The sequence below is a fragment of the Struthio camelus genome, chromosome 1, assembly GCF_040807025.1.
Source record: "Struthio camelus isolate bStrCam1 chromosome 1, bStrCam1.hap1, whole genome shotgun sequence".
NCBI lineage: Eukaryota > Metazoa > Chordata > Aves > Struthioniformes > Struthionidae > Struthio > Struthio camelus.
Genome location: NC_090942.1, coordinates 128247830 through 128390376, shown reverse-complemented (window position 1 = coordinate 128390376; position 142547 = coordinate 128247830). Strand labels below are relative to the sequence as shown.

The 142547-nt window shown below is 51.0% G+C and overlaps 1 protein-coding gene and 2 long non-coding RNA genes across 19 annotated transcripts; 1 reads left to right on the top strand and 2 right to left on the bottom strand.

The window, feature by feature from the left end:
* Window positions 1-23383: 23383 nt before the first annotated feature.
* Window positions 23384-46330, bottom strand: LOC138061893 (uncharacterized). Its single transcript, XR_011135893.1, has 4 exons — window positions 45899-46330; window positions 45675-45793; window positions 33959-34210; window positions 23384-33845 (listed from the first exon to the last, which is right to left on the bottom strand). It is a non-coding gene; the product is annotated as an uncharacterized lncRNA (long non-coding RNA).
* A 7664-nt stretch (window positions 46331-53994) lies between these two features.
* Window positions 53995-138149, bottom strand: BCOR (BCL6 corepressor). 17 transcript variants are annotated; one of them, XM_068916520.1, is made up of 15 exons: window positions 137893-138149; window positions 93487-93619; window positions 91873-91951; window positions 88100-90916; window positions 87353-87406; window positions 86726-86909; window positions 78192-78473; window positions 77440-77793; window positions 71827-72155; window positions 71219-71488; window positions 65291-65457; window positions 58057-58202; window positions 56799-56876; window positions 56437-56587; window positions 53995-55116 (listed from the first exon to the last, which is right to left on the bottom strand). In XM_068916520.1, exons 2-15 carry the CDS (start codon window positions 93570-93572, stop codon window positions 54822-54824), a joined length of 5292 nt encoding a protein of 1763 aa, XP_068772621.1. In that variant the 5' UTR covers window positions 93573-93619; window positions 137893-138149; the 3' UTR covers window positions 53995-54821. The 17 variants fall into 17 exon arrangements, with proteins under 17 accessions (XP_068772621.1, XP_068772677.1, XP_068772632.1 ...); XM_068916576.1 differs by having other exon boundaries at window positions 77440-77691; XM_068916531.1 differs by lacking the exon at window positions 137893-138149 and adding an exon at window positions 113192-113250.
* LOC138061892 (uncharacterized) lies at window positions 99251-101489 on the top strand. Its single transcript, XR_011135890.1, has 2 exons — window positions 99251-99620; window positions 100894-101489. It is a non-coding gene; the product is annotated as an uncharacterized lncRNA (long non-coding RNA).
* Window positions 138150-142547: the final 4398 nt, after the last annotated feature.

The following is a 142547-nucleotide window of genomic DNA, read 5'->3' as shown; positions in this document are numbered from 1 at the left end:
TTTTTTTTTTTAAGGCAGGGGCCTTTGCCAGAGGCCAAATACTCTCATACTCTCTAATCTCTGTACCAATACTCTCATGTGCTCATCTTCAACTGGACTTCACAGCTACATCCTCAGGCATATAATGAATTTCCAAAATGTGCAATACTATATGATCTTTCATTACTGTGCTTCAAAAATATACTCTAATGGAAATATAAATCTGAGCCAGTGACAGAAATGCCTCCCCTTTGTTTGTACTAAAGTTGTTTTGTACTCCTTTCTCAGCATCGTTAGCAGCAGTTGAATCCTACCTCAACGTTGAAAGGCCAGGCAGAAACCAGCTGTGCCTGGTTTGTTTTTATGAAGTGCCTTCACGCGAAACCCTGCTCGGAGCAGGCCAGATCAAAATAGCTCTTTCAATACACATGGCTGCTTGTTGTCCCATCTGCTATAAAGGTCTGCTGTTGCCACTGGAGTTGACAGGGTTAATTGTAAGAGGACTTCTTTCTTTGAAAAAAATCCATACTGTAGACAAAGATAGAATGTTTTAGCCTCTTGTGGTCAAGGCTGGCTGGTCCTAATACCTACATTCAGGGCTGCCTCAACAAGTGCAGAGTTGTTTAATTATTGACAAAGAAGCAAGTCTTCCAACCAGACTACACTTCATTTTAGGAAGGGAAAAACAACTCAATTCAAACTGGCCATGCTTGAAAGTTTTGCCTGTTTGTATCTTGTACATCAGTGCCCATAAAGGAAAACAGAAGACCCAGCCTGAACAGCAGCTATGAGTGCTTAATATTCTCTTTGCAGATCCCTAACAAATCAGGGCATGATTTAAAAATGTCACTGCACATCTGTAGGTTGGTATGTGTTGCTGCAAATCGGGGCAGGGGGAGGCAGAAGTGAAGAGGAAAAGAAGTAGATCGTGCAAGGTATGTACCTCTCTGCTGAACAACATCCCTGGCACTTGCTGCAAAGCAGATATCGCAGGCTGAATTCCTGAGCCTCCAGGAGGATGCCCCTCCAGGAAGGCTCTGTGTCCTGCTGCAACAGCTGGCCTCTGGAAGAGCCTGCTGCCAGGATCTTGCAAAGGCTGCAGACAACCTCCGCTGCTTTGTATGCAGATAATATCTGTGAGATCTTACTTCTCTGTCAATTTGTAACTCTAATGGCTAAGGTTTGTAATTAAGGGTGCCCAAAGTTAATCTCCTAATCCTTCTTTTAGGGGCAAAAATCAAAGTGCCAATTTTTTTCCAGCACTTCTACTGCAAATATTGCTCTCATGAGCAATCATGGGGTTTGCTCCATCCGTACATCCCCAGATGACTATTCATAACCTACTGAGCAGAAATTCTAGGGTTTATAACCAACTTTGGATCACACCTGGCTTGCCAGAGAAGACAGGAGCAGACACAGCTTTGTGCACCAAGACATCCGAGGCCCTTTGGGAGGGCGGTTGTTTTCAGGGTGAGTCCCTCTTGTGGAGGAATTTGTTTCCCCAGCTGCTCCTGCTAGCAACCTGACGTACTTGACTTGTGTCCCAGGCACTGAACAAAGCTCAGTGGATTGAACAGAGAGTACCAAAATCCTCTCATGGTGATAGGCCACCATGTGCCTTTTAAAATGTGAGTGGGGAGACATTCTGGAGAAATGTGTACTGCTTGTGCCGTCCAGCTCTGAAGATAAATAGAGGACAAGTCTCAATGACTGCCTATCTGGCACCTTTCATGGGTAATAAAATGCGCTCAATGCTTTTCAAGCTTTTCTACAAATAATCAGAACTGTTTGTCACTATGTTGAAGGAATTAGGTTTTTAGACATTGCTGGAATGATTAAATAGAGGCCTTTCTTTCAGAAGGGCATGAAATTTAGCTGAAAAGCAGGGTTTGTGAGTTTTCCGCTAAGCAGACAAACTAGCCAGGACAAACTGGCAGGAAGAAAGGCAGACTCTCCGAGAGGGCGCATTTCCCCAAGCAACTAAGGACCACAAAGCATGACGACTTTCATTGTGGTATGTATGCCTATGCCTACCCATGTTACTGTGCTGAGGGGACACAAAGAAGACAGGTTGCTGTGAGTCAGCCAGCCTCTGGGACAATGTAGGAAGCTTGTTGCGGCTCCCATAGCAGCATGCAAGAAGGGTGAAGACTGACAGCCGTGCTGGGAGGAGATGTTAAATTCTTAGTGAGGGATAGTGGCTGAACGTGAAGAAGGAGGTGCTTCAGGAGCTGCCAGAAAGACAGCTGAGTGCGTAGAGGTGAGGAGGTAGATCTGTGAGTTGTCAGCACAGAAACAATCACTGAAGTGTGTAGCTAGATAAAGCTACCTATAGACAAAGTGAGAGGAGAGGAGAGGAACTGAGATGATGTCCTCAGGAATGCTGATAGCAGGGAGGAGAAAAGCCCACAAAGGAGGTAATGCAGGAACAGCTAGACAGGAAGGGTGAAAACCAGGAAAGCAAAGGGCTCTGGAGCACCTCAGGAAGAAAGCTGATAGATAAAGGAGGAATGATCCACATCAAAGGCAGGCAACAGACTGGGAGGGGGGATTCAGAGTATGCCAAGAATAACAACCGTGCCTCCGCGTATGTTGTGTTCCCCCTCCCCCTGCAGCACCATCCCCTTCTTTACATTTCATCTGTAAACTCTTTAGGGCAGGGCCCTGGCCCTCTTTCCTGTCTAGCAGCTCAAGTAGTTGTTTGCCATTCATATGAAGAATATTAATTGCATGAATGTGTATGCATGCTTTTAAATACAGGGGTTAATATATCCCTGAAACAACACTGCCATTAATTTACTCACAGTACTGCCACCTCAAGATTTCAAAATCATCCACAAAGTCCTTTCCCTCTCTTCTTCCTCTCCCCAGCAATCAGTAGGCTTTACCAGAGAGCAAAAGAATATGTTATGGGAATTGTTTCGGCTTCTGCTTTTTCAGCTCTGCAGGATCACCAGCAATGTAGATGCAACAACCTCAATGTGAAAATTCAACCTTAAATGCAACCTAAAATCTATCCATAATTCTGCAGACCCTGGCTTCCCTATCTTCACTCATTTTTGCTTTTGCTGCCACAGAAAGCTCCCCTTCCCATGCTAGTCCTCTGCCTCCAACACCTTCCACGCACCCCCACTTGCAAAGACAGTTTTCAAGATCTCAACTCTTTCAGGCCCCATCTATGCAGAAAGAGCTGTGTTCAGCCCAGATAACCTTTAAATATATTCCTAAATATTTATACTGTAGTTAGCACTGATCCAGGAAAGAATTTAAATATTTCTTTGTCTCTTACCAGCTCCAGTGGCACTTAAAGCATGTACATAAGGGCTTTGCTAAACAGGAGTGGGCCTTAACCCATACTTAATTACTTTGCAGTCTGGGCCGAAATGGTTGACTGTTTTGCAGTGATCAAGTTCTGCCTCTTGATTTCCTGCCTGCAGTACGTGGATAAAGAGAACGGATGATGATGTAAGATGGAAACTCCATTGGCCTGACCTTGGGATTGCTGGATAACTCATGACTGGCAAAATCCTGGACTGATTTCAGGTGGATTTTATGAGGCATGGAACTGGAAGCACTGAATTTTTCCTGCCTTATTACATGGCAATGACTACCCTAGCCATGGTTCCTCATCCCATATTCAGTATTTCCCATGTCTGCTGGATGGACATTTTCCTTCTTCCATTCACAGCGCACTTTTTTTTCAGTCTTCTTTAATTTGTAGACCCTGTGTATCTTCTAGCCTCCTTTAGAAAGTGAGTAATCATGGGACTGTCCACACAAGATAGAATTTATGGCACTACTGAAACTAATTTTCCTTGCCGCTTTCCGTGGACCCTTACTGGCAATTTATGTAGGTCCATGGAGAGCAGACTGCAAAGCAGTTCTCTGGATCTTAGAAAGACATTCTTCTGCTCACAGTTTCAAGTGCTGCCAATGCCCACTGGCATATGAAAAGCATCATTTGGATTTAGACAGGGGCAAAGTCCCTGTAACCAAAACTCATTATCATTTTCTGAAATGCCTGTACACCAATGCAGGCAGCATGGGGAATAAGCAGGAAGAATTAGAGATCTGTGTGCGGTCGCAGGGCCATGATCTCGTTGCAGTTCCAGAGACATGGTGGGATAGCTCACGTGACTGGAATGCTGTCATGGATGGCTACGTGCTTTTTAGGAAAGACAGGCCAGGAAGGCGAGGTGGTGGAGTTGCCCTTTATGTGAGGGAGCAACTAGAATGTGTGGAGCTCTGCCTCGGGGTGGATGAAGAGCAAGTTGAGAGCCTATGGGTAAGGATTAAAGGGCAGGGTAACATGGGTGACACAGTTGTGGGGGTTTACTACAGGCCACCTGATCAGGAAGAGGAAGTCGATGAGACCTTCTACAGACAGCTGGAAGTAGCCTCACGATCACAGGCCCTGAGTCTCATGGGAGACTTCAACCACCCTGACATCAGCTGGGAAGAGAGCACAGCTAGGCACAAACAGTCGAGGAGGTTCCTGCAGAGCACTAAGGGTAACTTTTTGACACAGGTGGTGGAGACACCAACAAGGAGAGGTGCACTGCTAGACCTTGCACTAACGAACAAAGAAGGACTGGCTGGAGATGTGAAGGTTGGGGGCAGCCTTGGCTGCAGTGACCATGAGATAGTGGAGTTCAGGATCCTATGAGGAGGAAGCAGGGCAATAAGTAGGATCACAACCCTGGACTTCAGGAGAGCTAACTTTGGCCTCTTCAGGGACCTGCTTGGAGGAATCTCATGAGATAGGGCCCTTGAAGGAAGAGGGGTCCAACAGAGCCGGCTAATACTCAAGCATCACTTCCTCCAGGCTCAAGATGGGTGCATCCCTCTGAGTGGGAAGTCCAGCAAAGCGGGCAGGAGACCTGTATGGATGAGCAAGGGACTCCTGGCCAAACTCCAACAGAACAAGGAAGTGTACAGAATGTGGGAAAGGGGACAGGCCCCTGGGGAGGAATATAGGGATATTGTCAGAGTGTGCAGGGATGCGACAAGGAAGGCTGAGGCCCACTTGGAATTAAATCTGGCAAGGGATGTCAAGGACAACAAGAAGGGGTTCTTCAAATACGTCAATAGCAAAAGGAAGACTAGGGAAAACGTGGGTCCGCTGCTGAATGGGGCGGGTGCCCTGGTAACAAAGGATACAGAGAAGGCAGAGTTACTGAATGCCTTCTTTGCTTCAGTCTTTACTGCTAAGGCCAGTCCTGAGGAATTCCAGGCCTTGGAGACAAGAGAGGAAGTCTGGAGAAAGGAAGACTCTCCCTTGGTGGAGGAGGATCAGGTTAGAGATCTTTTGTCCAAACCTGACATCCACAAATCCATGGGCCCCGATGGGATGCACCCACGAGTGCTGAGAGAGCTGGCAGATGTTATTGCTAGGCCACTATTCCATCGTCTTTGAAAATTCATGGAGATCAGGAGAGGTACCTGAGGACTGGAAGAAAGTCGTTGTCACCCCAGTCTTCCAAAAGGGCAAGAAGGAGGGGCCAGGAAACTACAGACCTGTCAGCCTCACCTCCCTCCCCGGAAAGGTGATGGAACAGCTCCTCCTGGGGGCCCTCACTAAGCATGTGGAGGACAAGAAGCTGATCAGAAGTAGTCAGCATGGATTCACCAAAGGGAAATCATGCTTGACCAATCTGATAGCCTTCTCTGATGGAATGACTGCCTGGGTAGATGAGGGGAGAGCAGTGGATGTTGTCTCCCTGGACTTGAGCAAGGCTTTTGACACTGTCACTGTAGCTAGCGGTGTCCCCCAGGGGTCAGTCCTGGGTCCAGTCTTGTTGAATGTATTCATCAACGACCTGGAGGAAGGCACAGAGTGCACTCTCAGCAAGTTTGCTGAGGATACTAAACTGGGGGAAGTGGCTGAGACACAAGAAGGCTGTGCTGCCATTCAGAGGGACCTGGACAGGCTGGAGAGCTGGGCAGAGAGGAACCTCATGAAGTTCAACAAAGGCAAGTGCAAGGTCCTGCACCTAGGGAGGAATAACCCCCTGCACCAGGACAGGCTGGGGGTTGACCTGCTGGAAAGCAGCTTTGCAGAGAAGGACCTGGGAGTCCTGGTGGACAACAAGTGAAGCATGAGCCAGCAGTGTGCCCTTGTGGCCAAGAAGGCCAATGGTCTCCTGGGGTGCATTAGGCAGAGTGTTGCCAGCAGGTGGAGGGAGGTGATCCTCCCCCTCTACTCAGCCCTGGGGAGGCCACCACATCTGGAGTACTGTGTCCAGTTCTGGGCTCCCCAGGACAAGAGAGACATGGCGCTACTGGAGAGAGTCCAGCGGAGGGCTACAAAGATGATGAGGGGACTGGAGCATCTCTCTCCTCTGAAGAAAGGCTGAGAGAGCTGGGCCTGTTGAGCCTGCAGAAGAGAAGACTGAGAGGCGATCTCATCAATGTGTACAAGTATCTGAAGGGGGGCTGTCGAGAGGATGGGGCCAGGCTCTTCTCCGTGGTGCCCAGCAACAGGACAAGAGGCAACGGGCAGAAACTGAACCACAGGCAGTTCCATCTGAACCTGAGGAAAATCTTCTTTCTTCTGAGGGTGACAGAGCGCTGGGACAGTTGCCCAGAGAGGTAGTGGAGTCTCCTTCCCTGGAGATATTCAAAACCCGTCTGGATGTGATCCTGGGCAATATGCTCTAGAGGTCCCTGCTTGAGCAGGGGGGTTGGACCAGATGATCTCCAGAGGTCCCTTCCAACCTCAACCATTTTGTGATTCTGTGATACTGTGATTTTCCCTTCCTGCTCAAGTTAACCTATCCTGTGCTCTCAGTAAAATCAAATATTAGCACTACAGACTTTCTGCAACAGTATACTGTCTTGATAACCATTTAGTACATAGAATAGGAAGTCATTAATAGCTAGGAACAAAGAGGAAAAAAATTACTGCCTTCTAATCTTTCATTTATTCTACAGGTAGCTAATCATTACTTAGATATTATGGTCAGTTATCATTTCTTGCTAAGTTTCACAAAGCACTGCTTCTGTAGTGTTTTTTGAAAACAATAGAGGGAAATACATGTCTAACATAAAGCAACAGTTGCTGAGAGTATAATCACAGACACTCTAGGCCAGGTAGTAAAGGTTTTTAGGCATTCACTAAAACCAATGAAAATTAGATACCCTTAATGCCCTGGCAAATCTGGATCCTCCTGACTGCAGCATTTGCTGTCAAGCGTTATGATGCTAGGAACTCAAAAGCCTACATCTACTCACAAGGGACACATGCTATTTCTCTGAAGTTGTTTTTATTTTCAGTTTCAAACCAGAACTGCAGGACAACTTTTTTCTTTCCGTTGCTACATTAACATTGTTAATAGAAGCCATATTTTCAACTTTGATAATTGCTAAAAAAAGAGAAAAGTATGGCAAACCAGTTCTGACTTATTTGCTCGATGTCAAAAGCCATGACATAAAATGCATAGCATCTGTGCCTTTCAGATGCCATTTCAGAGCGCAGGTCTTTCCTTCTCACTAGCCAGCAAGAGAGGTCTGTGACTAACATCACCTGTACAGTCAGAGCGAGATAGCGACTACAAGCTGGAGGTGAGAGCGGGGTGCCCAGAGCACTTTCTATTTCTGGCTCTGCTACTGACACCACGAGCATGAGCGAGGTGCTCGTGGTGACGGGGCTGAAAAACCTTTGCTGCAACAAATTACCCCTTTTCCATACTATGAGGGGTTTACTGTAATTTTGCAGGGGATTTGCATGGCAGGTGATTTCATCCGTGCCCGATTCTCCTCTGAGCTCTGAGGGCTTAGCTGGAGCAGCCTGCACCCATAGAGCAACCCAGCAGAGCTCAGATCTGCTGATCTTTAAGGTAAGCAAAATCAATTCCTTTTCCGTGGGTTTTGGCAAGGGAGGGAAAACTCAAGGGAAGCGACTGGCAGGAGATGAGATGCTGTTGAGTGAGAGCTTTATGTCATTGTCTGTTTTAACTTCATCATCACTAGCTATGTCAGTAAGTTTAAGTATTAGCAATGGCATTGCGCAGCATTGTCAAGGACACATAGAACCCCAGCCCAGTGTCTAAATGAAATCCATTAAAAAATGGGTAAACAGGATTAACATAACCTGATTGCAAGCACAGCAAATACTCATATGCTCCTGAATCATTTAACACCTATGTGTAGATGTGCAACAGCCCTCATTAAAGGCCGCAGAAGAAAACGGTATTGACTTAATTGGATTATTTCCTTCCTCCAGGAACTGTATGAGTAGGTCTTATCAGGGGCAGGACACTGGCTTTGCCGCTCTAGGCCCCCCCGCAAAGTCTGAGCCAGCCAGGCTAAAGCAGTGAGGGCAAACCCAGCTCTGTCAGGGTGCTCCCATCCAGGTGGGTGCCTGGGGACAACTCAGCAGCCTGGGCTGTCCAACAGGGCTTGGGTGGCACCAGAGGCTGCCCCTCCCTCTGTCTGCCCTCACCACAGCCCCTGAGGTGAGGGCTGGCCGCAAACACTTTCATGGCACTTGTATCTCAAAGCGGTTGTGTATGGGTGTGTAAAATCCCTTTCCATGAGAAGATTTAGCAGCAAAGAAGGGAGGAAGAGAATATCAGCGTCCTGCTCTGTGCAGCGCCCCACGATGGGATTCTCCGCAGGTTTCAGGCAGGGAGCTGGAGTGACACACGGAGATGTTTGTGTAGGAGCAAGCTCTTCTCAGAAGAGGGCTCTGAATTCTGCCATTTGTTTCCCTTTTCGATTTGACAGGGCAGAGACAGATTTTATTGAGCTGCTGAGCAACTTGTGAGGCCTGTCTATCCACTGAGGCTTTTCTGAGAGCGTGGATTGAGAGGTTTATTGGCTCAAGGGATAATTTAGTATCCATTTTTCACAGCATGTCCATTCATATTAACTCACCCTCACAGTCTGTTTCCACCCCCACTTTGCCCCCTGGATTTTGGAGGGGAACTGGTAGAGGGAGCTCCTTGTCTCCGACTGGTCACTTGCTGCTTGACTCCTAGGTCCCTCTGGGAGCAAGATGCCTTCCCAGGGGACGCTGGCCTCATATATTGGGTAGGAATGTAAGCCTGGATCATATTCCTGACACTGTCTCTCCCTTCTTTCAGGGTGGGGGCAAGGGAGTCCCTGACAAAATCTGTTAGCCCATTCCCCTAGCACTGCTCTGTTACCCTGCACGATCTCCTTATATCAAACAGGAGGGAGTGCTTCCACAAGACACATAACCTGTAAGAGAACTTGTGCCTCCCAGACAATGCTGTCTGCCCCCGTCAGCCAGGAGGGACACGAAAATGCCTCTCTGCCCAGGCCTGGTTGCTGAAGACAACCCACGGGGAAGCAGGCAGGTCCCCAGGAGAGTTGCTCTGAATCTAACATTGGGTGCACTAGTGTCATCTGCATGAAAACAGTCACGCTTCTGCTATCACCACTGCACACCTGCTGCTTTAAACAACAGTACAAGTTCTTGTCAGGTGCCATATGAAGCATCTTATTGCATGAGATTACTCCAGATCTGGCTAAGAAGCTCAGCTCTTCAAATGTGATGAGTTGGTTGCCTTTTGGAGGGCCCCCTCAGCCAGCTTTGATCCAAAGCTCACCTAAAGTTAACACTTGGAAAGAATATCAAGGATACCAAGAAAAGATTCTACCATTACATTAGTAGTAAAGGCTGAACAGAGATAATGCGGACCCATTGCTGAATGGGAAAGCTGATTTGGTGACACTGGATGCAGATAAGGCTGAGGTACTCAATACCCTCTTTGCCTCAGACTTCCTCAGCAGACTCCCAGGCCTCTGGGCTTAGGGGCAGAGTCTGAGAAAGAAAACGACCAGCAGTGGATGAGGGTCAAGTCAGGAATTACTTGAGAGATCTTGACCCCTACAAGTCCATGGAACCCAATAGTTGCATCCAACAGTGCAGAGATAGCTGGCTAATGTCCTTGCAAGGCCACTCTAACACTTTTGAAAGGTTGTGGAGGTCAGGAGAGGTCCCTGACAACTGGAGAAAAGCAAATATGAAGCCTGTCCATACCTACAGGGAGGTCATTGAGAAGAGGAAACTGAGAACTTCACAGGTGTGCATGGCAGGAAGAGAAGAGGCAACAGGCATAAACTGAAATGAGAGTTTCAGGCTAGATGAAAGGAAAAAAAATTTCCCCGTGAAGTCAGTGGGGCACAGAAGCAGGTTGCCCAGCAAGGCTGTGCAGGCTCCGTCCCTGGAGCTTTTCAAGACCCAGCCAGACGCAGCCTGGAGAAACCTGGTCTAACCCAGAGCTGACCCTGGTCTGAGCAGGAGGTTTGAATAGAGACCTCCCAGGTCCCTTCCAACCTGAGTTATCTGGTGATTCTACACTGAAATGAACTAAGTAGCAACAGTATGAAATCAAAAGTACGGAAATTCAATCCTGCTGTTGACACAAATAGCGCCAATTCCCCAGACTGCTTCAGTTCTCAGTCTGCTCTGACTTACGCAAGCAGGCAGACTAACTCTCAGCCTGGACAGCAATACAAATGTGTCCTCACTACTCTTTCCTATGTGAATCTGAAGGCTTGAGGCTGCTGCCGCTAAGAAAAGAGTCAGATGCATACGAAGGAAATGCAGAGGGTGGCTACTTGTGCAAAGTCACCATCACTCCCATTCCTTTTCCCAACTTTCTTCCATCCTTTCCCTCTTACATTACTCCTTTGATAATAGCAGGATCAAGGAACCAAGCCTCCAGGACTCATCCTACAGGCTCTGTGACCGTCTTCTCCCTGTCCCCTCTCCATTTCCTACAGCTGGAAGGACTTTTCTTCTGCCACAGCACAGCCCCTCTCCCGGGGGAGTAAGGGTTGTGTCCTTAGCAATCATAGGGTGAGCAGCCTGATGATATTAAAGTGTATTTCATCCTTCTCCCTAACTGTGACTGAGGCAAAGCAGAGTTCAGCAAGCTGTAAGAAACAGGATCATGAGCAGCCCTGGCCAGAGAGACAATTTTAAAGGAAGGCTGCAGCAACCTCATGTTCAGAGAAGATGCTCGAACTCCCTTCCTAAGTGGTCATGGAAGGTATTTTCATCTTTAGGTGCTGCAGATTTGTTCCTAGCATGATGGCTGCACTGAGTGGCTGACACAGCCCTGAGAATCAATCAAAAGTAATTGAAACAGAAGAGGCTCAGCAATCAACCTATTAGGTTGCTGGAGCCAGAAGAAATGCTGCTAAAAGGAGCCAGAGAAAGGGGAACTGACTTTCCTTCTAAAAACTTAATGCAAGGAAGCTTTGGTTACACCATCTTTTCTTACAAGAAGAATGAAAATCTGTGGAATTCTCTTTCTGTGTATTTTTGTCCCCTTTAATGGGAAGGAGAGAAAGGAAAGAAATCATTAAACCATTAGCTGAAAAGAATATCATCTAGGTCTCTTTTCTTTTCCTCGTTCCCTCCTCTACACACAATAAAATGATTCTTTGCTCTCAATTTTTGTGTGCTGTGGCAGCAGTTGGAATGGTCTTTGGTTTTCTTCACTTCACTGCTCCTCACCAGAAGACTTTGCTGGCTATTGCAACCTGTTAAGTTGGTTGCTGGGTCTCTTCTGTCAGAGTGGGAGCTGCTGGCCAGAGTCTGGTTATTTTCAAAGCTGGCATGAATCGGTCCCCACGAAGCCAGACCTAGCAGCCATCAAGAAGTGGGTGAGCTGAAGTGTTATGGGGTTGCCATCCTCCTCTAATTAATAGTATATGCCCCTCCACCATCCCTCACCCATGTTGCACAGCTTTCTGGCAGAGGCCCCAAGGGGATTTACAGGGGTGAGCTTAATATTTCATCTAAATCATTAGAGTGAAGAAGACAAATTAAATGTGATCTTTTACAAAGACGGAGGAAAGCTGCAGCCTGGGTGCTTCACCGCTTGCATTCATGGTAAGAGATATACAAAGAGAAAATGTAACACTGTGAATTTGAATTTGGAAAAGACTGCTGTCTATATCCGTAAGTAATATTTTATCAGCCTCCTTGGCAAGCTGAAGTCTGATGGGCCGCACAGCCCTCTCTCCTACACAGGTAGCATGCTGAGCTGAATTACTTTAGTTACAGAGGGTGTACTGACTTGACCCTGTTACCAGAAACTCTTGTTAGGTCTGAATTCTGCACAACATATCCTTGGTTAGATGCGATTATGAAAGGTAATAACCCTTACTAGTGTTTTCTTTCCCCCACTTCAAATTCTGACTAATTTGAAGGGAATGGAAAACAGAGTTTCCCCTTTCCTCCTTATCTACACAATAAAATATGGTGAAGGGAGTTATTTAAGTATTATAATTGAGATTTGTATTTTGATCTTTGCAGTGGGAACAAACTAGCTGACCAAGGGGATGTGCCTTTAGGTTCTGAGATGGGTAGAGCAGTTCTGTCTTGCTCATATTGCCTATCAAGAGCCTGGGTATGTGGTGGTGTACATGTTCCTGGAAGTTCCCAACACCAGAGACTTTTCCATGGGTTGGGCAGGCCATGGAGAGGGCACTCACGTCAGTGAGATTTACTCAGGGGGGTTCTACCTGATGGAGAAGTCTTATAGAGTTGGAGGGAAATATCTCCTGGGGTCTACAGAACAGTGCTCCCGGTTTTATCAATGCTGCCTGATTTCTGAGGGTAACATTGAGAGTATCTATCTGGGCAAACTACAGATTTGGGCGCCTTAGTAATTCCTGCCAGCATCTACTCTGTGTCTGTGCAATGGTACAAAAACTGTCCAGATTCACCATCAACCACAATATATATGGGGGACATGCTTTCCCTGTGGGTTCCAGCGATACCGCTCCAAACACACCTTCAGAAAGCTGATTGCTTTCATGAGAGGTTTACATGAAATGAGAGTGGGAAATTAGAGATAGGAGTTCTCTTTGCTAAAATTATGTTCCAACATTGCTAAGAGAAAAAAAGAATTTTTCACGCTAACCCCCTACAGCAGCACTTGATCCAGCATTACCCTCCTCCTGGGGAGCAAAGATGATAATGCCATGCACAGCTCTGGAATAATTCTGAAGTAATACAGAAGGTCATAATTACTGGACATCTATGGCCTAGAGCAAGCCTCCTCTGAAAAAGCTGAGCTATCAGAAATGCAATGCCCTTCTGACATCATCTGCAAACAGCATCTGAAAGAGGTGTGATTAGACCACAAAGTCTGAAGCTGAGACCATCCAAATTCTGATGCTGATTCTGATCTGTCCCTTATATAACCCTGCGGAGTGTTTAATAGGGCTCAGATGTTCAGAGGTTCTTAATATCTGTCACTCAGAGACCTGCAAATGCATCCCAGGTACTTAAAGCCTCCGAAGATCAGATATTTAACCTTTTGAAAACAGGCAGAATACAGCCTACCTCAGAGGTAGACTGAAGAAGAATAATCAAGGTTAGTATTTGTAATATGCTTTTAAGAGGAAAAGGAACTGTATATGACTTCTAGTTTTTGATTACTTTGAGCAGGAGAAGGCTGGAGGCTATACAGATGAAAAGGGGGATAGGACTGATACTAGTACTAGGAATGTTGCTAGGTCACTACTTTTTTACAGGCACCTTTGAGAAATAAATGTATGTCATATATGCAACAGGAAGGAATTGTTCTGGACAGGTGATGTTTATTCCATCGGAGACACTCCGAAAGGACATGCAAAGTCTTCTCAGCTTTCCAGGATTAGCAATGAGTGACCTCATATCTACTCCCACCACTGGTGCCTAACACTCTACAGAAATTCATGCACAGAATGTGACAACTTGTCATGAAATGCTCAACTTCATGTATCCCATTTTCCTGTAGAGTTCTCTGCATAATATATAAACCTGGGGGGTGGGGGAAATCTCTCTGAAAGCTCCTGCCAACTCACATCTATTTCATTGTTTTCTTTTGAAAAGAAACCTATTCCTGATGGTTTATCATTAGAACATTTAACAACTGTGACGTTATAAAAAAATGAGGAGAAAATTATGTAAAACCAGGTCTAGCATGGTCTGGATGCACTCCCGAGAACTTTCCATACTGAAACCTGGGCCTATAGAAAGATCTCCACTGCAGGAACCAATTGACTGCCACAAGGTCGATACAGCCAACCATCGGATATCGCTGACGAGGCAGGATTTGGGCCAGCCCGCTGTGACTGGACAATTCATTTTCTTGTCCTCAGAGCTCTTACTCTTCCCAGTGCTTGGGCACCCACTGTACCACATGAGCAAATACGCTCAGACTGATGTCAGCAAAGTGATCCTAGCTGTGACCTGGGCAAGCTGTCTGCATTTATGTCAAGGCTCCCATAGCAGTCTACAAACAATGCAGTGAACAGGAGTTGCAGTATCTCCCGCTGAACTGCACACCCTCCTGGGTGTCAGGACTGTAGCCGGGCAGACAGCCAGCACACTGAGGGATGTTTTAGGCAAGGCCTCTGAGACAAACCTCTGCTTTCAATAAAGTGCCACAGGATCTTTAATGCCCATGCGGAGTAGGCAGCTGTTACCCAAAGGACATTCTCCACCCTTAAATTACATGGAAATTATTTGCCTCTGAAGCTAAGTTTAGCCTACAGAGATTCAAACATATAATTCTAGGATATCTAGTTATTTGATTAAAACGCTCATATAGCCACCTAACTGCTAATGCTGCCAACTAACCGGACCCTCTAGGGCAGTGCTGTGTGTTTCGTTTTGGTGTCTCACCCTAAACCAGGGTTTTACCCTAAACCGGGGGATCCTGAACATCAGTTTAAGCCCAAGGGTTCAACCTCCCCAGCACAGTGACTCAGAAGAGCAGCCAGTGCAAAGGATAGAAAGAAGGCAAAGAGGTTTCCCCAGCACTTCATTCCAGGCAACTTCGCTCTCCCATTATAAGTTCTGGAGCAGTAGCTGGTGTGGTTGATTCCCTGAGGAAGAAAATCCCTCTCTGAGGAGGGCGCCTGGGAGACACACCTTCCAGTGAGAAAATAGCACTTTTTTAAAATAAGCAGCAAAGCACATGAATGAGTGCCACAGCTTTTCCCCAGAACCTTGTGCTCACAGCCACCATAAGGACTGGAAATGGTGCCTGCATCATCTTCCCCAGGAAGAACAGCTCTCATTTTGTCCAAAATCACCTCTGTCCCACATGATATAAAGTTTGAGCTTTTTGCTGTGATTGTCACAGTCAATTATTTCCATTGAAAATCCAGGTGCCAAGATGCTCAAAAACAATATTAAATATGAAGGAACTCACTACACAGCATTTTAAGCTCCTGCTAGGAATAAATATTCCTTCATCCTGCATTCTTTTCCCAGCTCAGGGTCTTTGCAGACAAAGAACTATGTCCTAGCAATGTTATGTGATTTTGTGATAAATAGATCTAAACTCTCCCTCTTCCAGTAATTCCTGGGGTTTGTCACAGATGCTACTCATGTTTTAATAGTCTGTTTTGCTGAGAAGGAACAGAAATGATGACCTTCCTGATGGTGTCTGTCCTAGCACTCCAACACAATGGCCAGGACAGAACATGAGGCCACCGGTGCTCTGCACTTTGTGGTGTCCATGTCTGTGTAAGCTAGTTCACCGCTGACTCTACAGGAATCAGGAGAGAGCCTGAGCAGGCACTTTTTTCAGAGGAACAAGGAGGGGAAGGATGCATGTACATGCCTGATTAGTTACAGGCAATTAAACATGTCTAGCTTGCCCTTGCCTCTCATCCCTAACCTCCAGCCAGCAGAACAGCTTGGCTAGTAGAAATCCAGCACAGCCATGTCCCAGTGCATGAGCTCTCCATCCCCAGCACATGAACCCTACATCCCCAAGCCTCACCCTTATGATATGATGCCTGAACTCTTTCAGTCCCTGGGCATCAAGGCATTTACGGCCACCTCAAGCTGCCACTGCTCGTCTTGAACCGGAACAGAGGAAACTTTGAGAGATACAGGGCTGCAAAAAACTTCTGTGATCCTCTCGTCTGCAGGTCTGTGGGCTTTCCTGACTTATCACTGGTTAACCCAGGGCACTTACTTTACAGAAACGTTTTGTCTCAATCTAAATTTAAAAACTGCTTTTGCTCTGGCACCTATCTGCTCTGACACTTTTCTTGCCTAAGAGCAGTGGAGCCTCTGGGGTTCTTCCATAAACTAACTGCCATTGTAGGTGGGGAGGGACTGGGTTCCTTGTCCTCTGCCTCCTGTCCTCTCCTCCTAGGACCCTCTCTTCCCCTCCCTTCCATGCTTTCTGATGCTCTGGGCAAGCCCCCCAAGAGCAGGCTCATCAGGGCTGGATATTGTGCTCACCCTTGCCCCCCCCCCATCCTATTTCTTCTGCCACTTCCACCTCCAGGAAGCAGGCTCTAGGCTGTTCCTCCAGCAAGAAACACAGCCTCTTGCTGTTTAAGGAAAGAGGTGGGTGGGGAAAGAGTCCCTCAAGCTAAGAGGAGAGGCAAAATCTGCAGTCAGAACTGCAAAATCTGTTCCTTCCTGATGTACTTGTTACATGCAGGCCACAGCCTTGGCCTTCTCCTTAGAATAAGTTTGACCCTGCTGTGTTAGACCCTTTCCCACCTGAGACTTCCAGACCCAGTCCCCGCAAGCTGAAAGAGAAAACCGAAACTCTCATTTAATTATTTGTCACCTATATTTATCATTGCCATTAACACTTACAGATGTCAGGGAAAGGAGTCCAGTACTTCACTGGCATTAACCACTACATACTCTGTCCATTGACAATCTGGGCATATTTTCACATCCCACCACATCTGCAAGAGAGGGTCACAGATCAGCCTTCCCCCACCTCTCCCGGGGCCATCAGGAGGCTTCCCTAGTCAGACAGACAATCTCATATACAACTGATAACCCTTTTCTCCTTTCAGCCACCGCTGTTCCTGCTACTGCTGAAGCTGTACTGAGAGCTCATGAGGCCGACACTTTTCTCATTATAGTCTGCACCTCTTCTGACCAGGGTAGAGCTACATGGATGGGAAACACTGAGGAAAAAAGTTCACAAGATTGGTCTTACTACAGCATATAACTGTGTTGGAATAGGGTCATTGTCAAAAAACCACTTTAACTGAACAACTTTTAGCTTTAAAGGGAGGTAAGAACAAACCAGCATCAGTTTTAACCCCCATGTTGCCAAGTCTCATCGTTTTACCAAAGGCCTGGTAACACGCAGCACTTTTCTTTAAAGCCCATGTTCCAAGATTCAAGTTACATGGGAATCTCATCTTGGTCTCTCTTTTTCACTTTTACTTCTTATTTTTTGTTTTTTCTTCTCCTTCATATAGCTTCTTGACTTTGTGAACCTCAAAGTTTCAATAAATACATAGACATCCTCTTCCTCACTGATTTTTTTTTTTTGTCTCATGACCGTGGGTTTAGCTGGACTTCTGGTTTTACACTTTTGGGGCTCAACTTTGCTGTAAGCACAGGGACTCAAATATGGGCAACAAGCACACCATCAAAATGTTTTGTCCTCTCCTACATTGACGCAAAAGGCATGTTTACCATAGTGTCAGATAACATAGTGAATGTGATTGTATTCAGATCTAAGAAGGCTGATCTTAGCACAGAGAAGAGGGTTTAAAAAAGCGCTAAGGAGCTGAAAGCATCATTACCTTTCTCTAAGATCCCTCCTCATGCCCAGCATCTCACCTCATGGCCCAGATCTACCCTACTCAGCTCAAACCTTTTGCCCCTCTCTCCCTACAAGTCTTTTTTGTCATCCGCTGTAGTATACTTTTACTCAGAATAAAACTGAGAGTTTTACTCCAAGTTACGTGCTGTCAATTCAAAGCTTTGGCCCACTCTGTTTATCTATGTGCATAGGGAGCATTAGAAACTATTTCCATAAAAGGGTACTAGGGTGTTATTTGATACAGGGGTCAGAGTAGAGGACGTAGTCTAGATTTGACCAAGACAGAGTTTAAAAGTAGTTTGGATAAATGGGGTTTCACTGTAGAGCAGACAGGGTTAGAGGTCAGCTTTTGCAGAGAAAGAAGAAGAAAAGAGTACTGATCCAAGTGGGTAATTTCCTCAAAAAGCAGACTTATTTATCAAAAGCTGAATTGATCCAGCTTGCACAACATTAAAGCCAAAGAATAAATGATAAACAGCACCTCCATTTGTCACATAGTAAAAAGAATGAAAGTGCACAACTGGGAAAATGTAATTTGGAGAAAAGTCTAATACGGAAAAAAATAAGGCAGAGTTGCGCTAACAAAATAAAACCAACCTGTGATTTATTGGTGACTATTGTGTGTTCTGTGCTGTATTTCTTTATTCAAATAAAGTCCTGTTCGAATTCCGCTGAGATGTCTTTTCAGCAACATTTAGCACACTGCAAAGCAGGTCTTGAGGGTCACAAGTTCAAGAAAGGACTTGTGTTCCTCTGTCCTCCAGCCGCCTGATCCGAGCTACATACATGACTTATTCAACTCTGGTGATGCTGCTGGTGGGGGGGAATAGCCTGCCTTGTGCATTAGTGTCTCCTGTAAATTATCTTAGGAACAAGATTGATAGAGCTACAGACTGAAGCAGCATGTCAGCTGTCCTAAGCTGGAAGGAAGCAAAGAGAGAAAAATGAAATTTTGGAGGGAGTGGTATGAAAATTTTTTAACTGTGCATTATTTGCACAGACAAACAGCAATAAAACAGACATGTTAGCAAAGCTCTTCTCCTCCAGCTTGAAGCAATGCAGGAAGACCTGCTGTTAGGTCTCCTGACGGCACTTTTTTCCCTTTTTATTATTAGTCTCCCACATTTGCTCTGCCTTCAACTGTAAATTGCTTTGCAATCAGCATTCCATGACAAGGCTAACTGGTGTCAACCAAAGCCTGGGCAGCACAGGGCCCAGGCAGAAAGCGATGACTCCTGTTCACAGTAGTGACTCCTCTGAGTTGTTTTCTTACCTTCCCTGACCCTTGGAGATCAGGGGTCCCTGGCCACAATGCTCAGGCAGTGAAAAAACACAAGTCCTGCTGGACTTGCAGCTGGAGGAGAAACAACCTCAGGAATCGGGAAAAGAGCTGTCAGCCTTCATTATTAATATCCAGCTGTTAATATTTAATGTCATAAAACTGCGGCTCCCTCCACAGCCTAGTCATCAGACATGCAGGGGTCACACCAGCCAAAATCCTTTAGACAGACGATTCAATGTCCCTGTGCTTTAGCTTCATGCCAGGACTGCTAAAGGTGTTCTAGATGTGTTTGAGATGAAATGCTAGAAGCTTTAATAAAGCCTGAGATTAAAAAAAAAAAAGGGGGGGTGGGAAGGGAAGGAAAGTAAAGGAAAAGGAAAAAAAATGGTTGTATTTCTGCCTCCCCAGGCAGCTCTGCTCTTCAGCACTGGCCCCATCCACTAAGCCAAAGGGCACCTACAGCTTGCAAAAAAAGAAAGTTGTCCAAAGTAAGCAAGAGTTAGCACAGTTTGGACATCACCCACCGCTGCAGCTGAATCTCCAGGAGTAAATAGGCTTGGCATCCTGGCACAGAGGAAAGGTTTGAACACACAGTAAAAGGAGGACCAAGATCTAAGTCCTTGAGACTCCTGAAGCTATGAAATGCTATGACAGGAAAAAGACCATCAAATCTACCCCAATCTGTGCTCCCAAGCACCATGGTTTGTACTAACTTAAGAGTGCAAGGCAAAGCACGCCATGAAATGCTATTGAATGTCTAATCTCTTCTTTTAGCAGAGGAAGGGAGTCAGAGAGGGCCTCTATCACAGGGGGCAGGCAAGGGACCTTTCAGTGGTTATTTTCAGAGCCTTCATCCTTACAGCTTCATAGAGGGGTCAAACACAAACATTGCTAGCAGGTGGTTCTCCTGTCAGTGGGAGCAGGTGCGCGTCACCTCTCCCGACGCAGAGCCGCAGGTCCCGTATTCCCCTCTTGATCCTGGGCTCTCCCTGCGAGCGGTTCCATTTGCTCTGCCAACGGTGCCACTAAAGCTGCCTCACAGTATTAATTTTTAAAGACTCCTTCCTCCTCCTGGGTATAGATTCAGAGACAGCTCCAGAAGCCCACACATACATGCTAGTGCAGTGTAACAGTCAAACACGTCAAATGAGATTTTAAGGGAGAATAGGGAAATAAGAAGCACAGCCAGAATGTTTTGGCACACAATACAAAGGTAAGCGTGGCGCCCCATGCTCCATCTGCTACTTCTTAGCCTTCTCTGCCTCTCCTGTTTCCACCTGTAAGCTTGAGATTGCTTTCTCTCCTTTTTTTTTACAGAATAGTGTAGTCAGAGGGGCTGCAGCACCTCAGGCAATGAAGAAACATAAGTAATGAGAATCCTACAGGTACGTTAGTCAGCATGACATGCAGACAGCTGAGACAGTTCACAAAGAGTCGGTCAGATCCAACAAAGCTCATTAGCGCTGGCTTGGGGCTACTTCTGCCAGACTTTGGGTAGCAGGAGGTCCCAGGTGTCTCTGACCTGCACTCTGGGCTCCGAGCCACCTCAGTGGCCCAGCACTGGCCTTTACTGGCATCATGGCTTTGTATAGCATGGCCCCTCAGCTTGGTGACACACTGCAGAGCAAGTTGCAGAGACAGCTGAGTGGCTTTTCAGGAAACAACCTGGGTGAAACAGTGCCCATATTGAGATGGAGCTATCAAACCCAGCTGAGCTTGAGCTGACTTTACGCGGCGCCATCACGTGCCTCTGTCCCCCAGCCCCAAACTCCAACACAGGCAGAGATGCCCCGGTTGTCTGCCTACAGAGCTGTCGCAGGTTTGCAGAGTTGCTGGTAGTGCATACTCAGTGCTCTGTGAACATACGGCATCCAAAGCCCATTTTCGTCCAGAAGGATATACCTGCATCCTAGCAGTGCTGTGCCTCAGTCCACCTCAGGCTGCTATGTACAAGGGCAGGTCCAGGTTCATACCCTTGTAATAGATAATCCACAACCCAATTAAATTGCCTATGCATGGCTAGGAATGGACTAAAAACATATACTAAGACGGTGATTATGACTGTAATGGTCACATGCTATAAGCAGGACAAAGCAAACCTCCTCTTTCACTCCACTCAGTCTTAGTAAAAGTGACTATTTACAGACAGTGTCTCACTGTCTATGGACAACAGTAACTTCAGACAACTTCTACAAACTAGGACAACAAGTGAACTCCAGCAGTTAATTATAGTAAATATTTACATAACGGCTGGGCTCTTCAAATTTAGAAGGAATAGTTAATGCAAGGACATGCCCTTTAACCATCCCATTTTATTACACAAACCACTAGGGAGCCCAGCACACTAAGATTTGCAAATGAACTATTTGATATTGGCTGAGACATTAAACTACTTACCTAGTGCTGTAAAATGCATAGGTACAGTACATCATTCTTTTTGTAGAAATTTCAGTCCCATTTACTTCAGTTAACTCTTCATATGCACTTAATGTTTTGTATGCTACTAAGAAACACGGTACATAACCCTAAATAGACCCGGTGCCACGGCTTAGCAGCCTAACTTAAAATAAAACTGTTTTCGCCTTTGCTGTTACTAAATTTGGCATCACTTATGTAGATTCTATTGATGTGTCTAATCTACTTAACATCCAGGATGTTCTCCTATTAACTGGTTGCTTGGGAATTTGCCTTACATGAAAGATTCCACTTCTGTGTCCCATCCCCTGTTTATTCCACAAATGCACTTTGTAAATTAAACCAGGTTCTTTAAGTGGGGTAATATTTTATCATGCAAAATGATTTGGTTCTCATGAGTATTATAGCAAATCCTAAAACAGCAATTGCTGTGGATGCTGGGACTGAAGCAGCACCATGGTTTCCAGCGAGGATATAGTTTTAGAAGGAGCATACTCTAAGTTTGGGAATCCAAGTCAATCACAAGCACCCTAGGCTGTCAGAACTCAGATGTGCCTTGGGTGAAGTGTGATCTACCCTGGGGGCAAGACAAGACATTAATGTCTCTGAGGTGCCACAGGTTGTGGCCAGTGCCTGGGGTAACTCTGAAAACTTCCAAAGATGAAGCAGACTGAGCATGATCATCTTCAGGAGCTCAGTGCAGAGGGAAAGAGGAAGAATGAAACACAAAAAATCCCAGAAGACATTTCCCTTTCTCCTCTACAAAAAACTGCATTCCCAGCTACACAAATCAAACACGGGAAAGGGTTGTCCACGGCTGCATTAGACATAGTTTTAGGTGGTTCATAAAAGAGCTCTTCTTACTGAAATGTTATCCCAGGTAGTATTTACTGCTCTATGACTTCCTTTCTAGAGGATTTTTGTATTACCTTGGGGAGGAAAATACTGAAAGGCATCATAAGTCAAGGTGCCAAAGTGTATGGAGTAAAATTAGCTGAGAAGAGAAGATGAAGCGGCCCAAGAAATGGTCACATTTAGCCAAGGGACAACTGCTGCAAAATCAAGAACCCAAAGCACTTAATCAATGGGGGGTTTTGCATACGTCAGAAACCCTCTGCCAGGCCGGCTGATTTATGTGACTGAGAAGGCCTGGATGAACCCTCCTCCCTCCTGAGCTCGCTCATAACATTATGGGGTAGGCTAAGAGGGCTACTCAACATTATTACTGCTGTTGCTGTTGTTTATTTATTAATGCATCTGTATTAGAGACCGTGGCTGATCCTCGGAATCTCACTGTGCTACGTGTACAGGATACAGAGCAAGAAAGAGCAGCCCCTGCCTGAGAGTGCTCCAGGGGCTCCCTTTCCCCAGAATTCACGCAAGCTCCTGAAGCTGTCCCCAGGGACACGGATCCCTCCTTTGCTCTGCCATGTTAGCCACTTATTATTTTCCTAGCATAAATATGTTTTATAGAGAAATAAAGTCTGCAATTCTGAAAAGGGAGTGCTTTCACACACCCGCTTCTCATCTATAAAGGGCCATGATTTGGCATCTCAGGTTAGAGTATGAAATTATGACACCAGAATTGACTTTAGGAGTTTCTGATGCTTCCTTGGATGATTGCTTCTATAACTTATAGAGACAGGGGAGCGTTTGTATTCTAGTGAACACATAAATTAATATCCATACATGAAAATGATGTGGTGAGAGCAGGGCTGGGGCAGGGATGAGTTCTCTATAGTTTGTAACACCAAAGGAGGGCTTGTCATCAGTGGTTTCTGTTGTATTTGGAGCGTTGCAGTGAGAGTCTGCAAGTGTAATGAAGTAAAATAAAAATGTTCTTATAGTTGACTTTTTAAAGCAGATGAGAAATTTATGATCTTTTCCTTCATCATGCCATTTCGTGGGGGGAAGAAAACCACTACAATACATTTTGATTCTCGGTGGTAGATACAAACCAGATTTTCATACCTGTTCTGTACACTTTACACTATGAACTATTATTTTGTGGAATAAGAGAGCAGATTTAAAGGCATCAGAGTATGGCCTTATAACGCATAACAAATAAGGTTCTAGTGTTCATGCTTGGTAAAGGCTTTATTTTAGTCTGTCATGGCAGAGACAAAATTATTTGGTTTTGCTTCTTCCTTACATTTCCAACTGCAGCAATGTTATATCTGTTGAAAAGAAGTTACAGTCAGGATCAGGCAACAGAACACCCCATCCCCTGCCCAGCCCACAGATCTCAAAGCTTGCTGTATCTACATCAGCAAGGCTTTAAAAGCAGAGGAGGTAAAAACCCTGGTCCCATCAAAGTCAATGGGAAGCTCTCAGGGAGGGATAGGAAACGAGGGGGACTAGGTTTCACCATGGCCCGTGACACTGTCTTACCTTAGAAAGAACAACCAGTGTGTTTCTGTTTCTCTCACCTCTGACCCAAATGTGTTTAAAATTTAAAATAAAACATTATATATGTAGCATCAAAGGGTTCAAGATAGAAAGGATGCCTTGGCCTGCTCCTGGCCCTATACACTGATGAAACCATAATGCTGCACGAGCAGAGAAAGCAGGTAGGAGGCTCCCACCCACTCGTCACTCTGACTGCCGAATGCCACCGCCATCGGGAGCGACCGGAGAGTTGCGTGACGTGCCACGGTGGCGAGAGCAGATGGAAGCTTTGGACTCCACTGTGACATGTGAGTCTTCCCCAGATTTGATGGCAAAGTCATATGCCAGTTTGTTAGGCTGCAGAGCCCAAAGCGATCCTCAGAGAAACCCGTATTCCACATAAATTGTCTGGGGCTGATGGATGGCAGGAGCCTCAACTATAAAAATCTCAGCCAGAAACATGATAAATAGTTGCATCCTGTTAAAATTAGGCAGCAGAGCAGCAGTCACATACTCTGGCTGAGTAGGAATGCCAGTCAGTGACTGAACTGGCAAGGCATTTTGGCATTCAGCTTCAGAACAGGGTTTCAGGCTATTCTTGCAAGGGAATGACCTCTGTAGTGATCTGGTTTTCAGTCCACGCTGAATTTCCCCTGGATGCCTTAGGAACTGGCAGAAACAAACCCAGAGGAATGTTTTGGTTGACTCTGGTTTTTATATATAGCAGGTACTGAAGCCAGCTTTTCCTGGCCAAAACCAAGCTTTTCCCCGTGGGCGTCATTTAAATACGTTTGCTTTACCACCAAATCCTTATTTTGTATAAAGTACTCAAGGGAAAAGGTTGCATCCCTGCCTCCTCCACCAGTGCTTCTGCATTTACTGTAACAGTAGTATATTTGCATGGTGTCTGCTTCATCAGCAGCTCAGACTCCCATATTGCAGGTAATAAATAAATATTACCCTGAACTTTTTGGAGCGATTCTCTCCCTCATAAGAACTTCTATAAAACAACAGTTACTAGATTACAGACAGAACAATAAAATTTTTGGAGAAAATCTCTCAACACTTAAAAGTACAAACTAAATACACCAGTCGCATATTATGAGTTGTTCTGTTAAGCAGGGAAACTAATGAAAACTTGCAAGCTTGGGTCTTACACCCCCAAATTTCTTCAGTACTTCTTTATCTCCTTATGACACTTCCAATGCAATACCCCAAATCCTTCCCAAGTTCAGAGTCTACAGCTTGTTACACACTCAGGTCTCTTCCACATCCCCTAAACACTCAAACTAGGTCATCTTTTCATTTCCACAGCACTCTCCTCCTGTCCTATGCGACACCCACAAAGTCTGCACACTCCCTCCCACCAGTTTTTAGCCTGTCAGCTTGGCAAGAGACAGCACATACTGTGACTTAACCAGAAATACATATGTTTGGACTGGGGAGCTGGCAGTTGCCAAACAGCAGGGATAAATGCCCCAGCTTTTCTTTGGTGGGAGCACTAACTGGTGTCCTTCTCCTCTTCCGCTATCACAGAATATAGAGGGACAGCAGCCCTCTGCCAAATTTGATTCCATGCTGCCTGGTGGTGTTCAAAAGCTCATAATTGGGGATTAATAGATAAGCAGTATGTTTGTGTAATTTTTCGTGTCCTTAGGAAACAAGGCTAAAAACAGGAATATGAACTACGTCCTGTTAGCATGTTTATAGGTATCTCTCTTGCTAACATTTCTGCTGAACTTGCCTCTGAGACTCATAGCAACTCTATGCTAAGCACTGTATAAACAGATAGTAAGGCATGGTCTCTATGCCAATTAAAGAAGGCAAGCAAGGTATGAGAAGCTATACTAGTCTACTGTTAAAAATAATGGGTCTTGTAAATATGCAGTGAGGGATAAATTCCACACAAGCATGGCGCACAAATACAGATACAACTTCGAACTGGAGCTCATTCACCTCGACCAGCTGCAAACATGGATAGATCCAAACTTGCCCTATCTGTACCCAATTTTGAACACATATGGCTTGAAAAAAGTATTCACAGAAGCTGGAATACTAAATATGAAGCCCCTTCCGCTAGTTAGAAGGAAATACTAATAAAAGGATAAGACCTGAAGCACATCCTTCATATGGAGTCAGCCACCCAACTTCAGACTGGAGGCAGAAACCTATTCTCTCTAGAGACTGTTTCACACCACTACTTTGTTGTTGACCATCTGCTATACTTTCTCCAATAGCCATTAATGCAGGACACTTGCAGGTAGGGGGAACGTTTGTCTCAAAACCTCGCTCTGCCCAGACTTGAACCTGTGTGGGATTAGTCTCTCCTCACACTGCTATTTCATTTAACATTTCTTTGGGGCAAGACTGGCATCTGAATCTACTGGCAGACTGGCATCTGAATCTACTGTAGCTTAGGGAGATGCCCTAGCCACGGGACCACATAGTTAGCAACGATCTTAGCTCCGATACTTGATTAGTCTGCAAAAATGGTGATGGGCTCTGATGAGGATAGTCAATAGCTTGATGGTCAAGATGCTTTGCTAGGAGAAGTATTTAAATCTGCCCAAATTAGGCAGGGTGGGGCTCTGAAAACAGATTTTCCGTTGCTCTAATCAATGGATGATGGGTGGAACTTGTCACAAGCTTAGGAAGTAGCTAAGTGGAGAACACGAGCCTCTCAGTTTACCTGGATTAGATGCCTGAATGCCTTAGCTGATTTGTACCCCGGTCCTTGCTCTAAAATTTTGTTCCGCACACGAATCAAATCAGATTGGAGTAGTTCTCCATCGCGTCTCTGCAGATAAGCAGGACACTCAGCCGTCATCCTTCTTTTTCTTTGCTGCATCAGGAAGGAGTTAGGCAGCTCTAAACTGTGCTGATCAGGGCTTACAAAACAGACTGAGCCCATCCCACACAGTGTCCCCTGACCATCCCAGGAAGTGCTCGCGTGCGTGCTTGGCTCTGTGTCAAGCTTCTAAAAGAGCTCGTGCCAGTTACATACATCAGCAGACCACGACTTGAGAATTAGGATTCCTGATTTACAAAATCCTGCCATGATGCCATCCAGCAAGCAGCTAGAAATTAACTATGCACACTGCAATGAATATGGAGATGTGAAGGTCCTCCTCATTGGTTAATGCAGGCTCTTTTTGAAAGGAAAGAGGTTTTGGTGGGTGTGAAAGACTTAGCTGCAAAGTATCAGGAAAGCAAGTCAAACAGAGAAGCAGTAAGGAGCATAGTTTTTACAGCTCTTGTTTTGAATCTTGGCATTTGTACAAGTAAATTTGCCGGGAGGAGTGTGGCGAGGGAAATCTGCACTTATTTATTTCTGAGAGTTAAGGTGAAGTCATTATGACCTGCATGATATGATTGCTGTTATGGAGCAGCAAACAGAGTTACAGGAAGGGCATTTAGTAGGAAATATTGTCAGCTGGCAGTCTCGGGCACTTGAGTACCCTCCATAACATGCATAACGGAATCAATTTAAACCTAGTGAAAGGGATATTGTCTGATAAAGTAATTCCTCTTTGAACACAAGATGGCAGCCTTAAATAAATGCAATCCCGCACAGCTTTTAATCTTACACATCATTAAATTCCTAATTTACACATTATGTTTTCATGGGCCAACCCATAACTCATTAGTGTTGAACTCGTGAGTTGTAAAGACCAACATACTAGACAAATACTGGTTTCTTTATCCGCTTTTCTTTGGGTGGCAGTACTCTTTTAATTTACCACAAAACCAAACTTTAAATTCAACATTAAGAAAGCTTTCTGACCTTGTGTGCTTTGTGTTCCCTCCAACCCAAAGGAAAATCTCTCTGATTGGGCCCATACTTTTTACTGACAGAGGGTGGAGCAGGGAACGGGGCACACAAAGTTTTTTCTCCTTGTTCAAGACACTGGAGTTCCTTAGGCAGACATTTTTTTTTCTGTGGGAGGATTTTAAACAAGCCTTGAAGTCAAAAACAAAATGGACTACAAAAGCTGTGGTTTTCCGAGCTAGCCCTTCCCCTTTTCTGCAAATCTTAGCATACCGAATAATGTTTTGGTCTTTCATCTTTTCTTTCTCCTGTCCAGGTGTTGTCTAAAAGCAGGACCAGTCAACAAATGCCATCGCAGAGGAGGGGTAGTACAGTGCTCTAGCACCATGACATTAGAAATGGCTATACCAGAACACGTGGTAATGGGGAGAGAAAGGCTACAGTCTCCTTGGCTGCCTTGCTTCAGTCTATTCCTGGCAGAAAATAAGGGTCCAAAAACTGTCAAGTGTAAACTAAACCTTTGCAAGAGACCTGGTACCACTCCTTTAATATCGCATATAAGAACAGAAACAGCTATTGGAGCAGGTCAGGCCAAGGAACTTTTTTAGACCAACCCCTGGTGTCTCTCTAAGCAGACAGTAGCTGTTGGGAAGTGTGAGTCACAGAAAGCAGGGCAGCAAGGCGAGACGAAGGCTACGTCTTGCTCTTCACGGGCTGGGCTGCAGTTCCTTATGGCCCCAAGGTCACTGCTCTGTAAAAGCAGCTAGTTTGAGCAAGCAGGGGGCCAGCAGCCCCGGGCCCTGTGTGCCCTGCTGAAACTGGGCTGAGGTTCTCCAGCTGGCCAGGAAAGCTGCTCACAGCAAGGGGAAGTTCAGGATCATCCCTTTCTATCACAACTGAACAAGCTGCTGGGGAAAGTCAGCACTCCTTGGGGGAATATTCTGCTGTGCTACCACCCAAGAAAACCAAAAGCCACAAACCTAAGAGCAAGCAACACTGTTAAGGAGCAAGGGGGAACGGTCCTACCTCGAGTATAAACAGTTGCAGGGCCTTCTCCCCAGTCTTCCCATAGGCCCTGCTCAAGATGGCCATCCGCAGCCCCAGCACAAGAAATCTTGACAAGAGGCCTCATCAATTCTCTTGTCGATCAAGTCTCCAGCAGCTCACAGCGTTTGCACCACCGGACACCCTAAAGACCCCTTGGACACTTTCAGGGAATGATGATGCTGACCCAGATCATCTGCTCAGCATCTCCTATAGCTAACTTTTTGTTCATACAGTATGAAAGTCTTCACTCTCACTCCAGTCCCTTTTCCCATTTGTTATATTGCATAATTATTCATTTTTCTCCTGTTCTTTTTCTTTATCCCTCCTTTCTGTTTTCTTTCAGTAGAGGGAGAACATACTGTTTTGTTCATTATGAGCTCACACTCAGCTAAAGGGGAAAAGCCAGGAGGGAAAGACTTAACAATCAGGCAAGCATCTTTCTGCCAGCACCACTTTCCCAGTGTAACCTCACATGCCTGTGGATGGTGAGGGACAGTCAGCGTGTAGCAGTGACGAATGTTTTCATGTGGCCCATAAAGGGATTGCGTCTCTTTACAGAGAATAATCTACTTGGGGGAAAAGGTAGGCTTGTGACATAGAAATGGGCATCATCAGCTGCAGATTTTGCTTTCATTTCTTGTCTAGATTTTCAGTTCCATTCCTAGCACTGCCCAACAGTTTGAACAAATCATTTAATCTTTCCAGACTTTCAGATCCCCTCTATGAAAGAGGAACAGCACTTAATGGGGATAGCTATGAGGATTAATGCACACAATGCAAGGGCTATGAGGGTTGTATTCCTAGATGCATAACACGGAGCACTCGCCTTGGCTTGCCAAGCCATTATTCCTGCCAGAGATGGGACACCACCTCCAGAGGTGGCAAGTGCAGTGCTGCCAAGTTTTGCAGCAGTGCATGGCGCAGAACACAGCCGCCTGTCCTTGGCACAGAGCCTCTCCAAACAGGGCTGCCCTCTGGGTAGGGCAGTGCCCCCGCACCAGCCCAGCCCTGCCCACAGGGCTCCTGGTGGCCACAGAGTCAGGGCAGCCTGCCAGCTGAGCGCCCGCCACTGCTGTGCTGCCTCTGCCACCCTAAGCGCAGTGGTGGGATCCAGAGCAGTCTGGACCAGCCTGTGCCCTGCCTGCACTGCCCATGCCACCCATGCATGTGTCCTGCCTGTGCCCAACCTGCCTGCTCTGCCCATGCAATGCCACTGCCCTGCTGCCTGCCCAGCTTGGGCTGCCCATGCCTTGCCTGCAGTGCCCCGCTGCCCGTGCTACCTCACCTGGCCTGTGGCCCATACCCTGTCAGTGGCACCACTGGCTCTGGCAGCACTGGCCACCTGCACCTCCAGAGGCTCACACAGAGCCACCCGCAGCCCCATCAGCCCTTCACAGCCTCCAGGTCCGCATGACCCCTCTCCAGCCAGCCCCCACCAACTCCTCCACAGTCAACACTTCCCAAGTATCTGCCCCCATTGCCAATATCCCCCCACATACCTTCGCAGTCATACACCTTTCCAGGCACCCCATGATGTCTTGCTCACAGGAGCACCCCTGACCTGGCCATATGGTGGCACAGTTGCCTACATCTCTGCACACCTTTTGCATACCCACAGCCCCTCTGTAGCCTCTTCCTCTCACATGTGGCCTCTCTGACATACATAGCTCAGGCAATACTTTACACCAAGGCCAGACTCTGCAAGTCTTGCCTTCAGCTGTACACTGCCAAAGATAGTGTCTCACACCGTGTGAACGATTCTCTGTCTTTTGGCCTCCTTTACATACCAGACTTACTCCATACCCTACATCTACTCCGTCATTCCTTAATACAGCCACATGCAGCTAAAGCATGCACACATCTGTAGATGCAAAAGCACTAACAACAGAGGTACATATAAGCCATCTTTTACACATAGGGAAAGCAATGGAGAGATGCCAGGGTGATGTGAAAAAACCTTTAGCAGAAGCACGCCTGAAAACACAGGGCTCCTTAGTCACAAGCCATGGTGCTACCGTTCAGGAAAAGCTGTCATCATTCTTGTAACTTCATTCACCTCACGCACATGCCAGCTCCATTATACACCTTGTCACGAGTTCTTCATCTCTGCCCAACTTAACATATACCACAGATAAATACCACCCCGGATGTTCTCAAACACTGCTATAATGAACATCACTACAGACCCTATGACAGATATAAATGCTTCATATCAAATATATCCCTCCACTAGTCTACCTTTGTATACGCAAACACAAAAGTCCTTGGTCTATGGCTAGGCTGCATATATCCCAGGCACTTCCTACCTAGCCGTATTCCTACCTGCATACTTTACAGGCAGCACATACTTCTGTGAACATCTCAAATATAGCCCCTAAATCACCACAGTAACTTCCTAAACTCTCTGTCCAACTCAGGCACCATGTGTACACTTGCATATCCCATCTGGATTTTCACACTGTCCAAGTCAATAGTGCTTTGTTGGTGGGGCAAGTTACACTGTGGTTGCCAAATCAAGAAACAGATCCCTTAGATCTTCATTAGAGATGGATGCGATCTACCCGGAGTGGAGACTCATTCTGCTTAGGGCTTTGTTCAGCATATTCGTTTGTCCACTTGTATTTAATGAATTAGCAAAAAGTCATTGTAATATTTATTCGTATTTTTGCAGCAAAACACATCTCAGGATTCCATTGCATCTGAGTGCTGTGCGAGCAGAGGTGGAATCGGTCCTTGCACCAAACAGAGTATGTTCTAAGTGAGAAGACACAACAGCCAGCAACTACTAGAGAGGATGACATTGTGCGTAGCTGTTCTCTTCTCTCCTCTTGCCTTATCACATGAATTTACTTTCAAAATCTCTTATCATTCTTAAGATTGCAGTGGACTGCTTTATGCTTTCCTGTCCTTTGGACACTAGGAAAAAACATTTTTCTCTCTCTGTCCACTGATGGCATAATCAGCTCCGCCTTGGTTTTCCCTAGCTTCCATCTCCAGTTTCTGGCCATGAGTGCCTTTGGTGAGATCTCACCCCACTTTTTGCCCTTTTCATTGTACGAGGTCAGGTCACTTCCTCGCAAGCGACCTACTGTGGTCAAGGCTGTTTTCCTTGACTTGGTTTATTGCCTTTTTAATGTTCTTGTGTTTTCACTGTTTCTCAGGTTGAGCTCAGGATGTTTTTTGCGCTGGTTAAGAGGTTAGTACTGTAGAGCCTAGGGAGTGATATATGGATGGTTCATGCTTTCTTTTGGATTTAATTTTTCATCCTCTAGTGCTCTGTGGTGAAAGAAGTGTTTGCTGCTTGCCTAGGGAGACACCTGACATTTAGACTTTATCTTCTGTAAAGACTTGGGCCAAAATTGTCTTCTCTGACTTTGGGAGTGGCAGAAAAGGACGCACCGTTGAAGTGAGGGAAGGGATAAAGGTTGTTTTGCACCCTTTTGATACCAGACTGCAGTGAGGAACTGTACAGCCCTCTGACAAAAATTATCTGCTCCAGTATATAAGGGTTTCTCATTCCTCTGGGCTCCCTGCAGTTTGCACTGCAGAAGTGTCTCCAGTTCCACACAACTCTTGAGCCTGGTGGTGTTGGAGGAGAAAAGAAGAGCAGCTTGGGGTATAATATCTTAACACACTTCCAGCACCAAGGGAGTCCCCAGTGTCCATTTTTTGGAGCTTTCACAGCTACTGCATAACAAAGTAGAATTCAAGGACTGATAAAAAGGGAAAGAATCTTTCCCTTGAATACTCTGTGCTCAAAGCACTGAAATGCACAGGTTTGGGTTTGGGGTTTTTTGGGTTTGGGGGTTTTGGGGTTTTTTTTTTTTTTTTTTTGGCCTAGACCTAATTTTGTATTGTCCTGACCTGATTTAGCTGCTCCTGCCTCTGGCTCCAGCTCAAGTCCTGAGTTAGTAATGTTGATTTAACAGAGAACGATCTAACAGGACTGGAAAGAGTAGGGAAAGGAGATGTTACTCGAGATAGCCCTCCAGTGGAAAAGAGAGAGGTGACTAAACCCTCTAATCTCCAAAGGCACTGGGGAGCAATGATCTCTCCTTCCAGAACACTGACCCCTGCCAAGAACCAAGCACACTGGCTTTTCCTTAGCTGCTGACTTGCAACTGGTTTGCTGCATGGGGCTACCACCTAGAGATACTATGAAGGTAGCTGGCTTTCTGGTAGCTCTTCAGCTCCTGGCAGCTGCTTCCCCTACTATGGCCAATCTCAGCAGTGGAGACACTTCTGAAAGGCTAGGCAGCTCTGTGAGGCATATGAATGGTGGATCACAGTCAAAGATGCAGGGAGAGGTGTCCTCTGTGAATCAAAAGGTTGAAAGTTTGTGTTTTTCTTACTCTTGAGATACAACCATAATCTGAGTGTAGTGTGTATCACTTGTACTGACATCTTGCCTTCCCCATTTTCCAGATATATGATCTGCAATGACTGATGTTCCATTAATAGGTTAAAAAAACCTTTGGCATGCTTGCTAAAAGAACTATGAGCTTTCTATAATTGGCACCATTTTACAGTTGCAGGAATAAATGCTACTTTGCTGGTTTCCCAACTTTAAACAAGGATTTTGTGTCTTTCGTGATGTGCTTTGTGTGAGAAACGATCAGTCTGGTTGTGTTTTGTGGCTGCCATTGTTGGCCTCCCTATGGATAAGCAGTAACCGTTTGCAGAATTGTAGACGACGATCTTCTGAAGAAGGCTTTTGTTTCATCAAGTACAATAGGCTGTAAAAGTTAGACCTCCAGGTTGCACTCCTATGCAGAAAGAAAGGATGAATTATGCTGCCCAATCCTTTTTAGCAGCAATTTCACTGGTGGGTTGTGTCTATCCGGTGGATTCTTCATAATTCAGAAAGGCTGGCAAGCTTTCCTTGTCACACTTTGAAAGGAGGCCTGAATGTCCTTCATGAGGACAATGAGTGTGTTTAATTTCCATGCCTCTGAAATAAAATAGTATTTATTTTAGAGATTTTGTGAAATACTATTGTTGTTTTCTAGGCTGACCTTTAGAGGCTCTGCATTGTATGGTGGCATGTTGCCATGGGGAATCACCTCACATAGGTGAGAGCATGAACCAGTTCATAAAGATATACTGGGAGCTTTACATCGAGCCTGCTCAGTGGCACTGTAGTACTGGAAATTGCTCCCAGAAATCTGGAAGGCTGACTCATGAACACAGAGGGAGAGCCTGCTTCAACTTACATCCCTTTCTTCCTATATTGTTTGGTGAGGGTAACTTTTTCATAAGTTTTTTTTTTTTTTTTATGGTGTCGTACATTTTCTTCTGGTAAATACAATGCCTAGTAAATTGAGGTTTTAAGCTATATGTATCTATGATGTAGATGATTGTCTTCTTTTTTTTTTACTTTTTACATCACCTGCAAGGTAAAAGTATGTCAGTGGTTAATTCCTCCTGGAGAAATCCAATACAGCATTCAGAAATACTTTGCTGTTGGACAGATGGCTGAAAGGAAATGATTAATCTACTAACCTTGGATTTAGGAGATATGGATTCAAGTCCCTGCCTGCTGCAGACTTTCCATGCGACATTGATGTGTGAATATCCTAGAATATGGACATTAACCTCTGTGTTTGAGTTCTCAGCCTGTAAAACAGCATCACCCTGTCTCCCAGGACAAGGTGAGAAGAGTGAAGGCACGTGGCCCCAGTCAAGTAGTCCCTGCTTCTTTGTAAGTGTTGCAGGAGCAGCAGCAGGGTGAGAAGATGATGACTGGGGCAGCATCTGTGTGTGAGAGAGAAAGGGAAGTCAAAATACTTTGTTACAGTTCTTGGCGGCATACACATATATTACAAACTGTGAGGCCATTGGATGCTGTGGGTATGGATACCATACAAGTGCCTGGCAAAAGCAAGCCTATTTTCAGGAAGCTAGAGCACAATTTGCAGCTGCTCATGCTGACACAGATTTTTCTATAGTTTCTTGTCTTGAGGACACTTCTATTCTGTATGGGCATAAATTAGTGCCAGTGACCATCTCCCGAGGGAGTATCTGAACTGGAATACAGCCATTCTGAAGACACAATATCACAGGAAGGTTATCTGAACAAAACAGGCACATCCTCCTAATCCCCCTACCTGTTCTCTTCTGCTATCCCCGTATCCCATATGCACCCTCTTTCATACAGACCAAGTACACATTAACTCCTGCTTTACACTTCTGAGGGAACAGGCCCAATGTTTGCCAAATGCTCTCTCCCTCCTTGGCGCCATCCATGAAACGTGAGACACATCGTAGGCTGGCCAGAAGCACCACATCTGCTCTTCTGACACCCCTGTACAATTCAAATGCACAAGTCCGACAAAAGGCGTGTTGCCATGTGAAGCATGTTTGTTAAACATGTGTGATAGTCCCTCCAGTGGCTAATCTACTGGGGAAAATGGTCCATGTTTGTAGCTAAAAGTGCTAGCTTCAGACTACCCTGAAAAGCAGAGTTGAAAGCACATAAACACAGTGTTCCATCTAGTCCTTTACACATCTTCTGCAAAAGCACTGTCCCCCCTAAAGAGAGTTTCTCTCTGCCATTTTGATGAAAAACCCATCATCAAAAGTATTTATCTGATTTAAGTGAATCCAGAAACCACATCCCCAAGCTGCTGTCTTTTGCAATTTCCTGAGCCGACCCCACTTCTCTACACGATTCATCATTGCTTTCTTCGTGCTCCACCTGCCGTACCCCCAAGAAACATTCAAAGACTTTGAGTACAGGCCTTAAAAATACACATGCCTGCACATGGCTGTCTTCACACATCCTGAGGCTGTATAGGTTGAATTCTCTAGGATTTGGAGCTTGGGGGAGGAATGCATCGAGCGGACATGTCAGGGGCAGGGACTGAGAAAGATATTGCCAGAGTTGTATAAAGGTTGATTTGCTGGAGAGAACAATCACAAACATCCCCCAGCAACTGGGAACGTCATGGTCCACCTCCAAGAAGGGCTTCACATCTGGGAAGAAACTGCCTGTGGGTAATTGGGTTTGCTAGAGTTGCCTCTCTAATTAATAAGTGATTTGACTTGGAGATTGGAAATAATAGTTGAAATGATGGCATAAGCACAGGGGCATTGGGGCGGCTGCTGCTGTACTACTAAGAAAGGACTTTCCTGCATAGTCTAATGACACTATATGGCAGTTTGAGGAATGTGAAGTTGTTTGCCCAGGAGACCAACAATGTGATAATATTGGCATATAACCTTCTAGTATTTGAGTAATTAGTTGCTTAGCTACTTTGGATAGGTCATTATTTTGCAAACTGGAAACATTTGCAAGTGGTGATATTTTCCTCCGGTATGGTGAAAGAGCTAAACCTATTCTGGCAGTGTTCAACTCCTAGAAATATATATGCATAAATTGTTTCTAATGAGACCATCTGCCTTTTATAGCCCCTTTGGAACTAAATAGTACCCAAAGACCACTCTGTCTTTTAGATATCTGTGGTCAGAAAGCCTGCTCCTGGCAATAAAGGTATATAGGTATTTTGCAGATAGAGGAGCTTTTTGATGCCTGCATTTCAAGAGGGGTGCATGTGTGTACATGCACGATACTGCTTGTATTTGTTAAAATTATTTAAAAAATCACTGGCCTGAATCTCTTAAGAGACAGCATCTGGTTACTCATCTCCTAAATTAGTATTTTTTTAAAGACAATAGAAATTCTGATCTTTAAGCTACAGGGCTAGGGGGAGTGGGGAGCTTTGGAAAGCTTCTTTACTGTATGAATATCTCTCCCCGTTTGCAAATGTAACAGCAGTCCTTCAAGGGACCGTTCTCGGCTCCGTTGCTCGGGCTCGGCGTCCGGCGCTGAAGCGGTCCCGCTCGGACCTGCGATACAGACCGGGTGACCTGCAGGGAGGGCTCTGCCCACGTGCCGCCTCCACCGGGGTCCGGCCCCTGCCCGCGCAGGCAGCGGGTCAACGGGGGCCTCAGAGCCTTTGAATCCCGGAGCAGCTTGTGCTGCCGGGATCAGGCCTAGAGAACAAGCTGCTGCTTTCACTCGTGCTCGTAGCCGTCCACCGGTTCCTACCACGCTCATACGGTCGCTTGGAGCTCAGCGCTTGCCTGCCCCTGCCCGTCTCTGGGCTGGGGCGGTGCGGGCAGACTCACCAGGTGCTTTTCTTGACAACTGGCTTTCAGTCAATTCCCTGTTGGAGTCCTCAGGCGGTAGCGCGGGCCGTTGAAAAGCTGCCCCTGCATGTGTGTGTGTTTCTTTGTTGTTTCACTTTTTGACCGCGGGGATGCCTGGGCGTTAGGCTGAGGCTTCACGAAGTCGCGCTCTGCCTGGTTTCCCTCTAAGCGTCCTGCGCGGTCTCTCTGCGAGAAGACGGCCCGTGCGCGCCGGCTCTGTCTTGCAGAGACGATCGGAAAGGGGGAAAGCAAACAAGCCACGCAGTTTTACCAGCAGCGCTGAGAGGGAGGGCTAACGTCGGTTTTCCAGGCGTGAGCGTGGCAATTTCACTTGGGCACTTAAAAATATGTGTTTTGTTTTGTTTTGTTCTGTTTTATCCTGTTAACCTGAATGCGTGCAGCATAGGCCTTGTCTGCCTCAGAGGGCAAATGCCACCGACCGCATCCCCTCGCCGTCATCCCCATCCTCCACCCTCCCCACAGCGCCAGGCCCAGCCATGGCCTCCCCGGGGCCCTGCCCAGGCCTGCCTCCTGGCCAGCCAATCGCAGTGCACGCCCTGCCTCACTGGCCAATCACAACACCCTGTGGGCCTCAGGCTGGCCAATGGGGAGGCCCCATTGGTGGACCACAGGGCGGACGCTGAGGCGGAGGCGGGAAGGCAGTCATGGTGGCGCGGAGAGGCTGTCGGCCTCACCGGCATGCCCTCCTTGGGGACAAGGGCAGCTGGAGCCAGAGGCGCCCGAAAACCCAGCGTAGGCACAGCCCTGGGGGCTCCGTCTGGATCAGCTCCATCAAAAGCCCTTGACGTCCCTAGAAAGGCGGGCGGGAGGGTTTTTCGGGTGTACCTGGTCGGCGACCAGCCCTGGGGCAGTCAGACGTTTCCACGCTGCTCTGTCTCGAGTTAAATATTATCTACCAGGTCACGTTAATTAACACTGCATCTGTCATAACGCAGCGGGGTGCTGAGCCGAGGGGGAGGAGGATAAACACTCTCCTATACACTACCTGCTGCTAATTAGTGGAAGAATTAAAAAAAAAAAGAAAAAGGAAAAGAAAAAGGAAAAGAAAAAGCTGCGCTCCTTGTGAGGGACAGTGACTCAGTGCTTCTGTGGTAACCGAGCTTCTTTGGGCAAATCTGGGATATCAGCTAGATCCAAGATTAATCCAGAACTTTAGACAGCGAATGAAGCCCATGTCTAGTCTTAATTAAGGCCTGACATAGCCATGCTGCAGCTCAGGCCACCTGCATGTTTGGTCTGAGTTTTTTCAGTCGTCATTTCTGCACCCCCAGGGAAAAAAATATATATCTCTCACTTTGAAATCTCACTTGCCCTATTTCCTCTCAGAGGAAAGTTTTTCTGGGAAGTCTGATAAAACTGCTTTGGTGTTTTTAGAGTTGTAGTGCTTTGAAGTGTATCTGAACTTTCCTTTAAAGAACTTTTTTCCTTTTCTTCTTGCTCAGCTCGAACACACTCGACAACAGCTTGGTCTTGTGTAGTGTGTGGGTAGGTTAACTAGCATAATAAGAATATCGATAATTCTGTGGTTTATCCTTTTGTATTTTAAAAGGCGGTGACATCCCATTTTCTGTTCTCAGATCGAGTGTCTAGTAATCTCCACATAATTTGTTATTTTAGCGTATGTTACTCGCAGGTGTTTGTACACACCGTTGCAAGGGATGGTGTTACATGCAGGAGTTCTTGTAAGGCAGATAGCTCTGCACAGCGTACATCCATCAACAGCCATGTCAGTGCGGGGAGAGCATCGGTGCGATCCTGCCTCGTGTAGGTGTGCTGGCAGAGCCCGTTGAGTAGGCACGGTTAGCTTAATGGTTGCTGAAGCTGCTCGTTTCACTCTTTGGCATGATTGTTATTGCAGTTTTATGCAGCCCAGCTTTACAGCTACACGTGCCTTCACGGTACAAGCACTTTGTACAGGAGTATTGCACTACCTAGCTAAGCACCCTAATGTAGATACAGTGTGATGTAGTGCTAAGAGGACAACTGTGAGAAAGAATTCAGTTACCTCAGTTACTGTTACTTTTTGTACCAGAGATAATGAGATTTTTAAGATACAGAGAATGGGGAGAGAGGTCACTTTTTTTTTTTTTTTAATATAACGGCTGGTCTTGATTTTGACATGATTTCCAGCGAAACACTTTTTAAAAGGCAACTTTTTTTTTTGACAAGTTTGTTTGCAAATACAAATACAGAGCCTCTCTCAGCAGGTTAGGTCTTCTGCAAATATGTATCTTAGTGTGGTTAAAGGCCATCCATACACAAAAGTTACCATCTGGTTTGTAAACCATAGCTACAGGGATCAGAGAGGGACTTCCCTTGCAGCTTTTGTTAGAGCTCCAAGTCCCCTTCCTCTGGACTCAGCTGCAGCTCCAAGCAGTCCAAATGTCATTGAACATCTTTGTGCATTGCAGTGAAAACAAACAAAAATACATGACTTAATCAAGAAAAGACACCAGCTTTTACAGTAAATCGACGTGACGAGCAAATTGGTTCTGAAGCATTTAGAACAGTGTGGCCAGTGTCAGCGTTACGTACATGAACGAAATGTTATGTGCGTGAAAGGACATTCAACCACAGGCAGGAAAAATAAAAGTTCAAAAGAAAACGCTAGATGTAGTCAGAGCAGGGATCTCTCTCTCCCTTCCTGTACCAAAGTGGATGGTCAGAGATCTACAGCAGGTGAGAAGCAAGGATGAATCTGTAGGAAGTCTGAGGCGATGCTGTTTTAGCCCTTTTCATTCTAATTGTAATTTGCTCATGTGACAGATCCCCTGGAGACAGAGGGAGAAGTAACAAGACAAATGGCTACATTCGTTTTCATAGGTTTCTGCGCGGAATCCAAATTCACAGACTAATCGCTGCCTTGTGGTATTTCACAGGGTAGTAGCGCAAGTAACAATTTTCACTCCTTACCGTCTCCAATATGAGGTAAGTTCTCCTGAAAATACTTATCGGAGTGTCACTCATATCGGAGGTGGACAAAGTAAATACATTTTAGAAAACATTTCTTCTTTGTGCCGCAGTGTACGTTGTCTGTAATCAGGCTGAGAGGCTGATAATGGAGAAATGTACACAAATGCTTTTGACTAACAGGTTGGTTTTGGGCATACATTTTTGGCAGTGTGCGTGACACAAGTTCATCACGCTACCCGCAAGCAAGTGTTGTGCACTTGTTTGCCTGGGGAGTCTCTCACCCAGCGTCTCTCTGAACGCTGACAGGTGAATTTCATCCGTGACGCAGAGCAACATCCTAGACTGCTGAGCTATCTTCAACGCCTTTCCTACCAAGACCCAAACTTCAGGTAGCAGACAAAGCAAAATCTTTTTATACAGAGTATGTCTACAGTTCAGCTTTGCTAGCTGGCCAGCTGTGGCTAGCGTAACACAATCACAATCCCGCTAGCAGCATTAATAGAGAAATGTTCTTGCAAGCAGCTTTCTGCAGGTTATACTGGTAATTTTCCATCTTGTATCCAGATGTAAGTAAACTGTAAGGAAGGAGGTGTATGCATTTTTATGTGCATCTGAGCACAGGGATTGGTCTTTCCTTTACTTCCCCTTCCTCAAGCATCCACTTTCTGACATGCAGTGACTTAAGTGGCAGCTTTTCCAAAGGAAAATTATATTTATTTCTGGCATCACGATATGGTCAGGAGGGAAAGCGGCTTCATCCCCACCTACCAGTGCGGGCAACATTCACAGACTGCTAGAAACAGCAACCCCTCCACTACGTCCTGGTGTTAAAAACGTTACATAAAGTACAGTGACTGGCGGGATCTTCTCTTTGTATTCCCCGTTTGCTTTTTCTTCCTTGTCTTCACTTTTAGGTTTATCTCAGTAGTGCTGCTCTAGCTTCTTCTGATTTTATCTTCTTTACACAAAGAATGTTTTCTTTTAGGACTTGTCCCTATTCCCCTAAACTGCTTTTACCAGTCCATCCCAATCTCTTCCCTCTCTGACTCACTGCTAGGAATCCTCTCTTGGATCATTCTTCCCTCTCTAGTCCCCACAGCATAACTCCTCCTCTGCCAGAGGTCAGAGCACGCTTCTCAATTCCTGTCTTCAAAAAAGAGGCATCTTAGAAATCAAATGCCTAAGGGTGGGTCTGAGGTTGTTCCTCCCAAAGGCAGAGCAGACAGGCTTCCCTGGCATACGAAGGCCTCAGCCAAAGTTCTCATAACCTGTGACTGCCAAATAGCTTCTGTGCTGAAAGGCGAAGGGTTGTTAGCTTTTCTGCTCCGTCTATCTGCATTGTCCTTCAGATGTTAGAAATCTGCCAAAAAGGACTGGGCACTGAGTGGGATCTGGCATGCTTTTGACCACTACGTGGTCAGGGACAGGCTACCAGCTTCTCTCTGAAGCAGACCTCCTTCGAAGGCAGAACTTTATTTCTTGTCCTGCCTCCTGACATTGCTGGTGCAGAGTTACTCTCCATATCCTATTAATAAAATTTTTAAAAGGCAATAAATTTCCACTTCTTTTAATAACTCATTTTCATCTGAACAGATTCCAGGTGGATGTTTAGACTCTCACTTTCTCCTGGGACTTTGTGGATGGCAAGGAATTTGTAAACTGCACCATTTAAAAATACCCATGCTCACACACCTGCTCTCAGCCTCCGTAACTGTCTGGTAATTGCTAGTTTGGCTGGCTGGCTCTGGCTGCCTGTCGGCAGAAGTGCTGGGTGAATCTGTGTCTTTAAGAGCTGCATCCTCTCCCAGTGCCTTGCCTTTGGGGTTGTGCTCTCCCTCCCCCAAACCTTAGGTTCTCTCTCTGCAGGATGTCAGCTGTCGTCCTTGTCTCCTCCCTTCAGTGGGATGGCTTCCTCTGCTCTTACTGTGATAAGAGTTTGTTTTCTTCTCTAACATACCCTGGGCTACTACTGCTCTCTGCATTTTTCTGCTTTGATACCTGCATTTATGTTCGGATTTTTCCCTCTCTCTCCTGGGGCCATCCTGCTTTTCTTTTCTCACCCAAAGCAGCTCCGCCGTAAAGGCAGGTATAAGTAATAGCACTGGGCTCTGTCAACGAAGCAGATCTCTTTACAGAGATCACATGGAATCTGGCACAGGCAAGAAATGTTGGGCTAAGATTTATGTGGGACTGTTTTTCTAAACGGGTTCCCTACTTCCTTATTTCCATGGAGCGAGGAAGCTGCGGACATCTGCTCTGTGCCTGATACCGCTTCTGATTTCACTGGTAGAAACTTTCCCCAACAGACCATAGCAGGTAAATTCCCAGGCTGGCATTTTCTATACAGGCTGTTTCTATAAGGGAGATACACGCAGGAGGTAGGTTTGCTCTGCAGCACCTCGACCTCCGCTGCTTATGTGAGCAGTGGGAATCCTTTGCTCGTGGCGACTCGCAAACCACTTTCCCTCTGAAGGAAAGCGGAGACATGTACCTCGAGTCCGCGCTCTCAGAGACCGCCCACGCCTGGCACGAGGGCAGAGCAGTTCTTGCTTTGCTCAGGCACTGTGTGTCTTGGCACCTCCGTCCTCCCCAGAGAGAAACCCCATCGTTGTGTTCATTGTTACTCTTGTGCTATGACAGAGGCTGAGTTGAGATCTGCCGGGGAAGACTGATGCTTCTCTTGCCTGAACCGGGGCAGCACTTTCTCCTCCAAGACAGAGTACAGCTACTGGAAAACAGCTATGGGGTCAGGGCAGGCTGTTCGCTTTTGAGCGCTTTATGAATTTGGGACTGAAGTAAGACAACAGTGAACCACAGACCCACAGAGACACCCAGGCTCCAATTAGAGATAAATCCAGTTTTATGCCTAAAGGTTATTTATGGCTTCGGAAACGTGTACGAAAGCTCTTCTGTGTCACTTGTGGCCTTCAACATTGCTGTGAAATAGACCCAGGATTTTGCTGTGCAGATACTCGCGCCTTCAGATGGGAAAGGGCATTCAAAATAATGAGAAATAGACTGACTGCATACGAGCCTTGTAACAAAATAAATTTAGGGGAATGCGTTAACTGCGTTAACTTTTGTTTTATTTAACTTTGCCAACTTTCAAGTCAGCTCTCAAGCACCCAGAAGGTTTTACAAAATGTTTAATCTAGCTCAGACAATTTCCTGAACTCCCTAACTGGACCACCCCATTTTCTGAAACACTGCCAAGAAGCCTTAGTTACTCGCGGGCTCTGGCGTGCTACTCTTTCACAACTTCTTGCTGTCCTCTAACCCCCACCCTCAAGCCGTTGTGCGCGCCTTAATATAGTCCTGAAAGAGGAACCTCCTAGACCTTGCTGTAAATGCCTGATTAAGCAAGCCATGCCAAAAGTCAGCAACGGGCCTGGCAAAGGATCACCCCAGCGTGCCTCCAGGCTACAGACGGTGTGAGCATGAGCCCGCAGCCCGCCTGTGCTATCGCGCCCGCTCTGGGTGCGCTTTGCCCACCCTCCTAGCTCCCCTTGCCCATGGCGTGAGCTCTGCGCCTGTCTGTAGAAAGCACGGTGATGCTGCCTGGCACAGGCATACAAGGCCATGGTATATTCTTGCTCTGCACTGGCTCACGTGCTGAGTTTGCTGTCCCAATGCCTGCTTTCAGTGATGGGGTGTGGGACCCTTTCAGCAGTCACTACCTGCGCCTGGCAAAAAGCAGTGGGAGGTCTGTCTCAGCATCACAGGAGAGAGACCGTGGTGAGGGTCACCTGTTTCATCTCGCTTCCACCACTGCAGACTGAGTCTACGCTGCTTTTCCAGGACAGTGAGCAAGGAGGGTCGTGCATGGCACACAAGGATGCTGTGCTGACTCCAAAATCCCTCAGAGAGGCATCTTCCAGGCCTTAAAAATGAACTTATTTCCAACAGAGCCAGTGTAGCGCAGTTTTGGCACAGCTGCAGCTCACTGGGGTATGACTAGTTTTAGTCACTCTCCCACTAAGCAGTGCATGCTGTTTAGGGGCTCACTATTGTGTTTTATCACTGTGGGATAAAAGTTTCCTCCTGAAACGTAAAGCTTCCTGCTCTTCTCCTATGCTTCCCTCTGTTGTCCACCCACGCCACTGACTCCAAATAAGGGCAGTGAGCTCCCTAGAGCACTCTACCACCTACTCATCACCCCGCTGTCCTTCCTCCCCTGCCCGCTTGTCCTGTCCCTTCCTGGTCGCAGAGGAGGCAGAAAGGCAGGAAAAACTGGCTAGGCTTTTCCAGGGATTTCTGGAGGGATTTACTGCCTTTCTCTCTGCAGATCTGAGCCTGACTGGCCGATCTTCAGGATTTTTACTGAAAGAGGTGTCATTCCACCACAAACCCGAATGAAATGAGAAGACGGGGAGAAGAGGGGAGATCAAGACAGAATTAAGAAAAGTGATGAATTAAACCACAAGGAGAACATGTTTGCAAGCTCCTTGCTGGCTAAAGCTGGCAGAGCTCATCAGAAACCAGCCAGAGGTGCTGGGGTCACACCTAGCTCCATGGGGTGGCCCCAGCAGGTGCCCGCCATGGGGTGCTCACTCCCAGCACCTGCAGGAGTGGGGTGACGTTCCCAGCTCCCCAGGCAGGCCTGGTGGAGCACTGAAACCTTCCCATGCGCAGGGCTTTCCTCCCCTCTACCTAGGCAGGCAGTGCTGCTGCAGGGGAGACCCTGCTGGTAAGGAACAGCAGCATCAAAACGTTTGTAAAGGCAAAGTTTTGCCAGGAGCAAGGGGGTTTCTGGGGGAAGAGTCATCCAGGACTAGCAGGGCTCAATTTCATATGCTCAAGACACCCGGCTTGCCTTGGGGCTTGTAGCTGGCATGTAGCTCTTAGGCAGTCCAGTCTCCTGCTTGCTCTTGCTGGAGGTCCCTGCTCTGAGAGTGTTGGCATGCAGGGTCTTATATAGCTTCAGAGTCAAGGAGTTATTGCTCAGGAATTATTTCCCTACCCTTCACAGAATTATTGCAGGAGAGAGAGGATTAACAGGTATGCAAATCACAGTGGGGCGAGGGAGGAAGAACCGTGCTAAAAAATTAATAAATGCCACTGTGGTATTGCTTTGCAAGCTCTCAGGTGCCTTTTTTAGGAAACCTAATGTGTTTGCAGGATGACTGCAGCCTGGATGTGAACTTTTTCGTTCTGGCTCATGTGCCAGATCAGGTAGCGGGATCTCCTGCAAGGCTGTGGCTAGACACCCCACTCCACACACACACACAAACACACATACACAGTCCTGAAGAACTGTAACATCCCCTTAACACCCTGCATCCAGTACTTGCGGGCTGAGAAAGAGCCACAGCACTGTGCCACACGCTGAGGAGGAGAGGCAGCAGGTGATGACAAGGGCGCAGTGAAGCCTCCCGGATAAACCAGTGCCCGAGGGAGCGAAGGAACAGACTCCCCAGCGTGTCCATCGCTGCTGGGAGTGGTTGTAGTCTCCAACACACGGGGCTGCGTTGAGACCTTACATCGCGCTGCAGCCCACACCACACGCCTGCTCCTCCCGCTGCCGAGGGCCAGTGCCAGGCAGCAGCCCCGGGGGAGCAGAGAGCCGATTCCCTCCTCCCTCTGGGCACTGGCTCAGTCCTTCCTACCCGCAGCGTCTTGCCCCTGCCTAGGTCTGATCTGAACAGGAAGCAGTACACCTGCACCCCCACATCACCCAACCCAGGAGCGTGCGTCCTGTTGGCTGGGGCTCGTGGCAAGCTAGAGTGATTTGGATAAGTCCCTTAGCGCCCAATCTGGATTTCTAAATAAATCTGCTTTAAATTACATTGATTTATGATTCAGGTATTTTTATCTAATCAGTCGGCAATGCTGCAAAACCTTCAGGCAGTTAAAATGTTTCTAATTTCCCCGTCCTGTCAGATGGAGGCACCACTTGCAGGGGGCTTGTTTTTAACCCCTGAATCCACCAGCCGAGGTTCCCAGCGCTGACTCCGGAGAAGAGGCAGAAACGTATGTCAGCCAAAACCTAACGCAAACCTGTCTCCTGGCCTGTTACTGGGGCCCTTCTGTTTTTCTGGCTCTTGTATATCATGGTGCCCCAGTGTGACTGGTGTGCAAATTATCCAGCATCTCTGGGGTCTCCAGCTGTCATATGAGGGTCCCTGGGACTTACCTGAATCCGGGGTGAGGGTTTTTAGGACGCTGGCTGTGACAGTACGCGGCTCTGGGAATCTAAATTTTAATATTTGTACCAGGAAATCAGCTCTCGGTGTCATGAGGTTAGACAAATACCTGATAAAGAAATAAACCTGTCAAATAAATTTACTTTACAAAAAGACCGAGCCCTGGAGAAGTCTCCGCTGTGTACTTTAAAAAATGTCTCACACCTTCACTTACCGACTGGCTGGGATACTGCATTCCTCTGTGCTCCTGAGCAAGTGGCAACCAAAGAGCCAGGAGCTTAAGGGAACTTCCTAGCAGCCGTTCGGATGCGATGCAGCCACCGATGAGGAGCAGGGACTCACCTCGCTCTGCCTTCAAAGCCACACCAGGGGCCCCGCCAGCCACCGAGCACGCTTGAGCTTAACACTGTTGGAAACTTAGCTGAATGTTTAAAGCTCTGGCAAGTCGAACGGGCTGAGCACAAAGCTGTAGTTTTGACCTGACCTGTAGACCAGTAGAAATAATCCCCGCCTGGAACTGGGCTTTCTGGACTTTCCCAGTCTGCACTGCCCCTGCTGAAACTCCTGCTGCGCTCTGGAAATAACCGAAGTACTGGTATTTCAATCGGGCTGATGCAGAAGTGGGTTGATTTCCTTTTGACAGTAGCTGTTTACTGTTAAATAACCTTGAAGACAGAGACGCTGCTTTGTGTCCACAAAGCCGTGAACTGGTCTGAGCCTCTGGTTTCTCCAGAATAACACACCCTTCCTTCTTCTGAAGTTTCCCAACATCAACAATTGTTGCTTGCTGCTACCCAGGGCATTGACTTGAAAACTCACAATGCACCTTTTTGATGCAGCCTATTTGCATCTCTTTGTTGACTTTGCTAATCAAGCTCACTTCTCAGCCTTTGAAAGCAGTGGTAATCAAAGGCACACCGGCTCTTTGGGCATGGCAGCCATTTCAGCAGAGGTAACCCCTTGGGGACCAGACACTTGGTCACTGGGCTGTTAACAGCTACATTAGGAGCTGGTGGCTGCTCTGAGCATCCCGGCTCCAGATGCACACAACACGCTTGCCCGTCTCTCTGAGGAAAGCTACGGGAAGCAGCAGAGCCAAGCTAATGCCACACTGCCACCAAAAGGGTAGCGCTGAGCTGCCCAGCTCTCCCCTCTTGCCCTGCTCCCCTGGCTGGGCAGATCTGTCTCCTTCCCTTGCACTGCATGCTAAGGGGTTTGTAGGCCCCTCTGGCCTCCCTGGGATGGCAGGAAGCTCTCCTGGGTCTGATTTCTGCCTGTCAGCAGGGGCAATCAGCTCACGAGGGGAACAGAGGACACTTCTGGCAGGAATTGCCCCCATCCAGCAGTGGCAAGTCCTGTCCTGCAGCGAAATGCCATGGGAGAGCGGCAGCAGCTGCTGCAGCTAGACGCCCCAAATCTCTACGTGCTTCCAGCAGCAGCAAGGGTATCATAGGTGGGGTATCACTGGGGGGGCTCAGTCTGGCACAGCAGCTCAGCAGCTACGAAGCCACCCTCACGCCTCAGAGCTGGCGAGGCAAAAGGATGACTTCCTCACTTTGTGCTCAGCTCCTATCCCGTGCTCTCCTCTGCGTGGCTTGCTTGAAGGGGAAACCCAGAGCAGAGCTAAGCTTAGCTCTGCCTGTGAGTTGGCCCACCTCAGAAATGGGATTTTTGTGTAGATTAACAGAGCTCAAAGTTATTCAAAACTGCTATTTCCCCTAAGATGTCAGCTGTGGTGGCAGGTATCCAGCTTCAAGCTATTCAGATGGGTACCCTCAGTGCTCTATACCCTCAGTTTCAGCAGTGCAACAAGGTTTACAGAGAGGCCATGCCTGGGCCCACCAAGCGGTCAGACACCTAACGCCCATTATACTCCTGTGGTCTTTGAGGAACTTTTCCTAAAGAAGCACCCACAGACCTTTGATCTAATGCGTGGTTATCAGAGCCCCGGTCTCCTCGTGCCCAGTGCCGCAATTAAAAGGTGCTGGTTTCTGAGCAGCCAGGCCACGTTGTTATAAAAAAGAGTGCATTCTGCGCTTGTTGGCCCCAGAGTCAAATTTGCATACTGTATTTGCCAAGGGTTATTAGTGTTGATCAGCTGTTAAATAATCTGCCCTTTTCATTTCAGGAGGCCTGTCAGGACTTGCCTTCGTGTAGGCTTTACTTAAACAAGAGTTTTCTGGCATATTGGAACAGGATTTTCATCAGGGAGCCTTTTCTGTGAAATTTCGACAGCTACAAATTCTAAACACTATCTCTGACATCATGAGTGCCTGCCACTTGTGTTGACTAACTCTGTACATCTGCAGCAGGTTAAAATGGCCCCAGCCAAGGAGCTGTGGCAATCGGGCTTTAGACCCACTGACAGTAAATAGGCTGGATTTCCTCATTCTGCCGGAGAAAGGACCTGACAGGAGAGATGAAGATAACGGATCCCATGTCAGAAAATGAAATTGGTCCCTGTTAGAGAAGGGCACTGAAAGGTTGCAGTAAAAACTGCCTCACCTTGTTCTTTACCTTCAGGGATATTGTCTTTGGGGTGACAGCTGTGTATCGCGATCCTGGAGAAGCTCTGGCTGTGTCTCTTCAGGGCCATAAACCCTTTGGAGTTAGCCAGCAAGAGAAACCCCTCCGCTTTGGGAGGCTGGGAGCACGGGGCCAGCGTTTCAAAAGGGGTGGCTTGTGACTCACACGGAAACAGCAGCATGGGGTAAGAGCCGCATTTGGTCTCCTGGTTAGGCAACACTGTTGAAGGCCTCTGGAAAGTCAAGCCAGGAAAACAGCAACTTGAGGACTGAGAGAAACTTTGCAATAACCAGCTGGTTCCCCCTCATGTGGTTATGCCCAGTACCCTATAAATTGTTAAAAGAGCCCAAAAGGAATTAAAAACATCAGTATAGCAGGGAGGTGAAGAGGTTTTTGATATGCACGTGGGCTAGCCTTGAATAGGCCTGTAGGGGAGGGAAAAAAAAAAACCAAACAAAAAACGAAACAAAACCAGCGTTGCTGTGTGAGAAATGACGGTCACAGTTACCAGCGGCTGGAGGAAGCTGCATGCCTGCACGGCCGCTCTTCCGTGCCCCTTCCTCCTGCTTCAGGTGTTGGATGCTGGAGGCTTTCCCAGGGGCTCCTGCAGCACGGGCCACCGCGCCAGGCGCTCTCCCCGCGGCCACAGCCAGGGAGCTGCACTCGGGGGGCTACCCGCGCAGAGCAGCAGCGAGGCGATACGTGGCGGGCAGAGCTGCCGGCGGAGATAAGGGGGAGTGGAGAGGGCCCTGCGGAGCCACGATACAAACGTTTCCCCCAGTCCCGAGGTGCGGGCAAAGCGAGGCGGCGGAAACCTGCAGCGCCGGGCAGCGCCGCAGCACGCTCGCACCCGGCGCCTCCACCGCGCTTCGAGGTGAGGCGCTGGCACCCCACGGCTCCCAGCACCCTGCAAAGCCCCCAGCCCGAGGCGGGGAGAAATCTTCGCTTTCTCTGCTACCCCTCGGTCCTGAGGGCAGACAGCATTACAGCCCTGGGACAAAGGAAAAGCAAAAAAATTATGAAAAATGAAAATGAAAAATGAAAATTATGAAAAATGAAATGATTATGAAAAATGAACAATTTGACTCTAATTTCGGTTCTTGGGCATGACCCCTAAAACATGTAAAAACCATATAAAAACTAGCTGCCTGCTGCTTACCTGGCTGCTACAGTGACTCAGCTGGACCCCTGCAGGTGCTCTCTGCATTACGCTCACTAGGCGGCAAAGCAAGAAGTTAGAATCGATGAGTTGATTTGTGCATTAAATAGCTATTCCTGCTCAATTATTGACAAGTTTGTTAATGGATTACTGTTTAAATGATTCTGATATTTTAAATTACATGTTATTTTATAGCTGCATATTTACTAAAAAAGAAGTCCCCTTGCGTCTATTAGCATATTAAACAGAAAATAAAAAGGGCTAGGCTGATATAATGTATAATGTGGCATTACTCTGGGTGCTTCCTAAGCTAGGAACATCTTATCTGTTTAATAATAAGTTAGTCATGAATATGCAAATCTGCATCAGTGCAGTACCTCACTTCTGTCACTATTAATGAGTTGCAAATTAATGTGACAACAAAAGGAAAATCTATTAAGTGGCAGAATTGTGGTTCGTACCTGGCTCAAGAGAGCAACCACTTACAGTCACTTCAATCTGCTAGAGCAAAATGTGCACATGGTAAGAGAAGGTTTGCTTCTGGAGTAGCAAACCAGAAATAACCAATATGCTGCCTTCACCCCCAAGCCCTGTACGAAGCATTGCCAGCCCCATTTTAGCAATCGAGGGAACGGAAGAGTAAACGTGAGTGTGAGATGATGGAGAAGCGAGGTTAATAGTTAAAGTTTGAACCTGCAGCTTTGGTTATATTAAGGTTAAGACACAACAAAAAAACACTCCTAAAATAGTCCTCAGTTAAATCAAGGGTAAAAGGGAGCATTACTGGTAATGACTCGTCTCAGGCTTAACTTGCAGGGAGATGCCATCTCTTCACTCTGCAGTCAAGGTAGGCCCATGCAAAGCACGCTAAGGGTTGAAATGCAGAACTAGCAAGACTGCTGTAGGAAAGAAGACTCTGTGTGGGGACCTAGTCGTGTTACCTGCGAAGACCTTCACCTACTTCAGAGCTGTTAAGAGATTTTTTTTTCACCTTAGAGTGCTACAGGCTCACGGAGTGAAACCTGTTGGATTCAAGCCACTTTCTTCTCCTGCCTGTCCTCCTAGCAAGGATGCAACAGCAAATAAGCAAATTGAGAAAAGATCAAATATATGCCTTTGTAACTGCAGCATTCAGCTCATGCGTTGTATAGTGACGCCAAGCCCTCTCCTACCAATACCGGACCCATACTGGGTCCACTTCTCTGGAAGCGAAGATATGATGCTCTGCAAACAATTTAAAACTGATCTGATACTATTTGTCAGCTAACTTGCATCTGTATAAATTTAAAGTAGCAATGTGTGCTTTTTCCTATATGGACTGAAGTAATGATGCTGAATATTTAACGGCAGTCAGGCAGCACCGGGGAATGACAGGTGCCTGCATTTACCACCCCCTAACACCTTGCGTATTAATGCACAAGCAGTGGGTCTCATCTATAGTTTCTGTGTTTAGCACAGAAACGAAAGGAAGAGTCAGCTTTGAACTCTTTGATTCCTGGGGAGAGCTGGGCCCCTGGGAGCAGTTTACAGACAATTTCCTTTCTGCCCCTGTGACCCTGCCAACTAGGAGCTGCTCCAGCTTCCAAAGGGCATTTGGGCTCTCCCTTTAGCAGATTTACCTCCGGAGAGCACAAACCTTGAGTACAAACAAGGACCAAGCAGCTCTGGCCCTTGCCTGTCATACTACCAGTGTCCCTGGTGCAAGTTTCCAGCTAGGCCACTGGAGCAAAAGGAGGAGACAACAGCAAACTAGAAGAAATAAGAATGGCATGTGGAGGGAGAAATAACCCAAATGGGAAACTTCCAAGGCTGCTCCCACTATGCAGAATCCAGCCCTGTAGAGCAAGGCAAGAAGGCAAAAGGAAGAGTTTGGGATCTTGCAGTCCTCAGCAGTATTGCTGAGCAAAACCTCAAGCAAAACCAAACCAGTGCTGCCCTCACTGTGACTTCTCTCCCCTGCCGTCTACCCAGCCTGGAGCAGGGTATTTCCTGGTGTTTCCCTGCCAGTAACAAGTAAAAATTTAACAATGGAAACTCCCTTGAGTGAGGCTCACCTGCCTGCTAGAGCCAGCAACGGGTCTTTCCCCACTGCACCAGTGATTCCCCAGTGCCTCCACACTGCACAACCCCCCAAGTCAGCCAAATCCAAGTAATAAGCAGGGGGAATTCAAGGAAGCGCCTTGGCTTGGGCTCCCCCGGCAACAACACTGCACTTCTACCCTGCAGAAGGCATCACACGGGCACTGCAGTTTTACTACCTCCAGAGGCTGCATTTCTATTTCCTTATTTTTAATGAACCTGGAGCAATGCCAACAGTGAAGCGAGTATCTTTGGCCCGCAGCGGATGCATGGGAAAGCAGTTTAGAGGGGAACAGCTTGAGTCCAGAGGCTGAAATGATGAGACGGCCAAGTCCCCGGCTCTACCACTGAGCAGGATGCAGCCAGAGCTGCCCTAGTCCCCAGTGCTGGAAACTCGGCCAGCGCTCCACCTTCCGCCAGCGGATAGCTGCCCTGCCTACACTTGCTGTCACCAAGACAGGTCCCTGTGGTCACGCTGCCATCTCTCCTCTCCCCATAGGAACCATCTCCTGGGCTTGCCAACTGCAAAACTACCTATGCAGAAAGCCTCTTGCATCACAGTCTCTCCCAAACCACCCAGAACAGGGTCAGCCAAGCTAGCCTCGTTCGACGAGCAGCACAGGACGTAGCCCTTCTCCATCTTCAAATCTTCCATGCTCTCCCAAGCACCACACGCAAGCGTAGACACGAGGGAAAAAAGTATATCCTAAAAGACAAAATGGTTGCATTATGTCAAGGGACAGCACTTCAGTCAGGTGTTCCCTGCCAAGGCCCTATTTATAGAGAGCAGACGGACCCTGGGGCAGGCATACACTTGCATTACAACAGCATTAGCTTGTTACTGTATTTGAGCACCGATGCAAGTGCCAGCATGGAGGAGGCCCAACTGTACTCTGAGTGCCTGTGGAAAGATAGAGGAAAGCTGACTAAGCGGAGACATTTGGGGAGCACGTGCTCACGATCGTTTGAGGAGGAGCTGGCCCAGAAGAGGAAGCTACGTCAGTCTTCTGTTCACCCGCGGGGCACGGAGAAAAGAAGTGAGGTATCTGCCACGCACCCATGAAGTCATACAAAGCTGATTTATGCTTGGCTCAAACCAGCCAAGCAGTATGCAGAGATCAGATAAAGGTGTCTGCAACAATTGCTTCTAATGTTCTCCCTTACTTTACTTTTGCTGATCCACCTCTCATTTCCAGGAAAACTAGGGAATAAAAGCACCCAGCATGGGAGAACAAGGATGTCTTTATTTCAGTTCCTTGCAAAGCTGGAGGTTGGCAGGCACGCTCAGTTACAGACCACCTGCTAAAAAGGAACTCCAGGAGGTGCATGTAAGCCTGACAAAAGAGAGCATCACCTTTATCCAGAGTCCAGAGAAAAACGGCGGTGGTTACGTTTGCACCACGAATTCCCCACCCTGCCTTGTGAGGGAATGAGGCTTTAGTTACCAGTAGCACACGGCTGTTGGAGCCCTCTCTTAGACTTATCTCAGGTACAAAACCATCTTAAACCTAGCACCAGCCCTACCATAATAAACTGTACAAATATTTGGCAAAAGACTAGATGGCAACACACCAAGACAGGCATCAGCTTTACTACTGCTTCTTCTCTGGGGCACCTTCAGGAATGAAGTGACCTTCTCCCTTAGCTTCAGCATGAGGGTAATTCACACTCATTCACACTCATAATCCCCAAAGAGCAAAGAGTTGAACTGCAGTACACTGTCTAATAATCAGAATCTCTGAGCTGCACCGGTCCATCCCCTTCCCCCTACTTCCTGGCCCATGCACACTGAAGCTAGGAGTAGGTTGGACATACAAAGCTCTTTCTCAGATGGGCCAGGTGCTCTGCTCAGGACACTTCTGGGGGTAATTTCTAAACATATCAGAAGAGCAGGGAATTTAAGCTTCTCAGCTGTGTTTTGCTATCACAGAAGGACATGGCAGAATTAAAAACAGTCCCAAAGCAAATTTCAGACTTTAGGTTCACAGCAAGAACTTCTTCCCACAATCAGCTGATCAGACCCTTAAGAAAGGGGGCCTGTCCAAGCCTAGGGAGTCCAGTCTCCTAGATTCAGAGTTCAGAGTGAAATTCTGTTCCGCGAAGAATTCTCCCTTTAGATATGCCCAAAGTGTGCTCGTAGCCTTAAGGCTTTGTATTAAGAACTAAAGCATTTGCCCTCATACCATTTCCCCTCCTCCACAGACACCACTGAAAAGAAAATTCAGTCAATTCAACGTAAAAAGACGACAAAGGAGGAAAAATAATTGAACCTATTCACAATTCTTTAACCAAAAGGTAATGCAAAAAGTATTGTGAATACTGCTTTTAAACCTCTGTCCCATAAAAGGCTCCCAATGTTTTCTTGTAACCTTGAATTTAGAAGGGCAATGTAGATTCTACATCAGATTTCATAAAATGCTCTCCAGCACCTGTGCCAGCTCTACTCTGCTTCAGGAAATGCAAGCAGAGCCTCCTTTTATAAACATTAACAAGTCAGAGCTCATTTCACAATCATGCACAGAATTAATGGAAGTCACCTTAGCATCTTCATTTCTCAACAGTTTTATTGCCTTTAAGAAAATTTTTGTAAAATATAAATACAAAGGCAGAAGATTTACTTACAAAGTTAAAACACAGATCTCAAACATAAACACACAATTCAGAAAATTTAGTTTATGTACAGTTTCAAGCAACTTCAACATATGTTAGTTTTTCAATATTTTACAAGGTACAGAAAAAATAGTTCAAAGTCTTCTTTAAATAAAGAGCATAAAATGTTTAAACATATATAAACAATCCGGTTTGATGTGTGAAAACTAAATTTCACAGCTTTTAAATTAGGATATAAAAGTTCTTACAATTAGTTGATGCGTATGGATATGGTTTAATTTATATTACAAACTATTGAATTATATTCAATAGTGCTTACCTGGCCAAAGCAGGTAATTCTGTAAACAAAAAAACAAAAATAATATCACGAAGTGCCTTACCGAATTCTATCTCCCAAACAAGCCACATGACTTTGATCACATCACCTATAAAAAGTATGTTCTGTGTAATCAGTGCTTTGTATGAAACAAAGTCAATGTGTGGGTGTGTTCTTAAAAAAAAAAAATGTGTTCCAAGTAATAACAAACTTATCCCAAAGCCTGTGTGCATTTAAAGAAACATTATATAACAATTTTGTAAAAACTGATTGAAGTTAAAAAAAAATTCTTCCAAAATCCATCCAACTGGAATTCAGATCTCTTATATAAAGGAAAGATATTTTCATATTTAATAGTGTCCTTTCTTTACAGAAACAATTGCATTTGAACACATATACATAAAGAAGTAACTGTATATAGTACTGTACATTAAATGGCCTGATGGTTCACCAAAGGATATCGAAGGGAGGGTCCTCATGTGGATGCAACCAGTGAAGCGAGGAGCCAAGCAAAGTCTTGAGTTCACTTGTAAATTCTACCAAGTCCAACAGTTCTTTGCTTTCGGGGTTGAAAGCTTCGAGGTCCTTAGCACAAGAGAACAGCTGACTTAGAGAAGTCTGTTTGTAAAACTCTGCCTCTGTGATTGTGACAACTTCCAGATTAGGGAAGTTGCAACGGAAGATGCGAGATGACATTTTTAGCCTCTTCACCACGTCCGACAGCAAGAGCCAGTTTCGTGGTCTGTGGAAGCAAAGGAGAAAAACGCTCAAGTACGGTCGCTAAATTACAGGCTCCTCGACTAGTCCCCATGTCACAGCGCGACAAACCCTTCTTACGGTACTCGCACAAATAATCCTGCTGAAATCAAGAGCACTGCCCACGGGGTGGAACACAATGAATTTTGGCACACATGTATTTACTCATACTACTGTTACCAACAGCTTTGTGGAAAGGGGGGGGGGGGGAACAGGCGTGCAGAGCGGTGATAAGAGACACTGGTTTTGGTCCCAAGCCTATAAACCCCAGGGCACGTGAGCAGCCGTACTGACGGCTAGTCACGCGTTCAGGGATTCGCCTGACTGAGCCTGACATTGCATGCAGCAGGCTAGGCGATGGCCAATAATTATAACTGGAAGTTTCAGCATCCATGCTTCTAAAGGTGTCAGTATTAAAAATAAGTCAAGAGAGGATTTTTTCAGATTAAGAATACGATTTTTCCATTCAAGCTTTGAACTTGTTCGCTTCAGAAGACTTAAGTCATATCCATCACCCAAACAATAAAAACACGCCAAAACCCACGCTTTTCCATTTTTAGTATTTTAAACTATTTTCCCCACACCTATCATCAAAACTGGTGCAAACGGCAAACAGTAGTTGTTTTACTGAACTAATTTATGTCTTGAAAATAATACATAATACAACTTTTCAGGTCTTTGCTTATCAAGTATCTCAGTATCTTCTGTAAGGCGTTTCTTTATTTGTTTGATCCAGTTCAGGCGTTAAAACCCATTTTGCTGCAGAGTCTGGAATAGCAGTAACGGTGCCGTTTTGTCACCCAAAAAAACATGTCCGTTGCACAAAACAGAAAAGAACATTAAATAAAATTAAGAACCCCTTACAAACATTAGATTCAAATTGAAGTGCTAGAAGCACGTGTTTTTGGGGAGTCGTCTTATCAAGGTGTCTGTCTGGACGAGCGAAGGAATCCTGATGTTTCTTGTTCAACTATCATTCATTCCTCTCTGAAATACGTTGCCTAACACACAGCTTTTTATGCTATTGGCATTTTGTAAGGCATATGCAATCGCTGGAAGTTAGCATGAGCACAACAGTTACGATCAAACCTTTTTTGTTCATTTTACACACTCAAGAGGCCTGTGAGCACAGACAAGTCAGCTGCCTCCCCTTTCACCTCCTGTTAGGCTATTTCCAAAAAGTGCAGCAGGTATGTATTGCTACGTAATTTACACTAGACAAGTGCACTTCCCAACACACAAACAGCTGCCATTCTAAACAGATCATTTCAGTCACTTTTGCCCCAAAACCTGTATCTGTTCTTACCCCTGAGAGAGACACACTTGAATGTTGTAACACGGCAAGGGAGGCTCTTCTGAAAATTCAAATTCAAACACATCGCTAAAGCCATCTTCATCTTCATCACTTGGGCCGGGAGGATTTGCCAAGATGTCAAATCCAGATTCTTCTTTTGGATCTAAATTAAAGAAGAATAAAGATACCAAGTCAGCATTTAAGAGACTGCTGCAGGTCTTGCTTTTTCTTCCAATAATGTGATCTGTAAATAAAACCAGTTTACTTCCTTTCCAACTTCCTCTACCATGAAAACAAAACAGCTCCCACCCCCACGTGCTGCATGTTTTGAAACTTCTCCACGTATAAAGAAATAAAGGGTAACATTTGCTCACCGCACACAGAGCTGCCATAGAAATCCCAGTACAAACCAGGGTCATCAACACTTCGACCTTGCAGGTCAGTTAAATACTCTGGAGAGGAAAAAACAACAACAATAACATACTGACGAGAACAAAAAGCTGGCAAGTTTAGCGGACTGTGTGTCACAGGCAGTCTTGCTATGCATACTTCATACCTTCCATCAAAGAAAATCCACAACATATTCCTGGTGCACATGCTACAAAGAACCACATGCACATACTCGTCTTGCAAACATTCCTGGAATTCACTTCTCCCCTGCCTCCCTTCTCCCATCACATAAAATAATCACCCATCACAAAATATAATCACCCAAGGTCTAACAGGGACTGACCCAAACTTAAGCTTCAGCAACTGAGAGCAGCACTTTACTTTCTCGAAACACAAGACAGGCCACACTTTTTATCCTGCACATTTTTCTGAACACCAAACTTGGGGGAGAAGCAGTGGCCCCAAAGCAAATGACGGAAAAGTTCTTTCCACGCAGATATGTTCAGAAGCTGTAAGTATTTTCTACAGACTTAATTTGAGAGATTTGCTAGTGGAGTTGATGAAAAGATACTGAGATTCAAGGCACCGCGAAGCCTAAGACTGCACTTTACTGCCCTCCTGATATATGTATGTGTTAATCACATGGTACCATTTTAAACAGATACGTGGATGAGTATTTAAACTCAATGACTGGGACTATTACAAACATTTTCAGAGGTAAAATTATTAGGGAGTTACAGTACCGTTATCCAAAACAAACAGAAAAAAACTAACAACATATTAGAATATGGACATGTGTTAAAATGCGAACATTTAATAGAGCTTCACAGCACTTCAGGTATAAAATGAGGCTGAACTTGTGAAAAGAAAAGTACCTCATGGATAAAAAGCAAGATCACAGCAAAACATGAGTATGCTTAACAAACTAACTGCTAGGAGATTTGGCAAGTTTCTTTTTTTCCATTTCAAGCAGAAAACGGAAAGCGCTGAAACAGCCCACTGACCTCCTACCTATCAAATCTGATAGCGGCACAATCCTTACGTCTAATTAAAAGTTTCGATTAGAAGGAGTCAACCCCCATAACAACGCTTCCCTTCGCAAATCGCTGGGGTTTCAGGCACAGAGATAGAGCTACTTAACAGTGCTCTAACGCTTGTTTGCATGGCAGAAATGACCCAAAGTTGGGTTGTTTGGACTTCGGGGGCCAGGAACGGTGAGCGGGAGATGTCCAGCAAACACACCTGTGAGAAACGTCTCCATGAGCTCGCTGTGGGTCATCTTCACGATGGTTCTCCCAGAGTACGTAGCAAGCGTTGGATCAGCACCATAGGACAGCAATAACCGAACAATTTCTAAATGATCGTTTTCTACTGCATCGTGGATTGGTCTAGGGAAAAAAAGGAAAAAAAGACCATGGTGTTACGTTTTGACACAACAGTATCATGCAAACGTGTCTGAGAAGTAACTTCTGACTTCAGACTGAGGTTATTTATAGCAAATAGCACTATCAATACAGCTGTCAATCTTCTCATTGTCGTTTTCACTTGCACATCATTCCCTCCCCTCCTGTCTTCTCACAGACAGGCTGCTTGGGGCAGATATTTCTGTTACCTTGATTCACCACTGCTTTACATATTTCTAGGGCCAGTACAATAATTACACCACTGTACCAGAAAGCAGGAGTTTGTGTGAAGCCTCAAAAATATATTTTGCTTCAAGTCACTCCACCGTTCCAAATCTCTGCCAATTTAACAACATGTTGGGAAGTGAAGGCTCATTCAGCCAGCCTCTGGGCAAACACGTAAACCAGTTCCCCAAAGCTTCTAAATTATCTATATAGAAGTAAGTTATGAAAATTTGCCAGGAATTACACTGCCACACTATATCCTCTTTAAATAGTAGTTGAGAAGATATTTACAGCACAATTCAACCATTCCTCTCAGAATATGTTATTTTAAGTTTAGTCCATACAGAAGTTACACATTTTATGCTAGCAAATATCAACAATATATAAAAGCTTAGACATACACTCTGTGAGCCTACAGAAGGATTATTCATTAATACGCATGCCTGCAATTACAGGTTTAGAATTCCTTATAACTAATTATAAATTTCATTAACTTTTGCCTTAAAATTGATTATATATAACAGAGAGTTGTCTAGAAGTAGAGCGTATTGCACTGCAGACTAATGAAGACACATTAAAATCCTATCTTTTCCTTAGAAGGCCATGAGCAGGGGACTGAACACTGAAAGGGGAGTCAAATTCAACATCCTCTTCCTTTAATCTGCCAAGCATAAACACCACTGCCCCCCAACAAGACTTTCAAGCTCTCAAAAAGACCTATTGGAACACAACAAAAATAAGGAAAGACAGAAAAATAACGGAAATAAGAAAAGAAAATAAGGAAAAGTAAAGCAATAAAGAAAGTACACTAGAAGCATACTCGGTGTACCAATCGACTCAGTGCCCTAATGGGCCAAACAACACTTAACTACTGACTAGGGATGAAATTCCCCCCCTGCATGGAGGGCCGTGTCCCATCCGTGCTCCTTCTGCTCCACACGATAACCTCCCACCTCACCAACCGCAGCTTTGGTCTGGACTGGCATCCACGTGAGCTCAGGACAGAGCACAAGCAGTAAATCAAAACAAAGCAAGATCAGGGTATAGGAGGAGCTAGAAGAGAAAGGTCTGCCACTGTTTTCCCCTCTATGGCACAGCTTTGCTTTTGCAGGAGGACTCGGTGATCCAGCTTAAAAAAAAAGATATGTTCCTGGTGTGTTTATTCCAAGCACTTTCCAGCAGGCTGCGATTTAGGGCGATTAACGTTTGTCAGACGCGAAGCACTCGCGCTTGCTTTCATCCTGCAGGAAAGCTGTACGTAGTTTTCCTTCTAACGCGTGCACACTAAATATTGACATGAGGACGCGGGCTTGGGGAGCCTGAGGCTTGTTCCCTATGGAGAGAGGGCTTACCCCGCACTGCCTCCCTCCTGCACATGCCAGGTTACCAACGCAGCGGGCAAGCAGATGATCCTAGAGCTGCTGACTGCAGTCCTCAACCAGTTCATGCCATCTACCAGACCTCCTGGGCCAGACACCAGAGCGTGCAACACCTGTGTGCCTACACAGCCCACCTTGGCGTTCTTTAGAAAGCCAGTATCAAATTTTAAGACCAGAAAGGTCCACAAGAATCATTTGCAAAGGGTCAGAATATCCATTATCAATTTCTTAGGGAAATGAGTAATGCAACATAAACTATCCAAGATGCTCAAGAAAGCTTAACGTGCTGGAGAGGCAGGGCTACATTTTCTTGCATTGAGAATACCGTATTCCCAGGGTCCTTTTGCAAGCCTTACTCTCCTGCGTCTACTTGTTTTCTCACTTCTTCAGCGCAGGGACTGTCTCAGTATTACACATCCGGGTATGCGGCCCCTAACGCACTGGGATCTGGCCTGCGCTAAGCATCCCAACCGATACAATAAAACAGGTAACACACAGGAGTGCTGACACGGAAGCTGAAGAAGTATCAGGTGTTTCCGGCTGTCAGCAAGTGTCCAGGGCTGAGCTGTCAGGTCACAGCACTTTGCGCATTTATAGCAGGAAAGGTCATCCTTGCTGAAAACACTCGTGTCCCCCACTGGGCATGAAGCATCTCTTGCTGAAAGTCTGGCAACGGGCACAGAGAACAGACGAGAGTTAAGGCTGTCTCCAAATGGTGAGGATGCTTTTTCCCCCCTCTCTCTCTCATTTTATTGGAGTCTTTAATTTTGAATCGTTTTCCATTTTATTTTAGAATTACCATTTTCTGGTTTTGTTTTCTTAGGGGGGAGGACTGTGGGTTTATTGGTCTGTGGTTTTTTTTTTTTTTTTAACTGACTTACCTAAATAGCTTTTGAAGCAGTAATGAATTCAAGATGATCCCTTAATTTATTAAAAACAGCATCTACATCAGCACCCAGCGTTTAAAGCGATTTAACGACACCCGGCCAACTTTATTAAACATAAATTGCCGAGGAAGGAAAGTCGCAGCCCGCCGGCTGTAAACCCCAGACAGGACCCCGACCGCAAGAGCGCGTGCAGACGGGGCAGAGGCCGGGCAGCCCTCGCCGCGCGGCAGCCCCCGGGGCGATGCCTCCACCGGCTGCAAGGCTGCAGGAAGCGGCCGCCCTTTGGCCCCGGCTTTTTCGTGCATGAGAGCACAGGGCCGCGGAGAGCGGGCTCCCTCCGGGCACGAGAGGAGACTTCCAAAAAAAAAAAAAAAAAAAAAAGTAACGGGAAGGAAAGGCGCAGCAAAACTGTGAGGAAGGAGGAAGAGCGATAAATAGAAGGAAGCGAAGGAAGGAAAAAAACAGGGAGGAAAAAAATAAAGAGCCAGCCCCCCCCCGACCACCACCACCACTCAGCTAGGTCAGGAGAAAAAAAAAAGGAATAAGAAAACACCGACAGACTCCTTTCCTCTGTTTTGCTGGCTCGCACGGCTTTTCAGCAAGTCTGTGAGCTGCACCGTCTAAAAGCACAGCCAGGTACTAACATACCCCCGCCAGGGCAGGCGCGGGGGCGGGGGGAACCGTTTTGGCCATGGCAGAGTTTAACCAACCTCCCTGCAGGGCACACAAGTGACTGTGGGAGTTGGTGGCTTTTTCCGATGATAAGGAGGAGGGATGCCTGGGAGCGCTCTCCTGGGCTTCTCTGCCCAAATAATCCCCCCCCACCCCAGCATCCTGGAAAGAAACATCCTCTGTGCCCGAGGGTACAGTTAAAGGTAGTGCAGCTTGTTTTTAAAACAAACCCTTCGAAAGGCCCCAGAAGGATTTGGGCACATTCAAGAGCCGTAATATCCTACAGGAGACACGCATCTCAATCCTCTCTTGTACACTGTCAAATTCTTAGTACTATTTTTACCGCTACTAGAATTAGGAAAACATTTCACTAGGGGTTTATCATTTCACCACCAAAATTATAAACTGCTTAGACCAGTCAGGGTTTGCTCTCAGCCTTTCAGGCACCATCAACATTTTCCTTGCTGCAAGGAGAGGCCTCACCATGCGTCAAGCAATACGGTACCTTGGTGCTGTATTTTTATTTCCATCTCCTGTGTTACACAAGGCTGCCCCCCAGAACAGGCAAGGCACGAGTTGCAGGAGGGCAGCTCCTCCAGCTGACTCTTCTTTAACGCAATTAGCTGCTAGAGGGGATCCTTCTGCCAAGACCAACTGAAAGGACACAGGAAGAGAGCCATTTTGGCATGGCACTCTTTGGGTAAAAAAATAAAAAATAAAAAGGCTGAGCTCAGCAGCCGCCAGAGAGAAGGATAAAACAAAACTGGCTGCGGAGAGCACATCTCGTGAATGGACCACAGTGTTTGAAGCGAGAGAGAGACCTCGATAACTGGCAGGAGATGCCTGCATTTTCAGCATATGGCTTTGTTTTTTAAAGCAGGGCATGCTGAGTAGCTAAAACAAGAAGAACAAGGCAATGCGGCCAAACACACCCGCAACCACACTCGCTAATACCAGGCATCGGTCTTATCCCCCCTCCCTGCCCTCAGTGAGCATCTCCACTTAAGCAGGGTTCAGTCAGGGAAAAAGCGTTCACGGTCTACTCTTATTTATAGGTAAGACGATTAAGAGCCCTTAGCGACCGCCGGCACCTTCGAGACAGGTCTTAAAGATCTCGCCCCGTTCGTTCGGCAGTAATCTTTGATTAGCCGGTAATTCGGCAGCAGAGTGCTTGTGCATTCAGAGCCTGCACACGCTGCTAACAATGGCCTCGCGCCTGGAGAGCCACAATCAGCCCGCGAGTTTAAGGGGGGAAAACGTTGACGACTGCCGTATTTAGCCCGGGCCAGATGCGCCGTGAATAGGGCTGCCAGAAGGATATTGTGCTCCGCAGGAAGTATTAGGTGCGCGGGCAGAGCAGCAGCGCTGAACCAGGGGGACCGAGCGGCCGCACAATACCTCCGCCGCCAAATCGCGGCCGCCTCGTTTCCATTTCACTACGATTTCGTGCCCTCCCCCCCCCCCCTTTTTTTTTTTTTTTGACTTTGCCGAGATTTCTGATGGTGCCTATTCGGAGGCTGAAATCCTAATTCATCTACTGCCCGCTGAACGTAGGGCAGACCAGCGATGCAGGTAGAGAACAGCTACCCCCAAAGAAAGAGGGGAGAGAGGGCATCTCCCAGTCAGTCACTTCAAGTAACGCAGTTCTTAACTCCAGGAAGCTGGGATCAAACTGAAAGCCAAGGGGGACACACGGACAAAAATGGCATATGCAGTTACATCACGGGTCTTCAAGGATTTACCATCAACTGTCTGAATGGAATCCTAAATAAGTTAGTTATTATTGTCCAGAAACTTGAGAACTTCCACCACAACCCAAAATGTCTTTGGCTAGTGGGATGGTGAGGTGGCAGAGGGGACAATAAGGCGTATTCAGGGTAGTTAAAGAAGCAGGGGAGGGACACAAGGCTCTTTTATTACTAAAAATCTGGATATCTTTCCAAATGGGTAACAGGCTCAGGAATTCCAATTAAAAAAGCAAAGAAGTTGAGGAAGACTGACACTTATTTCTTTCCCCCTAAAAGCTAAAAGGACAAAAACTTATTAAGGCTTCAAGAGAGAAATGGGATTTGTCTTATGAATGTCACAATTTATTCCACTGAGATACTGAAGTCTGGCCATACCACAAGGCAGGGGATAATGTGGATCTGAAGTTCCTTATAGAAGCCTCTGTTCTCTATCCTGCTAAATTTTGGGCAACTATACCATCTTTCATCTGTGTATTAGATGTGTTTCGGATTCACACTGTCCGTTGGGCAGCTTTTCAAGAAATTAAGTCTGCCATCAAAAAAATAAAGGGAACCACAAGCTGAGTTCTGACGTTACCATCTATGATCAGATTATTACTATGTTTATTTCTAAGACGCATTTTCCCCAAAACAACTTCTCAGGGTCTACAAGCCAATTTTCTCTCTTGCAATCGACCCCACCTGTGAGCGGAAATCAAAGGTGGACTCTGAACTCTTAAGTGCTTAAGACCATTCAGAAACTTTTGGGGGTTATTTTTCTATACAGGTTGTTCTGACAAGCAAGACATAAATAATGTAGGAGTCTCTTCATGGCAACTCATTGCTATTGCATAGGTCATGTATTTAAAGTTTGAGAAAGTAGAAAACGCAGTGCTGTTTCTCATCAGTCTGGATACTTAAGACTTCTCTCTCTCTCTCTTCCTTTTTGTTCATTTTAAAGAAATGGATGACGGGGAAGGAATCTGACAATTCAGCCATAGTTTTAATGTTTCTCCAGAAACATTTCCTTTCTGCAGTGATGGGCTGGTAACGACTGACCATCATGAACTTCTAATGGACCATCTTTACCAGACCTCTTGGGACTTTGTTTTCCTGACTCCTCCCTTCCCAAGTTGATAAATAAAGAGTTTAGAAACAAAAGAGGTAGACTCTTAGTTATGCTAATTTTACCTCCCTGGCTATTTGGATGGTGATAGTGAATGTGATAAACCATTAAAGATAACAAGCTGCAGGAGCTTCACAGAATACAAAGTGACCTGCCCCCAAAATAAATAGACTGAATAAGGTTCTGCATTCACTGAGGAAAAGTTATCCCAAGGTCAGCCCTGCAGAGACAGTCAGAGAGGTATTTAAAAATTGGATAAAGACTGTTTTTTAATTAGGCTATACACAAGAAGCTTAAAAAAAGATGCAGAGCAGCATTGTCTATATCCACAAAGCAAAAAAAAGCTCAGTATCTCTTATGCCAGTACAGGAACTAAGTATTGTGTGAAAGAAAACAAAAAGCCAACATCTGCATAAAAAAAAGGCAAAAAAAAAATGAACCGAGCAGATGCACCTAACAGTTAAGTAAATCAACATTTTTATGTAACATACAGAGAACTCACACATCCAATCACAGCAGAAGCCTGAAGTGCTCTTAAAAGTAACACTACTACCGAGGCAAACACCACTCTTTTGGCACAACTAAAAAGACCTGGCACGTATACAAACAGGACTGCAGCTCAAGTGTCATTCCTTCCCGCTGTTCAATCGGGAATTTCACAAACTCTTAAAACCCTTCCTAAAACTCCCAGTAGAAAAAAAAATTACAATAAACTCAAGTCACAACAAAAACATGCCATCTGCTTTATTAATCGGAGAGAGGAGGTGTTTACACAGCCCTGAACCTTCCTGCCCAAGGACCAGCAACACAACGGCCACCAAGCAGATAGATCAAGGGAGCGTTACCAGCTTTGGGGCTTTTGTGGGGGTTTCCTTCAGGAGTAGGAGGAGGATGAAGGGGCGGCAAAGAGAGGGAGGGAAGAGGCGCTTTCTTTAATCGCTGTGTCGCAAAAGAAACTAATCTCGCATATTGGTGACATTTCCACGGCCACGTGCAGCTCCGCCGGCGTGCGGCGGGGCTCGGGCCACTTAATCTTAGTAACGGCGGTGTTGCTAACCTGGTCCCATCCTGTGCGCTGCAGTTCACGTCAGCCCCGTACTCGAGGAGATGTCGCACGATGCTCAGCCAGCCTCTGGCGCAGGCTTCATGCAGGGCACAATAACCGGCGTTGTCACGATGATTTACATCACAGACCTTGTTTTCCAAACAATACAGAACCACTTCCTGGAAATAGGAGAGGAGGAAAAACAGATACATCAAGTTATTTGTTACTGCAGAGATGCACAGATTTTTCTTCGTTTAAAAAATGAAAAAAGAAAGAAAGAAAGAAAGAAAACCAGCAAAACAAACAAAATCCATACAATATGCAAAAGTTATCCCTCTCCCGAAAGGGACAATCAAAAGGAAAAGAAAAGGTGAAGTTGTTTAAAGTCACATTTATCCAGCAGTCGCAGCAGAGACCACAATTTCTCACGAGCAGACTGTTGGACCACGCCGTACTGAGTCTGGGACCACAGTCGCTAACGTTAGCAATCGTAGTAGCAGAGGGAGAACATGCAAATTTCACAGGAAAAACTTACAACTTCCACTTTCCAAAACTCCTGTACGTAAAACTAGTAGAAAGGTTTTTACTCTAACATTTGCAGGGTTTTTTTAAGCACAAAAGGCTGCACGCACAACAGTAGCATAGCCAATGTCGGTTTAATTTTAAAAAAGAAAAACACCCACACGTGACCCAAAACAAAACACATTTAAGACACACAAAGGACAGTTTGCTATCGGAAAACAAAAAAGCCTAGCTCTGTCAAGCCGAGGGAAATCCCATTTTCACCCACACTGATTTCCTGCATGCAGAACTAAAGCCAGATGCCAGGCTCCAATAACTACCCTATCGCTGTGGGAAGCCATGTGAATTTAACACAATTCATCTTCCAGTCAAATGTGCCATGGTTGAGAGCCTAGGCCAGACTCAGCTCTATGCTGTCGCGCAGCCTTGAAACAATGACTGCTCCATCACTCAACCAAAAATTTGGGATGGTGCAAGTCTTGCTCAGTTTGTGTCAGATGCAAAAAAGCGTTTTAGACGACGCCGTACGCACAGAACGGCCCGCACGTTCCACGATCAGCTGCAAGCCATTAATTTTGCATTTGCTACCTTCAAAGGTTAAGCAATACTCCTGCGAACTACCGCACTTCTATCACAAAGCAGCGTGCGCTTGGGGGAGCCTGTTTGCTTTGTCAAAACAAAAGAATAAAATAAACGCTGCGTGCGATGCATTTATTCGCCCGGTTTCAAAATCTACCGGAAAGCCCACAATAATCTGCGCTCTCGGTATACCTGACCTGAGAATCGGTATCTAGGATACAGCATGAAGCTGTTCTTTTAGCAGGCCCTCACTAACCAGACTAAAGCGGAGAGCGGCAAGCTAATGAGCTGTCTGTCCCAGGCACGGAAAGCAACCCGGACACCTGACGCTGGGATCAAGCGCATCAACCACTTACAGCTGATGCACGGATCAATTTAACCCGGGATCCCAACAGTCCCGCGTCTCGCCAAGCGAGGGCTTTTCACGTCCCCGCTAATCGTCCGCACGGCCAAAAACTGCTCTGAAAGGGATGCTCTTCACCCCGCGCCCTCGCCGATCTGTAAGAAAGGGCCCTGTGAAATTATACCCCGCAGGTAAGAATTTTCCTTCAAAACCAGACCACCCCGTGAGGCAAACGAGCTGACGGATACAGGCAGCAGAAGCAGCTGTCGCACGCAGCTCCACTTTTAACGCGCAGTTACCATTTAAAATAGATTCTGAAACTCAAAAAAAGAACTTTCGTCTATTTTTATAATATGGAGAGGCTCGTTCTAGGGCGGAATAGCTACCACTGGACGAAAAAGCTAATTTTGTCGGGCAATTCTATGTTAAGAGGCTATAAGAAGAATGTCATTAACCACAAAATGTAACCACAAAGACCATAAAACTCTACATTGTTAATTAATTAAATGCCTCATTAACTTTTTTTAACATGATTTATTCAATTTACAAAAAAATTAGCCACCATTGCTGAACACGGGAACATGTGGTGCCACAAACACTCTTTGGTTTCGTAAGCATCTCTCTGTAACGCTAGAGAAAGGCCACGGGGCAGTTCGCGTCTATTCAGGTGCTCTGTTTAAACCAGGCATCCGAAAATCGCTCGCAGTTAATCTGAAGAGTCAAGCTAGCACGTCACCAGCAAGATCCGTGCCAGCGCTGCTTCTGCCGCCGGCCCTCCGTCAGCCCAAACCGCACAGGGTAACGTGCGAACCCGCAGGCTCAGCGCTGGCCTGCGAAGAGGGGTGCCCTCCGCTCCGGCAACACGCGACAGCCCGGCACGATGGGCTCTCCCACCCACGTTTCGCAGGAAAACCTTGCCCCTTTCCCACTGCATCTTCCCCGCGCAGACCGCATGCCCTCGGCACGCGTCCTGCTAATAATAATAAGCGCTACCCCTCCCCGCCCAGCCCCAAAACGAGCCAAGACGTCGCAACTCGAGCGCGTCCCCCGTGCCGAACCGCAGAGGCGACCCGGGCGGGGAGTCCCGCGGGAGCGGACGAGGAGCAGCGCGCGGGCAGGAGGCTGCTCGGGAGCTCCGGTTCCCGCCCTGCCGCCGCGGGGGACCCCGGACCAGACCCTCGCACCAGCCTGAAACCTCTCCCCCTGCCTGGATAGCCTCTGTCTTTACGAGTATTTAACCCACCCCCCCCACCCCCGAAAAACAAACAACATGCTTTCTCCACCCCTATCATACACCACGCATGCCTCTAATTTCACTGCCTCTCCAGGCAGGACTTAATCCCAAATTCCCTAAGAGTGAAAAAAAAAAAACTTTCCGAGTCCAAACAGTGACTAAAAAGCACCAAGCAGCACAAAGACAAGCAGTGTTTCCTCTCGCATCACATTCATTACGCAAGCCTTCTGTAATTTTTTTTTTTTTTTGAAAAGGACTTTATGCTCCCTATAATTCCCCCTCCTTTTTCCCCCCTCCACAAAAAGTAAATTACAGTTTTAAGGCTACTATTATCTCAAGTCATTTGTTTCAAATGGAGAAAACATAATGGATTCAAGAACGAGCACACGTTGCGACGGGCTGCTAATATCCTGATTAAGCAAGACCTGACGCAGGAGCCTAGCGACGAAAACGCAAAGCTTCCCAGCAGCTTCGGTGGGGCTTTGCTCAGACCGCAGGGATTGCCAGAGCGGGCGACCGTTTGCCGTGCTGCCTTCCAGCAGCCTTGTTAGCTGCAGCCAGGCAGTTTATCTGGCCAGACGCAAGCCACGTTTGTCCTTCGAAGTTTCACGCTCACGTCAGCTTTTACGCACCAAATCCCCCCTAACTATCCGGGGCACGTCCCCACCGTGCATCCGAGAGCAGGGCAGAGGCACCGGAGCTAGCAGCGCTTGGGCTCCTGGCGGGCCTGGCAGCCATCTATGCAGCTCGTCACCCGCGGGAAGCAGCTCAGGGGAAAAGGGAGGCTGGGAATATTGCCCACGAAGGAGGGAATTGCTTTAGCTTCCCTTTGCAAGCCGTGCCATCAGCCACCTCTCCGAGCGCGCGCACGGCCGGCGGCAGGGCCCGCAGAGACGCCCACGGCCGCCCAGGCCGGCGGCAAAAAGCCCCGACGCGCAACACAGAGCTTGGGTTGCACGTGGGACGTCAACAGGGGCGGCAGGAAAGAGGCTCGCGCAGCTGCCACAGTTCACGCTCCAGCCAGTTAGCTTCGTTAACCAACCCTTTTCCCTTCCCCTCCCCCTCTCTTTTAAGAGGGATTTGCAACTTCTTGAATACTCTTGATTTTTCCAGCCCTGCTCCTAGAATTTTTCCAGAGACCGACAGAATTCAGCTTTCTCCTAATTGCAGCAGGCTGCTTGCTAGAGGGGAAGGAAGGAAGGGGGAAAAATAAAAACCCAACACACACACACACACACACCCCACGGCTACACAGTTTCCATGGCCGACCAAACTATCACAGTTGACCACAGGCCAAATTAAATTCTGACAGGGTGGTGTGACCACCCACCACTCCAGTCCTTGAAAGACACTGCCGATGCCAAATCCCAACCACAACTCACACACATCAGCCTCTTCCCGTCGTCCCACTTTTTCCCGCCTCGCACTGGGTCAGTAACAAAATCCGGGCTGATACTTTTAGTCTGGCCTAACAATCAAGTCAAGCACTTTGAATATTTAGGCATATTAAAAAAATGAGTCGTTCACTTGCACTCTGGGATAAATTCAAGTCAGCTGCTGAAGGACTGCCCTTGTGATCAAAAATTAAAACCCCTAATCAAATTATGATGAAAACGTGCGGTAAGAGCACAAGGTTATCCACAGGCTTCAGGACCTTCGCCTTGGCGAGCTCAGATATCCCCGGCTCTCTGTGACCAACAGCCACTGCCGCAGACGGCTCCCTCTACCGCCAAAGCAACCCAAGGGTCCTCGGCCCCTGTTTGAGCGAGACCTCTGTCTGTAACTGAGTTTCGGACCTGTGAGTGCTCCCTCTGACCTCGGTGGCTACGCCGGGCACAGGCACGAGGGTCCCCGGCAGCCTGCTACGCGCCAACAGTCATGCCAGCTACAGCTCCCGCGCAGGAAGAAAATTCACGCCGACAGTCTGGAGCAGGCGTACGCTCTCGTTTTAGATCCATGGGAAATTTTAGATCCATAGGAAATCAAATCATGTAAATTATGAAGATTACCATGGCAACGTTGTAACAACGACTTCTCCTCCTCCTCGCTAAAGCAGAAAGTGCCCCGAGTTAGCACAAGCCTTTGTCTAGGGTAAACAAAACCTTTCCAGACAAATCCTGCCTTCCAAGGCTGGAGAAGGCTTCCCTCCAGACTAAGCTCTCCAACTATACAAAGGGTATTTCAAGGTTTCAACAGGTCTCTGAGGTCAGACAGGCCTCCACCCCGGCCTGGGCTGATTCAGCCTGCCAAAGCGGGGCACGAACCCCACTCTGAGGTCAAACTTGTCCTCTCCCAGCCAAGGCGGACTTTGCAGTTGGGACTGAATTCAGGGACCCATCTCCAGCAAATCAGTAATCACTGTGAGCAACGAAACGCTTCTTTGCAAGATCTGAAGTTAAGCAACAACGATGCTCATACCTGCAAGCCTGTATTTCCCAAATAAAAGGTTGCCACAAGACAACAGAGCTGGTAGACTCATCAGTTACTGATTTTCGAAGCTACAGGGGGTCTGTTTCATTAGACAACATTGTTCCAGCTACGCTGGGAAGCTCCAGACTCAAAGCATAAAACATTTACAGTGCTCCTGTGATGCACCTGATCATGCAAGAGGGCACAACAAGCTTTATAGCCTGAGTCACACAGAGAAAAAAAATAAATCCTTCTGAACTACGTGTTCTTCACAAATAACAAAAGCAAAAATCATATAGCTCATTAAATATCACCATATAGACCAAAAAAAACCCCCATTCTGTTTGCAGGTGGTTTATGTTTAAACAGAAGCGAGGGTAGCTTATAAAACTTTACCCTTTGCTCGTTCATTCAGGATGCTGCTCACCCTATGTCCCCCCGGCGGACCTAACAGCAGCGGGGACGCGCTCCCGCAGAGACCTGCCACGAGACCTGGAGGCACTGGGAGGGAAATGCAGTAGGAGAGGCAGAACATGCAAAATCCAAAGACCAGACTCAAAGCTTCCAATCTGCAAAATTTCCTGGGGTAAAACTAGAAAGAGGTATGTAATTTCACATCTGCCAAAAAAACAAACAAACAAAAAAACAACCCACTATGGTCCCGGACAGCCTGGCCTCCCAGCACCTTCCTCACGTCCAGCAAGGCACCGCCTGGGAACGCCCGCAGCACGCTACGCTCGCACAGCCCGGCACCTCAAAAGCGACTTCCAGAGAAAACACGCCGCGTACGTGACAAAGGCGAAGCAACAGCCCCCGCGCATCCTACTTCAGGGCATTCAGAAAGGACCCTTACCTCATACCCCAGGCGGGCTGCCCTTTGCAGGAGGGTCTCCCCCGCGTTCTTATTGACAATGAGCCTCCGCGCTTCGGGCGGCATGGGGCGACTCGGGGTGGTCTCCTGAGGGGGGCTCGCCAGCTGCAGCTGCGCGGGCTGAGGGACAGGTAGCAGCGAGGGAGTCTGCTGCAGGCGCTCGTACAGCTTCTGCTCGTACAACTTGGCCGGCGAGGAGTCACAGTCTGAAGTAGGCTCCGGTCGCTTCCTGACTTTCCTCGTTACCGTGACCTGTCAAAATCATCGTTATCGGAATTGTTCTCTTCCCTCCTCGCTTTTACAGTACGGCGGATGGGGTTGCATTTTGGCAGCCAAGAATTACAGTTTTCTACCCGCGTTTAATTTTCTTAAGAAACATCTACTCTCGCTCTTAAAGGCAAGGTTCCTCAAAACCTGCAACAGCAGCTTAAGCTCAGGTAGGTTAAGAGAAGCAAATTAAAAATGCGCAAACCATACACGGAAAAATTTGAACGAAATCACAGCTACCCTGCATGACAGCACATTAGTTTTAAGCAGGCTGCCTCTGCATTCAGTGATGCCAGTGGACAATTAAGTCTAAATAAAGATACCTTATCTTCAGCATTTTCGATATCTGTGGTGTCATCCCCTGTCAGAGATGACCTCCTTCTCCTCTCCTGCAGTGCCAAGTGTTTTGTTTTACACTGACGTTTCCCTGATGGCTTCTCACATTCAGTGTATTTCTGCAGCAGAGATGTAGGTTGGAAATCCTCCTCTTCATCTGTGTACAGCCCATCTGTCTTCCGGCTTTCTTTAATTTTCTGCTGTTTGGCAGCCAACCTCGAGGCTGGAGTACAGCTTGGCTGAGCCTGCCTTTTGCTGTTTGCATTGGTGGATGAAAGGCTCTTCATGTGCGGAGACACTGGGAATACAGGCAAGCCTAAATAGGAAGGAAAGGCATTACACGTTGCATGGTGCGTTAAAAAGAAAACACAGTGCTAGCACTTAACACAAGCTCCTCGACTGCTTAAGAGATCTACCAATTACATCTTCAAATCATTAATATTTCAAGTGTTCCACATTCAAATTGTAAAGAGCATCCTGCAAGTTAACGTAAGTTAATAGTTGTAACGCTCTGATAAAAATCACTAAATGCAGTTCTCTGTGACTGGTGCCTGGGTACTGCAAGGGCCGAACAGCGCAGTGCTGGGCCAGCTCTGCGCTGTGACAGCCAACCTGACACGGCAGAGCGGAAAGCCGCAACTGAATTTCCTTGCTTTGGGAAAACGCATTTCCTTACCTGGAACTGCCTTATCTGAACGGGAACCAACTTCTCCCTCATCCTGGGCCCTACTGGGCTTTTCTGCCTTTTCCAGGTTTTAAGTTCAGGGCGGATACATGAATTGCAGGGGGAGGAGGGAAAAGAGAAAGAAGTAGGAGCATGGAAGAGGTCTTAATGGGACAGCACTGAGGAATTTCGAGCTTAGCGCTTAAGATAGCGAGCGCCTCTTTTCTAGCATTTTTATTCAAAAACACAGAAAAAATAGAAAACGGTGGCTACTTAAGGAGCCATTCCTGCAGAAGTCCTGGGCAAACTCTCAATCCAAAGGTACAGATATTTCACAGAAAAAGCAAATGGCTAAGTGTTTTCCAGAGGACTCTGACTAGCAGCACTGCGAGACTGTAAGGTAAAGGGAAGCCTCGGGCCAGAAAAAGCCAGTGCTTTGCAGAATACTCACAGGACCGAGCTTTCTCCATGGATTAGCTCTGTACAAGCCGAGTCTCACAATCTGGGCCGCATGCAAAAAGCGTGGTTATTTTTTTCAGAGTTGCAAGCGGGTTTACAACAAAACAAGGACAAGAAAAGTTGACTTTTTATAGTCTGAACTTCCCTTGGGCAGAGAATTGAGGTGACCTCAGAAGCAACTCCTTTGGAGAAAAAAAATGAATTAAAGGTTGCTGGAAAGGAAGAGACACTTCATCCAGACAATACCACACCGCTGAGGGAAGGTGCAGAAAAACCCAGAGCACTTGAAAGAGGCTCCTGTGCTCTAAAGGGTCTCTGAAGTGATGTTACTTTCAGAACAGAAGAGATGGCAGAAGCAAATAAGGCACATGGCTGCCCAGCGAGCAGAGACCTTTAAATAAAGAAACTCAATCAAGAGTTGGCTGGCAAAAAAATAAAAAATAAATAAAAAATAAAAATCTGGAATCCTCTTAGTGAGCAGCTTCACACTTTCGTCTCCTTTCAAATAGGCCTGAGAACATGACCTGCAGAAGGCTTTCCAGATTAAAGATGGAAACAGAAAACCCTCAAGTTCTTTAGAACCACTTTCTAGAAAAAGACGCGTAACGTGGCTTGCCAGCCAGATGTCAGCAAATTTATGGGACCCACGATGTGCAGACGGTTCAGCAAGAATCCAGTCCTTTCGGTTTTTAGGCTTTGTAAGCACAAAGAAAACCCTTCGAGTTGTAGACTGAATCTACTGATGCAAGGTTGTCTTTCCAGCTCCGCAGACAGCATGAAATAAGAAGAGCGTTTCTAATTCTCCTGTTTCCAACTAACCCAACTGGAGTAGCACATAAAAAGTCCAATTCCAATACAGAAGTATCATCATTATCTCCTTAATCACTTACTAAAAAAATTGTGAAGATGGAAAGCAGCAGCAATGAAGTCTGGTAAGTGCAAAGGGAAGAAAGAAATCACTGCATGTAGAAAAACAAGGACAGAGAAAAAACAGGTCCAGAGAAGGACAGAAACACAGAAAGGGAGGGGGGGGGGGAATCACAGAAAGACAGGCGTATCTCAAAGAACTGGGAGCTTTCCCATTCAGGGATGCTGAACGAGCCAACAAAAAAGTTTAATCACTGCAAAAAACGTGAACTCCAGCCTGCAAGCTCCACAAACTCTGTGCTCCACTTGAACCTTCAGCAGCGAGAGCAGACACCAGGCTAAACGTACGCTGCAGCTACGAGATGAGGAGCAGCAACTGTACGTCCGGGAGCTTTGGGATCAATAAAGTGGCGAGAGGCCGGCGCTATCCAGAAAAGGCACAAGCATCAGCCTGGGAAACGCAAGAGACGCAGGGCAAAAAGAGGCGGGCGATCAATCCTCGAATCCCTCCCTGTCTTTCTGACCACTACGTACGAGGCAGGGGGGGGGAAAAACAGAGCGGGCAGGAATCTCCTCGAACAGCCGTGCAAAGAAAAAGCCGTGCCTCCGCCTGACGCGGGCCGTGGCGAGCGTGCCGCAGAGCAGGCTCTGCCTCTCCTCCCGCAGGACGGGCCGGCGGAGAGGTCCGCGTGGAGGGGCGGCTGCCGCCGCGGCAGCCTGAATGCTCACTTGTTCGGCTCCCATCCTCCGGCAGCCAGCTCCCGCCTGCCAAGTCCGGCGGCCGCCGAGCTGGCTGTAACCGTACCCGGCTCCGAGGGGCAGGCGGCAGCTTTCCAGGTGCGCCTGAGCCCTCCCGGCTGCTCTCGCCGCGGCTTTTGTTCCCACGCTGCCTGCACGGCGGCGATTAACAGAAGCGCTGGGTTTTCTCCTCTCCCCGTATAAATGGCTGCAGCTCCCCGGGGGACTATCAGAAGAGGCCGGCTACTCCACCGCTCGCAGCCTGCAGCGCCAGGTTATTGCTCTGCTGGGACTCCGGGAGAGACCGCCGCTGCTGCTGCGTTAGCCGCGGGGCCGAGAGCGCGGCGCAATCCCCGAAGCTTGCAGGGATCGCTGCGCCGAGGGCTCGCGGAGCTGCTGCACCCGGGAGAGCTGGAACGGGGAACGTCGCCACCAAAGCGGGAAGCGGCAGGGCCCCGAAACAATTTTAGGCAAGCCAAATCCCAGGTCCGGTAGCTCTGCTCCTCAAAGATGATCCTCCGAGGAGGTGACAGCTAGGAGACGTCCAGCTAAGGACATCTCTAGAGGCCACCACTTGGTCATCCTCACACAGGGCACAGACTGGGGGAGAGAGGCAGCAATTGCTCAGTGACCCCTTCAGTTGCAACAGATGACTTCTCCCACAACAAAACACCACACACCCCTTCTAAGAAAAGGCAGATTAAAGAAAAGTTTGAGGACTATTCCTGGGCAAGAAAAGCTAGAATTCTCCTTCCCTATGCAAATGTCACGCAGAGAGCGCTCTGCCACACAACAGGGAAAAAATTCCTAGCCCTAGTGAACTACAAAAAAGGAGATTCAAAGGTTTACACTTCAGTGGGGTCGCAGGAGCGTTAGCAGAGTGATCCGAATGATCTCTAGCACCTTTGCACAACGGATGGTGAGGCATAATTTAGCCACGTTTATGGTTTTATAGAGGCGTCCAAAACCAAAAGGTTTTTCATAGCCATGGGGTGATGAATCTAAATGCCTTCGGGAGTAGCGCGTAAATCGGGAGACACCTTTTTTTCTTTCCCGAGGTCATGTGTTAGAGAAGTCTGTCACTATCACAGGAGGCAACGCAGAGGAAAGCTAGAGCATCCTTACACAATGCAGCTTCCTGTTAGTGACCCTCGTTTAATCTCTACAAGATATCCCTTTCTGAAAGTACAAAGGGGAGCAGGTGATGGGCAGAGATGTTTGAGCTGATACCATGCTCACCAAGGCAGCACACAAAGCAAGGGAGTAAGAGTCAAAGTTCCTTTTTAAGTAAGTTTTGATCATCTGCTCCACAAATCCTTTTGGAGAATCGTCCCCATCAATAAGCATCAAAGTTTGGGGTTTTCTGCCCTCAAATAATCCTACTGAGGGGAAAGTGGGGTGAGACTCTTTAGGACAGAAGGAAGTCAACAGTTTTGTCTGCCATCATTTCAGAGATGTTACCCTGGAAAATTCTCACCAGTGCGGGATGACCTGGACTCAGTGCTTTCCGTAAGAGATTCTGGCATGGGACAACAGCATCTACTTTCCTTACGCTTCTTCCTCTGGAAGGTGTCTCAGCTACACTACAGGTCAAGCCAGCTTGAGGGTGAAGTGCTATCAGTTTGATGAAGTTCCCAGATCGCTGAAGGAAGGAGGACTCCAAACACTGGACTCGGAGTTCCCCTTCCACAGAAATAACTTTTCCTTAAAAGCAGGTAGACAATTTGGGGACAGAGGGAGAGCTAAGAGGAAGAGAAGAAGGAAGAAAAGAAAGGAAAAAAATATTTGTAGCCTTTTATCTGAAAAATCTAAAGACAACTATCTAACGTGCTTAGAAGAGACAGGAATTTGTGGCAAGGTGCAGCAGATGCCTGAGCGGGACCAGCCATACGGACCGCGCGCTGTCGTTCCCCTTCGGTCCTCCAACGACGCCACAGCAGCTTGCGTGGCAGGAAAGCGGGAAAGACAACTGAGGACGCGCTGGGAGCCGCCAGCGTTGCCGCCCCGGTGGGCAGGCCAGCCCGGCAGGGGGACGGGAGCGTTTCCTGCCCACAGGAAGGAATTTGACAGACTGCCTCAAAGCACTTCCCCAGGATGGGGACTAGGCAGGAGGGGAGATGAAGAGGAAGGGGAGTGAGTGGGAAAAGCAGCCAGACAAATCAAAGAAAGCCGACGCACTTTGAGGAAGAGACCCCTTGCAAGAGAGCTACTGCAAAGACCTCTGCATGCACACGTAGGGCCAGGACGCCGGGGAGGAGGGCGAAAGGGGTTTTTACAGGAGACGTCTCAGACAAATCAGCAAGGCATCCTCTTGGAGAGGAGGATGAGCATCTCTCTTGCAAGCGTGCCTTAGAAAAGGCCGGGAAACTCAGCAGTTCCAGGGGTGATGGAGCCGTTGGATTCCCCAGACACAGAACTCTTAGCAGTACTTACACTGCTGGACAGAAGGTCATACCCACTCAAATCTTAGTTGCGGGTAAACGCTCTTACGCGAACTAATAACCTCTGAGCTTTCTTCCTCACTCAGAACCATTTCTGCATTAAATGCCTCCCCCCTCGGATCTCTTCTAGAGACCTAGAACTTCTTTTTCGCAGATCTATGACAGGATTATTTAAAGCCAAAACACACACACGAACACATCCAGTTACACACACATACACAAACACATTTTCTTGTCTGCCAAATATCAGCTACAGTGCATTTCTTATAGTGGAGCTGTCAGTCCTTATACAGATGGACATCTACAGAAATATATATATATTAAAAAATTAAAAAAAAAAAAAAAACTCTTGACAATTCCTTAACATCGGTGGCAGCATGCGTCACTGTAAATGCTAAAGCCAGCTGGTTTCCCTAGTAGTCTCTGCATACCTTGTTCATTGTCACTTGTTTTGAGGGACTCTTCAGACCAACTTCTATTGCTTTTGGCCTCTGACCTTTTCTTGGTGTGCCTTTCTTCTGTGAAGTCTTTGACCTTTGCAGTGGCCTCTGGCTGAACAGCCTCAGCTAAATCTTTCCTGCTTTGCCGGCCCAACTTGCCGGACGGGGATCTCTCTGGTGACACCTGCTGCTCCCATAGTTCCCTAAGATGCTGCAGGTGACGCTGCTTTTTGGGATGGAGCCCTGTTAATTCAATGCACACCTTCAGGTTGGTCACCTCATTACAATTGGGCTCTTCTAAGTGGTTAGAGGAATTGTTTGTCATTTCCCTCTCAGGCCAGTCATCTAATGGAAAAATAACTAAAAATTAATCAAAAAGCCCCCTCAACTTAAAACAAAAGCTACATTTCACTTTCGGGGCATATAGTCTCAGCTTTACCACCACACTATGCATTTTAAAGGTTCGCTCATTAAGGGTTACATGCACTACAGTAACTTGCACTGCTATGGCTACAGTGTCCAATGACTACTGCTTTACCCTTATATACCAAGGTTTTTTTTGAGAGAGATATATATACATGTATATACACATACATATATATATACATATATATAATTTTAACTGAAATGACAGTGCTCACATTAGTAACTATCAAGTTCATAAATGGAAACACATTAAGCCAAAGGGACGTTCCTTTCACAAGACATTCCTTGAGAGAGACCAAAGGAAAACGCTTATTTACCTTTGCAGATCTTCTTCTTTTTTGCCTTTGATATAACTTCATCCTGCAGTTCATCCACAAAGTTTTCGTGTTGGCTGCCATCATTTTGCACTCTCTCACCAGAGTGTTTACGCTTCCTGTCCAGACGTGGACATGGATGCTGGCCAATATCTTCTGTTGGCTGGTCTTCCGCTTTTTCATATATAGAATGTCTCTCTAAATAACATTTCTCATTTGAGAGATCTTTTTCCTCTGGAGTTTCAAGAAAGTGACCTTGGTTGTTTTCTGTACTAGCAAAGCTACCTAAAAATAAAAGAGGAGACATAATAAATACAAAACAATGCATTATAAGAAAGCTATGCTCTCCGATCTCTTCAATGTCATTCCCTTACCAGCACATCTCCATCATGACTTAAGAGTTTACAAGGCATGCAAATAAACACGAGATTGTACTTCAGATCACATCTTCTCTGGTCAGCCTAAGACAGTAGTTTTCAACAGTTAAGTACTAATCCCCCCTAAAATGCACATACTTTGTGCTGGTTTTTTTAAAGCAATATAAGTAGTACACAATTCACAATACATGTATCCATAGAAACATCAAAAATACGCTTTTTTAAAAATAAAGAAAAACCTTCAGCTATTAAAAGCACAGACCCTTTTCAGAAAGTAACCTCACTCCCAAAAAACCTTGACAAGTAGTAATCCAAGCTTCACTTCGCAAGGACCTCTTTAATAAATACTTTCTGATGATAATAAAGTAGTCTTTCACTAATTCAGAGTCTTTCTCTGCTTCTTGCATCAAATGCAGACTCTGAATAAAGGCATTTGTCCCTTCCTCTGGAGATGCAAAAGGGAAACACAGCGTGCACACACACATATGCATACAGACACACACACACAGAGGAATACCGCTAAGAATAGCTATGATGTTGTACAAAAAGCACTACTTGAATTTAAGGTTAATAAAAAGGCTTCCTCACTTGAAGTAATCAGCCAGTCACTGTGTATCACACGATCTTTGTCACCTGCTTTTAAAACAGACCTCACTTATTCAGGACGTATTTCCAGCAGCAGTGACCAGGTGAGCCTCCAAAAGCTGACTAGAAACTAGCCTCACAAACTAGTACAAAAATACCCACGCTGCCGTGCTCGCTGGGCAACTTTCAGCCCCTTCCCCTCCCCCCACCGCAAACGAGTCTTCTTCTCCCAAATTTAGAGACAGCTTAGGCAAGTTTCAATGGATGCTTGACTTAAAACAGCATCTAATCATCATCTTGAAGAGGTATTCTTTCTTGGGCTAAACCAACCCAGCTGAGACACGATTAGGCAGACATGCCGTACAGACTGCAACGTTGTTAATCAGCTTCCTATTTACAATTCGCACAAACAAGTTGGTTTTCCTGTGCTTTTTAGCCCTCCTAGCTAACTACTATATTCTTTTCACACTGCTGCTGCTGTCTGGGAAATTGTCTCTATTCTCTGTTCTACCTCCCAACGGCTTAACATCCCTTTTCCTTTTCCTCCTCCTTGCCATCTCTCCTTCTCTCACTTCCCTTCCTGCAGATTCACTTCCCTTCCTGCAAACACATCTGCCGGTTTGCTCTCTTGACTATTTTTCCTTCCCGTTCCCGGCCACTCTGACAACTCCTTTTTCTTTCCCTTCTCCCCATCCACCCCCCTGATCCTTACTCAGCCTATTCCCCCTTACACCTGGCTTTCAGCTTTGGCTTGTCCCCTTCAGCCTTGGCTCATCCTCTTTGCCAGGGCAGCCACTGTCCCCTGCCACCGGTGGCCTCCTCTTGCCTCCTGCCCTAACTCCCCACCAGCTCCCCCCACCACTATCTAGGCTGTGGCAGCCCCTAGATAAAGTCCAAGCATGTTCACGCTTTTATCTTGAGAGCACCTTCCTACAGCTCTGCCAACACCTTCTGGTTTCTCGACCATCCCTAAAATATCTGTAATCAGCAATGAAAGGTGGAAAAAAGCCCCTCTCTGATGAGAATTTTCTTCACCACCACTTGGAAAAAGCTCTGTGTCGTGTCTAGGGCCCTGGAGATGTCTGCAGACACCAAAAGACGCCACAGAGCCATTTTACACTGCTTGACAAGCTGCTTGTGGAGCTACTTTAAAAACAATGGAAGATGAATTTGGCCAAGAAACAACAAAAGTTGAATTTTTCCAGGCAAGTGGGACGTTCAGGTTTTGGCCGTTCTTCTCTCCGCAAGTCCATCAGGTGTAACACCTGCTCACTTTAAGACTTTAAAATGTAGATTGTCACAGCTCTTTTCACCAGCAATGCTGACATGTTCCTCTACAAGAGTAAGGGGTCAGAAGAAAACAGGTATCTTAGTGAATGGCAACCATGCCTTTAAACAACGAGTATCTCCCCAGATCAGAATGTATCTGTAAACACTGCGCACTTGCACATCTGGCCCGAAGACGCTACACAACAGCTGTACGCTATAACCACACCAACAGCAAGATGAATTTTGTTTCACGCAGTATAAAAGAAGCTGGACCAGCAACATTTTAAGTATCACTTTGGAAATACCTCCATCAGATTTCATTTTACAGTTTTAACACAATCTGCTATCCTTGCCCCCTTACCTAAGGCAACATGGCACGCTTAGTATCCCTGAACAGATCAGGCAAGCGCCCTCTCCACCACCTTCCTCATGTTTGCGCTCCTTACGTCTCCAGCCATACCAGAAATCACACGCCACAGTTCACCCTGAACATCCCTTGAGTGGGACAGCTTTCCTGCTCGCCGACGCTGTCTAGCCTGAGAAAAGGCAGGCACATCCTGACTAATTCCCAGAGAAGCTTTTGAAGGGTCAGGAGAAGTAGCAGGCTATACAGGGTTTTGATGGTCTTAATCTTTTGGGCTTGCAGGAAACGGCAATCTAATTCTATTTTGCCACCACTGAAATCAACTGACTTCAGATTAACTCCTTTTCTGTTTGCAAGAGGACTTGGCAGAAGGATGCAGACTGCCAGGTTCTTCATAGATAGTCGATGCTAAAAAATAAAAAGGAGGAAAGAGACATTTGCTTTAACCTCGTTAACAGTTCTTCACTGCCGTTATTTCTTCTGGAGCACTGCATGCTGCAGAGAACTGCACGCGTCTGTTGAAGTTTGTCCAGAAAAAGAGTGGCAGGTCACCACCAACAGCAGTGCCCCTTGCTGCCATCAGATCTGCAATACCTTTGCCTCTGCTACCCGAAGTCGGGAACACAGTTACATCCTCCCCCAAGGACCCCTCAGACGATCACATCTCCTCTGCCGCCAAGCCAAAACGACCTCTCGGGGACTACCACTGCACATGTGTTTCTGAAATTAGGAACGTTACATGCACGCATTTCTGAAGTTAAGACCATTAGACGAGTGACATCTCAGCGCATAAAACCACACCGCATAATCATCCTGCATCGACGTTGCAAGCCAGAGAAAATGAAGCCGAGGAGCAACACAGGACGTAGTTGCGTATCAGCACTGCTGCCTATGTTTCCTCCCTATTCTACTGTATTTTCCTATTCAACTGTATTTTCACAGTAAAAGAACAAAGGTTAGTTTCTGTTTGGGACATCGTATAACCCAGGCGCTGCCGTGCTTTTTATGCAGCCTGCAGCGACAGGTCACTGGTACGCTGACCAATGGTGTTCGGCGCCCAGAGGTTTCTCTCCTCAGCACAGCCGCGACGGCTTCGCGGAGCGCGGCGCCGATGAACCCTATTAATATTTTACCACCAGATTCCACTCTGTCCTCAAACTGTTTTGCAAGCAACCTGGATCAGACACAATGTCTCCCCAAATTAAGATATAAAAGTCAACTCAAAGCACAGCAACGTAAGCATATCTTGCGTGCCCAACCAGGACAAAGCGAATTCATTTGCTTTTGTTTCCCTCCCTCCCACGTCTATCTACAACATCCTTTTCGCTGCCCAAGGAAAAAAAAAAACAACAACAACAACAACATACTTTGAGTTTTCACATCATCACTATTCACACAGTGAAGAGGTAGCCAGAAACATACTAAACGCTGAGTTCTCATAGCAACACACCTCTCCGAGCAAGGAGATAAACTCTTAAACGCATCCGTTTCTCACCACTCAAGCACTTGCTAGTCTTACAGCAGCTGTGAGAACCAGTACCAACAACTCAAACCCTTTCCTACTGTCCTATAAAACTAGACAGAAGGAAGAGTTAAGATGACGCTTCTTCACATCACATTTCTGCCTGAAGCAGTATCTCCTCAACGCACGGCTTAGGATTGCATGAGAAACAGTTATACATATGCACACACGTGCTACAAAAAGAAAAGAAAAGAAAAAAAAAAAGATACAAACTTTCCTTCATTTTTCCATCTTCCTGTCGCTGTCAGCACAAGCCCTGTTTGCGAGCAGGGTCTCCCATGCAAACGCAAACAAGGAAACGCATCTTAGTATTTAAGCCGTGATTCTTTTGTTCAAATGGCAGCTAAAAACAGCTTTTCCTCTTCCCTCAAGCAACCTCTCGCTGCACTCACTTATGCAAGGTACCTTGTATATTTTTATTCATCATTCCAACTCTTCATTCGTTAATGACTATCTAACGCTAAAAACCAGTATTCAGCATCAAGCTCACAACACAAGTAAAATAATTCAGTAAGTCACCTTCAGCGTCAAATTTCAGGTATCCCATGGAGCAGAGGAAATCCAGTTGATTTTGTTTTCCGCTCAAAGTGTCTCTGCTTGGGAACTTTTCATATTTGCTTCCTTCTGCCCAAGTCTACTGAGCTGAACAAACAAGCAACTGCCATCCTCCCTGCACAGACTTTTTCTGTTTTAGTTCTCTGTCCCATTGCAGGAAGGTGACAGTGACCAGGGCAAAGGACATATTTACTGTTTCAGCCTTTCATTTGCCCAGGCATACACACAGCCCAGAAAAAATGAGAGCAGCCTATGACCGTGCTACGTGCAGAGGGCCACCGGCACTGAGCTCCAGTGCTGAAGATGCGTTCTTAAAGAATCTCGCAAATCGCAGCATTTTACTTTCACACGCAGAAACTGCTCTAACTCCTTCCTCACAACCTCGTGCCTCAAGATCAGGTTTTATTTTTTCTCACTGGCAGATTAAGTGGGCAGCATCTTCCTACTGTAAAATTAGATCAACAGGTAATTATGCTCTTTGATCAAGAAATTCACAGCTTGTAGAATCTATTCAATCTTTCACACTTTAGTATGATTTTCAGTACCGCTAGGAGAGCTTTATTACATTCAAACATGCGATCATCACATGCCCACATTGATGCGTATGTCTATGCCAACAGCTTAAATCACTTGATCTCTGAACAATTCTGTGACTCATGACATATGCATCCCATAATTTATCATGTTTGTGCTATGGAAATGCACCATAGAAGCATTGCCTCAGCAACATTTACAAGTCACCTTGGCAACAAAGCAGCTTTGCTGCTGTTCTCGTAATGCCCAGCAAATCCTAAACAAGATGGGAGAGAATTAAAACACTTCTAGGTTACCCCTTGGCTTAAATTTCTCATTAAAATTAGGTAATGCAGCTACCTCCCTTAAATCAAGCGTGAATCTTTTTTACCCTTCTCTAGAAGGGAAGAGGAAGCTTAAGGCGACTTTCTCCTACCGGAAAGCCATGCACTGTCAAGCCAGAGAAAAAGTTTACAGAATCAGACATTGAGCAAAGTCTCTTCCACTTCCTTCAAAAGAAGAGTCAGTACATACGTTATACACCTAAGAAAATTATAAAGTCTCAGGTCAAGCTAGAAGAAGAGTTCGCGCCCCATCCGACGGCTCTGTAAGCATCGTCCACCTGGGTCATTTAGCCATTTTGTCGTTGTATTTGTAGGAGATTCACAGGAGACAAGGGAGCTACCAGCTGGTAAGGCCCTGATCCTTTGCTATGGTCCACACACAGGGAGGGCAACTGTGCAGACGCTGGAGCCCAGCGAGCCTGTTGCGTGTGCTACAGAGTGAAAAATAGCAGTTTCTGTTGTGGCTTCCTCTTCCCCATTGACATCAGCCAGGTACGGTAAAAAACGCTCCCAGCAGGGGTCACGCGTAACAGCTCACCAGCTCTGTTCCTAAATTCCCTGCTTACATATGTAAGGTAGCACTGCTTTACTTTTAGCCAGAAATAGATGAACGCTACATAAAACGAGATGAGACGCCTTTTCAGCATCGAGATCACACGCAGGAGGCAGAAAGTAAAACAAGGGAGGTTACAAACCGTGAGCCATTGCAAGGTAGAAACCTTTAAGGCCAAACACAACAGAGTGGTTAGAAATTGGAGAAAAGGGGAAGAAAATAGAGTTTCTCCCGCTGTAAGTCATTCCAGCTCTCACTGGGGATGAACCAAAGAGACCAGCAGGCAGAGGGCATTGCCCCTTTGCCCGTTAGCTGGTTAGGGATGTGCCAGGAGTCCCCCGCGCAGGTCAAGCTACACCGGAGTGCCAAACCACTGTACTAGAGGCACTCAAGAAGTGTGAAACTCAGCTTCCTGATTTATCAGCTGCTATCCCGAGGGGCAGAAGGTGAAACGCCACAATAAAGAAACTTTTACCGAGAACTGCATCTGTACCCGTAAGTATCAGCGGCTGCGCGGTTGGGCACACGAAAGAGGAGCGAGCTCCCTCAGCAGAAGAGATCTGCAGTTTTACAAGTGCAGAGATTCAGCCAAATACTGAAATACCCTGTTAACTCAGAACTAATTAGTAGAGTAGAAGAACGAACTAACCTAAGACTGAACACACTTTCCCTGCTTCCAACACTTATTTAACAGTCTCAGACACATTTTAGCCAGCAGACTCAAGAGCCAGAGAGCTCACTAAATGATGAACTCGAAGATGCGCCACATAATCAAAATGCGTTTTGCGAGGGTGGGCGGGTTAAAGAAAAGCTGATCCTCCAAGGTCCTTCCACAGAGCGGGCTGTGCCTCGCTCGCCCAGCAGCCCCCGGCACCCCGTCCCTGGGCTCACCAGCCCCTCTCCCTCCGCAGGGACAAGGTGGCACGACTCGGCTGCTGCTGCAGCCCAGGCTTTGCAGCGTGCCTGGGATGCAGGACCCCCGCGGGGCTGAATAAAGGACGTCACCAGGGTGCGCAGAGCCCTCTGAGGAGCAAGGAGGGCTGTGGCTGCTGAGACTTTACCGCAGCTACGGGGTGTAGCACGGGGACCGTCAAGGCGGCCTTGCCTTCCTCCCCAAATACCCGATGCACCTGAGGGGAGGGGAAGCACGCTCTGCTTGCAGAAGCTCAGCCTCCCCATTTCCCGCACTGGTACTTTCTTCATTTCAACAACTAAACCTTTCCCTCGCTATTTCACCAGGCCAACTTTTGTTCACACTGTTATTTCGGTGACAGCAATACCACAAGTAACTTGATTTAGGTGAGTAACTGAGCAAGTACGATTGACCAGCATGCTCTCTGCCAAAAGCATTAAAGAAAGACCAGAACAATAATTCAGAGTTATTAAATTGCCTGAATGAGATTTTCTGCTAGCTTTACTCATGAATCTCCTCCACCTGCAGAAGAGCGCACCCAACCACTAAGTTACACAAGTACATGCAGACACACACACACACGCGTGCAACAAATTCTGCAGTGTGTTTCCTCTTGTTTTGCAATACTCTCAGCAGAGGTTTGGGGTTTTTTGGCATGGTTAAAAAAAAAGTAGCAGAGGGGGGAATTGATCTCCGTAATTACTTAGGCATAAGAAAAACAGTTTAGAAATTGACGGACGCCAGATGCTTACCAGAAGTTCCTCCCCCCCCCCAAAAAAAAGGTGATTTTGCTTACATAAATAGAAAAAAATCACTAATACCCACTAATACTTGCTTTTAGGACAGCAGTGGCAGCAAGAACTTTCCAGAGTCCTCTGACACCTTGCCGCAGCCCAGAGAGAACAACCAGCCCCACCGGCCCGATGGGGAATTTCGCAGCCTCCTGCCTGCCCTGGAAGACCTGTGTCGGCTGGGCGTGCAGCCCCTGCTCACTGCAGCAAGAAGTCATCTAGGCAAGTGAGTTGCTCATAGTTTGGAGCTTTACAGCCATACAGCAGAGCTGGTAGGTTGCGGGCTTTCCTGCTCCCCATCATCCTTCCCTCTTTTCTCCCTGCTTTGCCTCAAAGTTACGCTGCTGGTATCTCATTGCCTTACGGCATCTTCGGGAAGACAAACACCTGGTTGCGCAAAGCCTCCCTCTCCTCCCTCACTTCTTCTCTTTTCCGCATTTACAACGTACCCTTAGATTTTCGCTTTCACTGGCTGATGAAGTTCTTCACTATTAAAAGGCAGATCTCTAAGACAGTAACTTTGGTGATAGTTATCGTCTGAAAAGCAATAATGCTGACAGATACAACCGTAACCAGCAACCTACAGACCCAAAAGTAAGCATGGAGAGCAACAGATGGCGCAGAGGTGTCTGTACCTATGGAGACCGAGCTTTGCAATCTACATATTTAGCATTCCTTATTCTAACCAACAGCACCCTGATGACACCAAGATTACACTGCACACTTCAGAAAGCCATCCAAATTCGCTTACATCTGTCATTGTCATTTTGGTCAGCAATGGCCTCTTCCAGAGCGACAGACTTTGGCTTCTTTTCACTGTTTCCTTTCAAGTTTTCCCAGTCTGCCTGGCTGAATCTGCAGACCTCTGAGTCTTTGGTAGCTGTTTGGCCTTCTCTCTCTTTCATCTCCAACTCTGAGAAGCGCATCATTGCACGCTAGAAAGAGAATTGATATGAAAAAAAAGTCTTGCAATAAAAGCTACTTCATTTACCTTACCTTATATGAAAGTATTTCCAAAGAAAAATCTGCTCAAAATCAAGATTTTAGATAGCTATCTAGTGTAAGAGTTTAAAATACCTGACTTGTGAAACAGTATAAAAACTTCTAGCATCTATATGCAAACAGCGACACAATTCTTTCATATATATGTATATATGTATATATAAATATATATATATATAAATGTATACTGTATATAAAAACAAAAACATTCCATTTTGGAGGTAAAAAGAGACAAAAACAAAAACAAAAAAAAACACAAAACCGTACAATGAATAAAAACGACCATGGCCCACAAACTTCCCTTTGTGTATTTGGAAATGAAATTTAACTCAAAGGTTTATGTAAGAGTCTAGTAATAAAAATTTGAAGAACTGACCTCACAGTAAGCAGCAGGTAGACATAAAATACTGTCCTCTTGTAATCCTTCCATCTATGTAATTAAAATGGGCACTCAATGGATCATTTAGATAATTTCATCCATTTTTATAAGCATAAACCAATTCTTTTCTTAACAATGCAAAACAATTTGGCTTAACTCATCTGTTCATTAAAAGTAAAATACCTTAAGGATATTCGTATACAATATCTGTCTGCCATCCCTCAACATCAAACTTCAATACTGCTTCTACGCTTTACTACGTATCTGCTTGGTGAAAACGTTGCATAAGACCCACTAAGTACATGGCTGCTACTTCTCTCCACCAAACGTCATGTTTGGCATGCTTATCAGAACTGCTGGATACACTTTGCTATCTGACAGTACAGGCCAACTGAGAAATTACAGCAATCACTAGCTCTAACATAACATGCATTCCTGTTTGACTCCCCTCCATAACTGCAAAAACATTTAATACATACATTAACATTCTTATCAGATCTTATTAAAAACCCTTTAAAACTTACTAGCAAATACATAAAATCCATATAGGCTATTATTTACATAACCTAACTTTAATTAACAAACTTGTTTTGCTTTTTAAAACCATTTCTGACCAGTATGCCCTAACCAAAAAAAGTCTCATTTCCCCACCTGTGTTGCTTATACCAACTTTAATACTTGACTGCGACTTACAACAGAGAAATAATTAAAAAGCGCTTTGGTCGTTAAACCATGCGGACTCACCTGTAGCGCCCGCTGCTCTCGGCTGAGTTGACTGGAATCTGCATACAGTTCGGTTGTGACACACTTGAATCGATCACCTACATAACCAGCAGAGTTTGCAATTCTTTTCGCCAATTTTGATGGCTTGGGTTTCAATATTTTGCCATCAGCAGATTCTGCATCATCAGTCCCATCTTTGGTATATGCGTGATTAGTTTCAATGCTCGGCTGTGTATTTCCCATACAGAATTGTTTTGCATCATCCTGCACTTTGCCAAAAGACATAGCTGGGCCATCATTCTCATGAGCCGTTTCCAAGAAAGCAGAAGAAGGCTGAACTGTTACTCTCTCTTTATTTTGGCTTACAGATAAATCTTCTTTCCTTAAGCTGAACACTGATGAACTCTGGGCTTGCTTAAAATTATAGGTTTCGTGAAGATCATTATTTCTTCCAAACTCCTCTCTCATTACAATAAAATCTCTGTGCTGAGACGCTTGTTCTACCTTGTGCTTTGTAGGGTCATTAGTCTGATTACTGCTTTCAGTAGCAAAGCCGGTTTTCGTTAAATTTGTTTCACTTTTAGCATCTTGCTCCTCTCGCAAAAGATCCGGAAAGAGGTGTTTGTCACTTTTGGCAGAGTTTTTACCGTGGCTGGAGCTTTGGTGCAATTTCACGTTCTTGTCGTTGGGTACTTCGAAATGTATCTTTGCGCTCGGTTCGAGGAGCTCTGGCAACCTGCTTCTCAGAGCTGGATCCTCATAGCGGAGCCTCTCGTGAGATCTCGATCTTCTTTCCGATTTCTCGTCCTTGTTCATCTCCAAAGCCGAATGCTGCAACAGCATGGGATGCACCATCCCCATCCCCAGTGCATCTTGGTAGGTCATGAACTCCCCCCGTCCCGCTGGCAGGCTGTAGGGAAGGCCAGGTTTGGGAGCTAGGTGTCCAGGGAAGAGGCTGCCGTTGGGCAATAAAACTGGATGAGGATACACAGGTCCTTTTCCATGTAGGGATAAGGGGCTTATAGCTATACCCTCCGGAACCGGATAGGGGAGGTAACTCCTCGGATAGGGCAAAGGCGGAGAGCGGAACGCCTCGTTTGGTGGCAAAAACATGGGACTCGACGCAAGGGCATTCTCGTTTGCTTTGAAATTAGCTTCCTGACTGCAGGATTTAGTCACTTTATTGTTATGCTTCGCCGCTGCCGGCTGCCCTATATGCTGTATGACAGAGGCGGTACTTTCCGCAGAGTTCCTGCTTGTCTTAGTGCAATCTACGTTAGCATTCGGAGCTGGTGACGCGGATGCTGGCCGACCCCCGGTTGCTACAGATCCTGAAATGTTGCTGACCACTGCCTCTGTGCCACCCATCCTGGGGCAAGAGGAACTTCGTTGTTGCGGTATTACCCAGTCTAACGCTTTGTTTTTCAACTGCATGTTTTTTCCGCTCTCCTCATTGGGACTTGGGCCGGGAACAATCCAGGAAGATGACGCTGTGCTGATTATTTCAGGTCTATAGATGGGACAGCCATTTCCAGGGGAAAGAGTTTCTTTCTGAACATCGCTTCCAGGTATGAGCGACCCGCCTCCAGCCCTGCTGTGAACCAACACGGTTGGCGTCATTTTTTTAATATGGTCCGATTTGGTGGTTTCTGCATCAACAACTTTTGCCGACAAGTCTAGCGGTTTGTCTGTGACATCTTTGGTTGGAGTCTGCTTTTCTAGGAGCGGGGGCGACCTGCTGTCTTTCCGGTCGTGACCGGCTTTCCTCGCGTGCGGCGCAGCTTGCTGTGGGATTTCACCAGCCTCACTCGCTTTGGGAAGTTTCCCATTAGACAGCCTCGAAGGTGGAAACTCGTTACTTACATTCATGTATGGCTTTGGGAGCGTAACCGACAAAGAGGGAGACGTGGTAATTCTGGGAAAGTGTTTGTGAAACTCGGCGTAGGCGTCTCCGACCTGCGCTGGCAGAGGAACGCGGGGGGACGGCCTGGGCGAATGCGACAGCAGGAGAGCGGGGTCCGTCGTTATGTTCGTCGGAGCCGACTTTGCAGCAGAGACCCTGGGCTGTTTGCTGTTCTGGATGTGCGGATAGGCGTGCGCGTCAACGGGATTGCCAGGACTGACCCCCATCTTCCACGACAAGCTCTTCTCCGGACAGTGCACCAAGGGCGGGATCGCCGGGGATGCCGAAGCAGCCGAGATCCTCAGGGGCGACGCGAGGGACGAGGGGATGTGAGGGGTGACGTAATGGGAGGGGGGCAGGTATAAAAAACGTTCACCGTTCGTACACACGGGCGAGTAAGCCAGATGTTGCGGTAAGCTGTAAGTGGACTGCTGAGGTAGCAAGGCCTTGTACATGTTCAATGAATACTTATTTGGTGAGTCAAGAAAAGGATATATGGTGGGTGTAGCACCCTCCATATACGGATTTACCCACGGGAGCCTTAGGTAACTAGCACCATTGACACTGAGAGGACTTTGCTTGTCACTTGCGGTTCTGTCCAAACCTAGCGTTTCTCCTGTCGGGACAGAATTTTTTTGTATTCCAGGTGGTGTTTTGTATATAGCACTGAAGCCGTTTGGGGCTTTTCCAGAGACAGCTGCATTTTCTACCGCGTCAGAGGGATTAGATTTAAACGGTATCTCTGGATTTCTTTCAGGAGTAAATCCAAGACCAGCTATAGAACTTGTAGCATCCCGTGATTTTTCCGAGCCAAGTCCACATAAACTGGAATAGACAATACTACTGGGGACTCTGAGTCCTTCTCGCATAAGTCCAGACCTGTCCATACTCAGAGCCGCGAGACTGTCAATGCGATGTGCTGTAGTTGCATCCACCTTTACAGAACAAGAAGTATGTTACTTTCACATTTCGCTAAAATACCGCTACTCACTCACACTACAGATACGTTCTGATTTTGAAGAGAAACAATACCAACGCAAGTACATTGTTCACTGTGGAAAAAGCAGCGAGGCTGATCGCACGGCAGCATGTGAGAACAGGAAGCTACAGAACAATATGTATCACCACATACATGTCAATAAAATCTTTCGCCATCCAAAATTCACTGACTAGAAACAAAGGCTTGAGGACCTGTAGCCTATCCAGCCTAGATGCCGGAACCGGCCCACGGACAGTCGTCAGTGGCGCTGCTCCCGCTCGCAGCCCAGCGCTGCAGCTGCCTCCGACTCCCGGGCCCCAGCCGAGCGAGAGGATGTGGCCTGGGGACATGGAGAGCAGAGCTCGCGGCAGAGCGGATGGGGAAGGAGGGGAAGCCTCTCCTCCTCCTCCAGGACCTCCCCCCTCTGCAGCTCTGCTTCGGGGCTGGCCACCACCACGCGATTCGCAAGGTAAGTTTCCTAAGCAATTAACACAAAGAAAAAAATCCACCATCCCTCCACAGCACAGCGCCGAATCTCTTTTCCACTCGTTGCTCCCCGCGTGCTCTCGAAGGAAGAGAAAACTGCCAACTTTGCTGAAATGCTGATACACTTAAGGATGACATGGACTATTCTTGTTAGACACGCTGGTATGCTACACGACATTATTCATAACAGAGCAAAAGTAAGAACGTGATGTCATACGACAACATACACCACAACAAAGTCAAGAGATTAACAAGATTATAAATGAAGTCCGATTCCACTGTTTCACAGAAACAATTTGTATGTGCCCAAGCATAGTTAGAATTGCAACAGAAAGGTATTTTAAATCATTTTTCCAAAAGGAGCATCTAATAGCGGGGCGGGGGGAGGGTTTGGAGCCGGTTCAGTTTCAGCTATTAATTTCTTACCACGCTATGATTCAGGTGATTTTCTTCCCTCAACTCCAGTCTGCTTTTCGGTGCATCGCCATCATTAACTGGAATTTTCCTATTAAAAAAACACAACCATGCTATTTGAAAATATCCTGTGCTTTTCTTATCATTCAAGATTATATCACCGCCATATTTTGATTTCCCTAGAGAAGTCCCATACCGTATTTATCCTGCCTGCGTATTAAGGCACAGTGAGTATTTTAGAAAGCAAGGCCCATTCGGAAACAGGTATAAAGTAAAAAGGGTTTTGACGCTAAGAACTCATTGAGTACCTCTCTGAGCAACCTCACCCAACCCAAGTGATTTTTGTTAAGGTTGCCTATTTGGCCCCTCCCCTTTTTTTCAAAGGGGATAATATATCCTTTCAAACATATCCTATTCAAGTGCCATCCATAAGCACAGCAGAGGAAAAAATTAAAACACACACAGTAATATCATACAAATGTCAGCTGTTCCGTGCTAAAGAGGGAGCTGCACATCTGTGCCATACCAGCGTTGCAGCACTGGGACTTGTTATCACAGAAAGCACCGATAAAAAATATACCTTAGCGCCAAATTCCAAATCCCAGGGATAAAAATCGCTGACATGTAGCAGAAGGAAAGTTTCATCATTGCCCAAAAGGACTCCTTTCAATCAAAGTACTTAAAGGCACACCATCGCCCCAAATCAGAAACGCGATTTTGATGTATCTGTTTATTCATTTTTAAAGGATCCACCTTTCCTGCAAGTAGCATGTAAGATTATTACACCTAAACAGCTGGGAAGGAAGCTGGGGCTGTGGGGTGGTGAAGGCAAAGGGAGACGTTTGGCTGTTTTCCCTCAGTTTGTGTTTGCAAATAGTTTTCCCTCCAAAGACCAAACACTTTCCCTGGCTTCTGTGAGGCTTTTCACACAATGCTGAGGACACAGGCTCAAAGAAGAGACAGAAAAACACTGTAAAACCACACAAAATTGGCACAGAGAATTGAAAGCATACCTGAAACTTCTGCTGAACGTTGTTTTGTTTTTTAAAAAGCTGGATTTTAAGGGAAGAGGACACAGCCAAGTGCCTGCGTCACCCCATTGAAAATTATTATAGAGTATAATTTTAATCATCAAATGAATAGTATTCAGAAGAAAAAAAGGCAGGGACAAAGAGAAATTCACTTCACGAAGATGAAAAGGCCACTGTCTCTATTTCACAGGACAAGCTGTTTGTTTGAAGGCAGAGAATGCCAAGTCACATGTGTGAGTCCTTCTCGCTTATAGTCACTAGAAGAATATGCTTATGTTTTAATTCTCCTTCTTAAATATGAAATGCCAAATTAACTGTAAAAGTGCATTTAAAGGCTGCTTTGGGGAGTAATCTCTTTAAAGGGCGTCCCTGCTTCACTGACCCAGGTTGCCTGTTAAATAGTAAATCACCGGCTGTTCTACTGCACTTGGGCATGTCTTGCTTCTCTCCACCACCATCACCCCCCCACAACCAGGACTGGTCTCGATGCACGACGGCAACTATCTACTCTGGCATTAGGGGAGCGAACGAACTCTGAAACCTCACGCTGCAGAATTACGGCGTGGTTTAACTTGCCAGAAGCTTAAATATTTACCTGTCTTCATTAATTCCACACATGCGGACCCTTTCATTGCTCATCCAGCTATGAACGTTGCCATACAGGGGAGTTGCAGAAAGCATGACGTCTTCTTAAAAATCACTGCTTTTCTTCACGATTTTTTTATATTCTATTAAAAAGAGAAAGGAAAAAAAAAGTTGAGCAGATCTGCCTAGGAGGAAGTGCAAACATCACAGTGGAGCAGCCAGCCTCCCTCCGGGTAATTAATAATGAATGCAGGATTGGTGCGGGGAGTGAGCTGCCTCCGTTAACCGCTAAGGGAGATACCCGGCAATAAAGGAGCAAATTGAGGGCATTTATAGGTCAGAGGAGATGGATCTTTTCCCCAGCGCACATCCAGAAAATTAAGAATCATTCCAGGCTATCGACAAATAAAAGTTTCTCCAATGCATTTAATTTGAACAAGAAACGATTCAGACGGCCAAGTACATACCAGTACCCAAACATTCATCTTACACAGGCTGAAACAATAAAGGGAGACCCTGCGCGCTGGGTGAACATTTGAAACTAGGCTCGCACGCACACACGCTCACAAAAGACCTGCATTAAGAATGCACGGGAGCAGGAAATGCATTGCAATAATAGCCACATACCCTACGTATTAGCTATGCCGATTGCTGATAAAGCTTTTCCGTGAGGACTTAAAAGTGGAGAGGCGCTTTTACAGAAAGGATCTAAATAAAAACCTCCCCCTTAGCGTCCGCACATGACTAACTTGGAGAAAGGGGTTAAAAATAGTAAGTGGGTTGGCGGCGAGCTCCCCACCCCTTGATTTGATTAAGCACCAAGCCCTGGTGGCTTCTGCATTGGAGCTGCTGCTGCTGCTGCTGCTGCTGCTGCTGCTGCTGCGAGTGCTTTCAGTAATTCAATGACGCCTGCTCACTCCAGGGAAAGAAATCATTAGCGGGCTCGCTGGAGAAGTATTAGCAGTCCAAGAGGATCGGCGCAGTGTGCAGCGGGAGAGGCAGGTGAAAGGTAACCGCATTTTCGCGTCCAGCGACAGAGAGGGAATGCCTTTTCCTCCTCTGTACCTTTCCTAACGCCATCTCCGCTCGCATTAAATTCTAGTTTGCTGCATGAGTGAAGTGTCAGGACAAGCTGCGTTTTATTAACAGGATTATCGCGGCGCATGATTTATTCCAGTGCAAGATTTTAATTGCTCTTCGGAGGTTGAGTCGTTTCTTTTGACTGAGCTTCAGCCTGCATCCTGCTGCTAAACGCTGGGTTAATAAGTAGGGGGAGCCTTTAATGCACAGGATATCCCTCAGCTCTTCCTCTCTCACAAAAATAGAAGCCTTTAAGCGGGAGGCATGATACTCCTTTTACACACACACACAAGCCAGTAACGGGTGATTGACCACTGGGAGTTTAATGCATAACGTCTCCCAAAGCATACATGCTTCTCCAGCAAACTCATTTCCTTTGTTAGGCTACAAAATATGCAAATGATCACTTTGGCATTTAATGGGGAAGAATCCCAGATTGTGCGTTTAGCACAATACTTCACACACGTTCAGAGAGATTTAAGAACTAAAACGGCAGGAAAGCCTTGTTCCCGAACACTTTTTTCTCCCCTCAGAGAGGCCTTTTGTGCAAAACTCCACGTCTGGAACAAATGTATATTAATGAAACGGCATGTTGACCCTCCTCTCTCCAGAACAGTTAGCTTTCCATAATGAAGTCCACAAAAAAATTGCTGCGAGGAAACAAAAATCTGCGGCGATTAGATACTGCGCTATCATTCAAAAGGAGTTATTTCACTGGGAAGACGGTTTCTGGACAGATTTACTGTTTTCCAGATGCGCCGCTCGTAATGTTTTCAATAGAGGCAGCAGCAGCATGGAGAGAGTGATTTAGGGTTTTACATAAGGTTAGTAGCCGCCCCGTGCGCTGCTTCATCTGTAAGGAATGGACACCAGCTCCGAGGAAGACAGACGGGCCTCTGCGGCACCAGGGGCCTGCTGCTTTCGCCCCGCTTTCCTTCAGGGGCGTGCAAGGCCCAGCCGGGAGCGCTTATTGCAAGGGGCCGCGTTCGCGCTCCTCGTATCCTCGGTGGAAGTGTATCATTAAGATAAGGCGCGGTGCCTGAATTAGAGCCTGTCAATCCCCGGACGTTTGCAGATAATGAAACGCTGAAGTTGCACGGGGGGCTGAAGGCTTGGCCAGCCGCAGCCGGCAAGCCGGGGGCCTCGGCTCCCACCGCTGCCCAGCAAAGCCTCGCCGGGGGCTGCCGGAGGGCCAGGGCTCAGCCGGGGCAGAGTCCACGTCCGCCCCCCCCCCATCCGGCCGTGACCTGCCGCCTCCCCCCCCCCAAAAAAAGCCGCCCCTCGGGGCGCGCTGCCCCGCGGAGGCGCGTATGCATTTACAATCGCCGCCCTGATGAACTTCTTGTGAACTGTTTAAAAGTGGAGGTCTGCTGAACGAGCAGCGGCGCCACTGCCAGCCATAATTTCATTGCAACGAGCAACAGACTTTTAACTCTTCGCACGCCCCTCTCCTCCTTCTCGTCGCCCTCTCCCCCGCCGCCGGCGGCCGCACGTCCAGGCTGGCTGCGCGCAGCGGACCCCGCCGGCTCGGCACCGCACCGCACCGCCCTGCACCACGGGCGGAAAGCTGCCGCCTCCGCCAGCTCCCGCCGCTGCCAGGCAGCGGGGGGGCACCCCTCCTATTTATATACCCCGTGGCCAAATGTCCGGGGGGGTGAGCGGGCGCGGGGTCTGCCCCCCGCGGCTCGGCTCGCCCCGCCCCGCCCCGTTGCATCGCCCCGACGGCGGGCTGGGGCGCTCCGGCACACGCAGCGAGCGGAGGTAGGAGCTAGCGGAGGAAATCAAGCACACGTTTCTGCCTCCCTCCTCCTCCACCACACACATGCCAGCCCACAGCGGCCCCCCTTGCCTTCCCCCCCCCCCACCCGCCGCGATCCTGCTGCCAGCGCAGCCCCGCGGCCGCCCCCGCTGCGCGGCGGGGCGCGGAGCAGGGCTCGGCCGCCTGGGAGCGCACGGCATTTCCTCCGGGAGGTGTCTGGCCGATAAAGCCCATTTGCGGCTAAATATAGACGGTGATGCACGGCGGGAGGGCGGAGGGGAAGCGAGACACGCAACGCAACACGCGGTTCCGCAGCGCTGCCGCCGTGTGAAACCAGTTGTGAAAAGCGCCTGCAAGCACTAACCTGCCTCCCAGCGCGCTGCCGCGCCGCGCTGCGCCGCGCCGGGAGCAGCCAGCGCTCCGCGCTGCCCGCGCACCGCCGGCCCGCGCTGCAGAGGCAGGCACAGACACACACAGCGCTGTTTGGGCAGCTGATTAAAAAGGGAAACGTTTGGGTCTCCCTCGCAACGTCAACAGACTTTTGGCAGCCATTGACGCCAGCAGCAGCAAAGTTTTGTTAACACGCTCCTGGCGTGGAAACGAGAAAAACCCGATGCCCGCAGGGAGGGGGCGGAGGAGGAGGAGGAGGAGGAAGACGTCGCCGCCGCCGCCCGCCACCACCACTTCTCCGTGCCTCCGGGGGAAAGGGGAGGGCAGGGCAGCGCCGCCGGGGCCGGGGCAGCCGCCCCTGGCCGCCGACGGCTGCCCGACGGCGGTGCGAGAGGAGAGCAGCGGCGGCGGCACCGGGGCGGGGGGGCGCCCGCGCGGGGCCGGCGGCTGCAGCGAGCCAGGAAGAGGAGCGGGAGGAGGAGGAGGAGGAGGATTGCAGCGGCGCACGAGTTCCCTTTTGGCGCCTTTACTCTTTCCACCTCCGAGCTCCGCCTGGCAGCCCGCCAGTTTCCACTGCACAAGCCACAGACCCATCATCAGCGCAACGGCAGGCGGCTGGGAAGGCTTCGCGGGTTAAAGTCTGCGAGCCGCGGAGTAAAAAAGCCAGTGGCACCGGCGGAGCGAGAGGCACTTAAGCAAACAACCTGGCCTTTCGGAAATTAAAAACAATGCAATAAATTACCCGGCTCGGATTCCCCCCCCCCCGGTTAGGTTCCAGGCCACTGAAAGGATCATTTCTAGATTTGTGAAAATCCCTCCGAGAGGAGTGAAAAGCAATTGGGGACTCGTAGCAATCTACTTCGATTAGCCCTCAAACCGTTCATCTGGAGTTTGATTTAAAGGGCAACACTTGTACCATATTTATAAGCTTAAATACAGGCAGCTGCTTATGAATGTGTTTAGCTACCTCGTTTATCTTGTACCTATGACTTACATATTTACGAGTTATAAAAACAATGACCTGTGCCACCTCTAGAAAGGAGACTTTAAAGACGCTGTATAATTGCACCGTTTACAATACGCCGTATAAAGCTCTGGCAACAGCCAGCGATCTAATATTAGACAAGTGTTTAAAGAACAGGGGTGGCTGGGCTTTAAAAAAAAATACCTTGGGTTATTTTTTGCAATCTCCACACGGCATCACCGCTAGTGACACATTTTGTAAACCAGAGGAGGAAGCAGCAGACTAAGTAGCCGCCGCACGGATCCGCGGATTAGAGAAGAAGTTTGACCTTTACCCGGGACGTGTGGCATTTCATTTAACCATAAAGCTAAGCACAATGCGCCAGCGAGATCTCTAAACCGATTTAAAATACATATTGAGTCATGCGCGCCAGTGCATTTCGGTTTAGGCAGCGTGCACGCAGCGCAAAGGGGGTCGGCGTCTATTTTTAGGGTTTCTGCCGCAGCCGCTCCCCGCCTCGGCTCGCCTCGCCTCCCCCCGCGGCTCCCACACCGTCACGTGCAGGACGGCGACCGGGACTTTCTGCCGTGTAAACACAACGCGGCGGAGCCGTGCGAGGGCAGCCGGGGCCGCCGCGCCAGCGCCCCAGCCCGCCCCGACGGGGCCCCGCTGCCGCCGGGGGGGAGGGGGGGGAACGACACCGCCGCCGCGCTCCGGCCGGCGGACGGCCCCCGCGGGGGCTGCGCGCTGTGGGGGGTCCCGGCGTGCCCCCCCCCGGGGGGGTGAGGGGAACGCAGCCCGGCCCGCCCCCCCCGCGCCGTCTGTCGCGCCTTGGAGCCGGCACAGACAGTCGCTGCGCCGCCGCGGCAGCAGCGCTTTCCCCCTTTCCCATATGCTGCGAGGCGAATCATTGCATTGCGCTCAGCGCCGGTTGCAGCCAAAAAGGGAAGGGGAAGAAGAAGGAAAAAAAAAAGTTTTCAATTAATGATAAGCCTAGGAACTGGGGAAGGGAGGTGGGGGAGGAGGCCAATAAGGGAAAGTTAAAATGGCTGGCGATCCTTCAAATAACCCTGGCCGCCTCCCCCCCCCCCCCGCAGCCTGCACGGCGCTCGCCCGCCCTGGCGCCCTAGGGGAAGCCCCGGACCCCAGACACGCTTCTCCGCGGGGGCGGCCCCGCCGGGAGGGGGGCGAGGGCTGCCCCAGCCCACGCCAGTGCCAACATTTGAACGTTATAGGGCGTACGTAGGGCAGGGGTCCCCGCTCCCTATTTTCTCACCCCCCCCGGTCAAAACGTACCGAGGGGGTGCGATGGGAGAGGGGGAGCTACAACGACTCCCGCCCCCTCCGGGGGAGGCGACTCGGTCGGCACCCAACTTCGTGGCGTCGCGGCGTGAGGTATTTCCCGGGGATTCGCGGGAAAGACCGATCCCGTCCGCTCCAGCGGCGGCCCCGTCCCGGCGCCGCGACACTCGGCTCCCCCTGCCCCGGGCGGGGGTTTCCTTCTCGGGCCGCGCGGCGGGCAGCCCCCCGTTTCCCCCCCCCCCCGCCCCACTGCTCCGGCGGCAGCATGAGTAACGCTGCTCGGAGGAGGCGATGCCGCGAGCGGGGGAGAGGGGGTGGGAGCCGCGACCCGGCTCTGCCGCAGAAACCCCCGGGTCCCCGTGCACCGACGGGGCCCCCCGGCGAGAGCCGGCCTCCCTCCCTCGCCCACCCGCCGCGGCATCTCCCTACCCAGCCCGGGCGCGCCATTTTAGACACACACACACGCATACACACACACACACACACACAATCACACACACACACGCACGGCAGCGAGGTTTCCGCTGCCGCTGCCAGAGACAACAGGCAGCAGCCGAGCCCGAGCCGCGAAGGAGGAGCGGCAGCAGCGGGAGAGGGGGACACACACACACACACGCACGCACAAGCACCGCGGAAATGTGCATTTCAGGTAATTTCGGCCAACGTTGGCTACGCCGCGCGGGGAAGGGCAGCGCGCAGGCCTGGGCGCCCCCACCCCTTTAACCCGCCGCGCACTCGGCACCCCGGGAGCCCTACATTGTTGCCTTTATTCCGACGGGCTTTTGCTTTTCGCGGGAGGGGGGGGCGAGTGGAGGACGAGAAAGAAAAGGGGGGGAAAAAGAAAGAAAAAGACAAATGCCACCAAGCCGGCCCCTTCCCCCATTGTTCGGCCGCGGGAGGCTGGGCGAGCGCAGTGCCACGGGCTCGCCGTGCACCGCGCTCCGCCGAGCCCCCCCCTTCCCCGCACTTATTTTAGGAAACTTCACGGGTTTGGAGGCGGGGGGCAGACCCCCACACACTGAATAAAATGAGTCCGAGTGCTGCTGCGAGAGAGAGTTGAGCGACGGGCTGCGCTCACTTCCGCAACGTTATCCCTGCAGAAATACCGGCGCACGGCCCCCGTTTCCTTCCCTCCCCCCCCCCGCACTCCCTCGGGGGGGGGGGAATGATTAATGGGACGTACGCCCTTGGTTTCCCTCCGGCCACCCCGGCGCACCGCTCCCCAGCGCCGAGCCGCCGCGGCACGCCGGGCGGGGGCGGTCCCGTCCCCCCCCCCACACGCATCCGTCGGGGACGTTGGGAGATATTGATCACGGACGACTTCATTTTGCATAATTGCGGCTGACAGGGCCTGTGGTTCCCTCATTTACGGAGCAACAGCTTCGAGGGGCTGATGGATGGGGAGCAGCTCCCTCCGCTTCTCCTCCTCCTCCCCCCCCCCCGGCGGTAGCCCCGCCGGGGGACGGCGGCTCCGCGCTTCATGCAGCAAATGGCCGGCGCACAACAGCGAAATATTAAACTTAGGTCCCTCCGTCTCTCGTTTTACCTAGCGCGGCTGGCCTAAAAGGCTCCTGCTTCCCGCAGGGCTTTGTCTGCACAGCCGCGGCGGGGGCTGGGGCTGCGCGGGGCTGGCTCGGGCCCCAGGTGCACAGGGACATTCAGCGGCCGCGTGTAAGGAAAAGTGCTTAGCAAGTTGGGGCTTTTTTTTTTCTCTCCCCCCCCGCACAACAAACAAACAAACAAACAGTTTGGTTTCTGCTAAACAATGCGTAAAAATTAGCCTCGCCCCAAAGTTTATGTCGGGTTTACAGCGCTAACGTTTCTCCTTGATGGGAAATGTTTTCCGAGCACTTTTGGAAAGCGCTGGCGATTCCTCAGTTACGAAAGCAGAATTACAACCACCTCTACAAATCTCTCCACAGCTACGTGTCCCGAGCCTCACATCACCTTCTCCAGACCTTTTGAAGAAATGCACGTCCACCTCAGGCACAGTCACCGCCGCACACCGCCCGTCTCATTGTAACACGAGCAGCCACCACCTACCCCTGCCACACAGCGTGCGAAAACGACCCACCCCTCCCCCCCAAAAAACAGCAACAATGCTCGGCTTTTTCGTGGGGAAAAGAACGAAAATAAAAAGTTGTCTAGCGCGGCGATGTCGTCCGGGAGAAGACGGTTCCCCGGCGGAGCTGCAGGGAGACCCAGGCACGGGCGCTGCGCGCAGCGCGGAGGCCGCTGCCGGCCCTGCTTTCCCATCGCGAAGCTCCGCACCGAAACAAAGCAGCGAATCAACTGCGATGCAGATGGGCGGCTATGAATTTTTGCTGCTGCTTAGAGCTTTAATTACTCGTTCTTGATCCGTGGGACTACGACACAACACCGCCAAGGTTAAAATGCCCTGAACAGCTCTGAGCAGATGTGAACGAGTTGGCAGACGCGCAAATGAGGTCTGCCTCTAAGCATGATAACAAGTGACTAATACATTGCATATCGCTGAAAGAAAATTATTTTTCTCTAATTTGCATTAGCTTTTTTTTTTCTTTTTTTAACGCTAGCGACGTTCCCTCCTCAGAGGCAGCAGCATAATCCTGCAAATATTACTCCGTGACTTTAAAAGATTTGGAAGGAGGCAGAGATTGCCAGTGTTTTGGCTATGCAGACTTGTTTATCTTTCCGCCTTTGCTCCAAGGCGAAACTAGTTTCGCAAGCAGTATTCTTGCAGAAAAATGGCACATGTCATATAAAACACCAGTTTATAGGAACTGATGCTAAAATTGTTGAATGAGTACTGGCATACTTTCACCACTAATAGCACAGCATAATCCATAAAGGACCAAGGGGACAGTCAAGGCCAAAAGAAAAAAAATAGATTGAGTGGAGAAAAATAGATAAAGGCAACCCATCGACCAAAATTACAAAAAGAATGGGGAAAATTAGCATTTCCCCGTCCTCCCTGCTTTCCGCCCCCAGAGCAGCCTCGTCAAAAAGACAATAGTACGTGGAGGTCACTTACTATATAAAACATAGCGATTCTCGTAGGCAGCAAAACTATGTCAGGTACAAATATAGGCCGGAACCCAGTTTTCTAAGTTCCCTCGACTTTCCAGAGGCTCTTCTGAAAGGGCCGAGAGATCAGTTTGGATACAGGAGCAAACTTCAAGAACAGGCAGCATTTTAGATCGCACTCTCAAAAAAGCGAGCAGAAGGCTGGAGATGTAGAGGCTTTGATGAGAAAACAGTCGGTCGGGTTATGTATGTAGGCGCAGCGTTTAACCGAGCATCTAGTCCAGGGGTGCCTGCACGTCCAGGTTATCAAAGATTGCACCCAGCGATCTCAAGAGATAACTTCTCTTGTGCCAGCACGTGCTTGAAAAACAAACACACGCTGCCGTTCACCATATTGTCAGGATACGCGCTGCCGAGCTCGGAGATACCCTAACGTTATAAATTACTCCAAGCGGGGCTGGAGTTCACCGACGGCGCTGGGTAACGCATCGCCCGGCGGCGCACGCACCGCCCCCGCGTTGCTCTCACGCCGCGGGACCCGCTTCCGCGCTCGCCAAAGTCACCGGGGGTGGGTCCTGCCGGCGCAAATCCGTCGCCACGTCCACGGGGAGAAATGCCTTCCTAGCAACAGACTCGGCGGGGGGTCAAACGCGGCGCCGCCGGAGAAACGAGCCGGCCTGCCGGTTGCTCCCTTAGCACCCGGGCGCTTGTAAATCAAGAAGCGGAAAAGCAAGAGGCAGGGCCCGTTTCTCCCAGCCCCGGAGCGTTTGCTTAAGGGATGCCGCTTACGGCAAGGACGTGGCTCCGGAGCGCTGCCCGCGGTGCCCGGCGGCCCCGGGGCGCCCCGTCGGGCCGGGAGCGCCGGGCGGCCCCGGGGCTGCCGCGGCCGCAGCCACAGCTTTTGTGAGCAAGTGCCGAAGAGGCGCGGGCTATTCGCGCTCCAACAGCTGTCACATTATTTGCACTAGCTGTAAACAGCCTTCACATTCCCCCCCCTTACCACATAGTTAAATCCAGACTAACAATCCACAGTTAGAGATCAAACCAACAACAGCAGCATTGTGTCTGCCTTCATTGCTTTACCATCAACTACTGCAGCTGGTTTACTCAAAACAAGGAACACCCTCTAGCCACCTCCCCCACCCCCTGCCCCGGGGGGAGAAACGGGCTTGTTTCGGGCGAGTGTTCAGGCGGAGCCTCGCTGCTCCGGGGGGCTGCTGCGGGACGGGACGGGACGCGGGAGGTGGGGGGGGTCACTTTTCTCCACCAGACCCACCGGTTTTCTGCCGGTGACCCCAGCACCGCGGGGTCCTCCCGCAAACTGGCACGGGCTTACCAAGCCGCGCTCCCGCCCGACGTCGGCACCTGAGCTCGCCTCTCGGAGTGGCTTTTGGACAGGGCACGGGGAAGCCCAGCGGTACCCGGGAAAGCCTCGGCTCCCACCGCGCCTCGGGGCAAAAACCTCCCCTCTGAGCACCCAACTCCCTCAAATGCTCGCCTTTACCTTCCCTCCCCCGGCCCACAGGCCTGCTCCACCTATTACCACCCCAAGCTCTGGCGGGGGACAGGGTGGCGATGCCCTCGCTGCTCGGAGCCTGGGCTCCCCGTGGCCGCCCCACACCTGGCCCGGGCCACCAGCACAAACCCATCCAGCGGAGCGAGGCCCCACATGCATTTCTAAAAGCTCCAACTCCACCTTCAGCCCTTTTCATAATAATAATAATAATAATAATAATAATAATAATAATAATAATAAACAATCAGCAACCTAAAGCGTGATTCAAACTTTGCTCGGGATACAGCGGTCTGGCAGCAAAAGAGTGTGCTGCGCACTCGCGCACTCTTTTGTTGGTCACAGCTGGAATTCGAGCATAAATCCCAGGACTTCTTTCCCTACGCTCACTTATATTTTGTATTAGCAACAAAGTTAGAGGAGAGGTGGAATTTATTGAACAGAAGTGAGAGGAAAATAAATCAGTCTGAGGAAACCTTTCCTTGCCTATAGTCGGACTCCTAGCACTACCTAAAGTGTATGTCTGTAAAGGAAAATCCTTACGGAGCAAATTTCTCTTAAAAAATATGTAGTTGGATGAACTTTTGAAGAGACCATGGGAACTCCAGTTACGTATGAGTTTCTAGATGCTTACGTGCAGCTTTGGAACCAGCAGCAGCATGGGAAAAAGTGGATTTTATTGGAAGAACATTTCTACCTCGGCCTGACTCTCGCTAAAGGGCAGTACTTCCCAGACAGGTAAGGTGCCTAGCACCAATGTGGTAATGTCTCCGCTAACTTCCGAATCACATTCACCGACAAATGATGCCACGTATTTGGAGGTTAGTATCATCGACTGTTCATTGCCTATACGTAGCTAGAAATCTGCTGGCCTGGTAAAAAAACCTCTGCTAACAAAACAATGTCAGCAAAGGCTGCAACACATTCTTGCGAGAGACCAGCGATTCGTGCCTACTGAGGCTCTTTCAGCACAAAGGCTTTTAGAGGAAGAAGAGAGAGGGAGAGAGAGAGAGAGAGAGAGAGAAAAAAAGAGGGAGGGCTCTCGTGTTTCAGGGCTGCTGTCCCCTGGGAACCAAGAACCAAGTGTAGCTTCAATCAAATGCTGACTTCTCCTCCGGGAGCTCAGTAGGAAACCTGATCTCACTAGCTCATGCCTGCCTCCATGCATATAGGCTGGGTTTTCTTTCATACCAGCAATTTGTATAAAGAGGAGAGCCAATACAGTTTATTGCAAACGAGATCTCGCAGTAACGGATCTAGAGAGATATTTCTGTAGCTAAAATAAGACAACCTTCAGCCGCCTGCTCAGGGCAGGCCGCGCCGCAACCACCCCCAGCTCCCCACGCGCCGCTTCGCTGTGGGCGCCCGTAGCGCAGCACAGCACAGCACAGCCTCCCACGCATCTCTCTGCGCCCTGCATCCCTCCCCAGCTGGCAGCAGCCGCCCCGGCTTGCGTTTTTTCGCAATGCCAGGTTACACTTCCATTAAAACGTTTACCCTGGGAGATCACTTCCTGCTGGGAAGTATTGTTCCAGCTTCCCCTGCTGCCCCCAACTTTAGCCGGAGCTATTTCTCTGCTCGCCCATCGCTGTATGGAGACCCTGGGAAGCATCCGCCCCTGCCCGCAGGCCCCAGCCTGCCCTGGCACTGCAAAGCACGGCGCAGCGCAGGAGGGCTGCCCGGGGAAGGAAGGCGAGTCCTCCTGGCGGAGCTCAGCATAACTTTGCACGGGGCGGCTTAATTCTGCACGGGGCTTTGCTAATCCACTTTGTGCTTGACTGGTGAAACGGGAAGAAAGGAAAACACTGTGCAGGCAGCAGAAGCAGGCCAGAGCAAGGTGAGCCAGGGGGACTGCGTGTTGTGGGAAGGGCTTCCCCCAAGACACAACTCAGCCTCCTACTGCTGCAGGAGAAGCTCAGAGCACAACCCAGCACCCCCGGCAGGCCGGGGCGTGGGAGCAAAGGGGATTGCCCAGGGATCAGAGATCCCGGCAGGATCTCTCCATAGCCAGGAACTTTCACATGGAGAAAGTTCGGCTCACACGAGGGATTTACACTTAGAAAGGAGAGGCGCTCAGGCCGTCCTTTTTCTTTCATGCCATTAGCAAGTTTTCTGGGAATTTCAAGGAGAGCTGAGAATACGCCCCTCCAGCTTTGATTCCGCTTCCCTGCCTCTACCTGCCACTACACAAACACGCCATACTCGCTTCTGACCCTTTCCAGGCAAGCTGCAGCTAAATGAGCCTCGCAAGGCTCTCCCACCCCCTCTAGGAGACCCCCAGCAGCCCTGGGGCCTGCTCCCCGCAGCGCAGGGAAAACACGCAGCAGTCTGAGGGCAGTGGGAGAGGGACAGACAGCCTCCCCACAGTGCCTGATCCGCACACCCACAAGGACAGCCGTCGGGCTGTCCTAGGCGTGGGGTCTGCTGCCCATACAAGTACGGGCACACATCTCTCTGCTGAGCTGAGCACCAGCTACTCTGATATGCCCATGGAGGAGGAGATTTGACTTTTACAGCTGCGGATACAGGCCCAAATGTTTTGTAATATGCAAATACTTATAAGGCCTCTAGGTGAGATATTCCTGAGTGCTAAATTAACACCTGGGGTAAGAGCTAGAGCTACTTCAGTTGAAACAGAAAAGCAGAACGCGCTCTCAGAAGTAACCTGCTGACTGGCAGCATCAGCCTATCGCAACCCGTTGCAGGCCGTCCGGAGGTGCACGGGGAACGACCGGGCTGCAGAGCTGCGTCGTTGCAACCCTCGGTCGTGGGAGAGCACTTGGGAAGCAGACGGAGCCACTCAAAGGAGAGCACATTTGGCTAAAAGTGATCTCGCCCCTCCTCACAGAGGACCACGCAGAGCACAATGCCAGGCTTTCCTGGTGCCGGCTCCACGGCGGAGCGTAGCCCCGAGCCTCCCCCTTTCCCCAGCGGTCTATTGAACACACTCAGCTCTTTATACTACCGATTCCCAGTGTGGCTGGTGGATTCTGTGCTTTCCACTTTAATTGTCTTATCCAAATAAAGCTTTGTTTTCCTTAGCACGACAATCCCAACATTCAGCCCAAGATTTTCATTGGACAGAGGAGATATTTTATTCTCCGATTGTTTAGAGAGTCAAGGCTTACACGGAACAGCCCTGGTTTGTATGCCTTCTGTTCACAATGGGGTCTTTACAGCCCTGTTCTCGATGATGGAGATTAATTTTCAAGAGTGATGGGGAATAGAAGGATTTTCCTCTGAATTTCATAGCGCTCCAACTCTACCCTGGACTTTTACAAGTCTTTTAGTTTGCACCTAGACAATAAATTTAGTTTAATTTAGCTTCCGGTCTTTAATTTTAGCAGGTCTTCTTTTTGCATGCAAATCAATATGGCAATTACCATCTAAAAGCTCGCCCAGCCCCAGGTCAATGTAAATTGATCATTGTCCGCCTTCTACAAAATAACACCGGGAGTCTGTGGTGCATAATGAGATTATACTGGAAACTGTCTTTCAGATCACAAATTATATTTCATGCTGTCAGGATCTTCTCCAAGAGGACTTCCTTGCATGTCTAATCACACGGCACCGAATCTATTATCGCACAAGGTAGGTTTGGGGTGCGAGGAGTGTTTGTGCATAGAGGGAAAGAGTACCAGATAATTCAGACAACATTTTACAAAAACACGTAGGCAGGTACCAAAGCGTGCTCTCATTTGCTAACTTTTCCAATGGTGAGAGAGAAGATGGAAAAAAATCGCCTCTCAGCCAAGAACTGCTGTCCAGCAAACAAGGAAAAATGAAATCTCTGCTGGAAAGGAGCAGAACTTTCCTAAATCTGCATTTGCTACGAGTTCTTGGCCTCCTTCTTTCCGTCCCCACCTCGTCTGCTCATCAAAGGCACGCTACAGGCTCCAGAAAAACCCTCACGAAACGTGCACTGCCTTGGGAGAAGACAGTTTATTCCAACTACAGCTTCAGGTCCTGAACAGCTCAGAGGGAAAGGTCGCTCCAGAGTAACATTCGCTGTAAGCCTGTTCTGTGAAAGGACACCAGGATTAAATGCAAGCCAGGGCTGCTCACGGCCACGGGAACTCCCCCTGTCTGCAGCCGAGGCCTCCGTGCTGGCTCCTGCGTGTGCGCACACACACGCACATACACACACAAGGCGAGTGAGAGCTGCTCGATGTAGTTAAAAGGGCTTAGCTCGGCTCGCCGAATGAGCCTGCTTGATTCTGTTTAGGTGCTCAGCTTATTGTAAAAACATGAGACAGCAGACCAGGCCCACCGTGGCTATCAATTCTTTCTAAAGCGGCATCAGCCTAAGGAGGAAATATTAAACTCAGCTTTATGCTGCTCTTCATAAGCCCGCACTAAAATGTGATCTATTACGGTGTTCGGGGGAAAGATAGCGTATCGCATATCACCTGTGCAACTGAACTATATTGCGGAGCCCCAGCAAGAGCTCAGCCGCCTTTGTCTATGCTCCTCAGAAATGAGAGCCCGATTCTGCTCTGTGCCTGGCCCTAACAAGAGCCACACTTATTCTGTGGACAACGTGGCTGCTAGAGTCACGACGTGGGCTAGAGCAGGGCTTTTGCCTGTCTTTTCAAGGGCCCCTCACGAGTAGAAGTTGAGAGATCTTTTAAAGGACAGCCACAGATTTGCTAAGACCACTTTGGTATGCGCAGCACCAAGCATTTCGTGCTGTGGTGGCCTCAGTCCATTTTCTCCACACACTGAGACCCGAAAGCATGTCAACAACTTTGTGTGGTCTCACAGCTGTACAGCTCCGCAAAGTTTGCTTGTGCGGACTGTTACAGGATCCCCTAACGCTCGATAGCCTTGCCTCTGGCATCACGCTAAGGGGACTGGATTTGGCTTCTTTATGCTCTTGGCCTCAGAAAAAGTGAATTATTGTGGGGTGGGGGAAGAGGAGGGAAAAGGGACAACACTTTCGAACTGCCTGAATAGCTACAGCTCTCAGCACATCCTGGTAAAGGCAGATGCAGTGCGTGACACGGAGCCTGGATTGTCCACCAGCATAGGAATAAAGCCAAGACACCAGTATTGTTTCAAGACCCAGTCCATATTTGGGCATACAGTTCACACATTCTAAGTATTGCTTTAAATATTAGAATGGAGACATTTGCCAGTGGGGTTCATAACACACTCAAATGGGAGAAGTCATTTCTGCTCTGTCTCAGATTACTAGCTTGGTCTTGCTGGTCTTTTTTTTGGGGGGGGGGGGTAGAAGAGAGGGAAACCCTGCTGAGTCTGTTTGTACTGGTCTCTATTAGATATGCAACAAATCTGCCATTTCCGGCGTTGCTTCTATCTAATTAGAGATGTATTTAGATGTGACGTGTAAATAAGCGCTGAGCTGCCTGCTGCCCTGGCTCCGCGGACTGCTCGGGAGCATTTCCAATAAGGTTGTAGCGCCCGGAACCAGGGCTCAGACAAAGAGGAATGGGAATGGTCTGTGCTGCAGGCGAATCCAACAAAACCAGCTTTTATCTACCGCTCGAAAGCTTTAACTGCTTTTAATCTGTACCGCCCAGGCTTGCACGGCACGATCGCATCTCGTCCACCGAGAACGTCGTGGTACAAAAGGAAACACACGCAGAGCAAATAACCCCAAACCCACCCCAGCCGGAACGCAGACCCTGCTCTCTCAGCCTGCCCTGGCGGTCCACGAGGTGTGCCCTCTGTCAAGCCCCGTGCGCTTCAAAACATCCGACGGTAGGTAAGTATGCCTGGCTCCTGCACACACATGAAACAAGCCGAGGAGGGCTTCCCAGCGCTTTAAAACCAGCTCGACCCTGCCCTCCACCTCCGGCCCAGAGCGGTGACGGGCTCCGCGCCTCGAGGGCAGAAGTTGACGGGAGCTGAAGGCGGCCGCGGAAACTGGCTGCGGCCGCGCTGCCGGCCCGGCCCGGCCCGGCCCGACCCGACCCCGCGGGGAGGTGCGCCGCGCCTCCGCCGCGGCTTTTCCGTCGCAGCCCGCGGGGGGGGGGGGGGGGGGGGGGGGGCCGGGGGGCCGGGCAGCGCCGGGCGCCGCCGGGGCCGCCCCGTCGCCGGGAGCGCCCCGCTCGGGCTGCCGCCGGGGCCCCCGCCGGCCCGGGGGGGGCGAGCGGCTCCGACGGCTTCCCCGGCCCCACTGCCGCCGCCTGCTCCGGCCGCCGAGCGCGGCGCGGAGTTTCCAGAGAGAGGAAACTTCTGGGAACGAAATAATCTGGCGCTCGCCTCGTAAACTCTTTTCCTGTTGTGGGAAACAGCTCTTAAAAGGCAATTAGATGGACGGGGCAGCACACCTCGGGCCCCCAGAGCTGCCCCGTCTCCCCCTTCCTCCGGCAACATCCCTCCGACCGCTGCTGCCGGCTCCTTCTAAGCCGGAGCCGCCGGCCGCGATCCCCTCTTGGCTTTAAGGGTTAACAACCACGGCCACCAAAAAAAAAAAAGAAAAAAAAAAAAGAAAAAAGAAAAAAATATCGCGGTGACCTTTTCCTCTCCGACTCCCCCACTCTCCCTTTCAGGCTCCGGTTCCTGAGCTCGCAGGGAGCCTGAGCGGCTGTCTAGACCGATCTATCACAGACGGACAAACAATACCAGGAGAAGCCCCTGCCCGGTCCCTCAGCCTCCGCCACTCACCTTAGAAATGGCGAAGCACAGAAAAGTGACCGCGATACAATCCTCCCCGGTATATTTATAGCCTTCCACACAGCCCACCTTCATGCCTGACAAATGAGATTTTGTCTGCTCTTTCAGCGTACGCTCCAATAAACACACACACACACACACACACACACTTTTTTTTTGGTGCCTGTTTGTTTTTGGTAACATTCCGGGCTCGTCCCTCCGACCTCGCGGCGGGAGAGGGCCCTCCACGCCCGTGCAGGGAGGCAGGTTTGATAGCCGGGCCGCAGGGGCAGGGAAAGGGGCGTCTTGCTCTGGCAAGACGGACCCGGCCGCTCGTCCGCACACAACCTCCCAACCTGGAAACTTCAATGTCCGTATTAATCACGCCTCTGCGCACCCAGCCCCCCTCACCCGAAGCGCTCCCTGCTCCTTGCCAGCCCTCCGGGTTACCTATTAAAGAGAGGTGCGGTGCGAGGAGCCGGAGGTCCAACGCTGCAAAAGGCTGGGGAATAACTAATGAGCTGTGCAGCCCATTGATCCAGTGCATACTTCCTAATTAACTCTGAGTCACCTATTTGTGACAGCAATTCAAAGAACTGCACCAGGGATAAACTGCAACCCCGGCGTGCGAAGGCAATCGGAGGGGGGGAGCGGGGGGGGAAGAGAGGAATTTGCTCCTAATCCTCCTAAAAGCAATTAGGGTGAGCGCTGCACTGTCTCGGGGAAAAGGAGGAAAAAAAAAAAAAAAACACCCAGCGGCTTCGACAGAAGAACTGAAAGGAAATGAATCGGTGTGTTGCAAGCGCGGCGGCACCGGGCTCCAGACAGATATGCAAGCGGCAGCGTTTCGAGGACGAAACTAGGCGCGAGCAGCGGCAGGAGGAAGCGGTACAGCGGGGCTCCGCGGTCAGCGGCGCGCACAATGCGCCGCGGTTAAGAGCGAGCGCCGGCGGGGGCCGGGCTGGCGGCGGCGACCCGGGCGCCGCGCAGCCACCGGGCGGCGGCGGGTGCGGGCGCTGGCGCTGCCCCGGGGCCGCGCCGTGTCCCGAGCCCCCAGCTTTGTTCCCCAGCGGCTCTCGGCGGGCACGGCTCTCCCTGGCCGCCCCCCGCGGCAAGGCCACGGGGAGAAACAAAAGTTAATAAAAACCTTTGGAAAATCCGGGCTGTGCTACAAGGCTGCATGGTGCGGACTGGACGACTCCCCACTCCCCCGCCCCGCCCGCCCCGCAAGCTCTTTTTTTTTTTTATACAAATAGGAATACAAAAGCTGCAGGCTCCGGAGAGCAGATGAAAGCAATGAACGGAGTTTCTGGAAAAGATTCATTAGTGGGAATTAATGCTGCGAGGAGCTCCGAGGCGATACCATTAAACGCAGTCCCCACACTTTGTCAGTTTTACACCGCTCACTACGTCCGGGGCTTTTTTCGTCGGGGAGAGGGGGAGGTGCTCTTCGGCTCCCCCCCACCCCCTCCCCGATCACTAAACCCTGGATCCGACAGACATCGCGGAAACGAGAGAGAGGGAGGGAAAAAAAGAGAGAGAGAGAGAAAGAGGAACGTGAACGCTCCGCAGCCCTCGCCCCCGGACTCGCTCTGCGAACATCAAATGCATGCCTCATATGCTGCGCAGAGCCGCCCCACTTGGCCCCGGCTTCACAAAGCAGCCTCCGCTGCCTCCCTGCCTGGCCGTCCCCCTCCGACCGGCCCTTTGATGGCAAGCCCCGAGCCTCCCTCCGGCTCGCTCTCCAACACCGAACTACATTTTAAGCCTGACTAAACTTCCGTGTCACGCCGGACCTCACGCCAGCACGGCTCCGCGCACGGGAAAGCCCCGGGCCGCCCTGCCCCACGTGCACGGCGGCGCCCGCCCCGCCGGGGAGGAGGCAAGGGGGACGCGGTGCCTCGGGCTCGGCGGCCAGGGGCGGGCAGCCCGCAGCGCCCCGCCGGCCGCCCCGACCTCTCACCTGGCCGCCGGCTCCCCGCGGGGCCGCGCTCTGCTCCCGACCGGCCCGCGCGGTGCGGCGCGGTGCTCCCGCCGTGCCCGGAGCGGCGGCGGCTCCCCTCACCCGTCCGCCGGCAGCTCAGCCGAGCCGCTGGGGCTTTCTCAGCGCCTTCCAGATCGGAAAGTGAGAGACGACGGGAACACCCCCCCACCACCCCTCCCGCCGCCGCCGCTGCGCTGGAGCAGACAGCCCGACCAGCACTTCCCTCCCCGCCGCCCCAAACACGCATCTTTGCGAGCAACTGCCTCCAAACTTCCCCTCCGACACCCCAGCCCCGGAGGCGCACCGGGAGGCCCCGCTCCCCCCGCCGCAGCTCGCCCCCTCCTTCGCAGCCCCGCGCCGTAACTTTCGGCCCCGGCGCCGCCGCGCTGCCGTGCCTGCGGCGGGGGCGAGCGGAGCCCCGCGGCCGCCCCGTCGCCGCGGGACCCGGCGGCGCTTCCGCACGGGCGCTGCTCGCGAAGCGCAGCACTGACCTTCCTGCCGCCGCCGCGGAGCTGCGGCGTGCGCGGTCCGCGCCGTGGGTCCCGGCACCGTCGGCTCGCCCTGCTGCACTCCCCGGAAGGGCAGCCCCGTCGGGAAGGGGGGGGGGCGGGTGGAGGCCGGGAAAAGTTTCCTGATCCTCCTCCCCCTCCTCTCCGTGGGTGCGTGTGCCGCGGCTTGCCCCGGCGCGGGCGGGCAGGCGAGGAGCTGCAGAGCGCGGGGGGCAGGAGCGCGGCCGCCGCCTCCGCCGACGGGGCAGGTGCCCGCGGGCAGGGCTTCGCTTCTCGGCTCGGCTCGGCTCAGCGGCGGGCGCGGGAGCAGCAGCCCGCGATGCTCATTCCGGCTGCCGGCTCTGGTTTGGCAGCGCCATGTTGCTGGCTTGCTCCGGGCGAAGTTCCTGTGCTGGCGAGCGCGGCGCTCCCCACATCTCGCCCGCGCCGCCGTCTCCCGTGCCCTGGCCGCCGCGGCTTTGTGTGTGTGTGGCTGGGGATTTAATTCTCCTCCTCCTCTTCTCCTCCTCTCTCTCTCTCTCTCTCTTTTTCTTCCTCTTCCCCCCCCCTCCCCTCTTTAGTCCGCCGGGAAAGCCGCTCTTCCTCACCTTGCCGCTGGGAGACCGGGCTCCGTCTGCTGCACGCTGCGCTCCCCTCGCATCCCCCCTCCCTCTCTCCCTCCTCCTCCTCCTCCTCCTCCTCCTCCTCCAGCCGCCGCCTCCCCTCCCTTCCCCTCCCCCCGGGCAGGCGCTGCACCGAGGGAGCCGCCGCCAGCAGCAGCAGCAGCAGCGGCAGCGCCGCCACCGCTTTTTCCCTGTGCAAGTTTCCCCCTCCCCTGGCTGCGTTTCCCTGCTCAGGCTGGTCTCGCCCGGCCGCTCGCCCGCTCCCCCCCAGACCCCTCCCCCGCCTTGCCCTAACTAATTGATTTGCTCCCCCCGCCGCGCCGCCGGCCCCTCGCTCGTCCGCTCCCCGCGGCTGGCACAGGTCGCTGCCAAGCTGCGGGCGCCCCGGGGGGACTCCGCGATCCCGCTCTCCCCGGCCGGGAGAGGAAAGCCGACCCCCCCCCGCCGCCGCCCCCCCCCCGGTACTCCCCTCGCTCGCTACCCAGAAGGCCAGTGGAGAACCGCAATTACCATAAAGCTCCGCTCACTCCGCTCCGCCAAGCTGTCAAAACCCCGGCGGCGGCGACGGCGGCGGCGGCGCTGGCGCTGCCAGACATCGCTGCGAGGCTCCGCTCCGCTCCGCTCCGCGCCGCGCCGCCCCCGCTCCGCTCCGCCGCTCCCGGGGGACCTGCGGCTCCCTCCCGCCCGTGCACCCCATGGGTCGCCCGCCGCCCGACCCCCCTCATGCTCCTTGTTCCCCCCCACCCCGTCGCACGCAGGCGATGCCCGTCGCGCCGTCCCCCCCAGGACCCCCCTGGGGCTCGGCGCCCCGCGCCAGGCGCTGCGCGCAGGGACCCGCTCGCTCGCAGCCTCCCGACCCCCGCGGGCCCCCACTACTCCCACCCCGCCGCCCCCGACTTCCCACGGTCCGCGATTCGGCTGCCCTGCTTTGCTCGCCTCCCCCCATCCCCTTCTGCTGGCCCTAAAATCAGAACGGAAAAAAAGACACTCGTTTGTCAACGTCTGCATTGCGCGGGACGGCAGGCGGGCGGGGGGGGGGACCTTAGTGAAGTGCCTTTTCGCCCGATCAGTGTTTGGATGGAAGCCCTTAACGCGTTTTTTACTGCGTGTGAACGGTGTGGCAACCGAGGGTGGGGTGGCGATTGAAGTGCAGTTTCCCTCGCTGGCATTTCTACGGCTGCTTTAAGATTTCTGTCCGGGTTCAGGAGCCCTTTAATCTCCGCGCTGGTAGTTATCGGCTGCATCTATTTACTTTGGCAAGGCAACTTTTGGCTCGGGGAGCTCGACTCGTAAATTTCACGTTCATAACGCCCATCCCGGCTGATACTCCCAGGTTTGGTCCGCATTTGGAGCCCACGCCGCGCCGCGCCGCGTGGAGGCTGCCGCGGCCCGGCCCCGTGTGCAGGGCCCCGCCGGCCCGGGGCCCCGCCGCCTTCCCGGGAGAGCGGAGTTCAGCCACGTCGCTGCCGCCGGCGCCGCATCGAGCCCTTCTGCCTGCTGCTCGGTGTGTGAGCTACTGCCAGACACGAGGCGATTAACGTGGACAGCTCGCCCCGGGGGACTTTTAATCGCTACGTCCAGGACCCTGCGCGAGAAGGCTCCGCGGGAAGGCTCCGAAGACGCAGTAAACGGCAAAGCCTTGCTGGCCGACAGCAGAGAACAGGCAAGCAGGGCAAGGAGCGTTCAGCGCCAGAGCAGGACTGCCGGAGCTGCCTGCCTGCTCGCTAACGCTGCTGATTGTCTCTGGAGATGGAAAAGCAGGAGTTCCCTAACGTTGTTTGTATCAAAGCGTGTCGTCCCCCCCCTTCACCTCCTCCCCCCCAAAAAATCCCGAAGTTGCTAATCTAGCATCTAAGACACGTTACGAAAAACGCCCGGGCCGCCAGCTGCCCGGAGAGGTGTCTGCGTACGCAGAGGACACGCACACGGGCGTGCACACAGCCGGGTCACGGCCGAGGGGGTTAGGGGAGTTGGCATTTTATGAAACTGCCTTCACGGGGCTTTGGTTTCTCGCTACGTATCTCTTAAAAAGTCGCCCGGCTCAAAACAGAAGTGAAATATCCACCGCCTGAAACCCGAAACTCCAGCCGCGCCGCTCGGCTTCCCCGCCCGGGAGCTGCGGAGCCGCGGCGGCGCGGCTCGGCTCGGCTCGGCTCGGCTCGGCTCGGCTCGGCTCGGCTCGGCGCACGGCCCCGCGCCGCACCCGGGTCCGGCAGAACCCAGACTTGATCCTGGCTTTGCGGGGCGTATATCTGAAAAGGCTTCCACACGTTTTTTTAATCTCCGATAACAAGCAGAAGGACACCTGGCCTATTACGCTGTAAAGCTATTTTTTATAAAGACGTTTTAGGGCTAGACATTAAAAGTTATTAGACTGAACACACGTGAGTTACAGACACACAGCTGGAGGAAAGGCCTTTTTTTTTTTCTCCTAGGGAAAACCTCATTAAAATTGCTTCTTTCGCTAGGAAAGCAGAACTATCGCGTCTCTTGGTGAGGTGGCCACAGCCACGGCTTCCCGGCTACTTCGATCTCGGCTTTGTCTCTGCCCGCAGGTCTGAACCCGCGGTTGCCATCGGCCCGCACCTGAATCGCAAATGTCGCCCCGTCCTCTTCCCCTGGGCAGCAAAGCCCAGATCACATGTGTGCGCATACAGCTAGGTTTTTTTTTTTTGTCTTTCCCTTTAACTAATGACTTCAAGTTATCTCGGGGAAAACTCCCTCCACTTTTATTTTTAACTGTCGTTAAACTTTCTTTCTTTGTGAACGCAGTTTCTTCCGTGGCTGGGAGGAACAGAACCGCGCTTGTTCGCCTCTGTGCCTTTTTTGTTTGCCGGGTCCCCGAGCTTTGCAGCGGGAGGCTGGCGGCTCCCGGCGAAGACATTGGGGCTTCAGTTCGCTCCTCCCGCGGCCTGGCTCGGCCCGGCTGCGCGCCGCGCCGCCTTCCCCTGCCGCGGGTGAAGGCACCAGCGGGCTAACCCCGGAAAATGCAGAGGCAGGCTATCGCCTGTGGATTACCGGGCCGCCTTCCCCCCTCCCACACGCCCCGGAGGGAGCTGACCCGCGGGTCAGGCCGCTGCACACTGCTCCCTGCCCGGCAAGCAAGGGAAGGGAGGGGGGAGTTTCCACGGCGGCTCCGCGCACAGATGCTCGGGGCTCCGCGCTGCTGCTGCGAAGCAGGGCGAGGATGCGCTTACAAATACGGCTGCCTCCAATAATGCCAAGTACTTAACCTCCTCGTAAAGACAAATCCATTGTTAATGGTAGAAAGGACTTCTCGCAGGAGGCTTCCAAATGGGATGGCTTTACTCCGGCTCTCATTTACCTCCGGTGCTGCCTCTAATGGGAAGCTCTCCCCCCCCCGCCGTCCACGGCCCGCACACCTCACTATGCAGCTCCACTATGCAGCTCGCCTCGGTGCTTGGGCAGCGCCTCTCATCACCTTCCTCCTGCTCCAGAAAGTTGGGGGTTAAAACGCACAAGAGACGAGATTGGGCCCCTGGCCCCCTCGATTCCTCGCTCCCCTGCTGCTAAAATGGAAACCGGAGCACTCGGGTCTCCTGAGCATGGGAAAGGAGAGAGGGGAGATGGACGTTGCGAAGGTAAAATGAATTAATGCGAGCGAGGTGCTCAGACAGCCTGGTGATGAGTGCTAGGAAAAGCCTATAAATAACAGATCACTGTCCTAAGCTCTGAATTGCCCTGCTTGAGTGTGTCTTAAATCAGACCTTTATCATTGCTTATTGTAAGGCTGTTTTTAATGGAAGTGTAGAAATCTGAATAACAAAACAAGACAAGCCTCAATTGGCGTTATACAGGGTCTGCAGCGCTTTCAGACCTGACACGGTGCCAGCATATTGTTACACCGCCATGCAAACTCCCCGTGCAATCAAGGGGATTTTGCATAGCAGAAGTACTATAATTTTACTTCGTAGTTCAGGGCTACTCTGTTGACAGGAGATCCATTATTTTCTCTCCCTCTCCCCAGAAGAGCCCGAGACGCGTTCAGTTCACGGACTAAGCGCCGCTATCTTTCTTACAAAGGGAGAATGACAAATCTCCCCGCTTGTGTGCGCTTGGCTCCGCACCCTTCCCCCGCTCCACAAAAGAGTGGCGATGCCCGCGGTCCTCGGGCCCTGCCTGCAGCTCGGAGCAGGCAGCCCGAGAGGGAAACGCTCACGCACACACGCTCTCATATACACACACACACACACACACACACACGCCTCGGCCTGCTGCCGGCCCCGCGGCCGCCGCCGCCGCCGGTCGGGGCGCAGCCAGGAGGGTCGCGCAGCGCCGAGCACCCGCGACGCGGCAGCGGGGCACCGCCGGTGGGGGTGCGGGGTGTAGGCACTGCCGCCGCCCCGGGCTGGACGGGGTGGGGGCCGCAGGGTCAGCTCGGCTGCCTGCAGAGCGGGTATCCTGGCCGCCCCCTCCATCTCTCCTGCTGGCGTATCCCAGCCATTTTGTCTGCTGGGGGGGGGTCGAAAGGACCCCTGAGTACAACCCCGTCTGCCCCCGGCCAGGGAGGAGATGCAGCCGGGAGGCAAGCCCTGCGGGGAGAAGGCTGGAGAGGAGTCAAAATAGCATTGGCAAGCTTGTAGCCTTCCTCGCCTTCCCCCCCCCCCCCATGGCGGTGAGGGGCAGCGGGTGAGCGCGGCGGGGCCCGGCGTGCACAGGCGGCGGCGCGGCGGGGGCTAGGGGACAAGCAGCCGCTGAAGCCAAACAAAACCCCAGCGCCGGGCCGAGAGCGGTGCAAGCTGATAGGCTTAAAATCCGCGTTTCAATGAGGTCCGCTGGCGCCCGGAGCCGAGCTCTGCGCCTCCTCCCCCCGGCGGGGTCCCTGCGGCGGCCGCCCCCTCGGGCTGCTCCCCGGCCCCGACCCCGACCCCGACCCCTGCCCTGGCCGGCAGCGGCCTGCGAGCGGCGCAGACAAACGCCTCGGCGGAGGCACAGCGGCCACCGCGCTCCGGACTTTAAATATAATACGGCGGCCGGGGGAACCGCCATGGTTTGAAGGTGTGTTTGTGCAGACTGCAGCTTGTATGTTAATAATTGGATACAGTCGATGAATCACCTCCGTCCTCCTTCTGGTTTTGTTTTTGTGTTGTGTTTTGTTTCAGAGGGGGTGGGGAGAGAAAGCGAGGAGACGATGCCGTGGCTGAGCGCTGAATACCAATTCCGCGGCCGGGTTCATAAACACTGGGGTTATTCACTCCGCCCCAGGGGTGACAGCGGGCTGCGGGGCGGCGGAGGCCTCCGCAGCGCTCCGGGCCCGCGGCGCGGCCCCCGGGCTCGCTGGCGTGCGGAGCGAGATTTGCGCCCCGGCTGGAAGCGCGGCAGCGCAGCGGCGGGTAGCTCGCCGGGGTGTATACATATGAAATGAGAGCGTGCAACATCAAAGCGCCAGCGGAGCGGGGGCAGGGAGGGTCTCTCCGTGGGCACACGTGTGTACTTTTCCAGAGAAAAGCCCCTAATTTTTCAAGTAGGATCCCTTTTTTTCCCTCCCCCCCCCCCACGGCAGACACGCGGGAGAGATTCTTTAGTCCTGTACTTAACACTTCACAGTGTTTTTAGCAATTAAGGCGAGAGGGGGGTGGGTATAAAGATAAGCCACTTTTTCGCCCTGCAAGTGTGAAAGATAAGATAACAGTAAGCTGGGGCAAAACGTCTGCTTACAACCTCCCCCCAGCGATTCTGATCGGTCACCTCTTATCGCAGAAATGTTCATTTCGAAAACAGTTTCCAAAAAAAAAAAAAACCACGGGAAAATAAAAGTATTTTCCGTTTAGAAATGCCATTTAAAACCCAGTTCTCACTTCATCCCTTCCTTCGTCCTCCCCTCGCCGTCGCTGTACCCAAAACAAGGCAGAAGTTGCTCCCCGGCGATTCCCAGTGTGACTCTCGGAAGCCAAATCACGCAGGTAATCAGGCGACTGAAAACGGCGCGGCGCCGAGATTAGCCGCGCAGCCCCGCTCCCAAGCGCTGCCTGGCCCCGTGAGCCGGCGGGGGACACGGCCCCGTGTCCCCAGCCCCTGGCCGCCCGCAGAGCGGGCAGGTAGTCCCAGACCGACACGACACGCGGGGCCTGGCGAGGCAGAGCAGGAGCCGAGCTCGCTTTTACAGGGCCGTTTCGCTGCAAAAGCCCCGACGGGAGCGGCGCGGGGGCGGCAGCCCGGCCGCGCCGATGCTTCTCGCCGGCCTGCGCAGAGCGCACTTGCAGGATCCCCTGGCGGCGGCGGCGGCGGCTCTCGGCGTCGACTCACTTCTGCTTCCTTCCCCCCGCCGGCCCCCCCGCCCCCCGCGGCCGTTTCCTACCCCGCGCCCGCCCCCGCGGCCTCGCAGGCGCACGCAGCGGCCGCCGCCAGCGCGGGCGGCTCCGCGGCCGCGGGCGGGCACGCCGCCCGGCACACACGGCGACGGCAACCCTGCCCTCCGCGGCTCCGGGCAAGGCCCCGCCGCACCCGCTCCGGGCCCCGCGGGCAGGATGCGGCCGCCGCTCCTCCCCGCCCGCCGGGCACCGGGGCTGGGCGCGCCCGCGCCCGCCGCAGCCACGGCCGGGGCCACACGCTGCTTTCCCACCCCAGCGGCCTGCCCCCGGGGCCGGAGTTTCCCCCCGCCGTCCTTGCTCCGTCGCCGCCTGCGATAAACCCAGATTCTGCTTTAAAACAAGGCGCCCTTGCCTTCCCCGGGGGCAAGGCGCGACCGAGCTGTGCCCCCCCCCCCGCCCTCAGAAAGCTCCGCGCGGGCCTCACGCGGGGCAGTGGGGTGTGCGTGAGGTGCGCGGGTGCACGTCCCCCAGCAAAGCCGCACGCACAGCCGCGCACGCGAGCCGGGACAGCGCGGACAGGGCGCGGGGCCCCGCGGGGCCCGGACGTGCCCTGCGCCGGGCGGAGACGGGGCGGCTCGCCGGGGAGGAGAGGGGCTTCCCCAGGGCCCGCCGCAGCCCCGTCGCCTCCTGCCGCCCTTCTCAGAAACCCGTCGGTGCCGCGTTCTCGGAGTGAGTGGGTCAGCAGCTGATGACACGGGGAAAAAAGAAGAAGAGAGAAGAAGCAGAGAGAGAGAGAGACAGAGAGAAGAAAAAAAAAAAAAACCCTCCCAAACCCTAGCCTGGCGCGATTACTCATCCCCAGAGTTCCCCTAAGTCAGAGAAACTTGGCGAAGTCCCAAGGCCGAGCCGTTAGCATGGGCTGAGGCTACCCGGGCACCCTCCGCCGCGAGCGCGGGGCACGGCGGGGGCCGGGGCGGCGGGGGCTGTGGGGCCGGGGCCGGGGCCGGGCCGGGCCGGGGGGTGTGCGCGTCCCCAGGCTGGGCGCCGCTCGCGCGCGAGTTATTGTGGAGCGTTTTATCTTCACAGTCACATCGGCAGCTAACGAAGCTCGGCGGCTGCAGCCCACACGACTTTGGTTCTCTGCATTTATCCTTCAATAAAAGCCGGTTCCTTTATTAGAAACAGGAGACGTGTCTCCTACCGCCCCTATCAAATCCCAACTGGCAAGGCGCAGCCGACACCTCCCCCTCAACCCCCCCCCCGCCCAAGAGGGGCAGACAGCACCACCCGATGGCTTACGCCCCCCCCCCCACGGACCCCCCACCGAGAGCATCCAGCTCCCTCGCCGGCAGCCCCCCACGACCAGGGGCAGCCCGTGCCCCCCCCCCCCCGTTCCCGTGGCAGCCAACGTGTCGTGTCGTCCCCCCCGAGATGCCCTCCCGGGCAGGAGCAGCTGAGACGAGCCGCCTCCCGCACCAGCACGGGCAGCCGCCTGCCCCCCTTCTCTCCACCAAATCAATCGCCCCCTCCAAGCGCACCCACACGACTTTCGTTCCCCTGCATTTATCGTTCAATAAAAGTCGTTTCCTTTATTAGAAACAGAAGAGACGCTTTTCCCACCGCCCTCACCTCATGCCCCCTCCGCGGGCGCAGCCAGCAGCCCCCCCGCTTCACATCGGCCCTCGCTGAGCACAACCAGCCCCAACCCCCCTCGCTCCCACCGCGGCCACCACCGAAAAATAATAACAATAACAGTAATAATAATAACAATAATAACAACTGCCGTCCCCAGCAGCCGCGGCAGCCAGCCCCCCCATCCCCCTCCACCGAGCCCAGCCATCCCCCTCCCCTTCCCTCTCAAATCCCCCACCGCTAGGCGCAGCCAACCCCCCCTCCCCGCCCGCCCGCCCGCCTTTCCCCAGGCGCAGCCAACGACCCAGCAAATCCCCTCGCCAGGCACGACGCGGCCCCCTCCTGCCTTGCAGCCCCCCCGGGCACCGAGCAGGTCTGCGCGGCGGCCGCGCGGCTGCTTTGCGCGACTGCGAGCCGGAGCTGCCGCCGCCGCCGCTGCTGCCAGACGGGGGAAGGTTTCCCCGGGCGCCGCCGGGAGAGCCGGTGCTCGGAGGATGCCAGCCCGTCTCGCCTCGCCGCGCCCCTCCTCCGCTCCGCTCCGCTCCGCGACGCGCCGCGCTCCGGGGAGAGCGCACCGCGGAGCTCTGCCCGCCGAGGAGGGGCCGCGACGGAGCGCGCTCTGTATCGCATTAAATTAATCGCCTGGCTCCGGAGGAGGCAGGTGATTCTGCCAAACACAATGAGGGGTTTGAGCGCAGCGGAATAAAGCGCCGTTCATGGGGCCGTGGGCGGCCGTGCCCGGCTCCGCCGCGCCATCGCCTCGCCCCGAGGGAGCCCCGCGCTCCCCGCCGCCGGCCCCCGCGGTGGCGGCGGCAGCTCCCGGCTCGGCGCACCCCACCCCACCGTCGCCCTCCAACCGGGGGGCGGCGGGGGAGCAGCAGGGGAGAGGGGGACCTGCAGCCGGCGGAGCCCCCCGCCCGAGGAGCAGCGAGGCTGAGAAAGGGGTGAACATCACACACCCCCCTCCTCAGGGGGGGTTGCCCGTAGCCGCCGGGAGCGGCAGGCAGGGGGCGAGCGGCGGGGACCCCGCGCAGCCCGTCGGGCAGGGCAGATCAGGGCAGGGCGGCGGGGAGCGCGGGGCCCCCGGGCGGCCCCAGCGCGGGGCGGCGCGGAGCGGGCGGCGCTGCCCGGGTTCAGGCCGTGGCAGGCGTTGTTTTCCTCGGAGAACGGAGGAGGAGGAGGAGGAGGAGGAAATCTCCGGGTTTTTAATGAGGGGGTGCAGCAGGGCTGAGCGCTGGGATTACACGGCGCGGAGACAGAGCTGCGGGCTGTGTGTGCGCGCAGGGCTGGTAGTCTCCGCCTGTCTGCCTGCTAATCGCACGTTTTCCGCTGTTAAAAAGAAACCGAGACGCTGTGGCCGAGCCCAGCGCTGTCTCTGCGACTGTGACATGAAAAGATGGCGCTCTCTCCCCTCCCCCAGCCTCCCTCTCGGCTTACACTTCCTCCCCAACAGCTTTTGCCTTCCAGTTTTTTAAAGCCCTCTTTTCTGCTTTCCTTCCCCCCCTCTCCCCCGGCCGGATACCGCGAGCTTCCCAGCCGATCGGTGGGTCTCTTTATTGCGACGATTCTTTTTTTTTGTTTTTAATCTCTACCTCGCTATTTTCTCCTCTCCTTTTTCTCGGAAACCTCGCTCTCCCTCTCTTTATGTCTCGCTCTCTTGCGAACTTCTGCTGCTAATGGGAGGCAGTTTGCAAGAGGCGGCGGGGGGGGGGGGGAGAGGGAGACTTACCGAGCTGCTTCTCCCCCACCCCTTCTATTTCCTCCCGCTCCCCCGAGGCAGCCGGGGCAGGAAGGCGAGCCGGATCGCGGTGTGTGCGTGTCGGCCGGGCAGGAAGGAGGCTCCGGGAGGTGCCTGCCCGCGCCGGCGACCTGGGCGCGCTGCGGCTGCCCCCGCCGCCGCGGAAGCCCCGGCCGCCGCCGGAGCGTATGCGCCGCGCTGCTCTGCGCCCGCCGGCGCGGGGGGCCGCGCCGGCGCGGCCGTGCCGGAGGCATACTCGTCGCAGGAGTTTACCTGCTTGGAAATGTTTTATGGCGCTGCGCGCACAAAGGTGGCCCGGGCTCCCGGAGCGGGATCGCGGCATTCGCCGCGCTCCCTCTGCGAGGCAGAAGGGCTTCTCCGTCCCCACCGCCTTCAATCTCTCTCCCCGCGTTCATCACCAGACTGCTCCAAGTGTTAAGGGCTTTTTTTTTTTTTTAGGCTTGCAAATTAAATTCAGCGCCGCTCTCTCCTATTTTAGTGTCTGTTATGTTAATTGCACTTAGCGCTGGGGCGCTGCTCGCCAGGGACGCATGAAGGCCTCGGAGATTAACCGCAGGCTCCTGCTCGGACTTTTCTCAGTCAGCAGCGAGTTGCGAGCGGCTGCCGAGGAGTTTACACGATACTGTGTGCTTTCTGGGCGTGCTGCTGCGAGCTGGCCGCTCTGAATCCAGAGCCACGGACTCTCTGCTGTGAGGTCAGCGTGGCAGCGGCTCGGTGTGCGCCCGCAGATCTATTTGCGTAACAATTTGCATTGCAGGAGGACAGGTATTTTTCCTTCTCTTGGATGGTAAAAATGCAAAATTAGCGTGACTGTTTCTAGGCAGAGACGCCACGATTACGTGATCTCGCTGAACCTGTCTGTTGTGCTTTCTGGAGAAGCAGGGAAACCGGACACCTTTATCAATGACTTCTGGAGCCATTCTCCTGACGCTCGCTCTATTTATCGCCAACTAACCCGAGATAGTCCGCGAGAGCCCCTGCCCTGACCAGGGATGTTCGTGTGGCCAGTTGCGCCCTGCAGAGTTACCCTTCCTCACCGCTAAGGAGTGGGCACGTGTGGCCTTCTCAAATGTGTCCTTTCTCCAGCGCGTACTTCATCTATTCGTTATCAAGGGACGGCGTGTGGAGTGACTGAGCCTAATAAGTTGTCCACTTGTTCATTTCAGGAGCATTGATTTCTGGTTCCAAGGCACTCTGTTCTAGCACTGGCTACAGCTGCGGGGCATTTCGCAGCTGGTCTTTCGCCTAGACAAATATCAGCGAGAATGTGAGCGTTATTAGCCACATAAATAAATCATTAACGTGCACACAAATGTTATTTTAACATAACTTCCAAGGAGAAAATATCCCAGCGGGCCGGCATGGAGAGGCGCATTGTGTACGCCGGCCCGCCCGGGACTGGCCTCCGCGCAGCTTGGCCAGGAGCCGCGGGGTGGGGGGGGGGTGCGCGCCCCCCTGCGCGGAGTCGGGAGGAGAGGCACGGCTCCACGGCCCCGTTCGCCGCTCCAGATTGAACATTAACCGAGGCGGTCTGTGGCGGCGCGGCCGCGGGCCTTGCCCGGCAGACCTTTGTCTGCTCTGCTAAGGCCGTGCGGGGACCACGGGCACTTTCCTCCCCAAATTTGATGGGACTAATCAGATTACCACCGGGCTGGCTGGGGCGAAGTGCCAAGCATGCGGGCCGATCCTGGCGGCCGTGCTCTTGGCCCCGGGCAGCTGGGGGGGGGGGCGATCGTCCCCCGGGGTTGTTAACACAGAGAAAACGGCAGAAACGACGCTGGGTTGAGCCAGCGTGCAAAAAGGGCTGTTTCCCCCCCCCCTCCTCCTCCGCCTCCCCCCCGCGGGGGGCCACGGGGGAAGCGGGAGAAGGGCGGCAGCGGCGCGGTGCCGCGGCGTGGCCGCGGGCGCGGAGCGCGGGGAGAGGCGGCAGCCGCCGCCGCCGCCGCCGCCCGGGCCGCGCTGGCCCGGCCCCGCGGATTCCCGCGGGTGCCAGCAAAGCCCTGCCTGGGAGCCCTGCCAAGGCGGTCTCGCTTTGATATTCCGCACCACGGCCGCTCCTCCGCTTGCTCCTAATCACGCAAATGCGAGCTCGCTCCGGCACTCTCCGTAATAAACACTGAACACATTTCTCCGGGCTCCCAAAGTAAATATTGTATTGGAGGCGCAGGGCTGCGCTGGGAAGCAGAAATCTTCCACTTTTTAGCACTTAGCAACCGACTGAAGCGTTGTACGCGCTCTGCCTGAGCCAGGCTCGGTTTGATTTACTTTCTGGTTGCGATGCAGATATTCACTTGTCAGTTCAAGGGCAGGACAGAAACTGTGCAAGCGGAGTCTTGCGAACGGAAATCTCCCATTTACAAGGTTCTGCTCCACCACCAAAAGCCACCCTCGAGCACCTTTGTTCTGCATGCAGCTGCTTTTATCCCCCCCCGCCCCCCTCCCCAGCCACATCTCCATCCGACCCTTCTTCCCGCGTCTCACTTCTCAGATGGATTCCCAGTCTTTTCCCCACTGACCCTGGGGGAGGAGACGGTGGCTGGGGGGGGGTCGGGGGAGGAGGGAACGGGGAGAGGTTGATTATGAATGACAAGGCAAATGATAAGCGCCGAAGCGACAGCAAAGCAAACAGAAGCGGTCTCTGCTCTCTCGCCGGGCCCAGCCCCGTTCGCGGCCACAGGAGTTGCGCCCGTGCCATGAAAGCAAGGTTGGCCTCTGCGCGCAGCCTGGCTTCTCCGGGGCGAGATAAACACATTTCAGTCACGTGGCAAGCCTATACGGTGCCATGCTCGTATTTGCCTTCCCCGGTCGCTTTTCACAATAACATGCCATCCGCCCGCCCGCTCTGACTCTAAGCTCACCTCCCCGGCGCCCGGCCGGCCAGCGCCGGCCTGCCCACGGCGGGAGAAGCCGCAAATCCCGGGGCTGCACCCGAGCTGGGGCTGGGGCAGGGGCTGCCTGCACCCCGAGCTGCGCCTGGAGCAGGGGCTGGCTGCATCCTGCCTTTGGGCTGGGAGAACGGCGGGTTGCACCCCGAGCTGAGACTGGGGCAGGGGCTGGTTGCACTCCAAGCTAGGACTGGGGCAGGGGCTAGCTGCACCCCGAGCTGGGGCTGTTGCTGAAGCCGGGGCTGGCTGCACCCCAGCTGAGCACGGAGCACGCACTGGCTGTACACCGTCTGCGGGCTGGGACGGGTCAGCTGCATCCCAAACTGGGGCTGGGGCGAGGGTTGGTTGCCCCCCCTCCCCGAACTGGGGCTGCCTGCACCCCGTCTTCGGGCTTGGACTAACTGGGACGGGGCTGCACCACATCTTCGGGCTGGGACGGGGCGCGGGGCGAGGGCGACCGGCCCCGGTGAGGGGCGGGGAGGGGTTTCGCCTAGGGACTTGCAGGTGCGGGGCGTGTGCGCGGCGCTGCCGGGCTCAGGGCGGGGGGAGCCCCGGCTCTCCGAGGAGCGGCGGATGAGCGCGGGGCCGGCCCGGCGGGGGGGCGCGGGGCAGGCCCCCTCTCATCCCTTCCTGCTCCCGGAGCTGGGCTGCGCGGCGAGACGCGAGCTCTGCCCCTTTAAAATGGCTGAAAAGGGTGTCCCCGAGCACCCCCCTCCCCCAAGCCCGTTCCCCCGGCACCAGCGCAAAGGCGACCCCCATCGCCCCGAGCACCGCAGCCCGCCTTGCTGCCGGCCCCCCTCCGCGGGCCGCTCCGACAGCCGCGGCTACGCGCGTTTATCCGCGGAACAATGAGGCACCGCGCATCGGCCCCGCGGGCGCGCCCGGCTGCTCCGGGCGGAGGCGGAGGACGCGGGGGGGGCGGGGGGGGAGGGCTGGCGGCAGCGGGGGAGGCGGGAGGAGCCGGGCGAGGTGTCTCCGCGCCCGGCGGTGCGAGCGTGCCGCTTAATCCCTTTATCCCCGCTCGCCTGTGGCGGGGCGAGCCGCGGGGCCCGTGAGCCACCCGCCCGCCGCCCGCCGCGGCGACGTGCTCGCTCCGCGGCGCAGATGTCGCCGGGTCGGCTCGGGGGCAATAACGGGGGGAGCGCGGGGGGGGGGAGGTGGGGGGGAGGCTTGCAGGCTCCCCGCTGCCTTGGGCGGCGCGGGGACCGCCTGCGCCGCTCGGCCACGCACCGGGAAGATTTGGGGGGGGGGGAGGGAGATCCTCCCTCTTCCCCGGCTGCCGCGTCTCGGTCGCGGCTGGGCGCCGAGGGCTCCCTGCCGTCGGGCACCGGAGCCGTGCACCAGCATCCCGCTCGGCGCCCGGGGCCCTGCAGCCTCGGTGCCCCCGCTCCCGGGGCAGGCCTCCCGGTTCCCCGCTGGGGCACGGGTCTGCAGCCTCTTAGCTCCCGCCGGCCCCGGGCAGCGTCCCGCTGGGGGGGGAGGAGGGGAGGGAGGCCGGGCGAGGCGAGGAGCAGACGCCGCTGTCGTGCCCAGGTTTGCCAGCCGCCGCTCGGCTGCCCGTGCTCCGAAATCCGGCAATTATGCAAATGTCCGGGATGCTTTCCCCTTTGATCTGAACTTCCTCAGAATGATCCCTTCTCATTACGGAGCATGAAAATGCCTCTTGGACATGTAAAGTGAACTACAGAGCTCCTTTCATCCCCTTTTGTTACCCGCACAAGGCTCGCCTCTCGAGCCCTGCATTCCCCCAACGCCGCGGCACGGCAAGGACGCGGCTCCCGGGCCGCCTGGCCCCGGCTGCGACTGAGGGGAGGTGGGAGGGGGGGGCTCGGCGGGGCCGCCTGCCCCCTGCGGAGGGCTCGGCTTGCTGCCCCGGGGCAGGGACCCCTCCCGGCGCTGCGAGCGTGGGAGCAGGCCGGGCTGCCGGTTGTCATGGCGAGTGCGAGCCTGTTCGCGAGTTATGTGCGACTAATGGGTTTATGCCCCGCTCGGCTCTCCGGGTTCACCTTGCCTCCCGCTGCTCGGCTCCCCGCTGACCGACCCCCGCCCGCCCCCCCCTCCCGGCGCCCCGGCGGGCACAGGCACCCCCCGCCGCCCCCGCTGCCCCGCCGCCCAGCTCGCCCTCGCCCCTCGGCGACTTCGCGGTGCCTTTCCCCTGCGGTTCACTGCTTGCATGTAAAAGGCTTCGGGGTTTACAGACGGAGGCGGGGGGGGGGGGCGCAAAAAAGCCTCCATATGACGGGAGCACCGTCCCCGAGCGGTTTTAAACTCCGGCTTTTGTTGCGCTGCTTAGCACCTCTCGTTTCATTTTTGGTAACTGGGACTAACTGGGCACTGAATGTATCATAGGTTTAGTATGTCCACACAACCGCGGATTTGATTTACAAGGCTCCCGAGAGACACGGCAGGGATTTGTTGCTGTTGTTTTTGATTTTTGTTTTGGTCTTCTAAGGGATATTAAGGAAGTTGGTGCCGTGTCTTGAAAACTACTCCCGTATAAGAAAAACATTCTGATCTGCTAAAAGACCATTCGCTGGAGGCCATTTTATGAAACCTCAAGAAGGTTAGTGGCTTGCATAATTTCAGGAATACTAGGTGTCTCCTTAATACCTTTTCATTTTCCCTCGCCATTCATTCAGGCAAACTACAAGCTCTGTAGGCCGAAGACTAGGTTCGATAGACAATGGATTCCCACCTATATAAAGGGGCTACACGAGAAAAAGGATGAACTTGTTCCTTACTCTACTTATACGCAGTGCATAGAGAAAGCATTTAACGCTTCTGTTGCATGAAAGGATGCGTGTAAGGGAGGGCACGGAGTAAGACGGCTATCCGGAGTATGTGTGTTACTTGTTTTATTTTGTTATAATTTAATACTTCACCTAGAGAACCAACGGGTGGTACAGCATTAATGAAATTGTGCCACTGAAAAACAAAGCTGAGCAAATGGGAAAAGTATTAGTTGAGCTGTCTAAAAAAATGTTGTCGTGTTTCTGAACAGCTGCCTAACAAACACTTGAAAAAAAGTTTTTTAATGAGAAAAAGAGGCAATATCCCTGCTTGCTTAGAATAAAAATGATGACAGCTTACAAGGCATTCTGTTAAGACCTCCACTAATATTAGGACTCAGGGACTTGGAATACCTGATTCATAGATCTTAAAACCAAGAAAGGACTGTTATGATCAGCTGGTCTGACCTGCTACATAACATGGGCCAGTGAATTTCAACGAGACATTCTTGTATCAGACTCATAAATTCTGGTTGAGCTTTTAGCCTGGCATGCAGCCTTGCTCTGCAGACTTTTAAGTCGCAGAGAACCCACGGCTTGCCTTGGTTGGTCTGGTGGTTATGCCCTCTCACTGGTTTAAAGAAAAAATGTGCACCTATTTCTACTCAGAATTCATAGAGCTTCATTTTCCAACATAGGATCTCATTATGCTTTTGTCTGCCACATTAAAGAGATTTCTACTATCAGAAATCTCCCCATAGAGACACTTAGGGCACTTAAAGACTGTGATCAAACCAAGTCATAGCCTCCTCTTGGATAAATTAATAGATGGGATTTCTTTAGTCTTTTGCAATAAGATGTGATTCCCAGACCTTGATTCACTTTTGTAGCTCTTTTCTGATCCCATCCTAATTTGCCAATGTACAATGTTTTATCATACAGACACCGCAACAGAAATGGACACAGTATTCTAGCAATGGTCTCATTCATGTCATAAACATTAGTAGCATCATTAAGTTTACCTGTTTAAAACCCTGTGCAGGTTACCTTTATAGATAGCCTTTGCAATACCGACTTTATTAAAACCCCATTTAAAAGTCGCCTGTCTTCAATGGAGACTAGTGTTGTTCATCAAATCCAGAATGCTGAGCATCGCTTGACCCAAGTGCAGAGCATTAGTTTTTCTATCTAGGGCTTTTCAGTGCTTCATTAGCCCTAGTCTTCAGTAGAACTTCATATTTTTTTCTTTTGTCTATAAGAATAAACTGCTACATGTACTCAAAATGGCACTAACCCTGGTTATCCACTAATAGGTACACAAGTGAATACACAGAGCTGCACTACAGAATTCCCTTGTTTCCCTCTTCCTTTCCTGAAACGCCGAAGCACCAAGTTCCAGCAATACTCGGGGAGTTCAGTCCTTTCAGCAACCGTAGTAGACCTCAGTTTTGGGAGATTCCACCCCACGTAGTTAACTTACACTAGGGCTTCTTCAGCATCAGCAGTCTGCTCCATGCTGCTCCAACGCTGCACGCTTCATCTCCCTTCACATGCATGTCTACTCCAAGGGAAAGACAGTAAGCAGAGTAGAGCTGTCCCATCAGATGTCAGCTGAACAGCCCATCCTGATGATGCCCATCCATTTTTGCCTAACTCAGCTTCTGAGATAGCCTAACTGTGCAAAGATGGTGTGCAATAGCAAGATCTCAGAGGGGCCACGGTCCACATGTTATGGAAGCATTTGCTGCACAGCCCTGTTACTTTCCCACTCTCGTCTTCTCCAGCTACACCGGGGGCTTTACATGAAACACTGCATGCAAACTTCTGTGCCACCTCCCTGGCTCCTGCAAAAGTCGACTCCGTTCTGTGTAAGAGGCTGCTTCAGTTCTGGGTTAGAGGCCCTGTATTACTCATGTGACAGAAGTTCCCAGATGCCTCAGAAATAGCTAGGAATGCATCACACTTGGCCTGGTATAAGGAGGGAGAAACGGTCTCTGCCCCAAAGATCTCTTTCATATCATGCACATCTTCAACAGTAGAAAATCTCTCAAGATAGACAGGGTCTTGGAAATTACTGGGCTTCAGCTTCATACTCCATGTTTCCTAGCTGGGCTGACACCTGTGCAACACATTTATTTCATTTTCTGCAACATGAGCCGTCTTTTTTTGAATAGATCCCATAGGTCCATTTGGAAATTGAAGCTAATCATGACATCGCGGTCATCCATCAGACCAGAAGTGCTACTCCCACCAAAACAATCCTACCATCCTATGACATCTTCTAGCTCCCTCAGTTCCGCAGACTGTTCCCACTGACATCTCTGCCATAGCAGGGGGCACAGCATGCACTGGAGCCCAGGTGAATGTTGCGGGCCTGCACCTTTGGCATGTTGTGGTGGGAAAGCAGCTACAGCCTGCCCGGGGAAGATGTTTCCCCTGTAGGAGCGGTTCCCCATGCGCACAGAACTGATTGAGGGACTCTTACACCACTTATTCTGCTCCTGCCTCCAGGGACATGGGACCAATACAGTGCAAAACCCATATAGCTATGCTCTTAACCTGGGATGATCTCTGAGGTTCTTCTTATGCCAGAGGACCTTGAAGATGCTACTGTAATGCACGGAAAAGACCAGCTTGCATAAAACAACACCAGGGTGAGGGCAGCACGGGACTGAGGATTAAGCTGCTGTTGTATGTATGCCCTCACTCATGTTCTGTGCTTTACAGTTGCATCACAATTCCCTTTTAAGTTTAAATTATCCCCGGGAAAATTATTTTTCCCATGACACATGGCACAACCTTCAGGTCCTACTAGTAGCAGCCCTCCCTTTGCTTATACTTTCCACATGCCCTCGTTTTACTATGAGTCAGACACACTTGCCCTGTCTTCCTATGACTTACTCTTTCCTACCTCAGAAGACACGTATGTCAGAAGATCTATTTGATGGCCCAGTTTATGGATATCTTCTCGTACAATTGGCATCAGTCCCTTCCGAAAAAATTGCTAGATAGCCAACAGGTTCAAATCAAATTCTCAGTTAGCCCTGACTATAAAAAAGTGAACAAAGAGGAGTCACCTTTGTTATAACACAGCAACCTTGAGTTGTACATAATTCTAGTAGGCAGCACATTATCCTCACACAGTGTACCAAAATGCAATTTGTAATTTAAAAAAGCAATATCACTCAAACCATCAGACCTGCGGCTTTGAGTCGCTATGTGACACTGTATGGGATTGTTTCTATTCTTTCTAATTTACCTGTAAGTGCACAGTCTAGCTGCTCATTACAACATATTCTTTCTTCCAGGCTGCTGCAACCAACTGTATTTGGGTCTGAGTGACTGTTTGGGGGTCTGCTCTCCTCAGACTCTCAGAGGATTTTGTCATTAGTTTTTGTGGAGAGCAGAACGGGGCTGTATGTGGAAAACCAATATTGACATTTCCTTGTTTAAATATCATACATCAGAAGGGGTCACAGGAGCGAAGGCCACGAGAAAGGGTTCCCCCACAAGCTATTATTTCCTTTTAAAAAGCACCAGGGACCCAGCAGCCTCAACTGGGCCTCACACCCGCACGTCTGCTCTTCTGTGCAAGCTGGCTGGCTGATGCCGGTGCCACTTAGCAAATACAGATGTTCAGGCCTTTTTCTTTTACCGCGGGTCCCACTCATTGCCATGTGGAAGCCTGGTACTAAATGAATGCCTCATTTCAGTCCTCTTTTCCAGGTTACATGAAATTCACATCCCCGCACTCACCTTAGTCTTACAAAAAATACAGCACTTCCTCATCAAATTTGAAATAAACGGAGAGCGTGCTAACTTATTTTAGAAATTAATTGAACCAATACATCAACAACTTTCATATTTCCAAAGTCTGCATGTCTCTCGCCTGAGAAATTAGAACCGGAGGAGACTAATTTTGCACTTAAATCAACGGAGATCTCTTTTCACATGAGGTTGCCTCCCTTCCTTTTCAAGCCAAGCAGTCTTACTGGAGTTCAGAAGAACCACTCAGTGTCCTGCACCTACTGCACAGCCAATCTCCATGCCAGGGACGATTTCACAGGCTACAGTGAGAGTGTCACCACCCCTCTAGCACAACACAGTCTGATCGGCTCCAGCCGTGCCATAGATGGGTACTTCTACTCCCATACGCTCCAGTTCCCTTGGCCTCCCAGTCCCCCAAGCTATACCTTGCCCTTTGTGCCTTCCTCCTATGTTTTCCCTCTCATTCCTGTGTAAGACTGCTTCACTCATGGAGTGGGTAGGCTCTCAAGGTGAGATCAGATGCTGAGCTAGAAAAAAAGAGTGTTTAGGGACTGCTCAGAAAAAGAATCAGAGAAAGCAATAGAAGACATGCCCTTTCCCAGTGAGGGAATGGCTGTAGGATTTCTCTTTTTATCTAAACCCCTGAACGGATTTGCCACTAAAAGAAAGATAATCCACATTATGTAGAAACAAAATTACATTCTCATGAACACACACGTACAGACACACACTGTTCTGTTTCAACTGCAGGACATGTGCTCTGGGAGCAGTGGCCTCGAAGACCCACAGCAAGTAAGCCTGCAGATGAAGCTAGGACCTTGCCTGCCTCCGTGTACCACCGGAATGGCTCTCCCTGTCATCCGCGGTGGTAGTTTTTACAGTTTTGCTTCCCTTATTTGGGCAGGCAGGAACAATCTGCCTTCTGTGCAAACATAGTTCCCAGCAAAGTAAAACTACTGTCAGGTAGCACAAACGCTTGTGAACAGGATAAGACAAAATACCAGAAATTTACCTGATGCCTCCACGGTAGCATACACCGATTCCCCCTTTTATCTCTATGCGTCCTAAGCTTCTCCTTGCCCTAGTACCAAATTTCACCCCTCTGTTATCTATTTATCCACAGGACATTAGACAATGCAAGGCAGAGTCATACCCCGAATTGCTTACAAATCTAAACAGAGCCCAGATAGCCAGCATAAGCAGAGGCTGTAAGACTATCAAGTCATTGTTTCGGTGGTCATGTAGAGGTCTTCAAGAGTTCTTGGTAACAGGATTTGTTTTGAATCATTTTTCCCCTTCTCAGGAACATTGTGGAGACAGTGAGATGTTAGCAATCAGTGAAAGAGAGAGACACCGCAACTTGACAAACGGTTACTGGGAGAAAGTCAAATGTGTAAGTCTAGCTGCAAGAAGGCCTGCAGGCCGCTGAGGACAGGGCGCGTGCAGCCTGCTATTGCTGGCAGAAAAGGGCGGGGGTTATGAAGAGAGGCTGAGATGTGCTTTTGCTACAGCACTGAGCTGCTCCAAACTGAAGCAGCCTTCATACCTTTCAGTGTGCCCGCTGACTGCTCTGAACTATCAGGGTTGGCCCCTTCTGCTTCAGTAGTGTTCTTGACTGTTTTGTTTCCAAGGCTTAGCCATCACCACATAAGAGCACTTCTAAGGAGGTTTTAAAATGCCTTCAGTGCATCAAGGGACAGCAGCAGGAGGACGATCTGAACCATTTTGGCTTGAGACATTTGGACTTAGATGCATCCAGGCATGAAGTCAGTGAAAGCCGGGCAGGATCAGGCTGAAACTGGCATTATGCGCTGTTGGAAGCAAATCCAATTCACATAGTTTTAAGCACACGCAAACCGTTTTCCATGGGGACTTGGAGTGCTTTACAAGAGTGCTCAAGGGACCAGGTGACTTTTAGCGTGGTGAATTTCTGTAGTGAAACCAAGGCTTAACGCTGTGTCCATAGGTCCCCCTAAGGTAGAGAGAACTGCAAAGGCCAAGTCCAGAAGTTTGAATTTCTTCTTCCTTCACAGTTGCTACTGCCTTATTTTCTGCTTCTTGTTATGTATACTGCTTCAAGAGAAAAGCACTGTATCTTATCATCATGACGCAAGCCTCTGTTTTTTCATCTCTGTTAAGATGTTGCAGGTACATAGTGAGAGAACAGCTCTGTGCAGAATCTAGATGGAGATTGCAGAGACCCTGGGGCCAACTTTGGCTACCGCTCTTCAGATTGCTCAAAAGTTTTGGTCCTGCCTTCTCTTGGTGAACAATAAGGCCCAGGGCTAGAAACAGTGATAGTGTATAATAGCTATGCAATACTTCTCCTGTCACAAGGCAGGGTGCATACAAAGCATGGGATGGTGCAACTAGATATAAACCCCATCAAGACCCTGGTAAATCTGTTCCAGTATTGGCCTGCCACAAATATTGCCCCAAAAAAGGGAAGAAGGACCTTGTCTCAAGCCAACCTGAAACAGCTGCATAGACACACACATATCCGCTATTGTCTCGTTCTTTTACTCTTCTTTCAGGTGCTTCCTTGCTGTGGGAGGGGGTGTCCCCAAGCCCTCACTCACATGTACCCACAGGACAGCTTCCAAGCCACAGCTTTCCCCAGATAAGTGTTACTCTGACATCTTCATGCACACGCACATGTAAGGGTCTTTCTGAATGCCATAGGCATGGCTCTTTGCTCTCCTGGTTCCCAGCAGACCAGGACGCAACCTGCTCAGATGTGTGCCACCATGCACCTGGTCCCCATGCTGGGCCCAGGGTCTGTTCCCTTCTCCCACTCCGTCCACTGTTCAGGCACCAGCCACATCTGTGGCCCTGGAGCAATCACTCGGGGTGCAACAAGGGCACGAGTCATTTTTCTCTTAGCCAACCCTGTCTGCTGTGCTCTGGTGGGAACAACAGTGCTCTTGCTCCGTGTTCTTAGGCAGCATGCACAGATACGGGGCACGTTATAGATTTTTGCTTCTCTACGGTTTTGGGCTTAGTAGCGGTGCTTTGTGCTCAGCAGGCCTCGCTGCCTGCTCGGCTGCATGGGCTGCCCACTCGCTGCTCTCCTCCTGCCCCCCACCAGCTCCCGGCGCATTAAAGTCTCCTCCAGGCCATGGGGGGGCTGCCAGCCAGGCCAGAAGGCCTACAGGAAGCGGGGATCGGCCCAGCAGGGTGCCCCCCAGGCCAGGAACTGCCCCAGGGGGCTGGTAACAAGTGTGAAGGTCGCCTGCCGGCTCCGCTAACGGAGGGGGTCGCGGGGTGAGATGGTGTCACTAGCACTGCCTGGGGCCGGGGGCCGCCACGGGGTCGAGGGGGCAAACAGCCCGCTTGGCTCCCGCCGGGTCCCTGCAGGGCCAGGGCACGGCTCGCTGCAAAGCCAGACGTCGGCCCCAGCCCCCCAGCGCACTTCACTGGTTTCCCTTCAGCACTGGCACATCTAACCGGGACTTTTCTTGGTCCAGCAGCCCTCCTGGTGAGCTGGCCCGGTGGGACATCTGGGGCAGCCCGGCCCACCGCTGCAGCCCCCTGCCCCAGCCCAACGGCACGGCACGGCCTGCGGGACACAGCCAAAAACAGCCCCAGCCCCAGTGCTGGCTGTGCCCGGTGCCCTGTGACGGGGAGGGCCCGCGGCGGCCTGCCCGGCCGAGGGTAGGGGGACTACAGGAAATAGCGAATGCGTGCTCGGACTACATCAAAGGTATTTATTATGATTATCCCTTGGCTATAACTTCCATCGTTCCTCTTTGTTTTATAGCTGCTCAAGTTTACTTGCAGAATTAAGACAGATTTGGGGGGGAGGGGGAGGAAGGGGGTAGGAAGCCTTTGTTCTCCGGAGTGTGCTTGTCTTACTTTTGCATCATGTGGCCTGAGCAGCAACCCCCCCCCCTCGCCTCCCCGGGCGCCCCGATCGTATTTACTCTATCTCGAGTGAGTCCTTTGAAGGAGAGGGCAGAGTCGTCGTTAACCCTCTGCGCGCCTGCTGGGCCCTCGGGTCGTGAATGCGAGAGCCGCGGGTGTCGCTCCGACGGACGGCATCACCCCCCCGTCTCATGTACACACACACACAATACACACACACACACACACACCGTCCTCTCCCGGCGCGCGTCTCGGACGGGGCTGCGGAAGGGGAGCCGGTGGCGGTGGGCCTCTCGGAGAGAGCCCGGGGATACCCCCTTGATCACTAGCAGGCTAGCCCGCTTAACGCCAGGCTGGAGATGCCTACAAACTCGAAACAGCTGCCGGGCTTTGCTTTGGCCTGCCTGCTAAAATACGCCGATCTCCTTTTAATCTGTTTCATATTCACAAATTAAGCACTTAGCCTAGGTAATAAATCATGAGGCGGTTTACGAGGCAAGCAGGAGACAAACAAGTGGAAAGGGAAAACAAACGCCTCAAAGTGCGTTCAGTGTAACGGCAAAGAGGCGCTCGGAAAACCCTGCCCGCGCTCCCCTGGGCGACGAGAGCGCGGAGCAAAGGCCGCGCCGCCCGGCGCGCTGCCGGCCGCAGGGCAGAGCCGAGCCGAGCCGAGCCGAGCCGAGCCGCGGAGCTCCGGACACAGCCCGGGCTCCCGCCTTTGTCTCCCCAAAGTACCGGCTGTCCGCACCGGCTCCACCTGGAAGAGACTCTCCCGGCAGCCGGCTTGGAAATAATGACTCAGGCTGGCGATAACCTTGTCTCGCACACCCACACCGGCTTGGCCTCGGCTGGGGCGGGGGGCGGGGGGGGAGGAAAAGGGATGCTGAGAAAAATAAAGTGCAGGCTTGCCTGCCGCCGGAGCTGCTCGCAGCGCCTGCGGGGGACGTGGCGCTCCCTCAAGTCCCGGGGAAAGGGAGCCCGGGGCTCCCCTGCCCCGGCTCCGGGGGGCACAGGGCTCCGGGGAGCACATCCGTGGCCCCTTCGCCTCGGGGCTGCCGGGGCGACGGCCACCTGGAAAGTGCCGTTTTGGCTACGGGAGTCGCGTAGCCTCATCTCCGTCCGCTTTCCGGGATATTTGGTAGAGGGGGTACTCCGGCTGGTGAGGGACCCCCTTTTAGGCCACTGTCACGCTCACCCCGCGCCCCGCTCGCTGCCCTCCGGCCGCCCGGGGCCGCGCAGGCAGGACGGAGCTGCGGAGGACAGGGCTCAACCCGAGCCCCTTGGCTCCCGCGGCAAGAGAGGGGAGCCGGGAGGCAGGCGAGCCTGCAGAAGTGCCGGCCGGGCGCTGCTCGAGGGGGTCCGGCGGGATGCAGCCCGCCGGCCGCGGGACGCTCCTGGCCGGAAAGCCGCCAGCCGCCCCCGGGGGCCGCATGCCAAGGCCCCAGACAAAAGACCCGGCGCTAAGACCACTCCTGGCAAAGGCGCAGCCTGCCGAAACTATTTCAGCGGAGACTTCTCTCCCTCCGCGGGGATCCGCGCCGTCGCCGTCGCCGTCGCCGTCGCCGGGCCGTGCCGTGCCGTGCCAGCGGGGCCGCCGGGCGCGCACGGTCCAGCGCGCCCGCACCGCGCGGCGGGCAGGGGGAGCGCGGAGGGGACGGTGCGAGGGGCGGGGGGGGGGTCGGCATCAGCCCCCGGGAGAGGATGGCGTGGCGGGGAGGAGGGGGGAGACGGGGACGGTGATTTAGAAGGGAGTCCCGCGAAAGGGAGCGACACAGACCTGTGAGCGTCCGCCTAGTGAAATCTGATGAGATCTCGGTGCGAAGAGGCGCTGTCAGAGGCTATTTATCTCTCGCCAGAGTGGAGGCTCCGGTTCCCACATCGCCTGTGAGTAACAATGGCAGCGATCAGCAGCTTTTCACGCGCTTCAGTGAATGAATGGATTGCGGAAGATGCCTGCGCTCCGCTCAGATGGCTCGCTGATGCAGCCCTCTTGTCCAGACCCTCTCGCTACTGCCGCTCCGCCGAGAGGTCTGGCCCGCTCTCCCGTACACCCCCGCCCTCCCTTCCCCAATTTTCCATTTTCAAGACTTTGGAACGGAGCCAGAAATGTCAGGAGGGGATGAAACTTGACACAGAGATCTCAACCCAGAGCGATTTCCTCCTCCCTCCCCCCTCCTCCCCCGCCTCAGTCCCAAACCCCTAAGTTAACTTTAAGATAGTTTGGCCGTATTTCAGTTTGAAAAGAAGGGGAAATTGCAGGTCACTGGTGCATGGTCGGTCCGGGTGCATTTTTTTAATTTAAAACGGTAGACACCGAGGCCTGAAAAGCATCTGCAGCCCGTGCACTTTAACTGCTCTTCCCGGCCGCGGCTCGTTTAACCCGTGTGTGCCTCGGCCGCCAGCCTAGCGCCGACGGGATCCCCGTGCCCGGCTCCGCACCCTGCCGGGAAGCTCTGGATCCGTCCGGGAAGGGAGCCCGCGGGCCGAGCCGCGGAGAGAGGCTAGAGTGGCTGGGCTGAGCTTTGCATCATCCTGGCTCCTGCCACCCTTCGCCAGCGAAGATTGAGGCTGGGCTGTACCAGCCGACAGGATGCGGCCCCGGGCACGGAAGGGCGGCCAAGCGGCAAGCAGCCCGTTTGGCGGAGGCGGGGGGGGTGGTCGGCGCAAGCCCGCTCCTGCCCCCGGCGCTCCCCGCTCCAGCGGTTTCAGCCGGGCCCCGTGTGCCGAGGGGTCCGGGGGGTCCGGGGGGGGGGAACGCTCCGCGGAGCCCCCGCAGCGCCCCCGCCTCGGGGCCGCGCCGGTGCCCGGCACCGGGAGGGCAGCTCGGCAGCTGCCGCCGCCAGCCGGGCCCCCTCGACGGGCACGGCGGTGCCGGGACACCGCGGGCAGCTCCCCTCGCCGGCTGGCCGGGCCGATAAGGCGGGTGATGGGGGAAGGGGAGCGGGGACGGAGCCAGGGTGCGGGAGGGAGAGCTCCCGAAACGAGGAGCGCAGACAGCGGAGCCCGTGCTAACTCCGGGGAGGATGCCTCAGCACTTTCTCTATTATGCATTTCCAGCACAAGGAAAGCTAATTCCTCCGCTGAGGGCCTCAATCAGGCATTTATTTGACACTCATGATGCATGAACGGCTAAACACTAGTCTAAGCGGAGGATCAGCCGCTAGTTTATAGCTCGCGAGTTTTTTGATGCAGGTGAATTATGTTGATCTCTGAATGCCTCGTATTCCTGGGGGGGAGGAGAGAGGGCGGGGGGAGAGGGAGAAGGGAGGAAAAAGAGAGAGAAAGAAAACAAGAAGGGGGGAAACGCGGGGGGAGCTGAACTTCTTTAGGCTGTTTCGGCTTCAGGCACACCCGGGAAACTCTCCGTCTGGAAGTTTTGGCTGGCACCCCTCCCCGCCCCCCTCGGCCCTCTTTTGACCCCCGCTCCTTCCCTTATTCCTCCCTCCCGCTCCCGGCCTCCTCGCCCCTCCGCGCTTTGTGCTCGCCCGGCTGAGCCCGGCGCGGAGCCGGGCCGGGTCGCGGTGCGGCCCCGTCCACGCCGCGGTGGCGAAACGCTCCCTCGGGGGCGAGAGGCTTAACCCGGAGAGGGGAGAGTCACGGAGACAACATGGGGGGGGAGGGGGGAGGAGAGGAGGGGGAGGGGAGAAACCATATGGAGCAAGAGGGAGGGAGGCGACACGGAGCGAGCGAGCCGGGAGAGCAGGGGAAGGGAGCGGGGAGCCGGGCGCCCGGCGGGGCCCGGGACGCAGCGCGGTGCGGTGCGCGGCGCGGTGCGCGGCGGGGCAGGCGGCAGCGGCACCCGCAGCTCTGGCCCCGAGCTGCGGAGCAAGGCAGGGGGGTCAGCCAGGCCCGCTGCCTGCGCTGCCGCGGCGACGGCCTTTCTCCGCATCTCCCCGGCTCTTTCCTGAACGCGGCCCTTAATTCCCCCCGTGGAGTTTTTTTTTTTTTTTCCCTCCTCTTGGCCTCTTTCCAACTGTTGTTCCAAGACCGAAAAAAATAACAATTAAGTAGGAGTCATGTCTTGTGACTTGCACAATCTCTTCTAACGCCTGAGTTCAATTTTACACAACATTTAATACAAATATTAAAAATCAATATATCAAGGGGGTTGTTAATGAAATGTTACAGTGAGTGTGTGTCACCAGATAGAATTTCGGTGGGAAACGTGTCTGATTTAGCAAAGCTGAATGCGGTTGTATGCTTAATCCCCCTGCTAAAAACAAAAGATAAAGGTGTTCATTAAATCATATCAAATCGAATTAAACTCTATTGGCGGGTCCTTCCAGCAGAAGAGGAATCTGAAAAGCAGCGAATGGAAAATGAATCTCAATGCATCTCTTGACAACGGAACAGGAATCGGAACGCATTAAAAATAAATCAGAGCGCTGCTGTAGGTCACAACACAAGGATTAGACTGTACTAGAATAATGGGACGGGAGACAGAAAGACTGAGACTACCCTGCAGGTACACCCTGGCACTAGAAGGGGAAGCCAGATTTTTTTTAAGGAGAAGGACACGCAATGTTTCTAAGAGACAGACAATCTTTGCCCCATCCAGGCTCCCAACTGCTTCTCCATCGCCTCTCAGGACTGCAGCGCGTCCCAGCCCCTAGCCACTCAGCATGCTGCCAACGCAGCATTTTGCTAGCTCTTGGCTTTTTTACCTCCCCCCCCAGCGCCTTTCTCCCGTGAGTAATGCAGTTTTAGCTCTGGCCGGTCCCTCCGTTACTCTGTCTGCAGCTCTTCCCCGTGACCCCTTTCAGCCCATGGAGGGGTCCTTCAGAAACGCCCGCCGAGCGACCTGCCAGAAAAGCTGGCAGCTGCCGGGGCGCTGCGGAGGGCAGCGCCGCTGCCAGCCCCGGCGCGCCGCTGCCCGGCGCTGCCGTCCCGGGTCACACCCGGCGTTGTCTCCGCGCCCAGCTGCGAGCCGTGCCCCCGGGGCAGGGCGGCCGGGGGGGAGGCTCTGCCGCTGTGCGAGCAGCAGATAGTGGCAAGGACAGAGAGCACAGCCCACCCCCAGGGCCCGCGGCGGTGACGCGGGCCTTCCCACGGCCTGCCGTGCGCGCCGTCGGATCGAGGCGCCCGAGGAGCTGCGGGCGGCCGCACCGGGGGGCTGAAAGCCGGGACAGAGCCGCGCCGAGGCCTGCTCCGCTAGGGCAGCGGGGAGCTCCGGGGTCGCCCCACCGCAGCCCCGTCCTCCGTGGGGGCCCAGGCTCGGCCCCGTGGGGTGCGCCCGCTGCGCTGCTACTCGCCCCTGGGCCTCTCCCCGGGGCAAGACGGCCCGAGCCGGGACCTCACTCCGCCGGCGCCGAGGGATGCCCGGAGACCTGCTCCCCTGCGCCGGGAAAGGGCTGCAAGCGCCGGGCTCGCCCGCGGGGGGAGGCGGAGGTTTCCCAGCTTCTCCTCTTGCACTCGTTCAGCTTCCCAAGCCGGTGCTTGGACTTCGCTCTCAGCTCTTCCTGCTCCGGCCCACAGAGACCGTCTCGCTTCTCCCTCTCCTTCTGAGGGCATACCGACCCTGCTGACCCCTCTGCCCCGAGGGTGGCAGGGCTCCTCCAGCCGGGCACATCGGGGTGTGTTAAAGACACCCTGGCCGCGCCAGGGCCTGGGCGAGTGCTCTCGCTCCGGTGAGCTCCATACTCAGGGCCACGTCTTCCCCTGTGTGGACCTAGGGCAAGGCAGAGGAAGGCGCGGGGCTGCGGAGGTCGGGCCGCAGCTCTCGTCAGCTTGGGACGGGAGCTCGGGGTGTTTGCGAGTGGGGAGCGGACCCCCGAGGGTAACACGGCGGCAGGAGCGAGCGCGGAGGGCAGGCAGGCAGCAACCGGGACTGCTCGGCACTCAGCCCTGAAACGTGCAGCTCTCGAGAGGCCGCGGCGCCCCCGAGGTGCTGGGAGCGGGGCCGGAACTGCAGAGTCGTTGCTGACCCCGGCCGCGGAGACGGGGGCCCGCTGCTCGCGGCCCGAGCGGAAACCCGCCGGGGAAACCTTGAAAACTCTCCAGCAAACGCGGTCGCGGCGCTTCGCCCTCGGGCTGCTCTGGCTCGGCTTTCGCTCCCTGCCGCCCCCCCGGGCCGGCCGTGCTGCGCCGGAGCGGTTAGGCGTGCAGGCGACGCGGAGACGGCGATAAACAAGCGCGGCAAACTCCCCTCCGCCCGCTGCCAGCCCGCGCCGCGGCGGCGCAGAGCAGCGCAGCGCAGCGCAGCGCAGCGCAGGGCGGCGGGCCGAGAGCGCGCAGCCCCGCGGGGCCCCGGCGCCCCCCGACCCGACCCCGCGGCCGTGCCGTGCCGTGCGCGGCCGCCTGCTCGGCTTGCGGGCCGCACCGCGGGCTCCTCTTTGCCGGGAGCGCAACTTCTGCTCCGACCTGAACTCGCAGCTCCTCTGTTTGTTTATTTCCCCGGCCGGGGTGGCCGGCTGCCAAGCACGCGGACCTTTC

Bases quoted from the DNA above. Each gene is read 5' to 3' on its own strand.
- BCOR (XM_068916520.1), bottom strand. From the start codon at position 93,572: ATGCTTTCTGCAACTCCCCTGTATGGCAACGTTCATAGCTGGATGAGC. The intron at 91,952-93,486 runs GTAAATATTTAA...TTTTTTTAATAG, and splicing joins TGTGGAATTAATGAAGACAG to GAAAATTCCAGTTAATGATG. The intron at 56,877-58,056 runs GTGTGTTTGCTG...TTTCCTCTCCAG, and splicing joins CATGGAGACGTTTCTCACAG to AGTATTTAACTGACCTGCAA.